A 113,280-nucleotide genomic window follows, 5' to 3' on the forward strand; every position below is an offset into this window, starting at 1 on the left:
CTCTGTGTGTGTGTCCTAATCCCCTCTTTTCATAAAGACCAGTCAGATTGGATTAGGTCCACCCATATGACATCATTTTAACTTAATTACCTTTTTAAAGACCCTATGTTCAAACACAGTCACATTCGGATATTCTGGTGGTTAGGACTTCAACATATGAATTTCAGAGGAGCATAGTTTAACCTGTAACATATACCAGAGTCAATTTTGTCAGTTAATAAGACAGATCTCCATTTTTTCAGTTTTGTTAAACAGCTTCTTACTACCACACCACCTGGTCCCAAAGAAATGCCATATATTTCTGGGTTTTGATATGTAAGTACATCATTTCCAGGTACCAATTTCTGTATCTGTTAATAATACCACAATAATGCAATTATCACATTGCCACAATAATGTAACAGCCTCAACCTCTCTATGTCTTATGCTTATAACCACATGGACTTTTTTTTTTTAATCTCATTCTAGGTCTGTGGGTTGGTTGGGGTTTGGATGATCTTGACTAATCTTGCATCCAGGCTTCAGATTGGGGTTGGCTCTTCTCCACATGCTCCATTCTGAGCTTCAAGCTGAAAAGCCGGGGCTACTGGGGACATGTACTCATGGATACAGCAGAAGTTCAAGAGTGCAAGCCCAACAATAGAGGGCATTTAAACCTCTGTTTCAATCATGCCTGCCAGCATTCAATCAGCCAAAGACAGTCACAGGGCTACACCTGAAACCAAGGTGTGAAGAGGCACTTTAGTTCATGACAAAACCATGGCAAGAGTACGGATGAATCCTACTACAGAGAATTAAGACATGGAACCAGTCATTTAATCTACTACAAATCTAAATTCTCCATACCCTTTTCTCAGATGATGCTTGGATTTTGATATGAGAATACTTTATATCAGCTTATTCCACTCCTGAGATACATACTATGATTTCATACATTTTAATTTTAATTCTGATATTTTTTTCATCCCAGAGGCATTGTTATTATTATTTTATGCTATACAGTCATCTTTCATTTAGATTTACCAACACATTCTTCTTATTGAATTTCATTCTTCCTTTATCTCAGATTCTCCATTTGAGGTCATTTTATTTTTGCCTGAAGAAAATCTAGTAGTGTTTTGTGGTTGTTTTTTTTTTTTTTTTTTTTTTTTTTTTTGTTCAGGTCTACTGGTAATTAACTTCCCCAGATCTCATTTGTCTGCAAATACCATTCCTAAAGGATTTTTTTTTCATATATAAAATCTAGGTTAACTTTTTTTTCTTCACATTTTGAAGATATGGTTCTTCTGTGTTCTGGCTTCTATTGTTTGAGAAGTCAGTTCTCAGCTTAATTACTGCTCCTTAGAAAGTAATCTGTCTTTTCACTCTGGCTGTCTTTAAGATTTTTTAAAAGCTTTCAGCAAGTTTACTATGATATGCCTAAGTGTGATCTGCTTTTTCTGAATGAATTCTGATTGAAATATGTAATGATTCTGGAACTTGAGGCTTGATCTATTTCATCAATTTAAAAAAACTCCAAGCCATTATTCTTTCAGACATTGCTTCTGCCTCATCCTCTCCACTTCAAGGACTCCACTTACATGTATGTTAGATCTTCTTACTGTATCCTCTCTATTCATCTATATTCTGTATTTCCTATCCTATTCTCTCTGTGCTTTGATTTGGATATATACTCTGACCTAACTCTAACTTCATTAGTTTTCTCTTTCCAGCTACGTATAACTTGCTAACAAGCACTATCCACTGAATTTTTAATTTCAGTTATATTTTTCAGTTATAGAATTTCCATTTGGTTTTTCTTTTAATTTGTTAATGTTTATTTATGAGGGACAGAGGGTGAGTGGGGGAGGGGCAGAGAGAGAGGGAGACACAGAATCCGAAGCAGGCTCCAGGCTCTGAACTGTCAGCACAGAGCCCGACACGGGGCTGGAACCCACAAACCGTAGATCATGACCTAAGCCAAAGTCAGACACCTAACCAACTGAGCCATCCAGGTGCCCCCATTTGGGTATCTTTATAGTTCACAGGTCTGATAAAATTAAGTACAGCCCTTAAAAAGTCTTTGGGAAAACTGCGTTATCTAGACCTCTATAGATCTGTTTTTCTGTTATTTCTCTTGTTTTACAATCATTTGTCTTACCTCCTTGGATATCTACTTATTTCTGATTGAGCATGATCACTGCATATGAATAATGGCAGAAACAATGTGAGGCCTATCATGAGGTTATCTGTCTCCCAAGAGAATTTATGTTTGCTGCTGGCAAAGACTAACATGATTTGAATGGCATCCCAAACAATTTGTGGTCGCCAAACCATACATGAGGGTACCTCCTTGATGGTTCCCAGACTTAAACTTTGTCCCCCTACAGTTATAAGTGTGATAAAAATGCTGCTCGGAGTCCTAGCTTCTCAGTCATTCCACTGGGCTTGGCAGATGTTCCTCAGGAGAAAGCATCCCAAAGGCCAGGCCAACCTCTCTCATTTCCTTTTTTTTCTTGGATATTGGCTTCATAATTATTCATTCCCTTGTTAGTTCTCTGATGCTTTCTGGAAACAGAAGTCCTCTATGGGCTTTTTTATTTCACTTATCTGAAAGTCTCATGAGAATTTTAATTGGGATACATGTTGTTTCCTGTGCCAGTTATTAAGTTTTGTCTTTCAGCTCTCTTTCCTTTTGCCCCCCCCCCCCCCCCCGGTTATATAAACTGCCTTGTGGTGCTGGGGCTGAGACTCTGGAAACTGTACGTCTGTGCTGGCCAATATTCCATTAGACTTTGCCCATCAGGACACTGGAGAGTGACTACAGGATGTTTCCATGAGCATCACCTCAGCTACACTTCTTCAACAAGACAGAACAGATTATTCTCACAGAAGAGGCTGAATCCAGTCTGATGTTTTTCCAAGACTTACAGAACCAGCCTCAGGGCATCTCTTTCTCAGAGGTCTGGGTCTTGGCTCCACTGCCCCTCACTAGCAGTGTATGTACAAGTCTTATAGAGACCCTTCCTCTAGGCTTAGAGATGCTTGCCCCTCTCCCCAAAGGCCTGAGTTCCAGCTCTGCAGAGGACTTCCTCTAAGTTGGAATATTTCCAGGTTCTTTCTATTCATCCTTGAGCTCTAGGAGTGGTAGCTAATTCCTACACTTGTAACTCCATGATAACTTGGAGCTCTTATTTTACCCTTGCAGTTATTTAATTAATAATTTCATTTCATGTTAACTCTTATTTATATTCAATTCCCTCTGTTCAAATAACTAGTGTGGTTTCTGTCTCCTAACTGGATTTTGACTGATACAGTTCACATCCTTGTCCTTCCTCTATTCTCATTTTACCTCACAATACAATTAGAGAATTTGGGGCCCACTTACAATATTGTACCAAGGCTTTACTGTCCTCTATTACATTTTCCATTTCTAGAATTTCTATTTGGTTCTTTTTCAAGTCTGCTTGGTCATTCTTTAGTTTCAGGTTTCCTGCATGTATTTTTTCCCCACAAGTATTTTTAAGCTGTTGCTTAGCTCTTGTAATATATTGAATATAATAATGAAAAAGTTGTTTGTGATAATTTCATTTTCTCAACTTTTGTGAGTCTGTATTTGCTTCTTGGTCTTCCTGGTTCTTTGTTGTAGTGGCTTGTTTCCCTGAGTGGTTATGTGTCTGGGACTGTCTGTCTATCTATCTATCTTTACCATGAACTGCTAATTTTCCTTGGAATTTTATTTGTAGGATGAAGGTCTGCAAGAGTAACTGTAAAATAGATACACTTGGTAGAACACTAAAGTGTACATGCATAAATATCACAAAATTGCCCTCCTCATACACTTCCATCACAGCATTATCCAAGTTTTTGACCTGCTGATGAACAATTTATATGCACATATATATGTGTGTGTGTGTGTATATATATATATATATGTATGTATATGTATATACAGTTATATATGTAAGTATATAATACGTAAGTCACTCACCAGCAGTGAGAGTACTAGAATCCTTAAATCAGAATGTTTAGTTCCTTTAGAAGTATAGACACACAGCGAGGTCCAGACTTATTAACAATCCTTTCATTTTGCTTAACCACAATTTTCTTGAAATTCTTCTAGGATGTAAGTTTTTAGTTTTGACCCTAAGCCTCACCCTCCCTGGGGGGAAGATGGTAGTGTAGGGAATGATACTATTAATGCTAAAGCATTTGGTGTACAGAGTACTTGGGGTCACAGGCATTACTGCCAACATGGAGAGATTTGAGTAGTACTACCCATGGCAAAAGTCGGCTCTATTGTTAGATGATGAGGCTACACAGATGTTGAAAGGGCAGTCTGCAAAGGTTTTGGCTGACACTGGAAAAGAGATTTAATTTGAAAGTAAGCAGTCTGTTTTCTTCTTTAACACATTTTTGGATGATACTAGATTATAAAGCAAATAATTGCACAATCACTGTGTTATTCACGGTTGACTATTAATTTCTTAAAATTACCAGTGAGCAACATGAAGCATACAGGGTATCCATTACACTGTGGGAATGCGTACACGGAATACCAAAGGTTTCCCTTCCCTGACAAACCTCTTTTTTGCAGCTGAGCCATCTGCATGCAAAACACATCGTCAAATGGTGCCTCAGAAAGCAACTGACCCCTGGGCAAAGCAGGTGTGGACTCTAGTTCCGGAACTGCTACTACTATTGCGTGACCACAGACAATCCAGGTGACCCTCAGTGGCCTTGGGTTGGTCATCTGCTGCTAGATGTGATCTTTGCAGGCTCTCCGCACTGATATTCTCATATAGCACTGTCTAGAAACTGCATGAGCCAGGAAAGGTTCCCTACAGGAGCGGGGTACACATACTTCTGAGATTCCTTTCGCGGTGGTTTTGGGACATCTGTGCCTGAATAAAAGGGTGTCTCTCAACTGTCCAGAGTTTGAGGTAGAACTTCCCCCATTGCCCGCCACCCCCTACATATGGTAGGCTCTAGGCAAGGGCAGTCCCGAGTCTTGGTTTACCTGTTTGAAAACCCTATCCCACAGGAAATTTGCTGAGGGCATCCCACGCCTAGTCCCCGTCCGTGCACACCTGCCCTGAGCAGTGGCTTGCTGCAGCCAGAGACTTAGTCGATCTTCCCGCGCACACCCTCCTGGGCACTAGCCAGGGGTTAGCCCGGAACCCCTCCACTTTCCCGCGCACACCTGCCCAGGCCATCGGCCAGGCGTTAGTTTACTACCCCTCCACTCTCCCGCGCACACCAGCCGTGACCACCACCCCAGGGAAGAGCAGACCCGGTCTTACTGCCGGGTTCCGGAAGTGCGGCTACGCGCGGAACTACTTTTCGCGGACCCTCAGGCGGCGGGCGGAGTGATTCCGCGCAGGGGCTATGCGGTGGGGCACGCGTGCCGGACGCGGGCCGGGGTAATGCGCCTGCGCGGCAGCTGCCGCTGCCGCTCGTCTCAGAGCGTGAGGGGAGCTGCCGCCACCGCAGCCACCGCCACCATCGCTTCTGTCTCCGCTGCCGCTTCGGCACCGCGCCCGCCATGGCGCAGATCCTCCCCATCCGCTTCCAGGAGCACTTCCAGGTGAGGCCCGGGCTCTTGACACCGAGGCCGGGCAGACTCCATTGCGGGTCGAGCGCTCCCTCTGTCAGCCGCGCCCCCGGCCACCCCACCTCTCCAGGGACCCGGCAGGAGCCGCTGACTGGCCGGCTGCCCAGACCTCCAGCCCCTGGCCCTCGACCCCTACTCGGGTGGAGGCGACGCAGCGCACAGACTCGGGCCGGCTGGCGTGGGGGGGTGGTGGGGCGGGAGTGCTGGTCGGTGTCGAGGCGCGCCGGCCGGTGCAGTGGGAGGGCGCGGTGGCCCGCACGTGCGGCCCCGCCAGGTGTGCTGGTCGCAGAAACCCGTTATCCGGTAGCGACGATAGTCCTTCCTGGGCGGCTCCGACCTCGATGGCATGCAGGCTGAGAGCGCCGGGTGATGGGAACCGAAGATCTGCCGAAATGTCCCCTTTCAGTGCCTATGGGAGCTTTAACCAGACTGACGAGCGGTGCACACGGATTCTAGTCGCAAGCTTTGTACCACTAAAATCTGTGTCTGAGCCTAATTTCCCCGTTTTTGCATCTCTCGACTCTTACACCTGAGTTTGCGTCTGTTGACTACCCCAGCCACTGGGGTGGTCTCGTGGGGAAGGATGGTCAAATCGTGTGACCAAAGAGGAAAAGGGAGCATGGTGTGTTTTCATAACACCTTTTAATGCGATACCCCCTCCCCAAGTTTAGCTTTTTAATGAGGTCCCAGTTTGTTGTATCTTAAGTTCTCCTAATAGAGTTGTGCCTCACGAAAATAAAGATTGGCTGCCTGTGTTTGACCAAGGGTTCTGTACTGGCACAGTGTACATTTCACTCACATCACACGTACATGTCACACCTGTGAAGGCTGATATGATTCTCATTTTATAGATGAGGAGGTGGGGGCTAGATGAATAGTTTCCATTGTCTCTATGCTTTTTGTTAAATCATCACAATCCCATAAGACCCATATGATTTATTTTATTTTCTAGGTGAGGAAATCAAGGCACAAAGATGTCAAATAAGTGGTCCAGTCATTCAGGAGACAAGAGAGGGATTCAGACTCAGGTCTTTGTACTACACAGTGATATTCCAAGGAATGGGGTGGATTGGAAGGTCATGTTTTCACAGCACAGAGCACTTCTAACTCTATCCAAATGGGAAAGGCCCTGATAGTGACAGTCAGATCCTCTTATTATGCAGATTGGAAACTTGATAACCAGAGTATCCTGCTGCGGTCACTTGGTTAGTGATATAGCTGCAGATGTGTGGAGGTAGAAGTCTCCTGAATACCCATCTCCTGACAGTAATGTGAAATATCAAAATACTATCATTGCTGCTCATTATAACAATATAATAATATGATCATTTATTGAGCCATTTCTTTTGTAAATCACTATACTAATGTATTTTATAAATCTCATTTAATCTTTCTCATAACTGAGGCACAGAGAGGTTAAGTAATTCAAGTAAAATTACACAACTAATAAGTGACAGTTTGGGTTCTAACCCTGATCTCTGATTCCAAAGCCTGTGCTTTAGCCACATAAATATGTTCTCTTCGAAAGGCAAGTAAGCTGCAAGGCATTTAAATTCCTGTCGAAGTTCATTTCTTGAAGCGATACATTTTGTTATCTGGAAAATAGTTGTGGCTTGCAGCATACAGGTCATGTAAATGTGGTTTGTGGTCTCCAGCATTAACCGGGTGTTGAGGTTGCTCTGCATTCCTTGTTTTTCTAGACTGTACACTCTGTAGCTGCAGACATTTCAAAATTTCCGCTTGTTCCTTAAATCCCTGATCCTGTTACTCCCCCTTGCTGGCAGCAAATGATTGGAGAAACAAAAGCCATAAACTGAGATATTCCTCACCTTCATGCCTGCAGCCTTACAAACTTGTCTGCAGTCACTCTTTTCTGCCTTCCTTTTATCTCAAAAGTGGGGTTCCTCCTCTTTTCTGTGTTCTAGATCCTACATCCTTCCCCTTTTAGGAGGGCCTTGCTCAGTAGCATCTTCTCTTTCCTATGTTTTCATCCATTCCCTTGTGGTGGCTTCTTCCCTGGTATTGCCTCCATCTTTACGGCAAACAAACTTCTCCCTCTTTCCTATCTCCTTGACGCTCTTACCTCACAGCTAGACATCATGGAAGAATTACTTTATCCTTCCATCACTTCCCTTATATTCCTCAGTAACCTGCAGTCTGATTTTTGCCTCCACTGTTCCCCTGCACCTGTTCTTGCCAAGGTCACAAGTCGTCATGCAAACTTTTTTGTAAAGGACCAGATAGTAGGTATGTTAGGCCTTTGAGGGCCACATATTGTCTCTTGTCACATATTTTTCCCTTTTTTTAAAAATGAGAAACATTTTTTTTTAATTTATTTATTTGAGAGAGAGAGAAAGCATGAGTTGGGGAAGAGCAGAAATAGAGGGAAGGAGAGAGAATCCCAAGCAGGCTGTGCACTGCCAGCCCAGAGCCCGATCCAGGGCTCGAACCCATGAACTGTGAGATCATGACCCAAGCCAAAGTTAGACGCTTAACTGACTGAGCCACCCAGGCACCCCCTTCCTCCTTTTTTTTTAAACCATCTAAAAAATGTAAAACCCATTTTTAGTTGGGCCATGCAAAAACAGTCTGTAGTTTGCCAATCCCTGCTACAAAAAAATAATAAACTCCAACCCCAGCATCACAGACATCTGATGCATTTGACACTGTGCTTTACTGCCTCCTCATGTCCCTTTCTGTATTGCTTTTGGTTATACCACAGTGTCCCAAAGGTTTCTCCTACCTCTGTGCCCACACCCCAGTTTCCTTTGTGGGCTCTTCTTAGGCATATGCCTGGGGTCTTTCTTGAGCCCCTTTATCTTTTCATTCTGTATGCTCTACTGGGTGATTTGTATGTATTCCCATATGCTCAGTGTTTCCATGCAGGCTGCATATTTTTTGCTGAGCCTCAGAGATGCATGTGGGAGAGACAATAGCAGCCTTTGGTGAAAAGCACAGACTGAGGCCAAATGTAAGGGTTTGAATCTGGACTCAGGCCCTTACTGGTCAAGTGAATTAGGGAAATTTTGTAAACATTTTGTGCCTCCATCTCTGTAATTGTAATATAGAGATAAAAGGTATAGTTTTTACCTGATAGAGTTATTGTGAGGTTTTGAGTTAATAAATGTGATAAAATAAGGTGTGGGACAGTGTCAGTACATAATAAAATGTTCTGTTCTTGTCAGTTATTGGCATTATGACAGCTCTCTGTTAGATAAGGCCATTGCATGATCCGTAGGTTCTTCAAACATAACATGTTCCAAAATAGGGTTCTTCTTTCTCACCAAACATGTATCTTCTCCAGTGTCCAGCCATGAACCTAGGAGACAGCCATGACTTCTTCCTAACCTTTTGGTTCTTCTTTCTATTTATTTTGGGCATCATTCTGCCATTCTCATCATAACTGATATGACCCCGGACTATGCCAACATTCCTCACCTAGATGACTGCACTAACTTTGTCTCTGGTCACCTACCTCAAGTCTTGCCCTCTGTTTTCTAGCACACAGGCAAAGAGATCGCAAAGGTTAAACATCTGCTTAAAGTTCATCAATGAACGCTTCCTTCTTCCAGGATGAAAATGCCAGACTCCCAAATGTCCTGTAAAGCCCTGCCTAATCCAGCACCTGCTCAGCTCTCTTGCTGCTCCCCCATCTTGTCCTCCAGGGCCTTCTCTGGAGCCCAGTATTCTTACCTGTGGGCTTTTGCACATGCTGTTGCCTCTTTCCAGAACATTCGTCCCCTCAGACATTACCCAGCCAAGTCCTACTTAGCCCTCTGGTATCTATCTGCTTGAATGATAGAAAGCTGTCCCTGATTTATCAGAATTAGGAGCCCTTCCTGTGCGCCCCCATGGCTTTGGGGCTTCCTTCATGATGGAGGTAACTGTATGGTGTATAAGTGGTCACTTACTGGACTGCAGGCTCAGGATCTCCTTCTATCTGCAGTTGTATTGTCACTGCCTGGTACATAATAGGCCCTGAAATCTTTGAAGGAATGAAGTCAATTTCATACTAAAATGTTTGTATAGCTGATGACTGATTAGTTAAAATATAGATTGTCTAATGACAAAGTTGGTAGGCCTTTCTAGACACTCCGTATAGCTCACCTGTGACAATTTACTGTAAGTCTACTTTGTGGAGAGTACTCCTGCCTGTCACACTGACGTTTTGTTTCTGCCCCATTAAGTAATATGGTTTCTGTCTGTCACATCACTTAATATTTGTGAATCTAATTGGGTTTTTTCCTGTTTTTAATTTTGGTTTGTTTCATATGAAAATTCTTTAAAAAATTTTTTTTAACGTTTATTTCTGAGAGAGAGAGAGAGAGAGCAAGAGCAAGCAGAGGAGGAACAGAGAGAGGGGAAGACACAGAATCTGAAGCAGGCTCCAGGCTCTGAGGTGTCAGCACAGAGCCCAACGTGGAGCTCAAACCCACAAACTGTGAGTCGTGACCTGAGCCGAAGTCAGATGCTTAACTGACTGAGCTACCCAGGAGCCCCTGGAAATCCTTTTGTTTTTTTTTTTTAAGTTTATTTATTTTTGAGAGAGAGATAGTGGAAGTGGGGCAGTGAGTGAGGGAGAGAGAAAATCCCATGCAGGTTCCATGCTGTCAGCATAGAGCCTGACATGGGGCTCCATCTCACAAACTGCGAGATCATGAACTGAGCCAAAATCAAGAGTCGGACACTTAACTGACTGAGGTACTTAGGTGTCCCTCATAAAAGAATTATTTTTGTGTTTTGTTTGTAAAACTATAGTTAAAGAAAATTCTTGGGCCAGATTTTCCCCAGAGGAAAAACAATAGTTTTCTAATGGTCAGTGGGAAAGTAGAAATCAGTGTATAGGAACTTTTATTCTACAGTCAATTTTTCAGGAGTGTGCCCAAAGCAGAAGCTGTACTTTTATATCTAATGCATTGTAATAAAGCATTCCTTCCACTTCAGCTTAAGATTGCAGCAATTTATTTAGCTTTATTTATCCTGTCACCCTGGTTTTGAGAGGATGACTAGTTCTGCAGAAATATTTTTCTTGTATTATATGTACTGTTTGAACTTTTTTTTTATGTTTATTTATTTTTGAGAGAGAGAGAGAGAGAGACAGAGCACAAACAAGGGAGGAGCAGAGAGAGAGGGAGACATAGAATCTGAAGCAGACTCCAGGCTCTGAGCTGTCAGCACAGAGCCCGATGCAGGGCTCGAACCCACAAACGGTGAGATCATGACCTAAGCTGAAGTGGGCTGCTCAACTGACTGAGCCACCCAGCCACCCCTGTACTGTTTGAACTTTTTTTATATTCAGATATCTAAGTTTGAAGGTTGTTGCTGTTTGTGCTGAAAATAGAGACAGGACTAGGAACTAACGACACCTTGATTCAGAAGAGGAATGGCTGTAAGAGTTTTGAAATGTGGCACAGCTCAATAAACAGAGAACATATAAACATGTTCCCTCAAGGTTTCAATTATGTAGCATATCTCTGAGGTGATGTTCTTAACGATACAGAGTCTAAATAAAAATAAAAAAACAAACAAACAAAAAACATACAGAGTCTGCCGAGGTGGTCTATTTTACATATAATTTACTTATAGGAGCAAGGTGGTCACTAGTCTTAATCAGTGCTTCCCAGCCCATCTCTGTAGGTGCCTACATTAAACACTAAATCAGAATCTCTGAGAAGTGAGGACTTTGGCCTTTCTTTCCAGATGAGTCTCACACGCAGCTGGATTGAATCAATCTTTAGTCATTCATAATTAAAGAGTTTGTTGTTTGAAGCCTTTTACATGTGAGTAGGAAAGGCAGCACTCTAAAGAGTAGATTGAGCTTGAACTGAAAACAATTCATGAGCACCTGCGTCTGCTGGACAGACCCCTGGGGAGTCACTCTGAAAGGTGACAGTGTACTCACAGCCTACTACATGTTTGGTTTAGGTTGCCATTTTGTGAAACGGTTTTTGGTACACTAAGACAAACAACAGGCTCCTTGTGTACTGAAATTGTTGTGCACCCATATAAATGTTTTTAAGGTCTTGTGTAAGCTGTTAAATTTTGCCTGTTGGTAGACTGATGATCCTTGTATTGGAAGTAGATACTAGGCCAATCATTTACCTTCTGACTTTCTTATTTACAAAGTGGTCACCCAGGGTGTGTGGAAGGGTCAGCCTTTGTGAGATTGTCCACAACAGTGGTATGGTAAGTGAGCAAATATTAAACGAATTTGGGCAAGGGGTGCCTGGGTGGCTCAGTCAGTTGGGTGTCTGACTCTTGCTTTTAGCTCAGGTCATGATCCCAGGGACATGGGATCAAGCCCTGCGTTGAGCTCCATGCTGAGCGTAGAGCCTGCTTAAGAGTCTGTTTTCCTCTGCCCCTCTCCCTGCTCGTGTGCTGTCTCTCTCTCTCTCTCTCTCTCCCTGTATGTATGTATGTATGTGTGTGTATGTGTATACACACACACACACACACACATATATGTATTTTATATATGAATGAATGAATAAAATGAATTTGGGCAAGTCCTCTTTGGAAGAATAAATTATGATCATAGAACATATTTAAATGTTCAGAATCCTTGAACTGCACAAGATTCTCAGTACTTTTTGAGTTTATTGGATTAAAAGAGTTACTATGTACTAAGATCTTAGTCAAGGTCCCTCTCCACCAGTTTCTTAAACATTCTGCAGCTGGGGCAAAGTCTGCTTGGAACAAGTTTTAAAGTAATACATACACATAGGAAGAATAGTATAAATGAAAATTAAACCTTTCTGTTCAAACTTTGGGTCCCTTTTCCCAGAAGAAACCACTATTAAGGAAACCATATCTCTTTCAATCCTGCTATGAAATTCCCTCCTTTTACTTTTGTAACTTAACAGAATTTGAAGATCTTTCTTTTAAGATTATATAAAGATTGCAGCATATATTTGACAGTATTGCTTACTGATATTCTTCTGGGGCAGTAGTTGTTGACACCCTGTCCCCCGCCCCCCGCCCCCCATCCTGTAAGTATTTCATTGCTTTCTTCGTGAATCTGTTGCTTTCAGTCTATTCCATATTTTCTTCTTTTGCTTCTCTTGCTTAAGGCCTGCTGGTGGCCTCCATGCCAGGGAGAGATTACCATAACTCTTGGCTGGCTGAAGAAGGATGCCGCAGAGCTGGGCTAGCAAAGTTCAGTGACAAAATTAGTATTCAAGGAGATCTTGACAGGCAGGCATCCAACTAGTTGACATTTAACACGTATAAATATAGGGTCTTATGTGTTGGTTTTAAAATACAGAAAACCTACATTGGTGTAATTTGAGAGAGGTTCTGTAAAGCACTACACAGATGTAGTTTTTAAACTGTTCTGAACTAATCTAGTCTTAGAATTTTAGGATAGTTCTAGAAAAGACCTCTGTGTCCTCATTCTTCATAGGTCCTCATTCTTCATAGGTCCTCATTTACAAGGCTCCCTCTTTAAGCTAAGAGAAAGCTTGTGGTAAGTTTGACATACAAAATCTATTTTTAAAAATTAAATTATTTTCTTGACTGCCTAAAACTAGTAACTTCTTTACTAATTAATTATTGAATGTCCACCTGATGGGCACTGTGATAAGGCAGTGAATGAGCCTGAGGAAACATATACAGAAGGAGAAAGGACTAGCATCTTCAGAGACAAGAGACATGAAAACCTGGGATATTATTGCAACTGAACATTCTGGCTCTTTGGTATGGTCAGTTGGTGTTTTCACCAACAGCCCTGTATAAACACAGCTGCAGCCTTCCCAGTCATACTGTTGTCCCTAAGCCCCTTAAATATAGAAACCACAGAGTTGTCGGATGAGTAATTTCTTTTTATGTTTTCCCCAGTGTCAGATTTGAATTTGGATTCATTTAATTGCAGGTCTTAAGAACTGAAAAAGATTATTAAATAATATCTTGTGTACTTTTGCTTAACTTGTATATACGTTGTTTTAAATGTGTAGCTGTGTTGCCTTTCAGAATAATTATTCTAGGAATCAGGAGTCCTTAGTTGTAGCTATTAACTAATGAGAAAACATGACTTTGGGCACACCACTTCTCTGGGACTCTGTTTCTGCATATAGAGTAAAACTCAGTGGTATTTGCTATTTTATATCTAAAAGTTCTTTTTTGTGGGATTGTCCTGTGTTTGGCATGCCTGGCCCCAGCCCACTAAATACTAGTAGTGTTCTCTAGTCATTGTACAATTCAGATTGCCCCTGATTGTTTCCAGAGACTGCAGGATACTGCCCCTGGTTGAGAACCACCTTCTTCCTTCTAGTTCTAATAGTCTCTGACTTATTTTTGGGTACACTGTTCTCAGCTGTTAAAACAGCGTCTTCCTTTGTGAGGTACTTTTACCTTTTCCAAGTACCTTGAATGTGTGTATATGCTTTTGTGTAAGGAACTGGACATAATCATTAATATTTAAGAACTTACTGTACTCAAGAGATTGGGTACAAATTCTTGATGATATTTGGAGTTGAAATCAGAATGTTGCCATATTAACCCAACATCCCCAAACTAAGAATAAAGTGAAAACTTAGAAAATGTAGGCCCACTTAAGTGTATGGCTCTGAAATGTAAAGATTTTTTTTTTTTTTTGAAATGTAAAGATTTAACAGTGTTGGGTGTTGGGTGCTTGAGTGTTAGGGGGCTCTCCAAATGTTACTATATGCTTATATAGTATAATGCTTATTTAATTAAAAAAAAAAAAAAAGGAAGACTAGGTAGGTCTCCTGGGAACATTCTTTCACCCTGTTGTTTCTCTCCCTCTCTCTGCCCCCAAAGGAACTTTTCATTGTCTCCCTATCAGCAACTTCATATAGTTCAACCTACTGATAATTGTTAGTCTCCATGGTCTGTGGGCTCTGGATGGTGTGACTATATCTTATATATCTTACTGTTTTCAGAGTTAGTGATTAGCAGGTAGCATGCGTTCAGTACTCATGAAATTAATGTATGAAAATTACTTGCTGTGAGAAAGTCTCAACTTTGATTCACTATACTACTGCATTTACTACATTAAGCTCCTGCTTCAGATGTGTGAAAATAAAATGTGAATTTCAAACAAGACAGTATTGTGGTTTAGAATACAAGCTTTATTCACACCTGTCTCCATCATTAATCAGCAGTGTGGCTTTGGGAAGATTTCTTAACCTAAAAGTCTTGTGTTGTACTAGTGTAAGTTGTGCATAGCATACTTCCCTCCTGGGTTAGCAGAAAGGTCAGATAAGGTGACCTGTTGTCCTGCAGCCTGCTCAGCAGCTGGAATATTAAATATGTGCTAGAATCTGTACCACAAGAGACAAATAAGATATAATCCTTGCTTTTAAGGAGTTCATTGGGGAATAAAATGATAGAATAAAGAATTATACTGGCAGTATGAATAGCCTTATTTGTGCTTCTTCTAAAGACTGATCATTATTTTTAACAAGTGGTTCCCAATCTTTGTTGCTAGCATAAACTTTTATACAAGATCACACAGGGTAACTAAGAGTCTAGTCAATAGCAGTAAGGTTTGGGTTGAGCAGAAAAATGTTTAGAAACAAAGGTGCCTTGTAAGGTAAATTGGGGCAGGGGAATTTTATAGATATAAGCATGGTTCTCTTGAGTGTGTGTTTTCCCAGGGTTTTTCATTGAAGTTTATCTCATTAATAAACTTGGTTCTTATTTAAACCAAGCACTATGTATAAAGTGACCTTTGAAGAAAGGTGCCTGATTTAAGTTTTACACAAGGTCAAGCAATCCATCTACCTCCAAAGATGTACCAGACCTGTTGACTTTTCCTTGGACATGCCAAGAAATATTTAAACTGACTGAGAAATTAAATCAAATATGATATGTGGGGTTGCTTTAAGGAAAAGAAAAACTCTTGGCTAGATCTTTGTTACTGTTTGCTTTTGGAGAAACTGGTTTTTGTTTTCTTCCTTTCCCCTCTTTTCCCCTGCCTTCACCTCTCCAAGACCACCTTCTTGCTGAGGCTCTCCTCAACTGTGGGTTTATCTGTGAGTTATTCTTTGTGGGCTCCTCCACCCCCTCCCAGCTGATGTCTACCTGTCTGTATTGCTCAAGGCATCCTTCCCTCTTCCTGGCATTATCCTTATTCTTGTGTGTTTTCATCAGTCTGTATGATTATAAGCCCCTTGAGATTTGACTCACAGCCTCCTGTTGATGCATTGCCTGTACCTATTAAAGGTATAGAAATACAAGTCAATGTTTGCCTCAGTTATTTAATGCCAAGTTTTTTCTAAACTCCTTTTCCTTAAAAAGTTTATTTATTTTGAGAGAGAGAGAGAGTGAGCACAAGGGAGGGGCAGAGAAAGAGAGGGAGAGAGAAAATCCCAAGCAGACTCTGTGGTGTCAGCGCAGAACCTAACACAGAGCTCAAACTCACGAACCATGAGATCATGACCTGAGCGGAAACCAAGAATTGGACACTCAGCAGACTGAGCCACCCAGGTGCCCCCAAGTTTTTTCTAAACTCTTGTTTTACTTTTCTTCCTTCTATTAGACTTTGCTAAATAATGGACTAGATATACTGTGTTTCAGAGAGGAAAAACTTAATTTTAATCAAATGTTTTCTTTTTCTCTTTAGCTCCAAAACCTGGGAATTAATCCAGCCAACATTGGATTCAGCACACTGACCATGGAATCTGATAAGTTTATATGTGTCCGAGAAAAGGTTGGTGAGCAGGCACAGGTAGTGATTGTTGACATGAGTGATCCAATGGCACCAATCAGACGGCCCATCTCTGCAGAAAGTGCCATCATGAATCCAGCCTCTAAGGTGATAGCTTTGAAAGGTAAGCCTGATAGTATTTTCAGAAAGGAATTTTACCTCACTTTACCTGATTTGTTACCTTACATATCAGACGGCTGTCAATAAATTTACAGCCAAGTGTCATCGATAATACTAAACTTAATTATCGATAATACTAAACTTAATTACAAAAGTTTTAGCCAAGGCTGTTTTGCATACCTTATTTAATGAGAGGCCCATGAGCACCTGGGCTTTTTGTGACATCATGCATACTGCTACATACATGAGGGAGTGCATGCCCAGTGTCTCATCCTCATGGCTGCTACATCTGGAAAGGCCAACACTACTCTGCACATGTTTACCAGTTGGGCTATGTGGTGCCCTTGACCTCATAATGGGCTGCTTTACAGTGGCGCTCCAGGGATCCTAGAGTATGCCAAGGTACTGCTTCTCTTGTGAAACACATTGAGGACAGTATAGTTGTTGATAAATAGAATTTTACTTCCCCTGAACTCAGGGGGATGTTGGATGCTTGAAATCTTCTAGTTACTTTGAGAATATAGAATCTATGATTTGGGAAATTGAAAGGATTATGTATATAGTGGACTTGTTAATATTTAATGCAAAATGTATTATCACTTACCTTGAAAAGTGAAAACTCTTTCTGGAGCTAAAATTTGTGAATGCCAAATATTAGCTTTGCCTGTGCTTCTGTTTTGTTACAGAAATAGGGTCTACTTTGTCCTTTCAGTAAGTAAATGGACATATGGGAGTTATAACCTTTCTATTTAAAAAAAATAGCTAAATTTTTTTATTCAGATGACTTTTTTTCTGTGAACTCTATTTCTCATCAAAGTATTTTTTTGAACATGTATGTAAAAGATGTAAACTAATTTTAATTGAAGAAATTGCTAACTTTTATGGATTTATTTATTTATTTATTTATTTTTAAAAAGTTTATTTATTTGGAGAGAGAGAGCAAGAGTGCCCCTGGTGGAGGGACAGAGAGAGACGGAGAGAAAGAATTCCAAGCAGAGCCCAATGTGGGGCTTGATCCCTGAACCGTGGCATCATAACCTGAGTCAAAATCAGGAGTCGGATGCTTAACAGACTGAGCTACCCAGGCACCCCTATGGATTCTTCATGATTGTTTTGGTTCTTCTGCATTTTCTGTTTTGCAGTACTTTTTTTTTTTTTTTTAGTTAACTAATTTTTTAAAAGTAGGCTCCATGCCTAATGTCAGGCTTGAACTCATGACTCTTGAGATTGAGAGTCACATGTTCTACCAAATGAGCCAGCCAGGTACCCCTATTTTGCAATACTTTTGAGAGACCTTATCTGTTGTGGTGTTTGCTGTTTGGTATTCTAAGCGGGTCTGAGAGACAACCAGCAATTTAGTCTTCCTGGTCCTCTAATATGATTCTCTATACCGGTGTGCACTGTGGATCTCCTAGAGGGAGTTGTTGGAGTGTGGTAGGAGAGTGGAGAGAACTCGGTATTTACATGCTCTCAATCCTTCCAACCGAAGTGGCAACACACCCGAAGTTGAACAAGTTGGGTTTACTACTTGTTTAAGTGAGAGAGAAATCACACCATGGGGAGCTGGGAGGTGTCACAGTATTAATAGAGAGTGTTAGAAAGAAACTTTTGTAGGATTTGGGCTTCAGTTGGGTGATTTGGGGATGGTCTAAGGAAACAGGAGTTTGCTATAGATTGGATGTTGTTAGGGTCACCTAGGTGGCTCAGTCAGTTAATGTCTGACTTCAGCTCAGGTCATGATCTCATGGTTCGTGAGTTTGAGTCCCGAATTGGGCTCTGTGGTGATAACTCAGAGCCTGAAGCCTGCTTCAGATTCTGTGTCTCCCTCTCTCTGCCCTTCCCCCATCTCTCTCTCTCTCTCTCTCTCTCTCTCTCTCTCAAAAATAAACAAACATTAAAAAAAGAAAGATTGGATGCTGTTAGAAAGTGGGGGTAATTTTATGATTAGGTGTCTCAGTAAATCTTACCTATAGGGGAAGGGCAGACTAGAGTGAGGATAAAGCTGGAATTGGTTAAAGAAGTAGCAGTCATGCATTTCAGCCAAGAGAATGGCTGTTTGGTATTTTGTGGGTTTCCCAGTTACCTTGTTTTTGTCTGTACTTAGATAAGATTCTGAAGCAGCCTTGCTTTGTCTCACTTTATCATGGTCTCAGAGGGACTTGTCTGAGGTTGGTGTCCTCTGAGATGGTTTATGTCCACTAGGAGAGCAGTATGGTTTGACTGTGAGGTCTGGCCAGCTTCCTGATGGCAGGCGCTGCTCTTTTTTTTTTTTTCTCATTCTCAGTGTTCATATGAATTGCTTCATCTATGGCAGTTGACTGCTATTTTCTTTTGCATGAGGAAGTGTGAGCTGTGGAACCAAAGGTATATAATTTTAAGTATTTATTCTGTTTTTATTACAATCTTGTGGCTGTTAGGATAACCTTGGACCCTTGTAGTACAAATTTTTGGCAAGTGTTGGTGGTGTGTTTCAAAGACCCTAGACCAAAATAAGCAAAAGTGTCTTAAAAAAAAAAAAAGATATTTGTACAATGGCTAAATTTAATTTAATTTAATTTAATTTAATTATAATTTTATTGTTTCACATGACTTAGTTCCATAGGTGCCAGTGTGAAAGCATGAAAGTGAAGTCAAGGGTCCTGGTCTTAAATCTCACAGACTACCCATTTTGGCTGGTGAAGTCTTGTGATAGGAAAAGGGCTCTTCATGAGATGTACCTCTTTTTTAAAAAGGTCTGCCTTGGGGCACCTGGGTGGCTCAGTCGGTTAAGTGTCCGACTTCAGCTCAGGTCACGATCTTGCGGTCCGCGAGTTCGAGCCTCGCGTCAGGCTCTGGGCTGATAACTCAGAGCCTGGAGCCTGCTCCCGATTCTGTGTCTCCCTCTCTCTCTGCCCATCCCCCGTTCATGCTCTGTCTCTCTCTGTCTCAAAAATAAACGTTAAAAAAAAATAAAAAGGTCTGCCTTTGCAGTCTGTCCTTTTATCTGGCTGAGAGCTCCTGAGGTCCTCAGCCCATGCCACTGCCCATCCTTCTGGAGAAGCCTGGAGCAGATTCACTTACCCACACTTTCTTCAGACTGTCTCTACTGATGCTTTTGTAGTGAATATTTTAAAACCAGAGATACATTTTTACCCTTGACAGGAAATGGGGGTAGAATTCCTCATCCGTTGCTCATCATCTTAATGAAACATTAACACTCTAAGTGAGGGATAGGTAACCTGTTGTTTTTGTACAGCCCCAAGCTAAGAATGGTTTATATATTTTTAAAAAGTTGTAAAAACAGACAAATATGTGACAGAGATCTTGTATGCCCCTATAAAGAAGTTTCCTGACTACTTGCATTATTGGCCCGAGTATATTTCTTACTGTTATTATGAAACATAGCACTTTGAGTAGTCATTTGTGTTTCTTTTTACAAACTCTACCTTTTCCCCTTAATTTTTAGAGGTAGATTGAGTATAGGCTATACAGTGCCAGCCTAGCAGTTAGCACTTGACCCAGGTCGGGAGGGGAGAGGTGGTGGGATGGTACCCCCTTGCGGTAGCACATTCTTCACCCTGACAATTGGAATCTGACAATTCATTCCCAAAGGAGGTTGGTCCCTTTTATTTTTTTTTTAATTCTTTTTGTGTCACTAAATATTTTGTACCTCATGTAAAACAAGTCCTTTTTAACCAGTCTAGTGACAACTTGACAAGTTTTTGAATTAGAGGAAATTTCTTATATGATCCCCGGCTATTTGAAACTAAAAGGTACCTCTATCCTATAGTTGAACTTCTAATCCAGTCACTTTTTTCTTTCTTAACCATTTTTTTCAGGTATAATTTACATGCCAGGAAATTCATTTATTATAAGTGTACAGTTCAGTGACTTTTAGTAGATTTATTGAGTTGTCAGGGTGCCTGGGCGGCTCAATTGGTTAAGCGCCTGACTTGATTTCAGCTCAGGTCATAATCTCATGGTTGTGAGATCAAGCCCTGAGTTGGGCTCTGCACTGAGCATGGAGTCTGTTTAAGATTCTCTCTCTCCGTCTCTCTCTGCCTTTCTCCCAAGTGCCTGCACACGTTCTCTCTCTCTCAAATAAATAAATAAAAGTTAGAAATAAATAAAAAATAAAAGTCAGTGTTAAAAAATTTATTGAGTTGTGGAACTATCACCATGCTCTGGTTTTAGAAAATTTCTGCTATCCCAAAAAGTTCCTTTGTTCCTGTCTGCAGTCATTCTTCACTTCTACCTTTAGCCCTAGGCAGCTACTGATCTGTTTTCTGACTCTGTAGAGTTGCCATTTCTGGACATTACAAATAAAGGAATCATACAATATACAATCTTTTACATCTGGCTTCCTTCAATTAGCATAGTATGTTTCAGGTTCATCTACATTGTAACTTGTATCAGTAGTTAGTTCATTTTTATGGTTGAGTAAAATTCCAACTTTATTATTCCATGGATATATCGCATTTTGTTTATTCATTTATCCGTTTAGGGACATTTGAATTGGTGCTAGTTTTTGGCCATTAAGAATATTGCTGCTGTGAACACTTTCCTACAAGTCTTTGTAGATGTATATTTCCATTTTTCTTGGGTAAATACCTAGGAGTAGAATTGCTGGATCATACAGTAAATTTTTTTAGTTCTTTAAGGCACTACCAAACTGTTTTCTAGAGTGACTGTACCATTTTACATTTCTGCCAACAGTGTATGAGGAGTCTAGTTTTTGTAACATGTATGCAACACTTGATATTGTCTTTTTTATTAAAGTAATTCCAGAGGCTACCTATGGATACCTCATGGTGGTTTTAATTTGCATTTCTGTAATGCCTAATGATATTAAGTGTCTTTTCTTTTCATGTTGTTATTTGTCATTTATATGTCTTTTTTTTTTTTTTTTGCCATTCATGTATCTTGTTAGAGAAATGTCTTCAAATCTTTTGCCCATTTTTTAAAGGTTTTTTTTTAAGTTTGTTTACTTATTTAGAGAGACAATGTGAGCACAAGCGAGGGAGGGGCAGAGAGAAAGAGAGGGAGAGAGAGAATTCCAAGAAGGTTCTGCTCTGTCAGCATAGAGACCAACTCGGGACTCATTCTCACCAACTGTGAGATCATGACTCACTTATTGGGCTCACCCAAATCAAGAGTGGAATGTTTAAACTGGCTAAGTCATCCAGGTGGCCCTGCCCATTTCTTAATAGGCTTATTTGTCTTATTATTGAATTTTAAGAGTGCTTTGTATATTCTGGTTATAAATCATTTATCAACTGTGTGATCTGCATATATTTTCTCCTAATTTGTAGCTCTTCTTTTTATTTTCCTAATATATCTTTTGAAGAAAACATTTTTTATTTTTGATAAAGTCCGGATTACCACTTTTTTTCTTTAATGGATCTTGATTTTGGAGTCTTACCCAGGAATGCTTACCCTAGGAGTGCAAAGTCATGATGATTTTCTATATTTTCTTCTAATGGTTTTATGGTTTTAACGCTTACATGTAGGTCCATAGTCTGATTTAAGTTACTTTTTGTGTATGGCATGAGATAAGAATGTTAGGTTTTTCTTCATTTCCTCCTCTTCTTTCTTCTTCTTTCTTCTTTCTTTTTCTTTTTTCCTTTTCTTTTTCTTTTTTCGGTGGAGTAAGGTCATTCACTTGTCCCAGCACCATTTGTTGAAAAGACTCTTCTTCCCCATTGAATTATCTAGGCAACTTTGGTAAAAATCAGTTAACCATATAAATAGAAAGACCTATTTCTGGACTCAGTTCTATTTCATTGATCCATGTGCCCAACCTTGTGCCAAATACTTGATTACTATGGTTTTATAGTAAGTTTTTTTTTTTTTATGTGTATTTATCTTTGAGAGAGAGCACAAGCAGGGAAGGGGCAGAGGGAGAGGGGAACAGAGGATCTGAAGCTGGCTCTGTGCTGACAGCAGCAAGCCCAGTGTGGGGCTTGAACTCATGAACCGCGAAATCATGAGCCTAGCCAAAGTCCGGATGCTCAACTGAGCCACCCAGGTGCCCCTATGGCTTTGTAGTAAGTTTGAAATGAGGTAGTGTTGGTATTCCAACTTCATATTTTTCAAAATAGTTTTTGAAACTATGAAACTAGGTCCTTTTAATTTCCACTTAAGTTGTAGGATCAGTTTCTACAAATAGCCTGATAGGATTTTGATAGGGATTGCATTGAATTTATTAATCAATTTGGCAAGAATTGCCATCTGACAATATTGAGTTCTCTAGTCATTTAACATGGAATGTCTGTTTATTTAGATACTCAGTCAATGATGTTTTACACTTTCTTTTTTTTTTAATTTTTATTTTATTTAAAAACATTTTTTTAACATTTATTTATTTTTGAGAGAGAAAGAGACAGAGCATGAGCAGGGGTAGGGGCAGAGAGAGAGAGAGAGAGAGAGAGAGAGGGAGAGGGAGACACAGAATCTGAAGCAGGCTCCAGGCTCTGCCAGCACGGAGCCCGATGTGGAGCTCAAACTCATGAACTGTGAGATCATGACCTGGGCTGAAGTCAGACACCCAACTGACTGAGCTACCCAGGTGCCCCGAATTTTTATTTTATTTTAGAGAGAGAGTGAGAGAGGACACAGGGGAGGGGCAGAGAGAAGAGAGAGAGAGAATCCTAAGCAGGCTCCATGCTCAGCCATGGGGCTCTATCTCACAATTCTGAGATCATGACTTGAGCCGAAATCAAGAGTTGAACACTTAACTGACTGAGCCACCCAGATGTTCCTGTTTTACACTTTTGGTGTACAAATCCTGATATAGTATGATACACATGGTTGATACACATTACATTAGTTTCAAGTGTATAACTTAGTGTGATTCCACAAGTCTGTACATTATGTTGTGCTCACCACAAGTATAGCTACCACCTGTTACCATACGGTGCTATTATATCATTGACTGTATTCCCTATGCTGTACCTTTTATCCCTGGGACTTATATCTTCCATAGCTGGAAGTCTGTATCTTCTATTCCCCTTCACCCATTTTGATAACTGATTTTTATATACACATCTGTATTCTGTACAATTGCTAAACTTCTTTATTCTTAGAGTTTTTAGTGTGTTTCTTCAAATTTTTGATATACCACATCATGGTTATCTGCATATAGACAGTTTTACATCTTCCTTTCTCATCTGGATTCTATTCAGTTTATTTCAACATTGCATTGGCAGAATAGAAGTGGCAAGAACATGAGTGCCTGGGTGGCTCAGAGGTTGAGTGTCTGACTCTTGATATGGGCTCAGGTCATGATCTTGTGGTGGTGAGATCAAGCCCCACGTTGTGCTCTGTGCTGACAGCAAGGAGTCTGCTTGGGATTTTCTCTTTCCCTCTCTCTCTGCCCCTACCCTGTGTGTGTGCATTCTTGTCCTCCCTCCCTCCCTCCCTCCGTCTCTCTCTCTCTCTCTCTCTCTCTTTATCTCTTTCTCTCTTTCTCTCTTTCTCTCTGTCAAAATAAAAATAAAAAAAGAAGTGGCAAGAACAGACATCCTTGACTTATTTCTGAAATTGGGGAAATAATTTAGTCTTTCATCATTGAATATGATGTTAGCGGTAGGTTTTGGATAGATGAACCCTTTTTTAAGTTGAAGAAGTTCCCTTATATTTTTATTTTGTTTAGAGCTTCTATCATGAGAAGGGGTTGACTTTTTCAAATGCATTTGATGCATCTGTTGAGATGATCATATGGTTTTGGGCCCTTAGAGTGTAATATATTATGTGAATTGACAAACCAACCTTGCATTCCTAGAACGAATCCCTCTTGGTAATCGGGTATAATTGTTTTTATGTATAGCTAGATTTGGTTCACTCATATTTTAAGGACTCTTCCATTTTTGTGATAAGTGTCTGTGGTTTCTCGTGATGACTTTGTCTTTGGTTAGTATTCCCTTACAGAATGACGTGGGAAGTGGTCCCTCTTCTGCTTTCTGAGTTTGTGAGAGACTTCTTATTTCTATTATCTTTGAATATTTGATAAACTTTAACAGTTAAAGGCTTCTGAGTTTGTGTTTTTCTTTGTGAGATAATTTTAAACTAAGAACTCAACTTCTTCACTTGTTGTAAATCTGTTCAGATTTTCTTCCTTGTGTCAGTTTTGGTAATTTATCTTACTAGGAATTTATATACAAGTCATCTAAGTCTTCTAATGTGTTGGCATAAAATTGTTCATACTCTTCTTGTAATCCTTTTAATTTCTTCAAGATCACCAATGGTGTCCTCTCTTTTATTCCTGATTTTGGTAATTTGGGTTTGTCTTTTTTTCTTGATCAGTCTGAGGTTTGTCAGTTTTCTTGATTGTTGTGAAAAGCCAACTTTTTGTTTTATTGATTTTTCTGTATTACTTTCCTGTTATTTTTCCTTGATTTTTGCTCTACTCTTAATCTCTGTATTTTTGTTCCTTTGGGTTTTGTTGGCTCTTTCTGTAGTTTATTAAGGTGGAAACTTACTTGATTTGAGATCTTCTTTTGTAAGTACATTTTTAAAAAGTATTTATTTAAGTACTGTATCTGTACACCCAACATGAAGCTCAAACTCACAACCCTGAGATTAAGAGTTGCATGCTGAGCTAGCCAGGAGCTGCTGAGGTCTTCTTTTAAGATCTTGACATTTAAAACAGTATATTTGCCCTAAGGGTTATTTACATGTGTGTTGTTGAATTTCCAGAATTTGGAAATATCCCACACTTTTTTTTATTATTGATTTCTAATAATTCTATTATAATCAGATAATTTATTTTATATGATTTCAAGTTTTAAAATTTCTTAAGACTTTTTTATAGCCAGCATATGATCTGTCCTCAAATATGTTCCAGGTATACTTGGAAAGAACATATTTTCTTGTTGGGTGATGTGTTCTAAAGATGTCAGGTTGAATTGGACAGCAGTATTCAAATATATTTTTCTGTTTAGTTGTCTAATTATTGAGAGTGGGGTATTGAAATCTCCAACTTTTTTTTCAATATTTAAAAATTGTGGTACATGTAATGAAATTTATTATATTAACCATTTTTTAGTGTAAGCACATTCATATTGTTGTATACCCATCACTACCATCCACCTCAGAACTATTTTCCTTTTGCAAAACTGAAACTCTGGACCCATTAAACAATAACTGGGAGAGGAAGGAATGAGGAACTTCCTCTCTCAGTCCCTGGCATATACCATTATACTTTCTGTCTCTACAATTTTGACTACTCTAGATACCTAATATATGTAGAATCATACAATATTTGTCTTTTTTTGACTGGGTTATTTCACTTAGCATGATGTGTTTCTTTGTTTGCAATTTTTTTTATTTAAAGTTTATTTTGTCTAAAATTAACCACCCTGCTCTCTTTCAATTTTCATGGAGTATCTTTTTTCATCCTTTCACTTTTGACCTCTTTGTGTCTTTGGATCTAAAATGAGTCTTGCTAGATAGCATATAGTTGGATCACGTTTTTGTATCTGTTTTGTCAGTCTATGTCTTTTGATTGGAGAGTTTAATCCATTTACATTTAATGTGTACTGATGAAGGACTTCTGTCATTTTACTATTTGTTTTCTACATGCTCTATGGCTTTTTTGTCCTTCATTTCTTACATTACTATCTTTTCCTTATGTTTACTTGGTGTTTTTTTGTTTTTGTTTTTGTTTTGTGTGAAAACATTTAAACTCCTTTCTTGTTTCTTTTGTGTATATTCTACAGCTATTTTCTTTGTGTTTGCTGTGGAGACTATATTTAACATTCTGAAGTTATAACAATCTAATTTGAAATTATACTGGCTTAACATTTTTTATGCAAAACTTTTATTTTTTATCTTTTTAATATAATTTATTGTCGAATAGGCTAACCTACAGTGTGTAAAGTGTGCTCTTGATTTTTGGGGTAGATTCCCATGGTTCATCACTTACATACAACACCCAGTGCTCCTCCCAACAAGTGCCCTCCTCAATGCCCATCACCCTTTTCCCCTCTCCTCCACCCCCCCCCCCCATCTACCCTCAGTTTGTTCTCTGTGTTCAAGAGTCTCTTATGGTTTGCCTCCCTCCCTCTCTGTTTGTATCTATTGATAACATACAAAAACTCTGTTCCTTTACATCTCCATTCCCACTTCTTTTATTGTCGCAGAATTACATCTTTATACATTGTGTATCCAAAAACATAAACTAATTATTATTTTTTATGCATTCATCTCTTGAGTTATGTAGAAAACAAAAAGTATAGTTACAGACTAGTACAATAATACTAGTTTTTAGACTACTCATTGATTTTTTAATATTGGAGTCTATTAAATCATGTTGAAAACAAAAGATGGAGTTACAAACCAAAGTTACAATAATACTAGCTTTTATAATTACCCATGTATTTACCTTTATTGAGATCTTTATTTCTTCAGATGGCTTTGAGTTACTATCTAATGTCCTTTCAACCTGCAGGAATCCCTTTAGCGTTTCTTATAAGAGTGCTAGTGGTACCTGACTCCCTTAGCTTTTGTTTATCTTGGAATGTTTTAATTTCTTCCTCATATTTGAAGGACAGTTTTTCTGGATATAGGATTCTTGATTGAGAGGGATTTTTTTTTTTTTTTCCTTTTTAGTGATACTACAGTTCTGTTTAAAATTTTATTTCCGGGGCGCCTGGGTGGCGCAGTCGGTTAAGTGTCCGACTTCAGCCAGGTCACGATCTCGCGGTCCGTGAGTTCGAGCCCCGCGTCAGGCTCTGGGCTGATGGCTCGGAGCCTGGAGCCTGTTTCCGATTCTGTGTCTCCCTCTCTCTCTGCCCCTCCCCCATTCATGCTCTGTCTCTCTCTGTCCCAAAAATAAATAAAAAACGTTGAAAAAAAAATTTTTTTTAAAATAAATAAATAAAATAAAATTTTATTTCCAAATTGTTTGCTGCTGGCATCCAGAAATTCTGTTGGTATTTTTGTATATTGACCTCATATCCTGCAGTATTGTTATATTCACCTAGTAGTGCTGATAATGCTTTGTAGATTGGTAGATTCCTTAGGATTTTCTTTGTAAACAGTTATGTTGTCTGTGAATGAAGGCAGTTTTACTTCTTTTTTTTTTGTTTTTATGCCTTTTACTTTTCTTGCCTTATTGCATTAGCTAGGATATCCTGTACAGTGCCAAAAAAAGCGGTCAAATAATCCTTGCATTGGTCCTAATTTGGGGGGAAGGAGTATTTCATGTTAGTTCTAAGTTTTGCATAGATACAAAGATCAAAACTGCGCTTTTTATCAGAGGTGGAAACAATATGAATCTCTTACCAGAGGATGGATACTAAAGCATGTTGTCTAGAACCTAGTTCTAGCTAGGGTGCTACCCACATGAGGTGGTTTAAATTTAAATTAATTAAAGTTAAATGAAAGTAAAAATTCATTTTCCTTAAATGTGTCTTACCAGACACATTTCAAATGCCTAATAGCCACATGTAGCTAGTGTCTTCTGTACTGGATAGTGCTGGTACAGAACATTTCCAACATTGTAGAAAATTCTATTTAACAGCACTGGTCTAGAATTTAAGATTAAATGACCCTGTTATGTGGACAAGTTGTTTAATTTGAAGGGATGATAGTATTCTTTCCTGAAAGTTGGAGATGCCAAAGAAAGATTGTCTTATTGTTGTTGCCTTATCCTGAAAAATATTTTAAAACTAGAAAAAATCAATTTAAAACTGATTCGCTTGATAGTTGCTTCAAAAGAACTAATTTCTGGGGCACCTTGGGTGGCTCAGTGAGTTAAGTGTCTGACTTTGGTTCAGGTTATGATCTCATGGCTTTTGAGTTTAAGCCTTGCATTGGGCTATGTGCTGACAGCTCGGAGCCTGGAGCCTGCTTCAGAGTCTGTCTCCCTCTCTCTCTGCCCCGTCCCCACTTGCGCTCTGCCTCTCTCTCTCTCAAATATAAATAAACATTAAAAATAAAAAACAAAAGCACTGATTTATGATTGTTATTCATATATTATACATTTACACACTTTTACATTCTTCTGAAGGAGGCTCTTCTCAATATTGAGACATCAAGGTGTGGTTAATTACTACTCAGGCAACTTTCTTTCCCCTCTTAATCAGATTAGCTATAAGTTTTACAACTTAAAATAATATTAAAAGGATTCAGAATTAAGAGTATAAGAATATGGGGGCTCCTGGGTGGCTCACTTGGTTCAGTGTCCAACTCTTGGTTTCAGCTCAGGTCATGATCTCACTGTTCATGGGTTTGAGCCCCATATCTGGCTCCATGCTTATAGTGCTTGGGGTTTGCTTTCCCTCCTTCTCTCTCTGCCCCTCCTGTGCGCGCGCTCTCTCTCTCTCTCTCTCTCTCTCTCTCTCTCAAAATAAGTAAAATAAACTTTAAATAAAAATAAATTAATAAATAAATAAGAGTGTAAGAATTTGTCTTTCAAATTTTCAATTTATCTTTCTCTAATCTCCATCACATCAAATACTAGCTGGAAAGACACTTCAAATCTTTAATATTGAAATGAAGAGTAAAATGAAGTCTCATACCATGGCAGAAGAGGTGATTTTCTGGAAATGGGTCTCTGTGAATACTGTTGCCCTTGTGACTGAGACAACAGTCTACCACTGGAGCATGGAAGGTGACTCTCAGCCTGTGAAGATGTTTGATAGACATGCCAGTCTGGCAGGGTGCCAGATGATCCACTACCGGACTGATGAGTATCAGAAGTGGCTGCTCCTCATTGGCATCTCAGCTCAGGTAAGCTTTTGGCTGCCTTCAGGGACTGGTCTGATGGAGTGTAAAGGTGTAATATTAAAATTGGTGTAGGTGTGAGGCAGAAGAAATAGGTCCCAGCCTAAAAGAATTAGAAATTAACAAGAAATCCAAACTTTGGGTCATATAAGAATTGTAATTTAACTTTGGCCCATTAACTATACTGTATTCCATTGGGTTACTGATATTCATTCTATAAACTATTTCTGGCACAGTTTTGAGCAGTGAATTGTTGAGGAATTTGGTAGAGGCACTTGGAATTTATAGGTTTATGGGAAGTAGTTTTGGGGCTTTTTTAGGGCTTTAATGGAATGTTACTAATTCGTATACTTTTATAATGAAAGCAGTAACTTTCTGCTGTGCTTCCTTTTTTCATTCCTGGGGGCTAATTCAGTTTCCAGATACTTGATACTATAGGATGTTGGTCTTAGATCTTTATTAGCTAATTCTAGCCATTGAATGGTCTTCCTTAGCCTAGTGGGGAAAGTATAAATGTGGAATTCTAGCACTTAGAGAACTGTCAGACATTCGAAGAAAGTGCTGTGGGAGCTGTAAGAGAATACCTTAAGTCAGAAAGAGCTCATAACAGAGGGGGCCTCTAAGCTGCATTTTGCCGGCTATAAAAGTGCACTTGAGAAGGAAACTGTGTGCAAAGGCATGGAAGTGGAAGAGAATGGCTCTTTCTGTGAGTCCAGGGTCATCCACCTTGGCTGATACCTATGGGATGCATAAGAGACAGCTAGAGGGGCAAGGCTGAGAGATGGGTGGGGGCAAGACTGAGGTACATGCTGCTGGCAGTGGGAATTGTGCAACAGGTTTTAAAGTGAGAGTGATATGATTTATTTTCCTTCTCTGCAGCGTGTTGGGATAGAAACAATGCTGTCAGTGATATTGAGGAGGGACCACCATGAAGACTGGAGGCTGGGAAGCTAGTTGACAGGCAGATACAGGAATAAAGCCATATAGTGTGTTCTGGAGTAAAGACATGTATGAGAAGGGTGAAGAGTGAGCAAAGCTGGAAGGAGTACTTCTCTCCACTTTGGAAGTCTCCTCCACTCTGCAACGCCCAGAAGAAGTGAGCCTAGAGATGAACTGGAGATGCAAGGGCTGAGATTTTATTTTCATTTTTTGTTTATTATTTTGCTAAGTAACCTCTATGCCCAACGTGGGGCTTGAACTCACAACCCTGAGATCAAGAGTTGCATGCTCTAATTGACTGAGCCAGCCAGGTGCCCTGAGGCAAAGCTTGAGATTTTAGAGATAAAATGGCTAGAACCTGGAGGTGCATGAGATGCCTCTCAGGGAGAGGAGAGTTGGATGATGGCCTAGCATTTGTCTCAGAATGAGGCATAGATGAGGGAGAGTTGAACCTCTGCTCTAACCCTTCATCTTTGTATTACACTGACGGGTTTGTCTCCTCAGATGATCTGGGGGTTCTTTGGTGTAATTTAAGGGACTTGCTTAGCCACAGAGCCTTTCCGTGATAGGCCCATGGCTTCCATTCAGCCCCAGTTACTTCTGGTTGTCAGGGCTGAGAGTTAAGCTGGAATGACAATATTATTGGTAGGAAACGTCACAGCACATCTGGAATAATAGATATTCCCATTGCTTCTACATGTGATATAACATTATAATAGTTCACCCATAACAGTTTGTTTGGGTCTAATTGCCCAGATTCCATAAAAGGAGTAATTTTACACCTAGGTCATTTTCTGTGGTGTATCATCTATTAGCTGGAATTATTGCCTCTTGGGAATTTTACTAACCCTAGATTAGATGCTGTTTATGGAGTTTTTCTCCTTTCTGGAAACTCTTCCTTTGGCTTTCCACTGAAAGGATTTGGATGTTGCTGACCCTTATGGGGGGCAAAGGTTGCAGACAGCTCAGGTGTTGGTAATGTTTGTGATGTGAGGTGTGAGGAGTGTACCTTACACAGAGCCTGCAGATACTGAGATGAATTGTGAGAGAGTCACAGACAGGTAAAACCTATATGACACATGCTGTCATGGTAAATTTCCAAGATGGTATTGGCATGAAAAGAAAGAATTGGCAGTCTACATATTCAGTGCAATCCCTATCAAAGTAACACCAGCATTCTTCACAGAGCTAGAACAAATAATCCTAAAATTTGTATGGAACCAGAAAAGACCCCGAATAGCCAAAGCAATCTTGAAAAAGAAAACCAAAGCAGGAGGCATCACAATCCCAGACTTGAAGCTATACTACAAAGCTGTAATCATCAAGACAGTATGGTACTGGCACAAGAACAGACACTCAGATCATTGGAACAGAAATGGACCCCCAAACGTTTGGCCAACTAATCTTTGACAAAGCAGGAAAGAATATCCAATGGAATAAAGACAGTCTCTTCAGCAAGTGGTGCTGGGAAAACTGGACAACGAGATGCAGAAGAATGAACCTGGACCACTTTCTTACACCATACACAAAATAAACTCAAAATGGATGAAAGACCTCAATGTAAGACAGGAAGCCATCAAAATCCTCGAGGAGAAAGCAGGCAAAAACCTCTTTGATCTTGGCCACAACTTCTTACTCAACATGTCTCCAGAGGCAAGGAAAACAAAAGCAAAAATGAACTACTGGGACCTCATCAAAATAAAAAGCTTCTGCACAGCGAAGGAAACAATCAGCAAAACTAAAAGGCAACTGACAGAATGGGAGAAGATATTTGCAAATGACATATCATATAAAGGGTTAGTATCTAAAATCTATAAAGAACTTATCAAACTCCACACCCAAAAAGCAAATAATCCAGTGAAGAAATGGGCAAAAGACATGAATAGACACTTCTCCAAGGAAGACATCCAGATGGGCAACCAACACATGAAAAAATGCTCCACATCACTCATCATCAGGGAAATACAAATCAAAACCACAATGAGATACCACCTCACACCTGTCAGAATGGCTAACATCAACAACTCAGACAACAACAGATGTTGGCGAGGATGCGGAGAAAGAGGATCTCTTTTGCATTGTTGGTGGCAATGCAAGCTGGTACAGCCACTCTGGAAAACAGTATGGAGGTTCCTCAAAAAACTGAAAATAGAACTACCCTATGACCCAGCAATTGCACTACTAGGCATTTATCCACGGGATACAGGTATGCTGTTTCAAAGGGACACATGCACCCCATGTTTACAGCAGCACTATCAACAATAGCCAAAGTATGGAAAGAGCCCAAATGTCCATCAGTGCATGAATGGATAAAGAAAATGTGGTATATATATACAATGGAGTATTACTCGGCAATCAAACAGAATGAAATCTTGCCATTTGCAATTACATGGATGGAACTGGAGGGTATTATGCTAAGTGAAATTAGTCAGAGAAAGACAAAAATCATATGACTTCACTCATATGAGGACTTTAAGAGACAAAACAGATGAACATAAGGGAAGGGAAACAAAAATAATATAAAAACAGAGAGGGGGACAAAACAGAAGAGACTCATAAATATGGAGAACAAACTGAGGGTTGCTGGAGGGGTTGTGGGAGGGGGGATGGGCTAAATGGGTAAGGGGCATTAAGGAACCTACTCCTGAAATCATTGTTTCACTATATGCTAACTAATTTGGATATAACTTTTAAAAAATAAAAAATAAAATTAAAAAAAAAGAATTGGGGGTACCTTGGTGGCTCAGTCAGTTAAGCATCTGCCTGTTGATTTTGGCTCAGATCATGATTTCATGGCCATGGGATCAAGCCCCGCTTTGGGCTGCATGCTGGGTGTAGAGCCTGGTTGGAATTCTCTCCCTTCCTCTCCTTCTGCCCCTCCTCACCCTCGAAAAGAAGAGAGAAGAGAAGAGAAGAGAAGAGAAGAGAAGAGAAGAGAAGAGAAGAGAAGAGAAGAGAAGAGAGAAGAGAGAGAGAGAGAAAGAAAGAAAGAAAAGAAAGAAAAAGAAAAGAAAGAGAAAGAAGAAAGAATTGATTTACTCTCCCTTTGTGAAGACAGGAGGGGAGCTGGAAGATCTCTCTTCGATAGCCTTTCATGCTATTCAAGAGTCAGGGGGAAAGTTATGCATTTTGAACCTTTATGTTGCTTTCAGAAAGAGTACCCTAGAATTATAGGACCTCAACCAGAAACAAAATTATTCACAGTATAGCCTTTGTTACTCTTCCCCTAGTTGCCCAAAATACTTTTGTTTTTGAATTTCCTTTTTATTCCATGAAGCTCAATCTTTGTACTGAATCTGATCTGGAAATGTGTTTGTTTCCCCAGAAATGATGATGTCTGAGGGGTTGGAATGAAGCTTTGAGCTAAGACTTATAAAACTAGATCACAGTTCATTCATTCCACACTTTATACCTGCCTCTAATACTTTCTCAAAAGCCTTTTGCTCCAGTTTGACCAGAGTACTTCAAGTGTTACTTTATTCTTTTAGCCAGAGGTCAGCATATTTTTTTCTATAAAGGCCCAGATAGTAAATGTGTTTTGCTTTGGGGGCCAAAAAAATACCATCTTTGTCACAGCTGTTCAACTGTGAAGTTTTAGTACAGGCAGCCATAGACAGTATGTAAATGAGCATGACTTCATGCCAGTACAATTTTATTTACAAAAACAGGTGGGACAAACTATACAGAAATAAAAAGGATTAGTGAGGGGAAAAAAAAGGATTAGTGAGGAATACTAAGAATATTGTATACAAATAAATTTGATAACTTAGATGAAAGGACTAATTCCAGGAAGACATAGATTACTGACATTGACTCAGGAAGAAATAGAAAATCTGAATAAGCCTATACAACAAGTTAAGACAGTCAACTAGTAATGAAAAAACTACCCACAAAGAACAACTCTGACCCAGATGGTTTCACTGGTTAATTCTACCAAATATTCAAAGAAAAATTAGTACTAATCCTTCACAAAGTTTTCCAAAATGTAGAAGAGGGAACACCTCTCAATTCATCCTGTGAGGCCAGTAGTACCCAGATAAAAAACAAAGACATCACAAGGAAAGAAAACTTCAGACTATTATCTCCTTTGAATATAGATGTAAAAATCTTCAACAATATACTAATAAACTGAATCCAGCAACATATAAAAAGAATTATATGTCATGACAAAGTGGGATTTGTCTAAGAACACAAGGTAAGGTTTAATATCCAAAAATCAATTAAAATAATGCATAATATTAATAGAATAAAAGACAAAAACCATATGGTCATCTCAGCAGACACAGAAAAGTCATATGATAAAATCTAACACCTTTCTTGATAAAAATGTTCAACAAACTAGGAATAAAAAGGAACTTCCTTAACCTGATAAAGGGCATCTGAGAAAAGCACACAGCTAACATCTTACTTAATAGTGAAAGACTGAAAGTTTTCCCCTAAGATCAGAACAAGACAGAGATGTCCACTTTTGCCACTTCTGTTCAACATTGGACTAGGAAGTAGCCAGAGCAATTAGAAAAAAAATAAAAGGCATTATGATTTGAAAGGAATAATTGAAACTATCTCTGCAGATGACATGATTTTGTATGTTGAAAATCCCAAGGTATCCAATAAAAAAACTCTAGAAGTAACAAGTACAGTAAGGTTACAGAAAGCGAGATCAATATACAGAAATCAGTTGTATTTTTATACACTTGCAATGAGCCATTAAAAAATGAAATTCCATTTATAATAGCATCAAAAAGAATAAAATACTTAGGAATAAGTTTAACAAAAGGTATGTATAACTTATATTAAAATTATAAAACACTGTTGAAAGTAATTAAAGAAGATCTAAATAAATGGGAAAACATCTCATGTTCATGATCATAATAGTTAATATTTTTAAGATGTTAATACTCCCCAAATTGATCTGAAGGTTCAGTGTAATCCCTATCAGAATACCAGCTAACTTCTTTGTAGAAATTGATACAAGCTGACCCTAAAATTCATATGGAATTGCAGGGAACTCAGAACAGCCAAAACAGTCTTGATGAAAACAAAACAAAGTAAGAGGAGGCATACTTCTCAATTTCAAGGCTTGCTACACACAGTAATCAAGATAGTACAGTACAAAGATAATAATAGACATATTAGATCAGTGAGATAGAATTGAGAGTCCAGAAATATACCTTTACATTTATGGTCAGTTGATTGTTTTGGTAAGGATGCCAAGACAATTCAGTGAAGGAAAGAATAGTCTGTTCAACAAATGGTTTGGCAACTCTGGATATCTGTATGTACAAAAGCATGAAATTGAACTCCTACCTCTAACTGAGAGTGGATCAGACCCAAATGTAAGAGCTGAAGCTATAAAACTCTTAGAAGAAAACATAGGAGCCAATCTTAGTGACCTTGAGTTAAGCAGAACCTTTGTAGATACAACATCAAAAGCATAAGCAGCAAAAGAAAAACAGATAAAACAAAATCTTTTGTGCTACAAATAATACCATCAATAAAGTGAAAAATAACCATTTGGAGAAAATATTTCAAAATCAGATATCTAACAAGGGACTTGTATCCAGAATATATAAAGAACTCTTACAACTCAATAATAAAAAGGCAGATAATTCGTTTTACAAATGGATAAATGCTTTGAACAGGTATTTCTCCAACATGCTATCTACATGGCCAGTAACACATGAAGAGATATTCAACATCATTAGTCATTGTGGAAATACAAATCAAAAACACGATGTGAGGGGCGCCTGGCTGGCCCAGTCACTAGAACATGCAACTCTTGATCTCAGGGTCATGATTTCAAGCTCCACATTGGGGGTAGAGCTTACTTTAAAAAACAAAACAAACATAAAATGTGGTATCACTTCATACCTACTAGGATGGCTATAATAAAAAAGATCGACAATAACAAATGTTTCCAAGGATGTAGAAAAATCAAAACCCTCATAACATTACTAATGGAAGTGTAAAATGCACAGCATAGTTTGGCAGTTCCTCAAAAAGTTAAATGTAGAGTTAACATGTGACCTAGGAGTTCCACTCCTAGTTGTATACCCAAGAGAAATGAGATATACATCCACACAAAGTATTATACACAGAACATCAGGTTGGTGGAGAAAGGACCTTTGAAAATCTGCTCCATAAAAGCAGTGAGAACACTGGCAAAAATTCTCAAGTCAACTTTTTCAGAGTTCTGGAAGTTAACCACAGGCTTAAAAAAATCCAGAGAACTTTTATTTAAGAACATTTGCTGTATCTCAGAACAGCAAGTGTAGTGACATTTTATCTTGTGCTATTCCCATTCCCCTCCGTACAGCTTTCTGTTGATAGCCTTGAGAACCAATAGCTCCACAAATTGGTGAAATACAGCAATAGCTTCTAAAGGAGGCAAGAATGGTTTAGAGCTCCCCTAAAAGCACCTTTCCCAGATAAATGTCCTTATTTGACATGTCTAGCAATTTCTTGGAAATCTCCATTCACAGACCTTGTCTTTTATTTCTTACTCCGTGCAAACAGCCTTATCTCCTGGGACACTTACCATGCACCATCAGTAGCAATTGTTTAACATCCAGCTGCCTGTGGGAATGATAGTAGTTGAGGCAAATAAGAAGCTGACTAAAAAATTAAAAAGAAAGAAGGCTGTGGAATGAGGTGTTTATAGGGGACTTTCAAAAGCTGCAGCATATATTCTTGGGAATCTGGAAGACCATATACATGCACAGGGCTGTGCACCTTCCCAAGAAAGAATTGACAAGGGCCTAAGTTCTCACCTCTGGTTGATCTTGAGGCTCTGTACACGCAGGATGTAAAGGCTAAAGTAATATTGTAAGCTGCCTGTCAGAATATTGAAGACATGTCTCAACCCACACACACAATCTCAGCAAAGGCTGAGACTCAAGGCATTTATTTAAAGAATCTCTTTCAAATTATTAACTGACCAGTAAACTGAGTAGAGACCGCAGTGACCACATATGACAAAGAATACAAGCTTTACAGAATCAGTTCAGAAAATGTGCTGAGCAAACAACTACAGTAAGCCCAGGAAAGGGGGAATATCTGATTTCCAGAATTGTTACTTTATGTTATTTAAAATACCCAGCTTGCGGGGTGCCTGGGTGGCTCGGTCGGTTGGGTGTCCGACTTCAGCTCAGGTCATGATCTCGCAGTGTGAGTTCGAGCCCCGTGTCAGGCTCTGTGCTGACAGCTCAGAGCCTGGAGCCTGCTTCGGATTCTGTGTCTCCCTCTCTCTCTGCCCCTCCCCTGCTCATGCTCTGTCTTTCTCTCTCTGTCAAAAATAAAAATAAACATTTAAAAAAATTTTTTTAAAAATACCTGGCTTGTAACAACAACAGCAAAAATGAAATGTGCAAAGAAACAAAGTATAACCCATACTCAAAGGAGTCAATAGAGACTGTTTTGAGGAAGCCCAGGCTTGGAGTTACTTTCAAAAAGACTTTACATCAGCTGTTTTAAATATGTTCAGAGAACTAATGGAAAGCATACCCAAAGAACTAAAGGAAAATGTGAGAACAGTGTCTCCCCACATAAATCATAACAATAAATAACTAGGAAAAACACATAACATACAGACTTTTCAGTTACTATGTTGTACACCTGAAAGTAATGTAACGTTGTGTATCCACATTGTATATTCATTATTGTGTATTCATCAATAACACTGTATTCAAAAAAGTGAGTTTTACAGTTGCATCAAAAATTTTAAATAAGAATGAATCTAAAATGAATATGTGAGCTTTTGCGTGCTCTCTCTCTAAAATAAAATTACAAAAAATATTGTAATAAAAAAAAAAAACAGCCTAGAGGTTGCCTGGCTGACTCAGTCAGTAAAGCATACAACTCTTGATCTCAGATTTGTGAGTTCAAGCCCCATGTTGGACATAAAGCCTGCTTTAAAAAAAAAAGACACATAGATTTGTGGAATACCACTGAGTAGGCTAACATAAACATACTGGGAGTCCCACAAGGAGAGAAAGAAAGGGGAAGAAAGAGTATTTGAAGAAATAATGGCCCCATACTTAGCAAATTTGATGAAAACCATTAATCTATGCATTGAAGAAGCTCAAAGAGATCCACACCCAGATATATCATAACTAAACTATCAAAAGGCAAAGAATCTTGACAGCAGTTATAAAGAAGTAAACTAATCTTGTACAATGGACTCTCAATAAGATTAATAACTGATTTCTCATCAGAAACTATCCAGGCCAGAAGGCAGTGGTATGATATAATCAAAGTGCTTTAAAAAATCAATGAAAGATTGTCAACCAAGGATTCTATATCTAGCAAAATTATTCTTCAAATAATGGAGGGGAAATTAAGGCATTTCCAAGTAAACAAAAACTGAGAGAATTTGTCTCTAATAGATCTGCCCTATAAAAAATACTAAAGAGAATCTTTCAGGTTGAAGTGAAAGGATCCAAGTCAGTAATGCAAACCCACGAATAAATAAAGAGCACTGGTATGAGTAACTATATAGGAAAATATAAAAGATTGCATAAGTATAGTTTTTGATTTTGACTTTTTTCTTGTGAGTTAAAAGCCTACTAAAGCAATGATTATAAATCTGTGTTAGTAGGTATATAAAATATATGAATAATGTACTTTGTATGACAAAACTGAGAAGGAGGAATGGAGCTATAAAGATGCAAAGTTTTTGTATACTATAGATATTATATTGATATTAATCCAAATTAGATTGTTATAAATTAAGAGGTTAATTATAATCCTGAGGCAACCACTAAGAAAGTGATCTGTAAAAATCGTAAAAGAAATAATGAGATAATCAAAATGACCCACTAGAAAATATCTATTTAACACAGAAGAAGGTAGTAATAAAGTAATAGAGAAACAAAGAAGACCTAAGACAGAAAACAAATAGCAAACTGTCAGAAGTAAATCTTACCTTATCAGTAATTGCATTAAATGGATTCAACACTTACAGGGCAGAGATTGGCAGAATATTTAATGTTTTTTTTTTTAAGTTTATTTATTTATTTTGAGAGGGAGAAAGAGACAGAGCATGCAAGCAGGGGAGGGACAGAGAGAGAGAGAGAGAGAGAATCCCAAGCAGGTTCTGCACTGTCAGCGCAGAGCCTGATGCAGGGCTTAAACTTACAAGCTGTGAGATCATAAACTGAGCCAAAACCACAAATCAGATGCCTAACTGACTGAACTGCCCAGGCTCCCCAGAGATTGGCAGAATATTAAAAAAATTAATAAAACAATAACCCATGATCCAACTATTTATGCTGTCTACAAGAGACACAGTTTAAATTCAAAGATACAATGGGTTGAAAGAAGAATGGGAAAGATACACCATGTAAATTGTACCCAAAAGAAGCTGAATGGCTATCTTAATATCAGATAAAATAGACTTTAAGATAAAAATTGTTACTAAAATCTAATATACAGATGTTCATAGCAACATTATTTATTTTATTAAGTTTATATTTAAATTCCAGTTAACATACAGTGTTATATTAGTTTCAGGGGTACTTACAGTACAACACTTGGTGCCCATAGCAAGTGCACTCCTTAATCCCCATCACCCATTTTACTCTCCCACCACCCTCCCACCTCCCCTCTGGTAACCATCAGTTACAACATTATTTATTTTAGCCAAAAGGTGGAAACAGCCCAGATGTTCATCAACTGATAAATGCATAAATAAAATGTATATTCCATACAGTGTGATATTTATTTGACAATAAAAAGAAATGAAGTACAGTTGACCGTTGAACAACATGGGTTTGAACTATAAGGGTCCACCTATACGTGGATCTTTTTTAGTAAATACAATATAGTACTGTAAATGTATTTTCTCTTATGATTTTCTTAACATTTTCTTTTCTCTAGCTTACTTTATTGTAATGAATGCAGTATATAATACATATAACATACAAAATGTATGCTCTTTGACTATGTTATTGCTAAGGCTTCTAGTCAACAGTTATTAGTAGTTAAGTTTTTGGAGAGTCAAAAGTTACAGGTTTTTGACTGTGTCAGGGGTCCATGACCCTAACCCTCACATTGCTCAAGTGTCAACTCTACTAATATATGCTATACCGTGTTTAACCTTGGAAATATTAAGCTAAGTGAAAGATACCAGCACAAAAAAACACATATTGTATGATTCCATTTTATGAGACATTCAGAATATTTACGGAGATCAAAAATGGGTAGGTAGTTGCTTTAACTGGGGGTGGAATGTGGGAGGTAGGAATGGGGATTGACTGCTAAATGAGGTTTCTGTTAAGGGATGAAAGTACTACAAATTACATTTTAGCGATGGTTGTACAATCTTGTAAATAAACTGAAAAACATTGGATAGTATGCTTCAAATGAATGAATTATGTGATATATGAATTATATCTCAATAAAGTTGTTAAAAATACCTTTAGGAATCATACTTATTTATAAGGAGATCATCATGTTTGAGAAATATTTTAAAAGAAAAGATTGTGGGACACCTGGGTGGCCTAGTCAGTTAATCGTCTGACTCTTGATTTTGGCTCAGGTCATGATCTCTCAGTTTGTGAGATCAAACCCCATATGGGGTTCTGCGCTGGCAGTGCAGACCCTGCTTGGGATTCTCCCTCTCTCTCTGCCCCTCCCCCACTCATGCTCTGTATCTCCCTCAAAATAAACATTTAAAAATAAATAAATAAAAGATTATAAATCACAATGTTACTTATTTGTGTTTTACTGACAAAAATAAAAACCAACAAATAAAAAAATCCAACCTTCTACTCTCACTGTACTTCTGACACCAAAGATGCTAGCTTTTCTACACCAAACAGTTCTCTAATTCTCTAATTCTCTGTGGACATCAGCTGGAGGTCCAAGAATTAGTACAGACTCCACAGTTTAAGGGTTCAATCTCATAAGACTGCCCCCATGTCTTCAGATGCCAGCCTCAAGCCCAGGCCACCAGTACCTCTGACCAACAAGCTGTAAATCAGGGGTTCCTGCAACCTTAGGTTTGATAATTTGCTAGAATGGCTCATATAGCTCAGGAAGTTACTTTACTATTACTGGTTCATTTAAAAGGTTGTATATTAAAAAGGAGCTCTCTGAACTCTAAAATTCAGGGGTTTTTATGGAGATTTTCATTGCTCATTGGTGATTAACTCTGTCTCCAGACCCATTCCCTTTCCTGGAGGTCAGGGTAGGGTGAGGCTGAAAAAACTGTTAAGTATGCCTTGGTCCTTCTGGTGACGAGACCCCATCCTGAAGCTATCTAAGACCCCCCAGCCACCCAGTCATTCTCATTAGCCTACAAAAAACACTTCTAATCACTCTGGAGATTCCAAGGTTCTTAGAAGCTTTTTTTCTGACAAAGACCCACCTATCACTCATATCACTTAGGAAATTACAAGGGTTTTAGGAGTTGTGTCAGGAGCCAAGGACAAGGACTAAATATGTATTTCTTATACTAACACAAGCATTCAACAACAACAACAAACCTGTGGGCATAAGGATAGACATGTAGACCAGTGGAATAGAACTGAGAGTCCAGGAATAAACCCATACATTTATGGCCAATTGATTTTTGACAGAGGTGGCAAGTCCAGTCAGTGGGGAAAGACTGTCCTCTTCAATAAATGGTGCTAGGATACCAGGATATTCACATGCAAAAGAATGGAGTTGGACTCCTACCAAATACCATATATAAAAATTCAACATGGATCAAAGATCTAATATAAAAGGCAAAACTGTAAACCCTTGAGAAGAAGTCATGGGAAATGTTCATGACTTTGTATTTGACAATGGATTCTTAGGTATACCACCAAAAGCGTAATCAACAAAAGAAAAAATAGGTAAATTGGACTTAATCAAAATTGTCAAGAAAGTGAAAAGACAAACCTACAGAATGGAAGAAAATATTTGTAAATCATATATCTGAGAAGAGTGTAGTATCTGGAAAATATAGAGAACACTTGTAACTCAACAATAAGATGTCCCAATATTAAAATGGGCAAAAAGAGTTCAACAGACATTTATCCAGAGATACACAAATAGCTGACAAGCACACAAAAAGATGTTCAACATCAGTAGTCACTAGGGAATTGCAAATCAAGACCACAGTGAGGTACCACCCATTGGGATGGTTGTAATTTTTTTAATGGGAAATAACAAGTATTGGCAAGGATGTGGAGTATTGGAATCCTTGTACATCAGTAGTGGAAATGTAAAATGATTCAGCTCCTGTAGAATACAGATTGATGGTTCCTCAAAAAATTTAACATAAAGTTACCTTTTGACCTAGCAATTCCACACCTAGGCATGTACCCAGGAAAAATAACGAAAACATGTCCATGCAAAAACATGTCCATACACAGATATTCGTAGCAGCATTATTTGTAATAGCTAAAAGATGAAAACAACCCAAAAGTTCACCACAGGATGAATGGATAAATCAAAATCTATACAGAAATGGAATACCACTCAACCCTAAAAAGGAATGAAGTACTGATACAGGCTACAACATGGATAAACCTTGAAAACCTCACTGAAGTGAAATAAGTCAGACACAAAAGGCCACATATTTTATGATTCCATTTATATGAAATATTTAGGTATCTACAAGACAAAAGATTTGTGGTTGTCAGGGGCTGGGGGGAGGGGAGATGGTCCCTAACTTTTAATATACACAGGGATTTTTTGAATAGTGGAAATATTTTGAAACCATATAGAGGTGGTGGTTGCACAATATTGTGAATGTACTAAGTGTCTCTGAATTGAACTCTTTAAAATGGGTAATTTTATGTTATGTGAATTTAATCTCAATAGTAAGGAGACAGGAGGAGATAGGAGGGTGGATTTTGGCCCACATGCCATTGTTTGCCTACCCCTGTCTAAGCATTTGCAAATACTTCCCTTTGTTAGAGCTTTTCTCTTCACCTTGTGACCTCTTACTCCAGCCTCCGTGTCACTAGGAAGCCTTCCCTGACTCAACAGACTGTGTGAGGTCACAGCATTTCTCTCTATCCTGGCTCATAGTAGTCAGCACCCTGTATTGCTTGCTTCCTTGCTAGAAACTCTTATCATGTGTCCTTAAGGGAAGGGTCTGGGTCATACTTTCCTTTTTTTTTCTTCTTTTTTTTTCCTTTTTTTAACTTTTTAATGTTTATTTTTGAGAGAGAGAGAGAGAGAGTGAGTACAAGCTGGGAAGGAGCAGAGAGAGAGAGGGAGACACAGAATCCAAAGCAGGCTCCAGGCTCTGAGCTATCAGCACAGAGCCCAATGTAGGGCCTGAACCCACAAACCATGAGATCATGACCTGAGCCAAAGTCCAACACTTAACCAACTGAGCCACCCAGGCACCCATATTCACTTTCTTATCCTTAGCCCTTCACATGGTTCCTGGCACAAAAGAAAGCATTTTTGCATTCAATCTTTGTCAGCTACAATCCTCAACATGCCTTTTCCCAAAGCACACATAAAACTCAGCACCCCCATGAGGTAGACTTTACCAGGCAGGAGCCTAAGCCTCAGAAGCAGGTCACAGACCCAAGGCTACACCTGGAGCCTCTGAGTGGGTCCATGAGGACAGGCAGTGCAGGAATCCAGGTCTGTCTTGATCTGAGGTGTTCTCTCTGCTGCTTCTTTTCTTCTTCGCTTTAGTTTAGTCTTCTCTAGCATTGGGACTCAAAGGCATTATCTCTATATCGTCTCCAATCTTCCCACCCTCCCCTGGGAGGGTGAGTCTTATCCTATACTTACTCTCATTTAAAAATTTTCTTGTTCATTCTGTTGTTAGAGTGTACACATTTGTATTTATCTACAAGTTGCTCCCCTACTTCTCCCTCTTCCCAGCCCTTGGCAACCACTGGTCCACTCTGTCTCTGGATATTTCATATATGGAAATCATGATATGTGGCCTTTGTGAGTGGCTTCTTTCACTTTGCATGTTTTCAAGGTTTGTCCATGTTGTAGCATGAATTGGTATTTTGTGTAGTACTTTCACACAAGTCTTCCAGTAGAAAAGTACAAAGGAGGGGCGTCTGGGTGGCTCAGTCGATTAAGCGTCCGACTTCGGCTCAGGTCACGATCTCGCGGTTCGTGAGTTCAAGCCCCACGTCAGGCTCTGTGCTGATGGCTCAGAGCCTGGAGCCTGTTTCAGATTCTGTGTTTCCCTCTCTCTCTGCCCCTCCCCTGTTCATGCTCTCTCTCTGTCTCAAAAATAAATAAACGTTAAAAAAAAATTAAAAAACAAAAGTACAAAGGAAAGGATCTTTAAAAAGAAAAAAGTTGAAGCCTTTGTCCCCCCTCCCTTTTTGCCTTTGTTTCCCTTTTTAAGGAATGGAGATGGGTGGCAGATACACTAAGGATCTGAATTTTACCCAGATTGCATGGGGCTCATTTGGCTGGGGTGGTTATTTGAATGTTGAGGTCTAAGAGCTTGAGCTGTGGTGCTGTCATGTCTCATTTACTTAGCTTTTTGAGCACTTGACATTGGGTACAAATGTATTGAAATTCTTTGCTAGAAAATGTAAGTTCTAAGTTTTATGAAAGATATTAGCTTTATTGGGTTTTATTAAATACTATTTTTGCTATTTATAAATTTCAGAAAACCCAATTTTCAAAATTAGCCAATAATCTCCTGATTTAATTACTCTTTATACTTTAGAGTTTGTCCTCCCAAGACTTACTTTAATTTTTTTTTTTTTTTTTGAGAGAGAGGCAGAGTGCAAATGGGGGGAGGGGCAGAGAGAGGAAGACACAGGCCCCAGGCTCTGACCTGTCACCACAGAGCCCAACGTGGGGCTCGAACCCATGAACTGCGAGATCATGACCTGAGCCAAAGTGGGAGGCTCAACTGACTGAGCCACCCAGGTGCCCCTCCCAAGACTTACTTTATTTTTTTAAAAAATTTTTTAATGTTTTATTTATTTTTGACAGAAAGACAAAGCATGAGCAGGGGAGGGGCCGAGAGAGAGAGAGGGAGACACAGAATCTGAAGCAGACTCCAGGCTCTGAGCTGGCAGCACAGAGCCCGACGCGGGGCTCAAACTCACAGACCGCGAGATCATGACCTGAGCCGAAGTTGGGTGCTCAACAGACTAAGCCACCCAGGCGCCCCTCCCAAGACTTACTTTAAAAAAATTTTTTTTAACATTTTATTTATTTTTGAGACAGAGACAGAGCATGAACGGGGGAGGGGCAGAGAGAGAGGGAGACACAGAATCGAAAGCAGGCTCCAGGCTCTGAGCCATCAGCCCAGAGCCCGACGCGGGGCTCGAACTCACGGACCGCGAGATCGTGACCTGAGCCGAAGTTGGAAGCCCAACCGACTGAGCCACCCAGGCGCCCCACCCAAGCCTTACTTTAAATGAATATTTACATGTGTGTGTGTAGAATGTGTGTGTGTGTGTGTGTGTGTATTTATATATTTATGTATTTATTTACATATACAAACCTTGTATGTGCACTCAAATATACACAAACATACATATATGCATACCTGTGTGTATACACACATTTTGCATTTAACAAATTGGGACCATCTATCTTAGTGTTTTGAAGTCATATTTTTTCCCTGGTGTTTGCAGCCATCTTTACACATCAAATTTAGAGTTATATCATGTCTTTTAATATCTAATAGGCTTATTTTTTATTAGAGAAACTAGGTCAACATGTGAAACTTTCATTTTAGGAACATTTAACAATTTATATCTTCTCTTTTCTCTTTCATTGCAAAATGTCTTTTCTTAGCAAAACCGTGTAGTTGGGGCAATGCAACTCTACTCTGTGGATAGGAAAGTTTCACAACCCATAGAAGGCCATGCCGCTGCTTTTGCAGAGTTCAAGAGTGAAGGGAATGCCAAGCCTGCCACCCTTTTCTGCTTTGCTGTACGTAGTCCCACAGGGGGCAAGGTAAGATCTCCACTTTCTTTTCTCCCTTGGAAAAGTGTCCTGAGTCAGTGTTAAGAGTCTGTACAGTGTAAATTGGTAGCCACTTAGTCAGTGATCCAAAACCAGTTTATAATTGGGAGTGGGGAATAGTCTGCAGGTGCTTCGTATAAATGAAGGCTTTTACAGTATTTAGAACAACTCATCTATTGTACATGTTGGTGGTTTCACAGCCAGTCTTTGTAAAGTCAGTGACGTGAAGTCACCTATCAATTAATTGGTCCCTTTGCCCTAAATATCCTCTTTCACAAAGTCTACTGAGCATGGGCTAGGCACACATGGTTTCTGCTCTCACACAGTAGTCTCATGGAGGCGACAGCTGTGAAAGAACCACTGTATGCTATCCTGATGAAAGGCACAGGTCCTATGTGGTTCTGCCTAGGTGCTGGGGTTGGGGTGGGAGCTGCAAGGAGAAGGCCATGCTCTGGGAGCAAGTTGAGTTTTATTCAGCTCGAGTACATGGCTAGCATCTGTTTGGCAGGAGTGCCATGGGCAGAGCTGTGAGGTCTAAGAGTTCATGATGTCAGTGAGACCTACAATTCCAGGGTTGCATCACTCACTTGGAAAGTGGCCTGAAAACATGGTCCTTATCTCAGTATACTCTTATCATACTTCCTGAACTCATTATTTTGGGTTGGTCACTAGCCCTGAAGTATTCCCCAAAGAAGAAGAGCACTGGATCAGTATGTGGCTTCCTAGACTTCCTCATCTTGAATATGGCTAATTGTCTCTCATGTAATAAATATCATGCCCTCCTTAATTGAGAACCAATAGAAAAATAGGAGTCAGGCAAAAATATCAGCCTACTCTGTCACCTTAGACTGAGGCTTTCTACCTCGTCACAGACAGCTGGGCAGCCACAGTCACCCTTGAAAGAACAGAACCCTTCCTGGCCGAGCTGCCTGTGAAGAAGAGCACAGAACAAGCACCCCTGTAAGACAGGTGTGCCTGCTTATCTCCTGCACTCAGCTGTCAGGAAGGCTGGTCCCCTCAGGGCAGTCTTCATGACAGAGACCCCCACAGCAGCTGTCCCAAAAGCCACCTATATTCTGTGGTTGAATCTCCCCTCCCCTGCCCTAGTGGCAGGTGAGGGTCCCTTCAGTGATTTCCTCAGCCTGTGCCCCTTGCACAGGCCTTCCTTCTAATCCAGCCCAGCTGCACTTATGGCTCTCTAGTCTCATATGGATCCCAGTTTTGTCAGCACTCCAGTCACTTGTTCCTTTCTCACAGGCAGGTACCACTTGTCCATAGTCTCACCCTTCTCTCACCACCTCCCAAAGAAGCCTGGCTTCTTTACCCAGGCCCCCACTTCTGTTGGCAGTGCCACCATCCTTCCCAACTCTTAAGCAAGAAACCAGAGTTCTCAAGCTCCATTCTGTTTGTGTTGCCACTGTCCAGCCTCTAGCAAGTCTCACATCTGTAGCACATGAGTCTCTTGTTACCCATATTTGGGTTAGAGAATAATAGGTCCTCAGACCCACTCCACCCATCAAAAAGAATTTCCCCAAACTACCATCTCTCTTAAAGTGCCCGTATGCTAGGAGTTTCAGTCTCCCTGCATCTTAACTCACAGTGGCCCCTGCTCACTTGCTACATCAGCCCTCCCCTTCTAGCCCATCTCTCTGCTTGCCTCAAGCCTCTTTGGTGTTTCCCTTCTCCCTCTCTGCTAGGCCAAATCCAAACTAAGTGTATACTCATAAGTTTCCTCTACTGGACACCCCCTCCAACCCTCATTGTTTCACGTCTCTGATCCACCTCCACTCATGATTTTTTCCCCAGCCTTTTTCTAGCTGTGGTACCTTTTTATTAGATGAGAGGAACTTGAAGCTGTTCTGATAAAAGCAGGGACAGAACTTGTCCACTGTCATTCTTTCCGATTCTCCAAGGATTTTTATGCCCCCCAGCATAACCTTAAAAAAACTCTCAGGCCTTTGGCACGATCAACTGTCTTGTGAGTTTGGCATTCAGTTACATGATCTTGTCAGTTGATGTGTGTTAGCCTGAGCCCATGTCCAAGAGAGCTTGTTTCATGGGCATTCACACTAATGGCCAGAGAGGGGGCAAGTGACTCAGCCAACATGCTAGAACTAAACTTTGCTCAGGTTTCCTGGCATTGGTTTTTCCTATTGTCCTTGGTAGCGGGCAGTAGGTTAGTGAATAGCATGAGCACTCCAACCAAGAGATTTTCTTGTCTTGTTTGAATGTAACTTTTATCATTAGTCTTACAGAGCATGGACTATGGCTGTACTTAACTGTATATTAGTTAGCATTAGTCTGCCACCAATATGTTTCCTTGGATTGACCTAAATCTCTTATCTAGTTGCACATAATCGAAGTCGGACAGCCTGCAGCAGGAAACCAGCCTTTTGTAAAGAAAGCTGTGGATGTGTTTTTCCCTCCAGAGGCTCAGACTGATTTCCCAGTGGCTATGCAGGTATGAATGTGCTGCCTGCCACATGAGTTAGAACAAATCACAGATCTTGGGTGGAGGGGAACAGCAGATAGCAGGTTCCTGTGCTTCAGAAGAATCCCAAATAGATACATTAGAACACAGAGAAGATAATGTCAGTGTTCATGTTTTAACTCATGCTGCCTTAACAACAGTCTGGAAAGGAGCACTCTTTTCTACAAACAGGACTTTGTCCGACACATACCGACGTCCCAGACCTTTCCCTTTTTATTATGAAAGATTAAATGTTCACTGTAGTACCAAAATATAAAGAAGAAAACAGTCTTCTCTAGCTGAACCAATTGGCTGTAAAATATATCAAAGATTTCACTATTGGGGCGCCTGGGTGGCTTGGTCGGTTGGGCGGCCGACTTCGGCTCAGGTCATGATCTCGCGGTCCGTGAGTTCGAGCCCCGCATCGGGCTCTGGGCTGACAGTTCAGAGCCTGGAGCCTGTTTCGGATTCTGTGTCTCCCTCTCCCTCTGCCCCTCCCCTATTCATGCTCTGTCTCTCTCTGTCTCAAAGATAAATAAACATTAAAAAAAAATTAAAAAAAAAAAAGATTTCACTATTTATTATATTTAAAAAGTTAGACACATCTTTTCTGAACAAAATTGGAATCACATTATATATGTAAGATCATACAGTCTACCCCCCCCCCATTTTTACTCAGTACATCGTAGACATTTCTATAAGGTATGCCATTCTTTGTTAATATCTTGGGAAGTAAACATTTATTTTTAGGGATGTAGTATAATTGTAGGATAGTTTAGTTATTTGCTTTTTTCTGTTCTCAAATATTTGACAATACTTAATGATGCTTTCTTTTTTAATTTTTTAATATTTTTTAAGCTAGATTTCTAGAAATAGTATGTGATCAAATGCAGTTTTTTTCCCACAAAGTGAAATTGGCCTTTTCTCTATCTTACAAAAATACATATTGTCCATTAATTTCCAATAATATCAATAAACATAATAGTAGAATTAAATATCCACTGAAATCCTACCCCACTGATAACTGTGACTGCCCCCTTTGGAAGTATCTTTGTATGCATGCATTTACAAACATATACGCAAATAGAGTCTTATGAAATGGCTTGGCACTGGCCTTGGGCTTTATGACCTTTTCTCACTATGTTGCAGACCAACACCACTCCAATAAAATGCATATAATATTTTAATGTCTATATTATCTTTTCTGTAGATGTGCCCTAATTGATTTAGACAATCCCCCATTGGGTATTTATAGTGAATGCTTCTAGGAGCATTATTGTCCATATATCTTTGTGCATCAGTCCAAGGATAAACTGCCACATGTGAAATTGCTGCGTCAGGGGCATGTGTACAACCACACTGGCTAGTTCCTACTCCTGCCACCACCTCCCTGATAGCTGGACAGTGTCCAATGAGCTTCATGTCCTTCCTGTGGTTAATGTTGAGGTGGAATGAGTTTACCACTCATACGCATCTTGTTAATTACCTCTTCCTGATCTTGGCAGTTTTTCTCTTGGGGGTCTTTATCTTACTTGTAAGAACTCTAGTTTTTGGATACTAATGCCTGATGTATTTCAAATAAATATTTTTTCATAGTCATAACAGAAGTTTATTTGGGTGTGTTCCACCTTGTAGAAGTTTTGCATTTTTATGTGGCTTTGGTGTCATGTTTTAAAAAGAATTCTACACCCCAAGGTGAAGAAAATATTCACCATATTTTCTTCTATTACTTTCTTAGTTTTATTTGCTTTTTAAAAAATTATTTTTAATGTTTATTTTTGAGAGACAGGGACAGAGTGTGAGTGGGGTTGGGGCAGAGAGTGATGGAGACACAGAATCCGGAGCAGGCTCCAGGCTCTGAGCTGTAAGCACAGAGCCCAACATGGGGTTCAAACTCACAGACTGCCAGATCATGACCTGAGGCAAAGTTGGATGCTTAACCGACTGAGCCACCCAGGAACCCCAGTTTTATTTGCTTGTTATGTAAAAATCTTTGACTCATCTGGGATTTACATTGATAAAGAACAGGATGGAGAGCCAATTCTTTACCCTCATCCTGTATCCCAGTATAGCCAGCTGGTTATATTAACATTGTGATATGAAATACCTACTCATTCATGTTAAATTCTTATATGTTTGATTCTACTTCAAGATTCTCAGTTCTGTTTGTTTTTATTTCTTCCTATGCTAGTACCCCACTTTATTTTTTGCTACCATACTTTGATATTTTAAATTTTTTTAATGTTTATTTATTATTGAGAGACACAGAGAGACACTACATGAGCATGGGAGGGGCAGAGAGAGTAGGAGACACAGAATCCAAAGCAGGCTCCAGGTTCTGAGCTGTCAGCACACAGCCCAACGTGGGGCTCGAACTCACAAACTGCGAGATCATGACCTGAGCTGAAGTTGGACGCTCAACTGACTGAGCCACCCAGGCACCCCTACCATACTTTAAAATTACTATAACTTTGAGGGGTGCCTGGATGGCTTGGTTGGCTAAGCCTCCAACTTCATCTCAGGTCATGATCTCATGGTTTGTGGGTTCAGGCCTATGTCAGGCTCTGTGCTGACAGCTCAGAGCCTGGAGCCAGCTTCAGATTCTGTGTCTCCCTCTCTCTGCCCTTCTCCCTCTCACTCTCTGTCTCTCTCTCTCAAAAGTGAATAAACATTAAAAAAAATAATAGAGTAAAATAATAAAATAAAGTAACATAATGATAGGTTTGGGGCGCCTGGCTGGCTCAGTTGCTGGCTGTGACTCTTGATCTTGCAGTGGAGATCTTTAAATTAAAAAAAAAATTTTTTATGTTTATTTATTTTTGAGAGAGAGAGACAGAGTGTGAGCAGCAAGTGGTAGAGAGAGAGGAAGACACAGAATCTGAAGCAGGCTCCAGGCTCTGAGCTGTCAGCACAGAGCCCAACATGGAGCTCGAACTCATGAACCACAAGATCATGACCTGAGCTGAAGTTGGATGCTTAACCAATTGAGCCACTCAGGTGCCCCGAGATCTTTTAATTTTTAAAATAAACAAACAAATAAAATTACTCTAGGTTTCATAATAATTTTTTTTTTTTAGAGAGAGAGAGAGAGAACGATAGCACAAGCAGAGGAGCAAGGGGGAGCAGAGGGGCAGAGGGAGGGAGCAAGAGGGAGAGAGAAAGAGAGAGAAAGAGAATCCCAAGCAGGGGTCACACTCAGTGTGGAGCCCAGTGGGGCACTTGATCTAACGACTGCAAGACCATGACCTGAGCCAAAATCAAGAGTCAGATGCTTAACCAACTGAACCACCCAGGCACCCCTATAACTTTTTTGTTAACATTTATTTTTTTTTGGGAGAGAGAGAGAGCGAGTGAGCAAGTGTGCAAGTGGGGGAGGGGCAGAGAGAGAGGGAGACACAGAATCCTTAGCAGGCTCCAGGCTCTGAGCTGTCAGCACAGAGCCCAATATGGGGCTTGAACTCACGAGCTGTGAGATCATGAGCTGAAGTTGGATGCCTAACCAACTGAGCCACACAGGCAGCCCCCTTATAATAACTTTTTAAAGTTTATTTTGTTTTTAGTAATCTCTATACCCCACATGGGGCTTGAACTCATGAACTAGAGCCCTGAGATCAAGAGTCACATGTTTTTCCAACTGAGCCAGCCAGGCGCCCCATACAATAATTTAATTTGGCAAGTTAATCAGTCTTTCTCCCACCCCTTCAGAATTTCTCATGTGTTAAATCTTCTGTAGGAGTTAATACAACTTGGCAAAGGTCAAAGGTTACTAAATGGTGGTGGAGGGCAAGCTGAAATGTGAACACAGTGTATGAGGTCTTTTCCCAGAACTTTCCCCTGATTTTATGAACTTGCAGCTTCTTCTAAAAGGATTTGGTAAGGAAGTAAGGAGAGGATAGTTATACCTGAAAGATAAATGAATAGCCTAATTTATTGGACCTTTATTTGAGAAGAGTTGGCCAAAGTATTGGCTTTAAAACTATTCTCAAGTGAATAAACTGAGGGTTGATGGGGGGTGGGAGGGAGGGAAAAGTGGGTGATGGGCATTGAGGAGGGCACCTGTTGGGATGAGCACTGGATGTTGTATGAAAACCAATTTGAAAATAAATTTCGTATTAAAAAAATAAAATAAAAAAAGATAAAACTATTCTCAAGTGGGTAGGACTTGACTGGAATCAACTTGGGATCTACATCTCAGCAGCATAATGCTCCCCACCAATAGTAAGTGATCTCTTGGGCTTAATAACTCAAGATCTTTCATCATTTGTGAGCTCTTTTGCCCTATTTGGCTTCTTTCTATCTGTTCTGTATCTTCCTATAGATTGGAGCTAAACATGGTGTTATTTACTTGATCACGAAATATGGCTATCTTCACATGTATGACATAGAGTCTGGCGTGTGCATCTACATGAACCGTATCAGTGCTGACACGATATTTGTCACTGCTCCACATGAATCTACTTCTGGAATTATTGGTGTCAACAAAAAGGGACAGGTATGGAACTTGGAGGGTTCATCTCCTACCGTTTCCATTCACTAGGGACTAGAGCTTAACTTTTACTCCTCCAAGACAGTGGTCAAGTATAGTTACCTCCTGTTATTCAACTTATACCCATGTCTCCCTTCTACTCCTTGCCATTACTTTATATCACTCCTAACACAGGATCGATTCTGAGAAGAGAGTAGCTCCCTTACTGCATGAAGCTTCTCTCAGTGAAGCAGCAGTTCTGATACACACCAGGCCAGACACATACTGACTGGGGAGGGTTGAAAAGCAAGTACTATGCTACCTAAATTACCTCTCTCAACTAAAGTTAAATTTTTTTTAATGTTTGTTTTATTTTTGACAGAGAGAGAGAGAGAGAGAGAGAGAGAGACAGCATGAGTGGGGGAGGGGCAGAGAGAGAGGGAGATACAGAATCTGAAACAGGCTCCAGGCTCCAAGCTGTCAGCAGAGTCCAACATGGGGCTTGAACTCACAGACAGCGAGATCATGACCTGAGCCGAGGTTGGATGCTCAACTGACTGAACCACCCAGGCACCCCTCTCAACTAAAGTTAAAAAAAAAACAGTAGAAGAAAATCTGTGCTTTTTTTTTTTTTTATTTTTTTTTATTTTTAGTGTTTATTTGAGGGAGAGAGACAGAGTACGAGCAGGGGAGGGGCAGAGAGAGAGGGAGACACAGAATCTGAAGCAGGCTCCAGACTCTGAGCTGTCAGCACAGAGCTGGATACGGGCTCAAACTCACAAACCACGAGATCATGACCTGAGCCAAAGTCAAAAACGCTCAACTGACCAAGCCACCCAGGCGCCCTGAAAATCTGTGCTTTAAAGAAAAGAACATTTAAGAAGAAAAACTGTCGGTTCCACACCCCCAAATAGGTCATTTTGGCAGAGTGATCATCTTGAACACATCACTGGTCAATGTCCATGCAACTTTATTTTTTTTCTCACTTGGTATTTTTATAGTCTTTTAAAATAACTACATGGAATCCCATGCTGTGTCTCTACCATGATATTCTGTTGTGTTGCCATTAGGTGTTTGGCTCCTGTGCATTCTGTCACTGTTAGAGCCAACATTCTAGGCATACTCAGCCTGAGCTTTAGAATTTTGCTGATACTGCAGTACCTGAGAGCAGGATGTAGTAGTATGTGTATATGGAGCACTTTTCTAGGCTAGGCCAGTCTCACTTGTTGGGTCTTTATAGGTGCTGTCAGTTTGTGTCGAGGAAGATAACATTGTGAATTATGCAACCAGTGTGCTTCAAAATCCAGACCTTGGTCTGCGCTTGGCCATTCGTAGTAACTTGGCTGGGGCGGAGGAGTTATTCGTGAGAAAATTCACTACCCTCTTTGCACAGGGGAGCTATGCTGAAGCCGCCAAAGTAGCAGCATCTGCACCAAAGGTAATGGCCCTACAACACTGTGTACCAATCTGAGAGTGAAATAAATTATAAAAGCATTCCACTACTGATGTTGGAGTGTGTTGCTGTTTTGTTAGTTGTTTTAGCTTTAAAATTTGTGCCAATGGCATGACAACAATGAGAAATCAACAAAAAGCACAATCCTGCTGCAACAACATTTTTTTATTCTCTTCCAGTTCTCATCTACGTACATACATACATATTTCTCATGCAGCTTCTTAGCTTAGGAAATACAGAACTGTATTATACATCAAGTAGTTGTACCCTGTTTTATTTAGTCATATTCTGCTCTCGACTTTCTCTGCTCATCTAGAGTGTAACAGTACTGCTTAGGGCATTTTTTTCTGTTTATTTCATTAGGATAAATTGTCCGAGGCCTAGATCTGCTCCTAAGTAAATAAAGGGTTTTGAGTTGCTTTTCATTGAAACGATTTCTTCTTTCAAGGGATACTTATGAACAAACCATTTCTAGTCTTCACGCATGACTTTTGAGTATTTTGAATTAGAACATAATAATGGTAGAACTTCACTATTGCCAGGCTGATTTAAAAGCCTAATTCTCACTGCAGCATGCTAGGGAGGAAGTTTCTTCCTAGAAGTCACCTGTGAGACTGAGACTCGCTGTGCTTGTGGTTTTTGCTGAAGGTGGAAGCCATTGCCTTGGTAGAGGACTTTCTGTCCCTGACAATTCTGTGTGGAATTTCCATCGGCAATTTTTTTTTTAATATTTATTTATTTTTGAGAGAGAGAGCGAGAGACTGTGGGTGAGTGGGGGAGGGGCAGAAAGAGAGGGAGACACAGAATCCGAAGCAGGCTCCAGGCTCCAAGCTGTCAGCACAGAGCCTGACATGGGGCTCAAACCCACAAACTGTGAAGTTGGCTGCTGAACCAACTGAGCCACCCAGGCACCCCAGCGATTTTTTTTTTTTTAATACAAGCGAATTAAGTAAAGGGACAGCCTTTGAGTACAGCATAACAACCTACATTTCCATTTGTCATAGGGAGTCCTGCGTACCAGTGACACAGTTCGGAAGTTCCAAAGTATTCCCGCCCAGCCTGGGCAGGCCTCTCCTTTGCTCCAGTACTTTGGAATCCTCCTTGACCAGGGTCAGCTCAATAAACTTGAATCCTTAGAACTTTGCCGTCCAGTGCTTCAGCAGGGTCGCAAGCAACTCTTAGAAAAGTGGCTGAAAGAAGATAAGGTACAAACACTTATGAAATCACAGCCCTCAGCACAGTTATTAAACTAGATCACAGGTTCCTCTGGTCCTAATCTTGCCCTCTCTCTTTGGCACACCGCAGCTGGAGTGTTCAGAAGAACTTGGAGATTTGGTTAAAACTGCTGACCCTACACTTGCTCTGAGTGTGTATCTTCGGGCAAATGTGCCGAGCAAGGTTATCCAGTGTTTTGCAGAAACAGGCCAATTCCAGAAAATTGTCCTCTATGCCAAAAAGGTAATACATGCCTAACCATTAGCATTTCACAGATAATGAATTTGTGGTAGGTGGTTGCTGATTCTGAAGTTTATAAAATACCCTTCCTTCTCTGGAAGTGCTTTGGTATGAGTTGTCAGTGTTGCTGCTAGCATCTGTCATTCGGTGATAATGATTCTCTTCTCTTCAGTTTTTTATTTTCCTGTCTTATTTTTACAGTCCTTCCAGTTCCCTTCCACTTGGGGATTTTCCTGTAATTTTTTTCTTTTTCTCCCTTCTCCCTCGTGCCCCTCAGCACCGTCTGTGTGTTAAATCCATGTTTTAGCGGGCTTCCACTGCAGCTTGTGCCCAAAGCTCACTGGACGACGTGCTGGGTTTCGTCAGAGCTTGCACACTGGTTTGGATGACTTCTTTATGGTCCAGGCTGTTTGTGTAGTTGATTGTGTCTCTGCATACATGGCAGCGCCTTGAAGTGGATGTTGTATTTGGCAGAGATCCTGCACATACGCATGCTAATATTGCTCCTCATTTCTTTGTAAACACAGGTTTAAAACAAAGGATGGGAGCTTTTTTTTTTAAATACTCAAGGTGTTTTGTTTATTTTTTTGATGGGTGTTACCTTGCCTCTAGGTTGGCTATACCCCAGACTGGATCTTTTTACTGAGGAGTGTGATGAGAATCAGCCCAGACCAGGGCCTGCAGTTTTCTCAAATGCTAGTGCGAGATGAGGAGCCATTGGCCAATATTGACCAGGTGAGCATGAGTTGTTTGGGATAGCTTTTTATGGCTTTGTATAATTGTCAATAAGATTCCTTTTTATTTGTTTTTCTCTTACCAGTGTCTTCCAGTCTAAAAAAATCTGATGTATTTTGTCTTCTATTCTTTTATTATTTGAATACTGTCACTTACCTTTGTTTTGAAGTATTTTAGAGGATTCATCTGTCAGGTTGTGAGAATGTTATTTCTTTTGTGTGGTGGTTGGTGGTGGGGAGTGAGGATGTCATTTTAAAACGGTAGCCCCACTTCATTATCCTCTGCTGACTAAGGCCACCTGAACTCTCTCTGTGTACTGGTTACGGTAAGTGCTCTCAGGTCTGTAGACTTTCATCCTGTGGGTGTTTGGCTCATCTGGAGTTAGGTGAACATGAGACCATTATTTTAGCATAACACACTTAGTGTGTAGACATAAACACATGTCAAGTTACCTTCAGTAAACTGGGTAAAATGGGCTCTGGGTAATACAAAGAGAGATGTAACAAAGGTTGAAGCAAGGCAAAACCAACAGCTTGTATAGATGTAAGTGCATTCATACTGGGTTGATACATAGTGGAATTTGCAGGTAGTTTGGAGATCATGTTGAAAGGGTTTGAGCCAAATTTACATAGATACCAAGGGGAAAGAAGACTCCAGATTACATCTGGTTTATATTTCATATTTCTAAAGTATTTTTAATATAAACTTTCTCCTGTACTTTAAATATGGAAACAGTTACACAATCAGTAACTTCATTACCTATATATCACTTCTTACTAAGTCTTATTCTTTAACTTCTATTTAACTTTAATGATCGATGTCTAAGTCAGTGTTTGCAGTTTCCTAACTGTGCCTGAATAATGAGAGTATAAGGGCTAGACACCAGGTATTGACTGCCTCTAGGATTTGATTAAGTAACAGATTGTTAAGATTGCTTGAGTCCCTTCAAAGTACTTCCTTTGATTTACTTGAATAAAAATGCCCTGTTGGTGAGGATGATATGGGTGATAATAATTTCACAAAATTACCTAGAAAGTAATGGCTATGAATTACTTGAATTTTGATAATGAGAAAATGCAGGACAACTGGCTGGCTCAGTCAGCAGAGCATGCGACTCCTGATCTCGGGGTTGTGAGTTTGAGCCCCACATTGGGTGTAGAGATTACTAAAAAACTAAAATAAAAACTAAAAAAAAAAAGAGAGAAAATGCAAGGGAAGGAACTAATTGTTGAATTTCTAAATGAGATTCAATTTCAGGAGCTATCTGAATAGGAAAATAAAATAGTTTCCTTTGGATCAATATGTGGCTTTCAATCTGTTTCAGATTGTAGACGTTTTCATGGAAAACAGTTTAATTCAGCAGTGTACCTCCTTCTTGTTGGATGCCTTGAAAAATAATCGCCCAGCTGAGGGGCACCTCCAGACGCGCCTTTTGGAGATGAACCTGATTCACGCACCCCAGGCAAGTGACATTTCTAGGCTCTAACCATAGGACAGAGCACCTGTTTTACTTCTCTGTGGGACTTGCACACCTAAACACAGTGGCTTTGGGCTGGGATGTGCTCATGCCTCAGGGGGCACTCTCCAAGACTTTCCTGCAAGAAAGTTCTAGAATCCATGGTGCAAAACTTTCATAGAGACTTTTGCACCTGGGACATCTTTTCTTTTCGTTTTTCTTTTCTTCATTGTGGTAAAGTGCACATAACAAAATTTACCATTTTAGCCATTTTTTTGAAGTTTTTTTAAAATGTTTATTTATTTTGAGAGAGCGAGAGAGTGAGCACATGAGCAGAAGAGAGAATCCCAAGCAGGTTCCACACTATCAGCTCAGAGCCTGACGTGGGACTTGATCCCACTAACTGTGAGATCATGACCTGAGCCAAAATCAAGAGTCAGATGCTTAACCAACTGAGCCACCCAGGGACCCCTACCATTTTAGCCATTTTTAAGTGCATGATTTAGTGGCCTTAAGTACATTCACAGTATTGCGCAACCATTACCACTGTATATTTCCAGAACTTTTTATAATCATGAACAGAAAATCTGTATCCATTAAGCAGTAACTCCCCATTCCCTCCCCCAGCCCTTGGTAACTCCTGTTTCGCTTACTGTTTCTATGAATTTGCCTATTTTAGATACTTCATATAAGTAGAATCATATGATATTTGTCCTTTTTTCTGGCTTGTTCACTTAGTATATTGTCTTCAGGATTCATCCATGTTGTGACATACATCAGAATTTCATTCCTTTTTATGTCTGAATAATATTCCATCATATGTGTATGCCACATTTTCTGTACCTGTTTATTTGTTGATGACACTGGGTTGCTTTCACCCTGTAACTGTTGCAGATAGAGCTGCTAGGAGTATTGGTGTACAGGTATCAGTTTGAGTTCCTGTGTTCAGCTCTTTGGGGCATACATCCAGAAGTGGAATTGCCAAATTATATGGTAATTCTGTATGTAACTTGTTGCAGTACCACCATACTATATTTCAAGCATTACACCATTTTATATTCCCACCACAGTATATGAGTATTCCAATTTCTTCATATCCTTGCCAACACTTGTTATTTTCTGTGTATGTTTAAAAAATAATAATATCTAGGGGCACCTAGGTGGCTCAGTAGGTTTAGCATCTGACTTCAGCTCAGGTCATTATCTCATGGTTCATGGGTTTGAGCCCCATGTTGGGCTCTCTGCTGACAGCTCAGAGCCTGAAGCCTGCTTTAGATTCTGTGTCTCCCTTTCTGCCCCTTCCCTGCTCATGCTCTGTCTCTCTCTCTCAAAAATAAATAAACATTAAAAAAATAATAATAATAGCTATATGGGGCACCTGGGTGGCTCAGTCAGTTAAGCATCTAACTTTGGCTCAGGTCATGATCTCGTGGCTTGAGAGTTCAAGCCCCACATCAGGCTCTCTGTTGTCAGCGCAGAGCCAGCTTTAGATCATCTGTCCCCCTCCCTCTGCCCCTCCTCCAGTCTAGCTCTTTCTCTCTCTCAAAAATAAATAAGTTGGAAAAAAATAGCTATCCTAAATGAGTGTGAAGTGGTATCTCATTGTGGCAGTGCATTTCTTGACCTGAAAATTGGCGGGAGGGCTGTGATTTAAATCACATGTATATGCCTTTTCTTTTTTTGGTTAATTTTGGATATGTATGCAGGAAAGGAGTTTGAAAAATTCACATCAAGCTGTTAACCACAGTTGTCTGAGTGGACAGGATTGTCATTCACTTTGTTCTTTACTCACTTGTCTTCCGATTTCTTTTTGTTTATAATCATATATTGTTTTTTGATTAGGAAACAATAATTGTTAATTATATTGTTCTGTGATTTCAGGTTATTCAAATCCACAAGTTAGCTGCTGTTGTGTGGGTCATATCCCACCTCTAGGAAACAAAAGTGTTATTAATTTGCTGTTTGCTGTTCTGTTGAACTCTTATGTCCAGATGATTATGTGTGATGATAGTTTTTAATAAGTGAGCTTGGAAAGGGGTGCCTGGGTGGCTCAGTTGGTTAAGTGTCTGACTCTTTTTTTTTTTTAATGTTTTTGTTTATTTTTGAAGGAGAGAGAGACAGAGCATGAGCGGGGGAGGAGCAGAGAAAGAGGGAGACCTAGAATTTGAAGCAGACTCTACGCTCTAAGCTGTCAGCACAGAGCCCAATGTGGGGCTCAAACTCACAAACTGTGAGATCATGACTTGAACCGAAGTCGGATGCTTAACCGACTGAGCCACCCAGGCACCCCAACTGTCTGACTCTTGATTTCAGCTCAGGTTATGATCTCATGGTGAGTTCGAGCCCCCCATTGGGCTCTGCGCTGGAGCACAAAGCTTGCTTGGGATTTCCTCTCTCTCTTCTCTCAAGATAAATAAACTTTAATTAATTAATTAGCAAGCTTTGAAACAGAAACTAAGCACCATTCAGGAACTGAGCAGATAGACCCTAAGAAGAGCCCAAACCCTAAAGAGGGGTAGGCTAAATGGGCACAATGCCCAAAACATTGGGGCAGTTCTCTCTGGATCTCAGAGGCTGGATGATATTTTCTTTCTTGGCCCTTCTGTGTTTTTTGAGTTCTCTAAACTGCACTATTACTATAATAAGGGGGAACCTTTTTTAAAAAAGAGGATAGTAAGGACAAGTCTTAAGGAAACAAAGGGCGGGGGCATCAGATAAGCATCAGATATTACAAAACCCTGGTCTCAGCACTTGGTGTGGATTTCCTCTGCAGAGAGCCCAGAATGTACATTATCCTGGAACAACATGGTATTAGGCTAGGTCTGTGGTCACCATGTACTTGGTTTGTGCTCCATATCCTGGAAGAAATGGGAAAGAGTGTGTGTCTCATCAAGACTAGCTACTTATTAGATACTGAGAGTCAAGTTTGGTTGTTGACCCACTCATTCTTAGTCCAGAGGTTGCTTATTTAAAGATGATATTAAGCCTCATCAAAATTCTTTCCAGGAGGGTTAGTTGTTTTTCAGACATCCCCACACACACCTAATTCTGCCTTTAACCAAGTGGAGAAATTTTGTGAACACCAGTAGGATTTATTACTTCCAGGTCTAATCGTGACTGTTGCTAGTCCAACGATTGAGCTCATTAAAGAAGGAGGCCTTCGTAGACTCACGCCCTCACATTGACCATGACCTTGCCATAGAAAACTGTACAAATGTGATGGCTGAAAAGTCGGAACAATAGCCTGTACTGATCCCAGTAACATGCTTTAGGGCAAGGCCTCAGCCTTATTATACACATCTGACTCTGCACCTAGGAGGACAGAGCCTTGTTCGAAGAGGCCCAGGTGACTTGGAAGGATGGCTAGGGCTCTGCTCAGAGGTGGGCAAGGATCTAGACCTTGTGAAGCCCTTCTGTTTCATGAGCACTGTTCTGGAGCTGTGTCGTGGGGGTGTTGAGCAGCTGTTCTTAAAAAGTTATTGCCACTGTTCAGTTTTTCTTCCTGACGTCACCATTTCATAGGTTGCAGATGCCATTCTTGGAAATCAGATGTTTACTCATTATGATCGGGCCCACATCGCCCAGCTCTGTGAAAAGGCAGGCCTCCTGCAGCGTGCGCTGGAGCACTACACTGACTTATATGACATCAAGAGGGCTGTGGTCCACACTCACCTCCTCAATCCCGAGGTATGGTGCACCCTTGGGGCACTCCTGTTGTGATTGGCACACATCTGTCATTAGGGTCACATGCTCCTGAAATTTCCTGTGTCCATGGTTGTGGGACTGTGGCATGTGTATTCCCTGTGCATGAGCCTCATCACTACTATACACAGTTTTCATTCAACCCACACACAAGCTTCACTTGCTCACCCATGCATCCGGACCCACGTTACCTCTTTCTTTCCATTTTCTACCTTTGACTTAGCCTAATAGAGAAAACCTATTAACATTGACAGCTCTAGCAGGATTGTCTGAAACTATTAGCAGAAGCTAATAGGTATTACATTTACATTTACAGAATAAGTTTTAGTATCACCTGTGGGGTTTTGCAGGGTGTGTGACAGCTTGATGACTATTAAGGTTAGTTATCCTGAGTTTACTCCCAGCTCTTACTTTTTTACCACAGTCCTTTTAAGTGAAAATTCTTTATATTTTTGACATTCAGTGGGAAAAATTGATCCAGTTATTTTGCCAGTGTTGGAAACATCTAGGATGGTACTTAGTTGTGGATTAACTCTTCCTTGCTTCCTAGTGGCTCATCAACTTCTTTGGCTCCTTGTCAGTGGAGGATTCTTTGGCGTGTCTGCATGCTTTGCTGTCTGCCAGCATCAGACAGAACCTTCAGCTGTGTGTGCAGGTAGCCTCCAAGTACCATGAGCAGCTGGGCACACAGTCCCTGGTGGAGCTCTTTGAATCCTTCAAGAGTTACGAAGGTAAACTTCACACCCTCCAGCCGACTGCACCTTCTGCTCAGGTGTTGGTGTCTGCCTGCCCAGCCTCACAGACTTCCTTCAAGCCAAGCCAATGTATTGGTCAATGGCAGAAGATTTCTGCTGTCTAGTGTGTTACCCAGCTTAGGTAGCTTTTTTGGCATTTGCAAAGGAAGCATTTAGTTGGTTGGCATTGGGGTGGGGACACTTAGAATCCCCCTTGTGTCCCTGGAGCCTCTGTAGAACTGAGCATCTGTCACACAGTCTGCTGTAGAGTTCACCAATAAGCCTGAGCCGGTGGCACTAGAGTGCATGGTTCTGAGGGGTGGCCCCTTTGGCTTCCCCTGAGTAACAGTCCCATGGTGGCTGAGCAATGTGTGGCTGCTAGGCTGGCTGGCCTGATTGTGGTTGGCTTACTTTGCCCTCTTGTGGGCATCACACCAAGAATTTGCTGGTAGGAGGATGGCTTTCCCAGATGAGGGTCTCTTGGGGGCAGGCTGGGGCAGCGATAGAAGCAGAGCATTTGTCCAGTGAGGTGTTAAGCCACTGCCCTGTGCCCAGTGAGGTTGGGATGTTAGAGGAGTGAAGCTGCCTTCAGGGAGCTGCCCTTGTCACAAGACACCATTGCAGGAAAGGCTGCAGCAGGAATTAGGTTGCACTGGGCGGGGAGATGGCAATAGAGTAAGGTTAGTGGGAACTGTCTGCCTTCAGGGTTCTGGTTCCTTCCTCAGGTTATAACCGATGACCTCCTCCTCAGGGATAGTGGTCTTCTCTGGTGTATCTTGTCCTGCTGTTGTCACCAGTACCTCCTGGCCAGCTCCTGTGACAGGAGATGGTTAGCTTCTGATGAACAGTGTTGCTCTGTGACTCACCATGCACCCCAGTCCACAGTGGCTCCATGTGTGCCATCAGCTCGGTGTCAGGGAGCAGACTCTGTTTGGAGGCTCCCATTGGAAGCCTCTGCTTTCCTGTCCCTGGCATTTCTTTTTAGAGCAGCAGTCACACAGCCCTCTTAAGTTGCCTATTTGAATTATTCTTGAAGATAACCACCTAGGGTATGCCTGGCGCCCCCCCCCCCAGATGGATTCCATATACACATAGTATTTCACACAAGAACATCCCTCCCAAATTTGATGGAAATCTGACCAGCTATTTGGAGGAGATGCCAAAGCAAAAGAACTTCACATAGATTTTGTAAGTTGTGAGTGGGTAATGGGTGCTGGGAGACTGAAGCACTGTTGTTGTGGGCTGGGCTGCCAAGGGAAAGTGGCCTGTGACTGTGGAGAAGGCAGGTGGATATTATGAGGGCGTAAGATGGAACAGTCTCTCTTTGTAGGCCTCTTCTACTTCCTGGGCTCAATTGTGAACTTCAGCCAAGATCCAGATGTGCACTTGAAATACATTCAGGCTGCCTGTAAGACAGGACAGATCAAGGAGGTGGAGAGGATATGCCGGGAGAGTAATTGCTACAACCCAGAGCGGGTGAAGAATTTTCTGAAGGTGAGTGTGTCCTGGCATTGCCTCCTTCCTTGAGCAAACCATCAGCCAGCTGCCCAAGAGTTGGAAAGCTGGCTTTGTCTCTACCAGTGTTCCCTGGATCCTTAGTGCAGAGCTCTACTTTGGCCTAAAATTCTTATAGGAGTCCACTGTTAATTTTACAGCCCTTGAGGCTGTACTCTCAATTATCTGTTGTGTGAATAGAGGGAGTTAGTTTATCGATGCATTATGTTTCAGCAACATCCCAACTGTGCCCCTGTTAATTAGGTTGGGAAAGTCTACAGAAACAAATAAGCTACTCAGTGCTAGTGGCATAAAAAGCAAGAAGTATATTTCTTCCTGATGCACAGATTGGGGTGGGTGTAGAGGTAAGTGGGTGGCTTTCCCACCACCTTTCAAGGACTAGGCTGATGGCTGTTTTGCCATCTTCAGCCTACAACCTTGAGAGTTGCCTTCCTAGTCAACTGGAAGGAAAGAAAATTCAGAGAAGCTGGTATAGGTGGTTTTTAAAAAAATTTTTTTTAATGTTTATTTTTGAGACAGAGAGAGACAGAGCACGAATGGGGGAGGGTCAGAGAGAGAGGGAAACACAGAATCCAAAGCAGGCTCCAGGCTCGGAGCTGTCAGCACAGCCAGATGCGGGGCTTGAACTCACAGACCGTGAGATCATGACCTGAGCCGAAGTCCGATGCTCAACTGAGTGAGCCACCCAGGCGCCCCTGGCATAGGTGGTTTTTATGGGTGAGGCTGCAGGTGGCATGTGCCATTTCAATTCTCATTCCACTGGAGGAAACATATGGCCACGCCCAGAACTGCAAGGGTGCAAGAGAACCTGAGAAGTGTCATGTAGGTATGGCCAAATGAGGGGAGGCATTATTGTGGTGGACTGCAGGGTAGGCAACAGCGCCCTGCACAGGCAGCCGATGTTCCATAGAGTATGGCTGCTTGTCCAGAAAGGCAGCCCTTACCGGCAAGTGTTCTCAAAAGTCCTTTTTCTGGTGCCTGGTCTGGGTCAGATTTATACATAATGAGTGAGCTGCTTGTCTTAACCCAAAAGGTAATGGCTTTTGGACTAATTTGGAATGTTATTGCCAAATTTAGCAGAGCTCTTTTCTTCTTTAACCAAATAGTACTGTCTTTCTGTTACTTGTTTCCCAAGACAAACACCTTATCCCCAAAAGCAAATACATGTACCTTAAAACAACAGCATGTCTAGAACAAAGTCTCACCCTTGAGTCTCCTTGGGGCCACTCTGCTAACAGAAGCAGTGCCATCTCTGTGCTGATTCATGGTCCCTGCAATCTAGCTCTGTGGGGTCTTCACTGCCTGCCTTGTTCTGTGCTTTTCATTACACAGGAGGCCAAGCTCACAGACCAGCTTCCTCTCATCATCGTGTGTGATCGGTTTGATTTTGTACATGACCTTGTCCTGTACTTATACCGCAACAACCTGCAGAAGTACATCGAAATCTACGTTCAGAAGGTACTGCTGGGACCATCACTGCCGGCTCCCAGGTGACACCCGGCTGCCTTTGTGCCTTGGTTGCTGGTAATAGTCTATACCTGAGAGGCTGCCTCTGACCCCTGAATGTATCTGAGACTGGTGGTATCTAAGCTTGGGCTGCCATAGCAGAATACCACAGACTGGGTGGCTTAAGCAATAGATATTTATTGCTAACAATTCTAGAATATAGACATCCAAGATCAAGGTGCTGACCCTACCACCTTGGGTTGGTTCTTCCTGAGACCACTCTCCTTGGCTTACAAATGGCCAGCTTCTCACTGTGTTTTTTATATGGCCTTTTCTCTGATTAGGGCCCTACCGTTTGACCTTACTGAGCCATAATTATCTCCTTCCAGGCCATTCTTCCAATACAGTCACATTAGGGACTAGAGCTTCACAGTTTGCATTCCATCTACCACAGGAGCTCTTTCAGACAGCCACGTTGTCCAAATCTTTGGGGACTTGTAGCAGTGACCTGTGCCTGCAGCACTGAAGTCACCACCTTGACCATTCTAGGTCAACCCTAGCCGGATCCCTGCTGTGGTTGGAGGGCTGCTTGATGTGGATTGTTCTGAGGAAGTAATTAAAAACTTAATCATGGTGGTGAGAGGACAGTTTTCCACTGATGAGCTGGTGGCTGAAGTAGAAAAAAGAAACAGGTAAGGGATCCTAGCTCGGTATCTTCTCTTGCCCCTGGGTTCTAGTGTTTGTGGTTAAGCCTATGACTGATTTCCTGAGAGCCCTTTTCAGTTAGCCTCCAGGCCCCAAGACTGACTGTCTCTGTAGCTGGTCTTTCTTGTAACAAATCTTAGATCCAGTAGTGAGTTACTTGCTATTGGTATTGCAGATCTTTGGGAAAAACTTAACAATTGAAATCAGTTTGGAACTCAAGTCTGTTTTGGTCCCTAGAACAACCTGAAGTTAATGGAATGAGATTTTTGTTTGTTTCTAGAAGCAACCTTCACAGTTCAGGGTCTGCCCTGGAGGTTTTGAATGTTAGTTTTGAGACGCTTACGGTGTTCTTCCTTCTTTCAAAGGCTAAAGCTGCTTCTTCCCTGGCTGGAGTCCCGGAGTCACGAAGGCTGTGAAGAGCCTGCCACTCACAATGCTCTTGCCAAGATCTACATCGACAGCAACAACAGCCCCGAGCGCTTCCTGAGAGAAAATGCTTACTATGACAGCCGCGTGGTGGGCCGCTACTGTGAGAAGCGGGACCCACATCTGGCCTGCGTTGCCTATGAGCGGGGGCAGTGTGACCTTGAGCTCATCAAGGTGGGCAGCAGATAGACTTAACTGCCAGGTTTTGCTCTGGCTTCAAATGCAGGCTCTGTGGGGGCTCACGAGGGCCTCCTCTGAGCCCCACAATTGCAGGTCATTTGTTACATTTCTATTAACAACTTGGTTTCTTTTTAATTCAGATGCCTTGTTTGCTACCTGCTTATGCCCTGTTTGTATATTGTACTTATAGGTGTGGCTGGCCCTGAGTCTGACCTGTCAGCCTTCTGCTGCAGTCCTCCTTGTTACCTAATGTCCTGAGGGCAGAATTCAACCTGTTAGCCTGACTCAGGAGGTCCTCTGTGAACTGCAACCCTGTCCTCGCCAGTCTGACTGCCTCCCCTCTTGCCTTTCTATCCTGGATGCCTCTGTCCCATTTGCCCTTGCACTACCTGCTCTTCTTTTTAGAGCAGCTTCTTACACGTGCCCTCACCAACTCTTCCCAACCTCAGAGCTCTTTCTGACCCCTCTTTGGAACAACCCCCCAGGTCTACTTTCCTCAGTCCTGGCTTGCATCTACATGTATTCAGTTAGTTAAGTATCAAATAGTGACCTAAAACTCCAGAAATCTCATGTAGGTGTACCCAATGTTTGTTTGACTGTAAGATCCATAGGCAGTTGGTCTGTTTGCCCTGAGCATCTCAGAATATCTGACAACATGGTAGAAACTCAGCAACTAGGGAAGGAGAGTCAAGCATACAGAGCCAAAACTCAAGAGCAGTGCAACAGTTTCTCATCCTGCTCTGGCTTTTGACACTGGCCATCCAAGTGGCAGGCTGGGTTAACATAGCACCTGCCTTGAGGGAGCAGGTTTGTGTGAAGTTGGGACTTTAGTTTGATACCATAAGCCACATTTTGGCTGAATTTACCACCTTTTTATTAAAGCTCAGTTCAGTGACCTCTCAGCGATCTTTGCACCCATCTGTCCTATCTGGTGATATACAGTAGACATCGCCTTTTAGTAAGGCAGAATTCAGACAAGAAAAAAAATGTTCATTAAGGTCTGATGTATCAGAAGGAGAAGTAAGATTTTAGTGCAGGCCAGAGTAGGCCTGTGGACTCATGCCATGCATGTGTGAACAGCCTGTGGACACACACGCAGTGTGTGGACACACACACTTAGCCTTGTGCCTGGCATCTGGTACCCAGCCAGTCTGATTCCCACCAGGCCTTAGCAAGTGTCTCACACATTGAAATGTTCCAGTGGTGTTTGGTTTCTTGGAGATGTATTAGAGCACTAAAATAAGGGTCTCAAGTTCGATCAATGAAAGCATATTTTAAAGTTTATAGGCCTTGGGATGCCTGAGTGGCTCAGTCGGTTAAGTATCCAACTCATGATTTTGGCTCCGGTCATGATCCCAGGGTTGTGAGATGAAGCCCCATGTCAGGCTCTGTGCTAAGTGTGGAGTCTGCTTAGGATTCTCTCTCTCCCTCTACCCCTCTCCCCAACTTGTGCATGTGTGCACTCTCTCTCTCTCTCCCCCCTCCCTCTCCCTCTAAAAATAAAAAAAGAAAGTTTATAGGCCTTGAAATACTGTAGCATATATGCTGTTTTATATCAGTTCTGGGCTATTCTGATAACACTTTAGAGATGGTGACTATTTAAATTTAAATTAGCTAAAAATTAAAAACTTAGTTTCTCTTTCCTACACTGCATTCCGTAGCATAGACCTAGAACATTTTTATTGTCTCAGAAAGTTCTGGGCAGCACCACTTTAGGGCAACAGGTTGATGTTGAGAGGAGCTGCCACACACCCATACCCACTCTTAAGTTGTTGTAAACTGAGAAACTCATGTTTTGAGGTAACATATTGCTCTGAGGAGTTCATTGTCACCCCTTTGGGATGCTGCTCATCCTGTGTCGAAGTCCTATTACTCGCTTGGGTTCCAACTGACACCAAACAAGTGTCAGGGACAGAGGGAACTGACTGGAGTGGGTCCCCCACATAATGTCCATTGGTTGGCTGTTTGCGTTACACACACTAGTATGCTCATTTCAGGTCTGCAATGAGAATTCTCTGTTCAAAAGTGAGGCCCGTTACCTGGTGCGCAGGAAAGATCCAGAGCTCTGGGCTCATGTCCTTGAGGAGACCAACCCTTCCAGGCGACAGCTGATTGACCAGGTGAGGAATGGAAATGGGAGTGTATATATGCATGCCTGTGTTTTGCCTTCTCATTATCATGTGGCCAAAGTGACTAGTTGTGACGTTATGTCTGAAACATCTTTAGATGCATAACCAGACAATCTTGTGAATCTTCTCTGGAGTTGTTCATTGATTAGAGTAGAGTTGGCCCTGATCTCCAAAGCGGGAATGTGCTGCCCCAGTAAAAGGAATATCTAATGGCATGACTGCATGCTGGATCCTTAGTATTTTTTTAGCTCAGTCCCCATTGACACAAGATAAGTGGCTCTCAAGATTGTCTCAGCTAGATCTGCCTTTGTTGAGGAACCCCTGCACCCTTGTGACCATCCAGCACCTTCTCGGAGCTGGGGCACAATGCCAAGGCCAGGGCTCTTCCTGGGTGCAGCCTGGCAGGCTTCACTGGGCTTCCTGAAGCTTCGGGTAGCAGATGGTACTTCACCATCCTCACCGTCTGCTGGGCACACTTTTTGGAAGTGGGCTAAGATCAAAGTAGGAACAATATCCTGGTCCCAACAAGTGGGCTCCAGTCCTGAGTGGATCAGCTAAAGTGCCCCGACTCCTTTGTATGCATTACCAACCACTAGGTACACTTGTTGGGCTTCACCTGTATCTCCACTAAATTCACCTTCTTGTTTTCTGTCCACTGTTCCTCATGTCTGTGCCATTATCCTTTTCTTAATTAACTTTATTTTGGAGCGCTTTTAGATGGATAGAAGCCTGTGTTATTTTGGATCTTATTATATCAACTTTGGACTTACCCATCTCTCAGATTCATCGAGACTTGACAAAGACATTGAGCAGCAAAGGGCCTGGGACAGAGTAGGTTTAGATTCTGCTAGAGATCTCCAGGTGTTGACCTGGCATGTCTTGTAGGTTATGTTGCATTGGCACAGGGATGAGCAGCTAACACTGCACTGAACTGAAGCCAGCAGGTACCTTTTGGTCTCCCTGTGTCTGTGAAGCTGCTGGTGCTCTCATTATATCTGCTGTGACTGAATATTCATAGCCGCCTCCTGGAGGCATTCACCTACTGTGCCTCTCTAATTAGAGGGACCACATGATGGCAGTGGCAGACTGCTTTTAGGTCTGTAGTAGAAGCTTATTATGGAAAGTTTACTTAGAAAAAGCAACTTCCTGAGGTAACTTAGGTTAGGCATCCTGTTGACTCAAATAGATGGTAAAAATATATTTTTGCCCTTAAAACAACCAGTGTGTATTTAAAGTACTCTTAAGGTTGGGGCGCCTGGGTGGCTCAGTCGGTTGAGCGTCCGACTTCAGCTCAGGTCACGATCTCACGGTCTGTGAGTTCGAGCCCCGCGTCGGGCTCTGGGCTGATGGCTCAGAGCCTGGAGCCTGCTTCCGATTCTGTGTCTCCCTCTCTCTCTGACCCTCTCCCGTTCATGCTCTGTCTCTCTCTGTCTCAAAAATAAATAAACTTAAAAAAAAAAAAAAAAGTACTCTTAAGGTTTTTAAGAATGGGCAGATACCATGATGGCAGGAAATGGTACTTCCTACTCTGGATGAATTCTGTGTGCTGTCACACTTCTCTTTTCCCTCAAGTATACCCTTTTAATTATCTCTCTGATAGCCCCTTTTCTCAAACAACTCTGCATAACTGTTAGGATTATTATAAACTCCTCAGAAGAACTTTTGTATTTTATGGTGCCATTTAGTATACAGTGGCCACTTGCAAGGTGAACTGGGCTGACTTTGATTCTGGTTCCATTGCAGCCCTCCTGTTTGCAGGGTGAAAGTTTATGGCCAGAGATGTCATATTAGCTGTGTCATACCTTCTCTGAGCTGTCTGTTCTCTCTCATTAATGCATTGCTATTCCCTACCCCTGATGAACACCAGAAACTTGGCAAAACTGATCCCGAAGTCACCAAAGGCCCCTGGCACAAAACACAAGGAGAACAAGCTGGCCATCTAGCCTGCTGTTATTTGGGAAGTGTACTCTTTAGAAAAATGTCTTTTCAGGGCACCTTGGTGGCTCAGTCATTTAAGCGTCTGACTAGATTTCAGCTCAGTTCATGATCTCATCGTTCATGAGTTGGAGCCCCACATCGGGCTCTGTGCTAAGAGCGCGGAGCCTGCTTAGGATTCTCTCACCCCCTCTCTCTGCCCTTCCCCTGCTCATGCTCTCTCTCCCTCAAAAAAATAAATAAACATTAAAAGGAAAAAAAAAGAAAGAAAGAAATGTCTTTTCCCCCAGTTGTGAGTTTTCTTGTAGGTGAGACACCCATAATTGGATGAGGGGTGTATGGCCAGGCTTTTGTCAGTCTTTCTCTAAGGGCGTGCTTCTGAGGGCTCTGTAGTACAGGGTACATTCTACTTCATGCCTGGAAGTGGGCTGGACCTCAGCAGTGTGGTGCTCTAGGCTAGCAAGACCTTCATTAGAATGGTGTCTTCACGGGCGCCTGGGTGGCTCATGGCTCAGTCAGTTGAGCATCAGACTTAGGAGGTTATGATCTTGTGGTTCGGGAATTCAAGCCCTTCGTAGGGCTCACTGCTGTCAGTGCAGAGTCTGCTTCTGGCTCTCTGTCCCCCTCTCTCTGCCCCTCCCTCATTTGCACTCTCTCCCTCTCAAAAATAAACATTTAAAAAAGAAAAAAAAAGTACATTAAAAAAAAAAGAGTGGTGTCTTCATTACAGAAATGGAAGCCATTTTGCTATGAACAGTGACCAAAAAAAAAAAAAAAACCAAACAAACAAAGATGAAAGCAAACATGCATTTCAGCTTCCTATTTAGTGCACTCTTACTGGCTTTGGAGTAAATTTACAGTATGGTCATTGGGGCAGAGATGAGTCTAACCCCAATTAGAGAAAAACTAACTGCCAAAATAAAGCAAACAGAATCCCTGAAACTAATGCCTTTAGACAAGCTTCTCTTTTTGCCTTGAGAAATCTCCTATGTTCTCCTGTGTCTGTTTCAGACTACCATGGAGGTATCCTTCCCTTCTGTTTAACTTCAAGGATAGTCTTGAATTGACTTAACTAACCAAGTTCTTTCAAATGATTTTTAAAACCAGGTGGTACAGACAGCATTGTCAGAAACACAGGATCCTGAAGAGGTCTCAGTCACTGTCAAGGCCTTCATGACAGCTGATCTGCCTAATGAACTGATTGAGCTGCTGGAGAAGATTGTTCTGGATAACTCAGTCTTTAGTGAGCACAGGTGAGGGTATGCTGAGGGTAGCTGCTAACTCAGTCAGATTCAAGCACCTGCCTGATGTTCACTTTTCATTACAGTTTTGTCTCACCTTATCTGCCCAGCCTTATTGGCTGCTCCTCAGACATGTAGCCAGTCTTCTCACTGTGTTCTGTATCTTCAGACCTACCTGTATCTTCTAACCCAACCTAAATCCTGCTTTTTCCAGGACACTGTCCTTCCTCTTGCTGCTCTGGCCTGCATTGTTCTTTAACCTCACTGCTAAGAAAGGGAACTAATATTCATTAGGGGCTACTATGTCCCAAGTATGTTAAACTCTTGAAATCATTAACAAAAGTTTGAAAGCAAATGTCAAGAAAATTAAATCTGGGCATGTATTAGGGAAGATTTGCTGGAGATGTAATGTAGAAGTATGATGAGTAGGAGCTTGGGTAGGAAGAACATTCTAGGCAGAAACAACAGCATGGACAGACACCTTGGAAGTAATAAAATGTGCTTCAGTATGGTCACATCCAGCATTTATCTCCACTTTAAAATTCATTATCAGGGGTGTCTGGACGGCTCAGTTGGTTGAGCATCCAAGTTCGGCTCAGGTCATGATCTCACAGTTCGTGAGTTCAAGCCCTGCGTAGGGCTCTGTGCTGACAGCTCAGAACCTGGAGCCTGCTTTGGATTCTGTGTCTCCCTCTTTCTCTGTCCCTCCTCTGCTCATGCTCTCTCTCTCTCTCTCAAAAATAAGTAAACATTAAAAAAAAAAAGGAGGAAGAAGAGCCTGCCTTGTAACAAGGCTTCAGAGAATTCTGAGATAACATTCCAAGAAATAATGAGCTAATAGTAAAAATATTGAAAAAATGCATAAGGAAACAAGGCTCTATTAGTAAGAACTAGCAATAAAACAGGGTAGACTCAGATCTGCCTAAAGGGACTATGGGTATTGGAATTATCAGGCACAGAATATAAAATTGAATGTAATGTGTTTAAGTACCCAGAAACAATATCAAGCAGATTTTTTTTAATGCCAGATAACTTTGATAAATAAAAATAAACTTACATAGTTGGATTTGAAGTAAACTCTAAATGGGTTTAGTGGCATTAGAGAATAAATGAATGGAAAGATAGATGTGAAGAAATTGCAAGAATGTAGCCAAGACACACAGATGGAAAATGTGAAAGAGTTTAAGAGGTGCACAGGTTAAAGGAAGACCTAATCAGGGCCTCAGAGAGAACAGGGAATGAGACACTGTTTGGAGGGAAAATGATGGAGATTTTAACAGAACTGATAGTTTAGGTCTCAATATCAGGAAGACCAGCAAATCCCAAGGAGGATTAATTTTTTTAAGGGTTTTTTTTTTTTTAAGTTATTGTTTTGAGAGAGAGCATGTGAGCAGGGTAGGGCCAGAGAGGTAGGGAGAGAGAGAATCCCAAGCAGGCTCCATGCTGTCAGCACAGAGCCTAGTGTGTGGCTCAAATCCATGAACTTCAAGATCTTGACCTGAGCTGAAACCAAGAGTCGGAAGCTCGACCAACTGAGCCACCCAGGCACCCTAGGAGGATTAATTTTTTAAAACCACCATTACACACATTATAGCAAACTGTGGGACATCAAAAAACAAAAACAAAAACTTTTTTAAGCACCCAGAGAGAAGATAGATTACCTATAAAGAAATATGAATTAGCAGACTTCTGAGCAGCTTCAGTAGAAGCCAAAGGATATGGGATGATATGACTCAGAGTGTATAACATAAGGTTAATGAGAAGTTGGAAATAAAAAAATAAAGGTAGGCAAATGCAAACCTAAAAATTCTGGTATTATACTGACATTGTATGTTAATATACTATGACATTTTATGTTTATATGTATATACTATAAGGTCTTTATTTGTATCATACAAAATAGACTTTAAGGTAAAAACCATTGTTGAAGTAAAAAGAGCCAGTACAGTAGTCCCCCACTTACCCGTGATGTCATGTCCTATGGTTTCAGTGATCATGGTTAACCATGGTCCATCTGAAAGCAGACAGTGTGTCAGAAGTAGAGTAGTAGCCTAACACTGTGTCACAATGCCTACATCATTCACCTCACTTCATCTCATCACCTAGGCATTTTATCATCTTACTTCATCACAAGATGAAGGCTGAGTCCAGTACAATAAGATATTTTGAGAGCAAGAAACCACATTCACTAACTTTCATTTATGATATATTATAATTGTTCTATGTTATTATTAGTTATTGTTGTTAATCTCTTAGTGTGCCTGGGGTTTATAAAATAAAGTTTATCGGGGCGCCTGGGTGGCTCAGTCGGTTGAGCGGCCGACTTCGGCTCAGGTCATGATCTCGCGGTCCGGTCCGTGAGTTCGAGCCCCGCGTTGGGCTCTGTGCTGACAGCTCAGAGCCTGGAGCCTGTTTCAGATTCTGTATCTCCCTCTCTCTGACCCTCCCCTGTTCGTGCTGTGTCTCTCTCTGTCTCAAAAATAAATAAACGTTAAAAAAAAAACTTTATAAAAAAAAATAAAAAATAAAAAAATAAAGTTTATCAGGGGCGCCTGGGTAGCTCAGTTGATTAGGTGACCGACTTCGGTTCAGGTCATGATCTCACAGTTTGTGGGTTCGAGCCCTGCGTTGCGCTCTGTGCTGACAGCTCAGAGCCTGGAGCCTGCTTTGGATTCTGTGTCTCCCCCTTTCTCTGCCCCCTCCCCTGCTCATACTCTGTGTTTCTCAATAATAAATAAACATTAAAAAAAATTTTTTAATTAAAAAAAAATAAAGTTTATCATAGGTATGTATGTGCAGGAAAAAAATAACAAAAAATAGGATTTGGTACTGTTTGTGGTTTCTTTTTTTTTTTTTTTTTTTTAACGTTTATTTATTTTTGGGACAGAGAGAGACAGAGCATGAACGGGGGGAGGGGCAGAGAGAGAGAGAGAGACACAGAATCGGAAGCAGGCTCCAGGCTCCAAGCCATCAACCCAGAGCCTGACGCGGGGCTCGAACTCACGGACCATGAGATCATGACCTGAGCTGAAGTCGGATGCTTAACCGACTGAGCCACCCAGGCGCCCCCTGTTTGTGGTTTCAAACCCCTACTGGGGGATCTTAAAATGTATTACCCACAGATGTGGAGGACTACTGTATAGAATGATGAAATATTCGGTTCACCAGAAAGATAATTCTGAACTTGTATATACCTAATAATAGAGCTTCAAAATATGTCAGGCAAAAAGTGACAAATCTGTAAGAAGACCCAGGCAAATTCACCATATGGGGAGATCTTAACATACCTCTCCAGGTAATTAATAGAACAATTAGCTTAAAAAATGAATATACTAGGGGTTCCTGGATAGCTCAGTCATTAAGCATCTGACTCTTGATCTCAGCTCAGGTCTTGATCTCAGGATTGTGAGTTTGGGCCCTGCGTTGAGGGGCCAAGCTTTTTTAAAAAATGAGTATATTAAGAAGTATACATAAGGGGTTCCTGGGTGGCTCCGTTGGTTAATCATCCAACTCTTGATTTTGGCTCAGGTCAGGGCTCTGCTCTGGCAGTGTGGAGCCTGCTTGGGATTCTCTCTTCCATCTTTCTCTCTGTCTCTACCCTGCTTGGTCTCTCTTTCAAAATAAATGAACTTGAAAAAAGGTTTTTTTAAGTATATGTAAAAAATGAGTGTATTAAAAAGTATAGGGGCACTGGGGTGGTTCAGTCGGTTGGGCGTCCGACTTCAGCTCAGGTCATGATCTCGCAGTTTGTGAGTTCGAGCGCCGCGTCAGGCTCTGTGCCGACAGCTCAGAGCCTGGAGCCTGCTTCAGATTCTGTGTCTCCCTCTCTCTCTGCCCCTCCCCCGCTCGTGCTCTCTCTCTGTCTCTCAATAATAAATAAACGTTAAAAAAATTGTTTTTTAAAAAGTATAAAGACAATACTAAATATATTTCTTAAAGTAAATAAAAACAATATAACTAGTGACAGTTAATGTGAATTGTAAGCTTGGGGCACCTGGGTGACTCAGTTGGTTAAAGCATTTAATTTTTGCCCAGGTCATAATCTCACATGGCTCGAGTTCGAGCCATGCATTGGGCTTTCTGCTGTTAGCATAGAAGCTGCTTTGTATCCTCTGTCCCCCTCTCTTTCTGTCCCTCCCCTGCTCATTCTCTCTCTCAAATAAATAAACTTTTTTTCTAAATGTGAATTATTGGAGCGCCTGGGTGGCTCAGTGGGTTAAGCGTCCGACTTTGGCTTAGGTCATGATCTCAAGGTTCATGGGTTCGAGCCCCGTGTCAGGCTCTGCGCTGACAGCTAAGAGCCTGGAACCTGAGCTCTGTGTCTCCCTCTCTCTCTGCCCCTCCCCTGCTTGTGCTCTGTCTCTGTCTCTCAAAAATAAATAAACATTAAAAAAAGATTTTTTTAAAAAAATCAAAAAATTAAAAATTAAAAATAAAATAAAAATATGAATTATAAGCTTACTGGAATGAATTTACATATATTCAACAAGTAGACATGGTTACTAAAGAAAATCAGAAGACAAATAAATGAAAGAGCAAACTTCTACAATCTGTCCACTCAGCCATTATAAACAACTTGATGTAAATTCATGAATGATCACATCATCTTGAAAGACATTAGTTTTACCGACATCACTCAAATTCATTGCAATACCCTAAAACACTCTATTTGTTTACTTATGAAACTTGACAGGAAGATTTTAAATTTTAAATCAGGGGTGCCTGGATGGCTCAGTCAGTTAAGCATCCAACTCTTGGTTTCAGTTCAGTTCATGACCTCGCGGTTCCTGAGTTTGAACTCTGCATCAGGCTCTGTGTTGACAGTGTGGAGCCTGCTTGGAATTCTCTATCTCCTTCTCTCTCTGCCCCTTCCTCTCTCTCTCTCTGTCTCTCACCCTCCCTCTCAAAATTAAATAAATAACATTTAAAATTTTTCAAAAAAACTAAATTTTAAATCAAAAAGATAAAAGGCCAAGAATAGTGAAGATGCTGCTAACACAAATAATAGATCACCCAAGATGTGAGAGTAGGTTTTGGGATGACAAGGTACTTACTCTGATCTAGAATAATTACAAAATTTAAGACATGGTGGTTTGTGCAAGGAATAGAAAAACGGACCATAACAGTAGAGCAAAGAACCCTAAAATATGCCCACACATATGTAAAAAACTTAACTTGTAACATCTGGCTATGCAGATAGAAGTAATAGACTTTTCAGTAAATAATGTTGGGACAATTGATTACCCATGTGGGTGAAAGTTAAAATTGGACCCCTATCCTATACTCTGTAAAGATTTAAATATAAAAGTTAAAACTATAATGTTTTTAGAGTTTACGTTTAAAAGAAGAATATATTTGTGGCCTAATGAATGCTTAAGTCAGTTGCAAAAATATATAGACCATTTGTGAAAAACTTGCAAAATAGGACTATGTTAAACTTAAGAACTTTATCATACTAAGATGAGAAAAAGGGAAGCTACAAGCAGAGATGACATTTGCAACATACAGAACCAACAGAAACTAGCATGGAGAACATACAATAAAAGAAAAACTCCTGATAACAACCTGATAGAAAACTCAGCAAAGCACTTGAATGGTCCTTCAGCAAGAGGAGAGATAGCCCCGTGAGTCTAAGGCAGGACTGCAGCCTCATCAATCATCAAGGAAACACAGTCTGGCCGCTGTGTACTGCCCCTTTCCTCCTGCAGAGCAGTGGGGATCTAGCTCTCCTAATCAGCCTTGATGAGAATGTCGAGCAGCTGGGCCTCTTATATGCCCTGTTGGGAATGTTTTGTTCCTCTTGGAAAGCAGTACATGTTAGAAGGTGTTTCCACTCCTGGTTCTGAACCCTGAAGAAACTCAGCTCACATGTATCAGGAGACATATGCAAGAATGCACAAAACAGCACAGTTTCCAGTAGCAAAGATCTCAGAGCAGTCCAGATACCCATCAGTAAAAGGGCTGTGGTACTGTCATACAGTGGAGTACCTTGTCACAGTGGAAATTAATGCTTATCCAACAGCATGGGTGAATCTTGGACCTAATTTTTAATACTTTTTTTCCCTTCTTCCCCGCTTCTTTTTAATTATTATACAGTAAAATTGGCCTTTTGTGAGGATGTACAGTACTAGGAATTTCACACATGCCTAGATTCATGTAAGTAACCACCATAGTTGGGGTACAGAACAGTTCCCTGACTCTGTGAAACTGACTTGTGCAAGCTGCCCTTTACATTTGTAGCTCCTGTACCCCTGACAGTCACCATCTGTCATTTATCACTATCATTCTAGTTTTGCCTTTCCAAGAATGTCATGTAAAAGGTATCACATACTGTGTAATCTTTTGAGACCTGGCTTCTTTCACACCTTTGAGATGTATCCAAGTTGTTGTGTGCATCAATAGTTTGTTCTCTTTTATTGCTGAATAGTGCTCTGTTGTATGAGTGTACAACAGTTTGCATATCTGCTTGGATATGCAGATCGAAGGACATTTGGATTGCTTTCAGTTTGGGGTGCCTATGAATATAGCTGCTATAAATGTTTGTGACCAGATTTTTGTTTGAACATACCTAGCAGTTGCTGAACCATTTGTTATATGTATGTTTAACTGTTTAAGAAGCTGCTAAACTATTGTTTTCCAGAGTGGCTGTACCATTTTGCATTCCTACCAGCAGTGTGAGAGAATCCTAGTTGCTCTACATCTTCACTAGCACTTGGTATTAATGGTATTTTTAATTTTAGCCATTCTAATAAGTGTATAGCAGGATGTCATTGTGGTTTTAATTTGCATTTCCCTGATGGGTAATGATGTTAAACAATTTTTCTTGTGCTTACCTGCCATCCATATATCCTCTTTGGTGAAGAGTCTCTAAATCTTTCACCTCTTTTTTATTTGGGTTATTTGGTTTTTCAGTGTTAAGTTTTGTTCTTTATTTTTTTTTAATGTTTATTTATTTTTGAGAGAGACAGAGTGTAAGCAGGGAAGGGGCAGGGAGAGAGAGGGAAACAGAATCCAAAGCAGGCCCAGGCTCTGAGCTGTCAGCACAGAGCCTGACGCGGGGCTCGAACTCACGGACCACGAGATCATGACCTGAGCTGAAGTCGGCTGCTCAACCGACTGAGCCACCCAGGCGCCCAAGTTTTGTTCTTTAAACAGTCTGAATTCAAGCCCTTTGTTTTATATGGGATTTGCAAGTATATTTTCCCAGTGTGGAGCTTGTCTTTTTATTCTCCTAATAGCACCATTTGCAGATTAAAAGTTTCCATTTTGATCACGTCCACGTCATAAACTTTTCTCTTATGGTTTGTGTTTTGGTGTTTAGAACTCTGTGCCTAATCCTAGGTCAAAGATTCTTTCTGGATTCCTTCTAAAAGTTTTATAGTTTTACATTTTACCTTTAAATCTATGGTCCGGCATCCAACAATGTATGAAGTTAAGCTTGAGGTTCATTTTTTTACATGTGGATATCCAGTCATTCCAGCATTATTTGTTGGGTCCTTTCTGCATTGAATTCCTTTTGCATCTTTGCCAAAAATCACTTGGCCGTGTAGTGTGATTCCTCCAACTTTATTCTTTTTTTTAATTTAAATTTTAGTTAACATACAGTGCAGTATTGGTTTCAGGAGTATAATTCAGTGATTCATCACTTACATATAAAACCCAGTGCTCCTCACAACAGGTGCCCTCCTTAGTACCCATCACCCTTCTAGCCTATCTCCCACCAACCTCCCTCCATCAACCCATAGTTTGTTCTTTATCATTAAGAGTCTCTTGTGGTTTGTTTCCCCCTCTTCTCTTTTCCCCCCACTTGCCATACGTTCATCTGTTTTGTTTCTTTGATTCTACATATGAGTGAAATCATATGGTATTTGTCTTTCTCTGATTCACTTATTTCACTTAGCATAATACATTCTAGCTCCATCCACATCATTGCAAGTAGCAAGATTTCATTCTTTTTGATGCCTGAGTAATATTCCTCTGTGTGTGTGTGTGTGTGTGTGTGTGTGTGTGTGTGTGCGCGCGCGCACAGCGTGCGCGCATGTGTATATAAAAGATATACGCATACACACACACACACACACACACACACACACACACACACATAGTACATCTTCTTTATCTATTCATCAGTCAGTGGACATTTGGGCTTTCTTCCTAGTTTGGCTCTTGTTTTGTTTTGTTTTTTTATGAATTTTATTGTCAAATTGGTTTCCATACAACACCCAGGGCTCCTCCCAAATAGGTGCCCTCCTCAATGCCCATCACTCCACATCTGCTAGTTTGGCTATTGTTGATAATGCTGCTATAAACATTGGGGTGCATGTACCCCTTTTGAATGTGTATTTTTGTATCCTTTGGGTACATACCAACTGGTATAATTGCTAGATCATAATGTAATTATATTTTTAGTTTCTTGAAGAACCTCCATGCTTTCTCCAGAGTGCCTGCACCAGTTTGCATTCTCACCAACAGTGCAAGAGGGTTCCCCTTTTTCTACATCCTTGCCAACACCCATTGTTTCTTGTGTTGTTAATTTTAGCCATTCTGACAGGTGTAAAGTAGTGTCTCATTGTGGTTTTAATTTGTGTTTCCCTGTTGATGAGTGATGTTGAGCATCTTTTCATGTGTCTGTTAGCCATCTGGATGTCTTCTTTGGAAAGGTGTCTATTCATGTCTTCTGCCCATTTTTTTAACTGGGTTATTTGTTTTTTGGGTGTTGAGTTTGATGAATTCTTTATAGATTTTGAATACTAACCTTTTATCAGATATGTCACTTCCTGATATCTTCTCCCATTTTGTAGGCTGCATTTTAGTTTTGTTGATTGTTTCCTTCACTGTGCAGAAGCTTTTTAACTTGATAAAGTCCCAATAGTTCATGTTTGCTTTTGTTTCCCTTGCCTTCAGTGATGTGTCTAGTAATAAGTTGCTCTAGCTGAGGTCAAAGAGGTTGCTGCCTGTATTCTCCTCTAAGATTTTGATGGTTTCCTGTCTCACATTTAGGTCTTTCATCCATTTTGAATTTGTTTTTATGTACAGCATAAGAAAGTGGTCCAGTTTCATTCTTCTGCATGTTGCCATCCAGTTTTCCCAACACCATTTGTTGAAAAGACTGTCTTTTTTCCATTGGATATTCTTTCCTGCTTTGTCAAAGACCCAACTTTATTCTTGTTCAAAATTCAGAATTAGCCTTGTCTGTTATTGACAGGGAAACCTCCTGGAATTTTTATTGGAATTGCATGAGATCTATAGACCAGTTTGGGGATGAACAGTTGCTATTTTTACTATGTTTAGTGTGAATACAGTGTGTCTCTCCATTAGATCTTTAACTTTTCTCATCAGCATTTTATATTTTTTAGTATCTAGATCATGTACATGTTTTATTAGATTTATACCTAAATATTTCATGCTTTGGGAGCTATTGTAAATAGGTACAGGGTTTTTTTTGTTTACAGTTGTACATTGCTGGTATATAGAACCCCAATTAATTTAATGGTTAACCTTGTATCCTGATATGTTGCTAAGCTTACTTATTTGTCCTAGAATTTTTTTTCTTTATAGATTCCTTGGAATTTCTATCAATCATGTTGCCTGCAAATAGGGACAGTTGTATTTCTTCCTTTCTAATCTAGATGCTTTTTATTTATTTTGCTTGCCAAACTGCCTTGACTAGAGCCTCCAGTAGAATGTTGAATAAAAGAGGGGAGAGTGGATATCCTTGTCTTCTTCCTGATCCTAGGGGGAAGCATTTGGTCTCTCACTATTGAGAGCTGTGGATATTTTGTAGATGGCCTTCATCAGATTGAAGAAGTTTCCTTGTATTTCTAGTTTGCTGAGAGTCTTTATCATTACTAGGTGTTGGATTTTGTCACATGCTTTTTCTGAATCAATTAATGATGATCATGCTGTTTTTCTTTTTATGATTCTTAATATGCATTACATTCATTTTTTCCCACATTTTTAATAAGGCAAAAGAAAACAAGTTTTATAAGAATGTATTTAGTATGATTAAAGTTCAAAAACATGAAAAACCACCTATATTGTTTATATACACAATTTATATGGTAGAATTATAAAGAACCACAAAGAACTAATAGAGGCACAGTTCAGGAAAATAGGCATCTGTGAAGTGGGAGCAGAGGCAGCTCCTAGAGAACCCACAGCCGCCCTCCAGTGATTGGGGTGCTCTGATTTCTCCTAGCTGGTGCTTTCTCAAGACTTTGGACCACATATACTTCATAAATATTCTATTGTGTCTATTCACCAATCATGTGTATGTATTTTAAATATTTTTTTAAATTTATTTTTAACATTTATTCATTTTTGAGAAACAGAGACAGAGTGTGAATGGGGGAGGAGCAGAGAGAGAGGGAGACACAGAATTCGAAGGAGGCTCCAGGCTCTGAGCTGTCCAGAGCCTGACACGAGGCTCAAACTCACAAATTGCAAGATCATGACCTGAGCTGAAGTCGGACACTTAACCAACTGAGCCACACAGACACCCCTTAAATATTTTTAAATTGGAGGTCTTGTGCTGGTCAACCTTCGAAAGAGTGTTGTGTACAGCTTTCATTCCTGTGATACTGTGCTGACCACCCCTTCTTCTCAGGAATCTCCAGAATTTGCTGATCCTGACTGCCATCAAGGCAGACCGTACGCGGGTCATGGAATACATCAGCCGCCTGGACAACTACGATGCCCCAGACATTGCGAACATCGCCGTTAGTAGCGCACTGTATGAGGAGGCCTTCGCCATCTTTCGCAAGTTTGATGTGAATGCATCAGCAATCCAGGTGAGCTGCTGAGTGCTTTCATGTTAAACCCTAGTGCCTTCTGGTTGTCCGATATGTCTCTCAGATTCTTGTGCTCTTTTCTGCTCCTCAATAGTAACCCATCTTCCCAGCCTGTTGGCTTCTTCTCTGTTGGGTGCTCCTGCTGTCTGGCAGTTATCCCCACTTCCTGGTCATTCCCCTAGACTTGGGTACCTGATGCAAGGTTGTGTGGTCAGCCCTGGTGACTGAGGTGTTCTGATTGTCAGGGGCCCTCACATGTGACTGCTGCAGTTCTTCACCCTCTGCTGCCTCAACTCCCTAGAGCAGTCCTGCCAGCCCTCCTGCCCGTTTTCAACCCCACCAAGAGCCCTTCCCTTAACCCTCCTCCCTTTCCTCCCAGTCTGTTGGCCTTTTCTGGTTTTATTTCCAAATGGATTGTAAACCACAGGACAGATCACTTTAGTTGCTGTCTTACCAAAATTCTCTATGTCCTTGCCTCTTCCCTTACCATTTTTCTGTATCTCCTTATGAAATCTCAGATCTATAAGCCCCCCTTTTTGGTTCATACATGGTCTGTGGCCTTGCTGTGAGATCAAATCTATATGGGGTGGGGAGGGGCAACTGCTGTACCCCAGCCCTCCAGACTGTCCTTCAAGCCTGTGTTCTCTTGTTTGTTTGTTTGTTTGTTTTTTCATTTAAGTGCAAGTTAGTTAACATATAGTGTAATAATAATTTCAGGAATAGAATTTAGTGGTTCATCACTTACGTGTAACAACCCGTGTTCATCCCAACAAGTGTCCTTCTTAATGCCCCTCACCCCTTTAGCCTTGTGCCCACCCAACACCCTACCAGCAACCCTCAGTTTGTTTTCTGTATTTAAGAATCTCTTACAGTCTGTCTCCCTCTCTGTTTTTATATTATTTTTGCTTCCCTTCCCTTTTGTTCATCTGTTTTGTATCTTAAATTCCATATGAGTAAAATCATATATTTGTCTTTCTCTGACTTATTTCACTTAGCATAATATACTCTAGCTTTACATATGCTGTTGCAAATGGCAAGATTTCATTATTTTTGATCACCAAGTAATATTCCATTGTATGTATGTGTATACCACAACTTCTGTATCCATTCATCAGTCAATGGGCATTTGGTCTCTTTCCCTACTTTGGCTATTGTCCGTAGTGCTGCTATAAACATTGGGGTGCATGTGCCCCTTTGAAACAGCATACCTGTATCCCTTGGATAAATACCTAGTGGTGCAATTGGTGGGTTGTAGGGTAGTTCTATTTTTAATATTTTGAGGAACTTCCGTACTTTTCTCCAGGGTGACTGCACCAGTTTGCATTCCCACCAGCAGTACAAAAGGTTATCTCTTTCTCTGCATCCTTGCCAACATCTGTCATTGCCTGAGTTGTTAATTTTAGCCATTCTGACGGTGTGAAGTGGTCTCTCATCGTGGTTTTGATTTGTATTTCTCTGTTGATGAGTGATGTTGAGCATCTTTTCACATGTCTGTTAGCCATCTGGATATCTTCTTTGGAAAGGTATCTATTCATATCTTTTACCCGTTTCTTCACTGAATTGTTTTTTGGGTGTTGAGTTTGATAAGTTATTTATAGATTTTGGATACTACCCCTTTATTTGATATGTCATTTGCAAATATCTTCTCCCATTGGACCAGCTGCCTTTTAGTTTTGCTGATTGTTTCCTTTGCTGTGCAGAAGATTTTTATCTTAATGAGGTCCCAATAGTTCATTTTTGAAGCCTGTTTTCTGCCTGATGAGCTATCTCACTCCCTATAGTAGCTCTTTGAGCCTTTTTCCACCCTATATGCCCCATTGTACTATCTTACCAGGATCAGGAGGCAACTTCCATATCCTCTTCCTGGCCCAAAAAGCTTAGCTTGGCTGTCCATTTCTTTATGCCTTTTCGTTGGAGTGTCTCTTCTCTGCATGGCATATTCCTCCTATATAATAGATCTTGTCCTTTCCCTCCATTCATCATCTAAGAAATACTTAATGCCCAGTTGCTTTGGACTGAATTGAAATGGTCACGCAGCTTTAGGCAAAATGTAGAACTGAACAAAAATCCATCTGCTCCGTGGAGCTGACTGTGTGTTGTGGAGAACGAGAACCCTCTTGTGTAACCCCTAGGTCCTGATTGAGCACATTGGAAACCTAGACCGAGCATACGAGTTTGCGGAGAGATGCAATGAACCTGCTGTGTGGAGTCAGCTGGCCTGCGCCCAGCTCCAGAAAGACTTGGTGAAGGAAGCCATCGACTCCTACATCAGAGCTGACGACCCTTCCTCTTACTTGGAAGTCGTTCAGGCAGCCAGTAGGAGCAGTAAGTTAACCTCTCCCCAGGGCTCTGCTTCTCACTGGTGTGAAGCCTGGCAAGACAAGGATGTCACCCTCCCAGGAATTTGCACATATTATACATCCAGAGATACTGGAGACACTGCTGAATGAAAATTTTTCGAAAGAACCTGAAATAACTGTTAAACTCTGTTAATGACACTAGCTCTTCAGTTGAATGTTAACTAGGTACTAGCTCTTTGGTTGACTAGACAGTTTAAGCACAATGGATAGCATTATCGTGGTAATCTTAAGGTCAGAAACTTAGACCCAGAGCTTCTTCTGGCCTTTGCAGTTGACTGTGGTGCTCACTTCTCCAGGGGCTGGAATAAGCATCCTGTTTCCTGGTGAGGTCTTTACTTGGTGAAATGGAGGTCCCCATCCTCAGGGTCAGCCCCCATGTGGTTCTGCCCTTTGTGTTTCTCCCACCTGGGATGGAGTTCTACTTATCAGGCAAACAAATCCTTCTAGACCTTATCTGGAGCCCAAGCCCTCACTAGAGCAGAGTGGGAATGTAAACGTCTTAGCTGAGGACAGAATGGGAGGAATTGAGCCTCCTGTTTAAATTTAGCATCTCTGAATTAACCTATTTTTGTTTTCTGTCTTTAGACAATTGGGAAGATCTGGTGAAATTCCTACAGATGGCCAGGAAAAAGGGCCGTGAATCCTATATAGAGACTGAACTTATTTTTGCCCTGGCTAAAACTGGTCGCCTGTCTGAGTTAGAAGATTGTATTAATGGACCCAACAATGCCCACATCCAACAGGTAGGTCATGCCCTGGGGACCATGAACTGCTGCACATAGGTTCAGGGATTTCTCCCTAGAGTGGCTCAAATATGCCACACAGTGAATTAAGTCCTTTATTACTGTCACTGGTATGGGAGTTAAGGCCACTGGCTGTGCACATCAGAATGATTCTCCTAGAGAAGAAAGTGTCAGGACTATGTGCCAGTGTTCTAGCTATTCTTGCTGGAGAGCAAATTGAACTGAGCAATTGGCCAGGTAAAACAGATATGTTGGAAATTAATAGCTTTTCCATATGTCAGCAATTATCAAATAACATAATGGGAAAAATATTTTTTAAAGTCTATTTATTTTAAGAGAGAGAGAGAGCACAAGTCAGGGAGGGGCAGAGAGGGAGAATCCCAATCAGGCACTGACAGTGCAGAGCCTGATGTGGGGGGTCGAATTCACAAACCGTGAGATCATGACCTGAACGAAAGTTGGCCATTTAACCAACTGAGCCACGCAGGCACCCCAAAGATATTTTTAAAAAAAATTTTAATGTTTATTTTTTTGAGATAGAGCATGAGCAAGGGAGGGGCAGAGAGAGAGGGAGATGCAGGATCCAAAGCAGTGTCAGGACTGCTGAGGTGTCAGCACAGAGCCCGACGGGGCTCAAACCCACAAACCGTGAAATCATGACCTGAGCTGAAGTCAGATGCTTAACTGACTAAGCACCCCCCCCAAGCACCCCAAAAATATTTTTTAAAGTAGGAATAACATCAGGGAGCCTGGGTGGCTCAGTCGGTTAAGCATCTGACTCTTGATTTCAGCTCAGGTCACGATTTCATGGTTTGTGAGAGCAGCAGAGAACCTGCTTGGGATTCTCTCTCCTTCTGTCTCTGCCCCTTCCCTACTTGTCCTTTCTCTCTCCCTTTCTGTCTCTCTTTCAAAATAAATAAACTTAAAAAAAAATGAATAACACAAAAATGTTTAAACTCAACTTAAGGAAAAATGTTAAATAAAAAAAAGATCTAAAGAACTGTAAAGTCTGCTATTTCCTCAGGTAAAGTGTTACCCCTAGAAAAAGTGATAGAGATGAAGGGATAATGGAATGTATTCTAACCCCTCTTAAAAGAAAACACACACTTTACTGAAATAACACAAAAGTGGACTCTTGATTCTTTAATTCAGAGTAAGAACCAATTAACTGGAAATTAGGTTGGGGTTTTAAAAGGGCTTAAAAGTTCATCATGTAATATTATAGTTAAAATTCCAGATGAAAGGTAAAAGTTGAGAAGTTTTGGGGCACCTGGGTGGCTCAGTCAGTTAAGCATCCAACTTCAGCTCAGGTCATGATCTCACGGTTTGTGGGTTCGAGCTCCACATTGAGCTCTGTGCTGACAGCTCAGAGCCTGGAGCCTGCTTTGGATTCTGTGTCTCCCTCTCCCTCTCTCTCTCTCTCTCTGCCCCTCCCTGACTCACGCTCTGTCTCTCTGTCTCAAAAATAAATAAAAATGTTAAAAAAAAAGTTGAGAAGTTTTTTCCTTAAAAAAAGTTTTAAACATTTATTTGAATCTTTGTGTAAGGAAGGAATTTTTAAGAATATAAGCAGTGGAAGAAAGCACAAAGGAAAGTATCAGTTCATCTAATGCATAAAAGTTTTAAATATATGTATATTCCTAATCATGGGCCTCATAGGTCTAGATGTAAAAATAAATCCAAAGAAAGAAGAAAAGGCCCACAGAGCCTTACATATAAATACTTAATTATTGCAGCATGATTTATACTATTAACAATTAAAAGCCAGTGTCCAAAAAAAAATAAGTAAACAACATCCACCAGTGGAATATAATACAGCCATTACAAGTATTTAGAGCCTTGTTTGTGATAGAAAAACCTTTCAAAGTAAGTTCCAGCTGAGTGAAATCCTGCATGTACAATATGATGAACGTATCTACCTGCCTAGAAAAATGTCCCAGGTGGTGATAGTGAAGAACTCAGGGTTACGGATTGGGCAGTACTATTCCATTTCCTTTCACTTGCCTGTGTTTGCCAAGTCTTGTTTTAATCGGTGACCATAACTTTTATAATTACCTTTATGATCAGAAAATTAATAAAGGTATTAGAAAATGATACCTTGTCCCCAGCAACATGGATGGAACTGGAAGGTATTATGCTGAGTGAAATAAGTCAGTCAGAGAAGGATAGATATCATATGTTTTCACTGATATGTGGGTCTTGAGAAACTGATCAGAAAACCATGGGGGAAGGGAAGGGGAAAAAAATAAATACAAACAGAAAGGGAGGGAGGCGAACCACAGGAGACTATTAAATACAGAGAGTGGTGTGGATGGGTGGATGAGGGATTTGGGGAGAGGGAAAATGGCTGATGGGCACTGAGGAGGGCACTTGTTGGGATGAGCACTGGGTGTTGTATGGAAGCCAATTTGACAATAAATTATATTCATAAAAAAAAGAAAAAATGAAACCTTGTCCAGAATCTCCCTCTGAATTCATAATAGAATTCTCCTGGCTAGTGAGCCTATTATATATCATAGCCAGAGATGCTGCCCTGGGTCACACAGAAGGTATTTCCCACTGGAAGCTGGCCAGACTGGGAAGCCCAGATGGCTTTTTTTGTTCTTCGCCTCTGTTCATGGCGTCCCTAAGGCCCTGTTCCCTGCCTTCCACAGTCCTCCAAGGTGGGGTCAGTACGCTTCAGCCAGATCCAGCCCACCACCTGTTTTTATGTTTCCCACAGTCTGGCTTCTGGTGACTACATTCCCATGATGTCAATTAACTCATTTTCCCTGGATTGTCTATAAATTGGTAGTAACAACAGTCTTAAAGGATCATACACTTTGACACAACACTTCATTAATCCATCCATTCAACAAACTTTTCTTGAGCATCTGCCATGTGCCAGGGTAGAGACTGTGGATGCAGGTGTGACAATAGTAGTCAGATTTCTCCCTTTGTGGATCTTAAGATCCATTTGAGAAATTTGTGATGTGTTAAATGGTATGTGTTTAGAAGAAAAGTGCAGCAGGGAGGGGGGGTGGGCAGTGTAGAACAGGTGATGTGGTAAGGTGGGCAGTGCCCTTCTAGACAGGTGGCTAGGAAGGTGTCCTGCAGGTGAATTCTTGAGTCTGCATCCCTCTGGGGGAGGAGACCTGAGTGCAGAGAGAACGGCCTGTGCAGGGGTGCTTTGAGTAGTGTTTGCGTGTGTTGCAGGAGCAGAGGTAGTCCAGGTGACTGAGGCAGTACAGTCAAACACAGGCTCACAGTTCAAGCCAAAGAGGGGAGAGGTGGTTTTTTGGCATGACGCGTCGGGACTTGTGGGCCACCAGCAGGATTCTGGATTCCACTCTGGGTGAGACCAGAGGACTCTGAGCAGAGGAGACCATGATCTGGTCTTAAGGGTTAATAGAACTCCTCTGGTTGCTGTCCTGAAAACAGACTGAAGCACAGAGTCAGAGGCAGTGAGAGAGATAAGAGGCTGTTCAGTAACCCAGGCCAGAATCAATGGCCACTCAGAGAAATGAGTTAAGGTGAGTGACAGAGAGCTGGTGGTAAGCTTGGGTAGCTGGTGGAGTGTGACTGAGAAGGGGAAGTGAGGCAACTATGCCATGTGGGGCATGAGACAGTCCTGGACAGATGGACTTGTGCCTACTGAGGTGGGGGCCATGTAGGAGCCTGCCTTGGGGGCAGTCAGGACTTCTGCAGACAAGTTCGATCTCAGCTTCCATGGGCATCTGTCCAACTGGGTACAGGAGTACAATTTCCAAGGAGAGTTTGGGACAAGAGCTATAAATGTAGCAGCCTTCAGTGTGCAGTTGACACTGTGCAGTGGGGAGAGGCTGAGGCCTGAGACCAGGCACCCCAACAGGGAAAAGTTGAGCTGGAAAGTGGCTGGGAGTGGGGACACAAAAGCAAGGGGTTGTACAGGGAAGCAAGTAGGGGTCTGTCAGGGAGAGTGATGGGTAAGCCAGATGCTGTGCATCCTGAGCTGGAGATGCAGCAGCGGTGACCCTGTTAGGGAGTCAGCAAGAGCCTAATTGCAGAAGCCCAAGAGGACAGAATGAAACTGGGAACAACTCTTAAGAAACATCTCTTCTAAGAAATGTGGCTCAGAAGGAAAGAGTAGAAGTAGAATGGTAGCTGATAGCTGGACTCAGATCTCAGTGAAGATTGGTTGGTTTGGTTTGGAGCTGGGGAAAACAACAGTGATTCCTTAAGCTTGTAGGAGTGATTTAGTACAGAGGGAGAAATCTCTGCCAGGGGTTACAGAGGAGAGGGGCTGGGGTCATGTGCACAATGGAGTTGGATTTGGTGGCCAGGTGAGGGCCAAAGATGCAGCTAGGGGAAAGGCTCAGTCCTAGTGCTTATGGAAGGGTTCTTCTGGTTGTGTCTGTCTCCTCAGCTTGAGCTGCTGGATTTGGGGAGGGGAGATAGGAAATGGTGTACAAGGAGTAAGTACCTGGGTTGAGAATTGCTAGTGTTGGGAGCTCCTCTGGGATCACTGTCATAAATTGAAGAGAGCCTGGGCAGCACTTTGGGGTTCAGTTGTTTGAATTTAGCTCTGCAGTCCCAGGTGTGGAGTTGACAGAGAACCACTCTGAATAGGACTGGGGTTTGACTGAGTGAACAAAGCCAAGTATAACCAAGGGAGTGAGGGGAGAGTCACATGGCTTGCCAACAGCTGGCAAGCTGGGAGGAGAGTTGGCAGGGTATAGATGGGAGTGGTGGGGTGCTGGAGGCGGTGAGCTGGAAAGAAAGGGAGGTGGCAGGCAGAGAATGGGTTCTTGTGCTAGGCTTCCCAGGGGTGGCACCTGAGTAACCCCCTGTTGTCATGAGGAACACAGGTCCTCAGAGCAGAGGTAGTCAAAGAAAGCTAAAGCTGTCTTGAAATGAGGGAGATCTGTGGATGACAACAAGAACGAGGGCTGGTGTGTGATCCCTGGCAGGCTATTCTCTGGTGGGCAGCTGTTACTGGGGAGGAGGGGACTGGCCTTGAAGCAGCAAGGAGCACAGCTCTGAGGCCAGGCCTACTGGGGTACAGATGTGGGAGATGACAGCCAGTATACACAGGAGCAGGTAGGTGGAGACCACAGGCTCAGTGGCACACTTCCTTCTTCAGAAGTTCTGTGGTGGCCCAGGCTGCTGTGTAATCAGAAAGATACTCATCTTCTTTGAAAACAAAACACCTGTGTTCTTTGAGAACACCCCTGTCACTTAGAAACTTTAAACCAACTCTAGAGAATCTTACCATTTAAGAAGGGCTCAGAAAGCTACTCGGTTGTTCATAGGTTGGAGACCGCTGTTACGAGGAAGGAATGTATGAGGCTGCCAAGCTGCTCTACAGCAGTGTTTCTAACTTTGCCCGCCTGGCTTCCACCCTGGTCCACCTTGGAGAGTATCAGGCAGCCGTGGACAGCAGCCGCAAAGCCAACAGCACCCGGACGTGGAAGGAGGTAAGCATAGGAAGTCTCCAGGAGACCACTAGTCTCCCAGGCCTTCCTGCCTTATCCTTCCTTCCTCCACACTCTTGTGCCAGCTGGGATGTGTCTGGATGCCTGCCTTGTCCAGGTAGGATTCTGAGTCTTCAGGAAGGCTCAGAGACCCTCATAAGCTAGCATTTGTGGTTGAGGCAAAGGCCCTAGAGAACCCTGTGTTCGACCAATCATCTCCCAGAAGTTGTCTTAATAGCATGGAATTATCAGTATGAGAAGTCATATCATAATTTAAAATATTTTTTAAAATCATATGACCTTATTAGTGGTATAATCAATGTAAGTTGGCATTTTGGTCTCTTGTAGTAAATTGGTAGGGCATGTTGTCTTATAGCGAGCTCTCTGATGATATCAGAATCCTCTGTGAGTAGAAAAATGTTTGTAAAGAGAAGTGCAAAAGATTTAGCTTCAATGAATCTCTGAAGTATTACTTAATAAAAGATTAAAACCCACCTAAATGTCCAATATCAAGGGCATGGCTAAATAGTGTACATATTGCAATGCTACCAAAATGAACAGGAGGTTACAGAAGAGGTTTCAAGTATTCTGTGAGAAATGTGTAGTAAGTAGAATGTCAAGTGTAATTCCATTCTGTGAGTATGTGAGAGAGAGATCTGGTGAGTGCTATATAACAAGAAAAATAGTGAGTAACAATTGTGTCTCAGGGTAATGACCAGTTTTTGCTGGGTTATGTGATTTTTTTTTCTGGGTTTTCTGCCAGCTCTGCCTATAGGTATGAGGTCTCTCTTTAGCCCTTGAAAGAAGAGCAGCTTAAAGGCCCTTTCTGAGTCCTTTTGAGCAGAAGCCCAAGAGGTTCTTCCACTTCTCGGAGCTTGTCATTAAGTGCCCATACTGCAGAATGCCTAAAACAAAAGTTCAGGTTAAAAAATATTTATGAAAGCTCCTCCTGTATAAACAGTACTCAGATCTACTGTGCTCCATTGACAGTTATTCTTGAGCTTTGTAAAACTGTTTTCAAGTCCCAAACCTGAAATTCCAGCTTTGCTTCCCTGTCACCCAGAGAGACCTCCACATCTCAGGGTATAGAAGTAATTCATGATCCCTCTTCTCTCTGGTCTCAAACACCCCCTTGGCCTGCAGATTAGAAATGTCATTATTGTTCCTCCCAGTCTCACACAGCTCACCTTTCAGTTACTTACTTACTCAGAATCTAACTTTAAAAACGCTGTTTGCTGCTATTTCTTCATTTGTAGTTGCATCCCTGGAAGCCAGCTGTTGTGGCACTGTGCCCTTTCTTGGGAACACTCATGCTGTCTGGCCTTCCTTCCGATAGGTATGCTTTGCATGCGTGGATGGGCAGGAGTTCCGCCTTGCACAACTGTGTGGTCTTCACATTGTCATTCACGCAGATGAGCTGGAGGAGCTGATACGCTATTACCAGGTAATTAGTCTCTGGCCAGAAGTGATCTCTACTGGCAGTGGAGATGATTAGTGCGACTTAAATGCTCCAAATAAAGGGACACTCATTCCCTTATCACATCCATGGGTAGGCATACGAAGCACTGTCTCTATGGGAAAGCCTTTTCATGTGCTAGACATAAATCCATATGCTGTCCATAAATCATATTGGTATGTTAGATCTCTTGGACCTCACTGCTGGCTGGTATTTGTGTTTTTAACACAAATGGGGTTTTAACACAAAAGGAGTACACCCCCTTCTCTTGTGTCCTTGGACCTTCAGAAGCCCAGACAGTGGCTTGCACATGTGGATAACCATTGGGTAACTTGCTGGGAACACTGTGACCCAGTCATGGCAGAGCCACAGCCTATACCCCAGTCGCCCAGAGTGTGTGGCCCACAGAGGGTATGATTATCAGGTGCCATAGAGACAGAGGACATATGACAGTCCAGGGGAGGGAACCCCAGGAGAACTTTGAAGGGTGGGAGCTGTCCGTGTCAGTGTCATAGTTAAGTTTCACTGTCAAGTGGTTGACACACATCAGTGTGTTTGGGGCCTGGGCCTCTGCTTATGGGAGTCCTGGAACTGTGTGGTCATACCTAGTGGGGTCAGCATAGCAGACTAAAGGTTTGATTTTGCTCAGCAGTACTGTTCCCATGGAACTCAAGCCCCAGCCTCTCTCACTGAGTGGACAATAAGGACTGGAGGGAACTTAGTGAGTCACAGGGTTCAAGGGGCCTGTGAGCTTGTGAGCATGGGTACCACTGGAGTCTAAAATGCCAAGCTAGGGGCGCCTGTGTGGCTCAGTCGGTTAAGCGTCCGACTTCAGCTCAGGTCACGATCTCGCGGTCCGTGAGTTTGAGCCCCGCGTCGGGCTCTGGGCTGGTGGCTCGGAGCCTGGAGCCTGCCTCCGATTCTGTGTCTCCCACTCTCTCTGCCCCTCCCCCGTTCATGCTCTGTCTCTCTCTGTCTCAAAAATAAATAAACTTTAAAAAAATAAAAAATAAAAAAATAAAATAAAATAAAATGCCAAGCTAAGCTTGATGACTTCTTAGTGACATATGCTTTCCTATTCCACAGAAGTTAGAGAAGTAAAACTATAAACAGAGAAAGTAATAAAGCAGTTTGGTGGCTTACAGAATACTTCATTTGTTCAGCAAATGGTGGAGTACCTGCCATGTGCTGGGCATTATTCTAGATAATGGTATCAGTGTACATAACAGAAAAACCCACATTCAGTTGAATTTACATTCAGTGAGGTTGACAGGCAACAAACGTCATGTTTGGAAGTGATGAGTAACAGCGACAGTGGAGTGCCTGGGTAGAGCTTCATGAAGGGGCCATCAAGGTCATACTAACTGAGAGGCCAAAACTGAATAGAGACCTGGAGAAATTGAGGGGTCTGGTCATGGGGATATTTGAGTGGAAGGGTCAGCAGCCAGGGCAGAGTCCAGAGGCAGGAATGTGCCAGGTATTTGAGGAAGGGCCCTGGGGGACACAGATCATCATGAAGGACTCACAGCAGGACATAGGACCTGAAGGTAAGGGGCCATTCTGGCTTGCATGTTGAGAATAGACTTTTCCTGGGGCAGGGAGAAAGGGGGAGGGGGCAGGTGGCAGCCGGGAGAACACTGGGGCAGGTGATGTGGGGTTAGAAGTGCTCAGGCGATCAGGTTTGGGGGGTGTTTTAAGTGTGCAGCCAAATTGATATGTTAGTGGATTGTGTGTGGGTGAGAGAGAAAAGTCCAGGATGACTCCATTTATTTCAGGCCTGAACAACTAGAGATAGAGTTCTCACCAGTGGACATGGGGAAGACTAAAGGCAGAGGCTGGTGGAAGGGAAGGACAGGGATTAAGTTTTGGACATACCAAGTTTGAACTGCCAATCAGATGTTCATATAGAGGTGCCAGAGGTGGGAGATGGAAACAGGGCCTGGTATTTAGAGAAGAAACCCAGCTAGAGAAATGAAATAGGACACACAGATGGCACACAGATGGGACATAAAGACACACAACTAAGTGAGGTCATGAGGGGTGATAGCAGATAAAGAAGAGCAGAAAGCGAGTCCAGGGCCCTCCAGCATGGGTTGGGATAAAGTAAGAAGAAGCTCCAGAGAACAAGGCATCTGAGTAGCTGTGCACAGGAGGGAGGGACAGTTAGCCAGACAGGGTCCTGCTGAGGAACTTGCTACAAAAGGGAGTAGAAAAATGGGATGGCACTGGTAGGGACCATGGGGTTAAAAAAGATTATTTCTGGATGGGAGAATTTGCAGGATGTTTGCTAAAGGCAAGCTGTGGAGGGAGAAGCTGATGCCAAGAGAAAAGAAGACCGTTGCTGGCCCAGCAGCCCCAGTAGGTAGCAGGAGCTGGGGCCTGGGTTCCAGGCTGGCTGGATCCTAAGCAGGAACACAAACAGGTACAGATGCTAATAGGGTCAACATAAGCTTTTGCTTCTGATGGCTTCCATTTCTCAGTGAAGCAGGAACAAGGTTATCCACAGAGTGAAGACAGGGAGTGAGGAGGGTGTGAAATAGCCCTCTGGGGATGACCCTTGAGGTTTTCTGGCATTAATGTGATGGGAACCAGTCAGACTGAGCTCAGGCATGTTGGCAGGCTGGAACCAGAGTGTATAACTGAGAGGGACCAAGGCTGGCCACCCCAGGTGCATTTACCCCTACCCCAAGCATATCTGTTGGTCTGTCAGGATCGGGGCTACTTTGAGGAACTGATCTCCCTGCTGGAGGCAGCCCTGGGCCTGGAGCGGGCCCACATGGGCATGTTCACAGAACTGGCCATCCTCTACTCCAAATTCAAGCCTCAGAAGATGCCAGAGCACCTGGAGCTCTTCTGGTCCCGAGTCAACATCCCAAAGGTAATCTAGCCATCCTCGGGGTTCTAGCTGCCATGTGCATGTGTGGCACAAGCCTAACCCATGGCTGTCCCTGCAGGTGCTGAGAGCTGCCGAGCAGGCGCACCTCTGGGCAGAGCTGGTGTTCCTCTATGACAAGTACGAAGAGTACGATAATGCCGTCCTTACCATGATCAATCACCCTACTGATGCCTGGAGGGAAGGGCAATTCAAGGATGTCATTGCCAAGGTAAGAGAGTGCCCAAGCATCCGCTCCTGCCTGCTGTTGCCCAGCCTGTCCTGGGGGCAGGTGGGCCAAATGCCAGTGTGTGTGCCTCAGGGCATGTTGCCATCATCTTGTCAGAGTCTCACTGCCCTCTGTGCAGGTGGTGGTGATTCCATCTGCACAAAGGGAACAGGGAACAGATGCTTAGGGTGGGTAGTGACTGGCCTAGGGCCCCACAGCTAGGCAACAGGCAGGGGGTGAGGTCCAGGACCATTCTCCCCACCCTGCTCTCACACAGGGTCCTGGACAGCCAGACCTTGGCGTTTGCTCTTCCTTCTGCCCTCTGGAGGGACTCCCACCTCCAGACCCGGTCTATATCATTTCCTATCATATTGTTTCATATTTTCTACCTTCTGGCATATTTTTTCTTTATATCTCCCCCTCCAAAACTTCCAGCTCCAGAGAACACAGGCTCCTGACAGAGGTGGAGTCATGAGCCCAGATCTACTGGCCTCTGGGTCCCCACTCTTCCTAGGAGCCTCTATCCTCCCATAGTCTAGTCATGCTAAACCAGGGTGCTTGCCAGGCTATTCCACTAGCTGCCAGATGCTGTTGGAAGAGGTCAGGTCTGGGGGCATGCACCAAGCGGGCCTCTGCTGTTTTGTTTCTGGGATCAGAGTGGGCCTTGCCTCCAAGCCTCTCCTTCTTTGCGAGCTCTGTGTGTATATTAGAAGCCTAGGAGGTGAAGCTTTCTGTCATCAGTCTCTGGGTCTTTTGCTTTGAGTGTCCTCATTTTGTTCCAGTGGCTTTTCATGAATAACTTGCCCACAGGTCTCCTGTTTGCTGTCTGTCAGTGAAAGATAGCATTCTGACCATGTCTCTGTCGTGTTGCTCCCAAGGTGGGGGCACGGGCTCCTTACATCTGGATCAGAGGGCCATCTGTCTTCTGTTCCACATATGACTGCTGAGTGGAGGTGTGGGTGACAGGTGGGGTACCTACCCAGGTCTCAGCATCTGAGGTCACACACATCAGTGCTATTCAGCATAATCAGTGAGATCACTGGCCATTTGACACACATCCCACCCTGTACAGGGTCTGCAGGTTGCTAATGGAAGGGCAGGCTAATAGAAGAGAAGGCCCTAGCACACATGAATAACATGCTGGAAAACACATACCTGATCAGTTCTAGGTGTGCTTTTCTCACATTAACTTGAATGCTATCAGGGTGCATTTTAAAATTGATGATGTGCCATGGTTGAGGTGGCAGTACTTTTTGTTTCTTAGTGGTGTCTGGAGCGTTGGAGTTGTCCAGGCAGCTGATGTGGCCCATGACCCAAGTGCAATCTACCCTGATGGTGGTCAGGATCAGCAGATTCCTGAAGAGAGATGGAGGTCAGCATGGCGTCTTGGGTCCCAGGTCACATGCTCATGGACGAGACTGTCTTGTGGGAAAACAGTGTTCATGCAGGTGACATCTGAGTTCTGTTCTTAGTACAACACCAGTGCCTCTGCCTGTCTGCCATGTGGGAGACTCCTATGAGCTCAACATGTGGAGGAGAGAAGGAGGTGGAGGACACCAGCAGGCATGGTGGCCTGCCTGAGAGGACATTGTTGGTACTGTGGGTACACAACAGGAGAGCTTTAGAATAGCCTGGCCACAGGACTGAGTGGTGGAGGGCCAGGCAGGGGTGACCAGTGTTACATCCTGGCTCAGCCATTTGCTATCTCTGTCACTTTGAGCTGGTGTCATCACTATCAACCTCGGTGACCCCATCCATAAAATGGACACGTTTCCTGCCTGCCAAGTGTTCAGTGGCAAGTGCCCAGCCAACAGCAGGTGCCTCTCACAGGTAGCACAGTGTCAGGAACCAGCGCACCCTAGCTGGTCACCCTTGAGCCTCAGTTTTCTTTTCTTCAAAATAGGAATAATGCCCTGTCCCTAGGCCTTGCGTAGTAGTAGCCATCCTTACCAACTGCACAAGTGGGTATGGCTGTGTTGGTGCTCTCATCCTGGTACATGGCTCCACAGGAGGGTGCCGTGCAGATGCCAGTGCCCTAGATGGGAGCAGTGGATTCTTTAGAGGGTGCCAGATGCCTCCAGATCAGCAGCTCAGTCCAACACAACACATGTCCATTGATCCACACCCAGAGTGGTGGGGCCGGCTCTTGTCCAGCTTCACAGTCACTGCAGTGGGGGAAGAGCATGGCCAATTGTGCTCTGTCTTAAGCCATCCAACCAGAAGGATATGGGACACTCTGGTCATGCTTTAATGAAGGCTGCAAGGACTTGATCAAAAGTCAAGGAAAGTTACCCAGTGTGCCCTTGCCCATCCACCCCACCTTATGTCCCCACAGTCCTTTCTGCTTATTACACATTTAGTCTGGCTGGCGACCATTGATCGGGTCCAGATACCACTGAGTAAAAGGGCCTGGCCGGAAGATTAGCAGTTCGAGAGCTCTGATGCAGTATGCCCAGGGGAGGGGGTGGGGGGCACTGCTCTCCTTTGCACCCACAAGGGCAGCACCACGGACCCTGAGGCCATTCTAGGTCAGAATCTGTGGTGACAGTGACTGCTCTGCTCTGAGGGGCACATCGAAGTTAGGGAGGGGAGAGGAGGGTAAAGTCAGTAACCAGCAAGAGTACCAGTAATGGGCAGAGCTATGGACAGTCATCTCCCCCACCATTTGGTCTGCAGATGTCACGGGCCCACATTGCTGCTAGCTCACCTGGACCTGGTATTACTAGAGAGGTCCCATGCGCCCACCCCCTCCACCCAGTATGGCTCTAGTGTTCCCATGCCCTGTGTGTACCCCTGCACCTTTGTATGTTCCTTTGGACATGCTCATCACCACTAACCTGGCACAGTCCTTCTGGAGGCAGGAGTCACCTTGCTCTCCTCTGAACACAAGGCCCTACAGTCAGCAAGCCTGGGAGGGTGGCCTTCCTGGGGGCACAGGGTCAGCCTGGAGAGACTCAGCCCTCCTCTGCCTACCAGGATGCCTGGTCTGAACATCGTGGTGTCTTGTCTGAGAGCAGTGGAAACATAACAGGATTTGCTGCTGCTCAGCCTGAGCTTCCCAGGGAGGACTGGGGGAATCTTGCTTGGATAAAACCATGTTTTGGTGTTTGGGTTTATCCTGGCTTGTTACCCCTCATGCATTCACTCAACAGATACTAGCTGAGCATCGACCCCACGTCAGATACTGCAATGAATCAGGAAACAAAGGCCAGCCTCTTAGGTCATTGAGATGCAAGTGCTGAGGAGAAAAATGTCACAGAGATGGGAAACGGGGCACATTTGGTCTTAAAAAGGGCAGTCCAGCCTCACTAATAAAGTGCACCTGGGCAAAAACCAGAAGTTCTGGTGGATTGTACGGCATCTTAGGTGAGTGGGGCAACCCGGGGATTGACATGGGCTGACCCTCAGCTCTTCCCTGACCTGCAGGTTGCTAATGTGGAGCTCTACTATAAAGCCCTGCAGTTCTATTTGGATTACAAACCTCTGCTCATAAATGACCTGTTGCTTGTGCTTGCACCCCGGCTGGACCATACCCGGACTGTTGGCTTCTTTTCAAAGGTGAGTCAGCCAGCATCCCAGGGCCAGAGAAGGGTGTGTTGGGCCAAGGTCATGTGAATGATAATACCTTAATAATCAATTTTTTAAATCAGTCCCCAGAAAATGTAAATATTAAATGTATCAAACTGCTTTTAGGTTTCAGATGTAGCTTTGTATTTCAGCCAAAATGTTCATAAATGAAATTGACATTTACTCAGTAACCCAGGAAGCTCTTCATGTGTTAGTGTGTGTAGAGCATGCCAGTTGTAGTTGTCCAGGAGACCTGGAACTGGGCTGTACACGCTGGTCCATCAGTGTGCCATGGGGCCCCAAACTTAGTGCCCTGATGACTTACCCAAGTGCCCTAACCATTCTCCTGACTCGTCAGGCAGGCCAGTTGCCCCTAGTGAAGCCTTACCTGCGGTCAGTCCAGAGCCACAACAACAAGAGTGTGAATGAGGCCCTCAACCACCTACTGACAGAAGAGGAGGATTACCAGGTGGGTGTGGGGTGTGTGTTCTATCAGAGGGAAGTTGCAGCTCCTTCTGTGCCTCAGGGACCCATGCAGCTAGTGTTGGGCACTCGGGGACTAGAGAGCCCTTCTCTGCACCAGCCCTCTTCTCAGAGGGCTGACCTTGCAGAGGAAGGGTTGTGGGCCCCATAGGCCCCACGGATGGATGGGGAGGGGCCTTTCTGAGGCCAGTGAGTAATTCCTGGTTGCCTGTTCCACTATGTCCCTCACCCACGGAAAGGCCACCTCTTTCTAGGGTTTGAGGGCATCTATCGATGCCTACGACAACTTTGACAACATTGCCCTGGCACAGAGGTTGGAGAAGCACCAGCTGATTGAGTTCAGGCGCATTGCGGCTTATCTATACAAGGGCAACAACCGGTGGGCCCAGAGCGTGGAGCTCTGCAAGAAGGACCATCTCTACAAGGTTGGTGTCCCAATGACCTCCCCACCCTGTGTGCTTCCTGATGTTTTGGGGGGTGTGAGATGGTCACAGCCCCCTACCAGGAGACATTTGTGGGGCGACAGGGAGGATTATGTTAAGGAGGAAGTGTTTTTAGAACACAGACTAAGGATCCTTATCTGTCATTAATATAGAGCTTCTTTAAAGTTATTTGGATTAAGGAGCGCCCAGGTGGCTCCACTGGTCAAGCTTCCATCTCTTGGTTTTGGCTCAGGTCATGATTTCATGGTTCTTGAGTTCGAGCCCTGTGTCAGCGCAGAGCCTGCTTGGAATTCTCTCATCCCTCTCTCTGTACCCCTCCCCTGCTTGTGTGTACGGATGCACATGTGCTCTCTCTTGCTCACTGTCTCTAAAAATAAATAACATTTTTTTTAAAATGGTATTTGGATCAAAAGAATAGCTCCCATAGAGTTGAATCTTTCCTGGCAGTTGTTTGTGAGTTTCGCTGTCCCAAACAGTGTGGCAGCATTCACTTGGCACCTATTTTGTTTTTGATCAATCCATATGTGGGGAATAAAAACACCAAAGTGAAAATCAAATTCAAAATACTTGTGTCTGCCCTTAAGCAGTGGCTAAGTACCATCCTCAGGTCTGGATCTGGATCTGGGCATCTGAAAGCCAGGGTGGGCTTCTTGGAGAGATCCCAGGCCCTTGAAGGCATTACCTTCGTTCCACCTGACCTCAACATCTCCCCAGTGGGGTAAAGTGCAATTGCACAAGAGGGCCATTGTTGTAATGTGCTGTGTGGCTAAGCTGATTTCCAAGGGTTCCATGTGCTGTTTCCCCTGGGGAGCCTTTTCTCAAGGCCATGAGCTTCACCTAAAGGTGTTAATCCCAGAACTGTCCTTGGCATCCCTGAGTACCTTCCTAGGATGTGGGCATGCATCTCTCTCTCATAGCACATGGGCTGAGGCTAGAGAACTCTGGACATCAGGGGCATGTCAGGCTTCATCCCAAGTTGTTACCTCCAGTTTGGGACTGTTAGGTAACATCTCTTCACTTTTCGTGACAGTGCTCGTGGTCCTTCGTGGGGTGCTTACAGGACCCTGCAGAGGGAGCTCACAGACAGCTCATCAGGGTACTCAGACGCTGACTCTGGGAGGTGGCAGCAGGGCTCCAACACACCAGAGGGAAGCTGCCCCCAGGTAGGGGGTCCCAGCTGCCCCAACCTGCCAGTGTGCACGCCAGCATCTTGAGTGCATGACCCCTATCAATCGGACAATGAGCAAGTGAGCAGTGTGTGAGAACTGCCAAAAGGGCATTTGTCCTCTTCCAAACCAGTCCCACTCCGAGCAACGTGTGCCACGAAGAGAATCCACAAGGACAAAGCCACAGGCAGAAAAATGTTGGCATACATTCCAATACCCTTGTTCTCAGCAAGGGTGACTCTGACCCCCAGGGGATTGGTTGTCACACGTGAGGGTGTGGTACTACATCTAGTAGGTGGAGGCCAAGGTGGTGCTGCAGAGCCTATGATGCACAGGCCCCGACCCTACACACAAGTGTCAGTCATGCCTTGGCAGCAGAGCCCACCCTGCATGGAAGTCCTGGGAGGATGGGTGGTTCACAGTGTGCCACCTGGGGGGTTAGTGAGTGGCCGGTGCTGGCTTCTAGGACAGTTGTAAGACAATAAGCATGCTTTCCAGATTGCAGAGGTTGGGTGTAAAAGCCCAGTGGTCACTCAGCCATCAGGGCAGCCACCTTGGAGAGTGTGCACTCTACCTGAGGAGCTGGCAGAGTAACTGCATGTGGGAGGCTGGGACTGTTGAGGAGCCACAAGACTAGAGGGGCATGAGGGAACATGTCAGGACATGGGAAAGTGAGGGTTAGGGGGCCCTCATGCCCATGAGTGAAGAACACTCTGCAGAGGTATAGTCACAGGCTAGGGATGGTGAAGGGCAGGGCAAGGACTTGGAGCAGGGCCCTGGCAAGTGCTGCCAGTGGTTTGGGAAGGAGGTTGAGGGATGGGGATGAGGTAGAGAGCTAACGCGTGCACTGGCAGAGTTTAGGTCATTCATTTCTCACCATTGTGGCTAGAAAATAGAAATTACTAATTTACTGATGGCTATCACTAGGCGGGTATGATTCTTTATGTTTTAGACAAATCTGCAAATGTGAAAGCGATTAGGGACTTTTGAAGGTACTTTTTTTATGTCAGGAAGAAAGGGAAAATTGCTATTTCTTTTTTTTTTTTTTAATTTTTTTTTAAACGTTTTTATTTATTTTTGAGACAGAGAGAGACAGAGCATGAACGGGGGAGGGTCACAGAGAGAGGGAGACACAGAATCTGAAACAGGCTCCAGGCTCTGAGCTGTCAGCACAGAGCCCGACGCGGGGCTCGAACTCACGGACTGTGAGATCATGACCTGAGCCGAAGTCGGACACTCAACCGACCGAGCCAACCAGGCGCCCCTGAAAATTGCTATTTCTTGAGCACTGGCTTTATCCCTTGTAGCTGCTGCATGTTGAGTCCAGAAGGGTAGCGCTGGTTGTTGACCCAAGCATAATAACCCCGGCCTTTACTGGAAGCCTTGCTAGCTCTGTTACCATCCCCTTTCAATGGGCAACCCCATGCACCCCCTCTGCATGCCAGTAGGGCTGCAAGGCCAGAGCCTGTCTCCCAGGGCACCTGCACCCGTGTGTGCCACCTCCCTCTTGGTATTTCGGCAGGTCTGTGAGAGTCTGCTGCCAGGAGTACGCTTGGTGCCCTCCATGGCTCTCCTGGAGCTGGTACTCCAGCCTACCAGAGGGCAGCCGAGGCACAGGGACCCTTCTGCAGGCGAGGATGTCCTTTGTGGGGCCTGGCACCATTCTGTGTCCTACCAACTCAGAAAGTGCCTCAGGTAGCACAAGGCAGAGTGGACCTGAGCTGTGCGTCTGCCTTGGTTGCAGGATGCCATGCAGCATGCTGCAGAGTCTAGAGATGCCGAGCTGGCTGAGAAGTTGCTGCAGTGGTTCCTGGAAGAGGGCAAGCGGGAGTGCTTCGCGGCCTCTCTCTTCACCTGCTACGACCTGCTTCCTCCGGATGTGGTGCTGGAGCTGGCCTGGAGACACAACCTCGTTGACCTGGCCATGCCCTACTTCATCCAGGTGATGAGAGAGTATCTTAGCAAAGTAAGTGTGGGCTCTGCTGTGGCTCCCTTGCCACCATGTGGCACAGCTATGACTCTAGCTCAGGTCTATAGAGGTCCTCTGATGGCCCGTGGCCTCTGGGGGACCAATCCAGGTTGTCCAACCAGCCCTGTCCACCTTTGAGAGATGCCTCGTGCCTTCACAGTTGAGTGGTTTTGTGCCTAATATTAACCTCTTCTAGAAAATCACCTTGGGGGCTCTGGGTAGAACTGAGCCCCTCCCCACAGGGGACTTGCATCAGGTCTCCCGCACACTGCCAGGGCACACAGTGGGTGTGTTTGCCCACAGACCAGGGCTCTGTGGGGTGAGAACAGTGGCACCAGCTGGCAGAGCTCCAGCACACGGTCCATGGGCTCTGTGTGGTCTGTTTACCTCTCAGCACGCCTCCAGTGGATTTTGGGGTGCATTCATTGGCAGACCTGTCGTGGTAACCCCCCTTTTGCCAAGCACTTAGTAGGAATGTTAACACCTTGACAGGTAGGTAGTCATCCCCTCTATGACTGCAGGTGTGGGTTCGGATCCAAAGCTGATAGATGAAGACATGGGCTCAGACCCACGTCTCCCTGGTCCTGAGGCCATATTCATGTCTTACTTTGTTGCTTCTGCCACTCTAGATGTCAGTTTGTGGCCTTGGTGGCCCACTCTGGCTTTCTTTGCAGGTTGATGAGCTGTTTAACAAGATGAGAGTATCTGATTTTAACTCTCCCTGTGTGTTGAAGCCCTAGGTCCCTGTCTGGGACCTAGCTGAGGCACTGTCCAGAGACCCTTGTCACCTAATCTGGTTTGTTTCTAAGGCTGCAGAAAAGCTGACGCTCAGCAGCACCTACTGGCCCATCCAACCATACACCTATCCTTCTTCTAGCCACAAGGACACCCCACGATGCCAAGAAGCCACTAGGCTAGGGCCTCTTTCAGTAGTGTGAGGGAGGAGAGTGGCCTCTAGGAGTTAGTGTGGGGTTTATGGAAGAAACAAGAAGCACAGGTGTGGGGTGGTGGTGGGGTCTGGCTGCCAGCTTTGGCCTGTAAGGGCTTACTCTGTCTGCCACCTGCAGAGCCTCCTGGGAGCTGCCCAGCCCCTGTCAAGGGGTGCAAGGCCATCTCCCTGCTGCTGGAGGAGGGAATGCCAGAGTGTGTCCTAGTCCCATTTACACAGCACATCTGAGTGGGAGGTCTCCCAGGACTCTTCAGGGGATGGGGAGAGATAGTGCTGACCATGTGCTGACCATCTTCAGGCTACTAGGGGACATAGACTGGTTGGATTTACAAGAGTCCCTCGTTCCTCAACTACAGTGGATGGCAGCTCCTCAAAGGAAGTCTCTGTGCTGTGTTGGAGCTTGTCTTCAGAAAGTGCTCCATGGTTTCTGCTTTTCCCATCCAGAAGTTGTCTTAACCTGGAAGCAGTTTGTCTGCTGTGCTCCAGAATAAAGAAGGATGCATATGGCTTGAGTCTCTTCCTAGAGTCAAGGCCCATGAGTTAACATAAGAGGAACTCGTGCCACTCAGACCTTCATTACTGCAGGGGTTGGGACCTCCAGGGAGCCCCAAGGACTTGGGGGGAACACACTCCCTCTCTGTAGTGATGGAGGTCATCCTGGCAACCGTGTCACCTTGGTCAACACTGTGACTGCATAGCTAATTCAGAATGGGACAGTGTATTTGGTCTAAAGCTGCCTTCCTGCTGGAAGGACCTGCTCCCTGGCCCAGGGTCCCCAGACATATCCCCTAGTCCTTGAAGAAGGCAAGAGCTACTGTGGCGCTTGGTCTCACTGCTGCCCCACATGCCTCTCGACCAGCACCAGGCTTGGTGCCTATCATGCTGGGGATAGGATGGGCTCCATATGGGTTTCTTAGGCAGCTCTGGGATCTGGGCTGGGGCCCGACAGACCAGACTGCTCGGAGGTGGAAGGGCCCAGACAAGAAGACCACACCCCTTCCTGACTGGAGAACTTCACCCAGAGCCTCTTGATTCATTTGGGAAGCTTGAGGGCCATCCGTCTGAGAAAAACTCACATGCCCAAACCCCCTGGCTCTCCCAGTGGAGGGTACAGGCCTAGCTTAGACCTCAGCCTGAGTGTCAGCCAACTGAAGGCAGAGAGTATAGATTGCAAGTCCATTGCACTGTCTTGTTCCTTCCTCACCTCAGCTCTGGTCCCAAGGAGGGAAAGGGAGGGGAGCGCACAGGGCCAGTGACAGGGCTGTTCTGTTAGGGTTCTGGTGCCTAGCCTGATCTCTCCCAGGTCTGAGTGTACACAGGGCACATAATTTTTTCTTCTTTCTGACTTGAGTGCTTGTTTAGGGGGGTCCCAGACACACAGTTGCTGTTGCCCCCACTCGCATAGTGCTGTTTGCTCCTCAGGTCCCTGGCACCACTTTGCTCTGTTCCCTCTCCATCCATGTGTCTGCTGCAGCCTGTGGGTACCACGTAGGACAGCCCCTTGTGAAGCCTTGAGGAAAAGCAGGGAGGCAGTCTGACCTCTGATGGCTGTCCCTGCCCCCACCTCTAAGGTGACACATCCTCCCTGCCAGGTGGGATGTCCCAGATATGAGGTGACTGGTCTCCTCTGAAGGGGTGGGCAGCCTGGACTAGCTGGATGTAAGAAGTGCTACATTGTCTTGGCAGTACCCCTGTATCCAGAGGAGAACCTAGCCCTGTGAGCTGTGCTGCATGTGTAGCCTGCAGTCACTGGCCATTGCTCTGGTGCACCAAGCAGCCAAGTGCCCACTTGGAAAGCACTGGGCTGGAATTGCAGTTAGGGATCACCAGGGCCCCAGTGGGCACTCCATGTCTACCCAGTTACAGAGGCTTCACCTTGTGGATCAGGGGTCACTGCAGATATAGCATCTGCCCTGTAACCACCCTCAGCTCTGACTTTCCTGGAGGCTGTGTATTTGCCTCCCGGCCCCACATTCACCTCCTGGCCCAGACTGCAGGCAGCCTGTCAGGCAGGCACTCGAGTGCTCTTGCCTCTTTGCAGGTAGACAGACTGGATGCCTCGGAGAGCCTACGCAAGCAAGAGGAACATGTGGTGGAGCCCGCCCCTCTCTTGTTTGGTAGGTAGCACCCCATTGCCCCTAGTCCCCTGTTCCTAGGGAGGGAAGAGTAGGGAAAGTGATTCCCTGACTGAGCTTCAGATCAGAGAGGGGATGGACAGGGTGGGGGACAGAAGGACCACATGGCTGCTGGGTGTGGGGAAGGTCAGTGTATCCAGGAATGTTGAAGAAGCATGGCCATTGTCCTCCATTTTCTGAGGGCACCTGCCTTCTGTGAGGGTGCCCTTGCCTGTTCCTTGTGCCTAGCAACTGCCCAACTCTGAGCCGCTGCTGTGTGCTGCTCTGCCTGGTCCCAGGCAGCAAGGCTGCTGCTGGCTTTGACTTGAGAGCCTGCCTGGATGGCCTGGCTGTTGAGCAGACAAATTGGTTGGTGTCCACTGCACCAAGGCGCTTTGGGTTCTGGAGTGCATTGCAGGACTAACAAAGGCCTGAGGGTGTGGTGAGCACGTAGCATGTGAGCCTGGTCTCAAGTCTCCTGCCAACTGTGTCTTCTTCAGGGTCATTGTGCCCCTACCACCACCACCATTAATGTCAATCTGGTTTTTTTAGATTTTGATGGGCATGATTGAGACCCAGCCAGTTGAGCTAAGTAAGTGTCCCATTTGGGGACTAGCTTACCCTCTAGCCTGGCCAGCCTCTGTGGCTGGCCCCACAACAGCAACTCCCACTGTCCTTGCCCCCAGGCACCTGTTCTCCAGTGCCTGAACCTTGGGTGGTCAGGGCTGGTCTGCCACGCTGCTCCTTGGGCCCCTGTCCTCTCCTGGGCAGCAGGAGCTCTGCTCACCCTCTGCTTCTCCCTCTGCAGGCCAGCAGCTGATGCTGACAGCAGGCCCTGCTGCAGGCCCTGCCCCTGCTGGCTTCCCCTATGGATATGCTGCTGCACCTGCCTTCGCCCAGCCTCCTGTGTACGGCTTCAGCGTGTAGTGGGCGCTCAGTGGCAACATGACTCTATGGGGTTATTAACCTCAAGGAGCATGTCACTGCAGAAGCACAGAGGACCCTGATGGGCGGCAGGGACACCTGGACGTTATTTATTTTTGCTGAGGCTCAGGGATGGCCGCCTCTGAGCCATCCGGAATACCCTGAGGAGGCCAGGGGAGACACTGCCCAAGAAGACCAACTTGGGTGGACTTCTGCCTCCAGGTCCTCTGGCTGGAGCCAGGCATTCCTGGGGCGTTCTCCCCGAGGATTTCTTGCCCTTGGTGGGAGGGACACCTGGTCTTCACTCAGCACTGGCAGAATTGCCCCCTCCAGGCCACTCTGCAGACCCAACTGAACGAACCTTCTAACTAGCTCTGAGCCTCCTACTTATCATGAATATTAAAGTCGGTTTATCAAGGCAAAGCTTCCCTGCTTGGTGCTGGTGTGGGTAGCAGGGGACAAAAGATTGGCTGGGGCCTCTTTGGGGATGAGAACCTGCGTCTGCCCAGGGGGAGATAGCCAGGGTATATTGGGGGTCTTTTCCTGCGAGCTCCGCACGGAGCTCCAAATCCCGTAGCGGGAGTGGTAGCCTCACAGACCGTCGGGTGTGGGAATGCCAAACTTCAGGGATGGGGCTAGACCCCTGTGTCCCCGGGGGTGGGTCGGCCCTTCTCTCCACCCCCAACCGGGGATCCGGTCGTTCAGGCAGCTGCAATGAGACCTGCTCCTTCTCGTGCCGGATTCTGCCTGATGCCGGGGCGGGTTTTAGAAACTGCACCTTGACCCACAGCTCCAGGCCCGGCACAGCACCGCCTCCCAAGGACCCCGGGCTCCGCTATTGGCTGGGCTGTCGACCCCGCCCAGGCGCCTGCCTCGCTTGCCCCGCCCCGGCCTCAGTTTCCCTGCCGGCAAAACGGGGCGGGCTGGAGGCGGGGCCCGGCTCGGACCACGCGAGGCGGAGCCCGGGAGCTGACGCGACCGCCCCGCCCTCCGGGCCATAACCGTTTGTCGTCGCCGCCGCCGCCGCCGCCGCCGCCGCCCGAACGCCGAGAGCCGGAGGCTCGGACCCGAAGCCGACGCCGGGCGCCCCGCCTCCCCGCCTGCCATGGCCGCGCCCCGCGCTCTGGCGGCCGCCGCGCCCGCGTCTGGGAAAGCCAAGCTGACGCACCCAGGGAAGGCGATCTTGGCAGGTGGGCCCCTCCGGGACGCGGACCCCCGGCTTGCCCTCTCCATCGGCCCCGCCGCGCTTCCGGGTGGGCCCGGGACGCAGAGGCCCCGCCTCACTTCCGGGTCGGGCGGGGGGCGCGGCCCTGGTCCTCAGCCAGAGCGTGGGGACTCAGCCTGCGGGTAGTCCCGCCGAACCTAGCCAGGACAACGTGGGTGGGGTGGGGGAGGCTGCCGGGCCTCCCCTACACCAGAGGAGCCGGACAAAGTCCGGGGCGGGGGAGGGGCCGGGGCGCCAGCGGCGGTGGGCGGGGCAGTCCGACCGCCAGAAGGTGGTCTCAGGGTCCGGGTCTCTGGTCCCCGCAGGCGGCCTGGCGGGCGGCATCGAGATTTGCATCACCTTCCCCACCGAGTATGTAAAGACACAGCTGCAGCTGGACGAGCGCTCGCACCCGCCGCGGTACCGGGGCATCGGTGAGTAGAGGGCTGCTGGCAGCGGACGGCACCGAGAGGGCTGGCACCCGGAGGGTACGGCCAGGACCTGCGCTCGGGGGGCAAACGAGGCGGGCTGTGGGGAGGTGCGAAAGGTGGTCTCTAGGGCGGTAGAGGGTCGCTGAACGCCCCCTCCTCCAGGGGACTGCGTGCGGCAGACGGTCCGCAGCCATGGCGTCCTGGGCCTGTACCGAGGCCTCAGCTCCCTGCTCTACGGCTCCATCCCCAAAGCGGCCGTCAGGTGAGGTGGTCTCCGGTGGCCGAGGGAGGGCATCCTGGCGGCTGCTGCCCTTCTCATCCCACTGCCTCCCATTCCCAGGTTCGGGATGTTTGAGTTCCTCAGCAACCACATGCGAGATCCCCAGGGACGCCTGGACAGCACACGGGGGCTGCTGTGTGGCCTGGGTGCCGGCGTGGCTGAAGCCGTGGTGGTCGTGTGCCCTATGGAGACCATCAAGGTGGGGAGGGTCTCAGCAGGTGATAAGGTGTGCAGAGGGGTGATGGGGTGGCGGGGACCATCCTGCCCTAGTGCTCCATGAAGACCATCGAGGTAGAGAGTGCCCTGCAGAAGCTGGGCAGAGTGTGCAGGAAGGGCCTCCTGTGGAGACTGGACTCTGTCCTGAAGGCAATGGGACAACTGACGTTAGGGTTTTTAAAAAAACTTTTATAAACAGAAAGCATAAGATAACACATGTTTACTGCCTAAGCTGTGGCAAATACCAGCAAACATAACTACAGAGACTCTTTAGTAAGGCCAACCCTCTTGTTTCCTGGGGCCTTGTGTCCCTCGGTGGCTTTGGGTGGCTCTTTCCAGGTGAAGAGCTGCATCACCAGCCCTGGTCTGATCTCTGTGGGCCCTAGGCCCGCAAGCCAATGGGCCAGGTATGCCCTTCAGTGGCGTCCTGGAAGCCAGTGCCTTTGCTTCCCTCTCACAGGTGAAGTTCATCCACGACCAGACCTCCCCAAACCCTAAGTACAGAGGATTCTTCCATGGGGTCAGGGAGATTATTCGGGAACAAGGTGAGCTGTAATGTCTTCCTCCTCAGGTAGGGTCAGGTACCTTGGCCAGGCCAGCCTGCACTTCCCCTTCCTGCTTTGGTGCTCTGGTGTGCCACTCCCCCACGAAGGCCCCAGTGTAACTCCGATGCCTACCTGCCCCTAGGGCTGAAGGGGACCTACCAGGGCCTCACAGCCACCGTGCTGAAGCAGGGGTCTAACCAGGCCATCCGCTTCTTCGTCATGACCTCCCTGCGCAACTGGTACAGAGGTATGTATCTGTTGGGTCCGCTGCCCCAAGACTCCACCTCCAACCACTCTGAATTAGGCTCTTCCTCTTCAGTCCTCTCTGCCAGGACCCTGCCTCCTGGGGCACCCACGTTCATTGGCTCCCGTCCATGCTCCTCCCAGCCCTAAAGAACCCTCCCTTTTGCCCTCCCATAATTTTCTGATTGCAACCCCCACCCACATCCAGGGGACAACCCCAACAAGCCCATGAACCCACTGATAACCGGAGTGTTTGGAGCTGTTGCTGGCGCAGCCAGTGTCTTCGGGAACACTCCTCTGGACGTGATCAAGACCCGGATGCAGGTGGGGGTGGGACCACGAAGGGGGTGGAGGGTTTGCTTCGAGGGGCTGGGCTAGCCACTGAGCCCTGTGCTGTGCTGCTGTCCTGCAGGGCCTGGAGGCACACAAATACCGGAACACATGGGACTGTGGCTTGCAGATCCTGAGGAATGAGGGGCTCAAGGCGTGAGTGGGGGAGGGGCAGGGCTGTGGTCCCCACCCCAGACCCTCCCTGGCCTTCTAAGCGGGCCTCACCCCATTCCTGCTGCCAGCCCCAGGCTATCCCCTAGGGCTCCTACCTTTAGGCACCTGCCCTTGTCCCTCCAATGTCAGGACCCACCCTCACTTCCCAGGGACGCTGTACTTCCTCTGCCTCCTCACCTCCTACCTCCCCCCAACCCCAGATTCTACAAGGGCACCATCCCCCGCCTGGGCCGGGTCTGCCTGGATGTGGCCATCGTGTTTGTCATCTATGATGAAGTGGTGAAGCTTCTCAACAAAGTGTGGAAGACAGACTGAGTCCCTTAGGGGGTCTGCATGGGGGTTGCCCCCAGGCACCTCCAGACCAGTCCCCACTGCCCTCGTCTCACGATTCCAGTGCAGTCGTGCCAAAAGGCCCCTTTTCCCTATTCCTTGCACTCCATGGCCTGGGTCTGTACCCTGTAGCCATTGAGTCCACATGTCCCTTAGTGCTGTGTGTCCCCTGTGGTGTGTATGACACCACCATTGAGTCCATGTGTCTGGCCAAGGCTGGGTGACCCTCTGGCCTGTGAATCTGTGCCCACTTGTCCATGTGCTTACTCATGAGCCGTGTGCCTGTGTTTCATGTTCTGTGTCATGTGACCCTGTGCCCCGCTTCCCCGGGGTGCCCATGTGGCTTGGGTCCACGGCCCTGTAGCCATGGCCCGGTCCCAGCCCGGTGCCTTCCACCCTGGGCAGCAGGGGCACCTGTCCCGGCCTACCACAGCTGCCTCCGGGCCTCAGCCTGGCCTCACCGCATTCCAGGGGCTATGTGCCCCCTGCTTCTCCCGCCACTGGCCTTAACTGGCCCTTGGGCCCTCCCTCTGCCCGGGACAGGGTGGCACCCGCCACTCTCAGGACCACCCTCCCAAGGCCGAATAAACCGGATCCTGTTGCAGCTTCCTGTCCCTGTGTGGGCCCATCTGTGCACAGGTGAATAATGACGGCCTTGCCTCTGCAAAGAGCAGGCATACCCCCTCACCTGAGGACACTGACAGGGAAGCAGGGCAGCAGGCAGGCCGGTGGGTAAGCCAGCTATGGCCAGTGTTAGCCCCCAAGAGACCTGGCACCATCAAACCAAGAAACATTTAGACTCTGTCCAGGCCATGTTTGTGGCCTGTGAGCTAGGTCCTGCAGGGTCAGCAGGTGGGCATGCTCTCAGGGTCACCTGGAAGGCAGCACTGAGTGGGCAGAGTGAACTGCCCCACACCAGGGTTTGAGTCTGGGAGAGAGTGCTGCTGGGCCCGCCACCCTCCCCCACCCATGGTTTCTCTGTGAAGTGGTCTGTTTCTGGGGAAGTGCTTGGGGCATCCAATTTCTGGTCCCCTGAGTCTCTGAGCAGGGGGCCTTTCCTCACTCCTTTACCCTGGCTGACCCTACAGTAGGATGGGATAAACCAGGGCCCCTGGCTGTGTGGGGGCAGAAGGCACTTTCCTGTCCAAATGATCCATGGGTAAGAGTCATTCAAGGGTTTGGCTCAGACTGGGAAATAACTTGCCAACAGAGACTGTCAGTAAGCAGGTCTGGTCTCTAGAGCTGCTCCTTTAAGGGGAGAGTGTCCCACTGCCACAATCTACACAACACCCAGATCCCTGGACTCTGGGGATACAGGAGATCTGGGACAGATTGAGGGCCAGTTGTGGGCTTAGGGGGCACAAGGGAAACAGTTTTGAAGGACTGGCTGTGCACACTCAATGCTCTCAGGAGAAACCAATCTTGGCCACCACTGAGGAGAAAGGGCCCCACAGCAAAGCTTGCCTGCCCACGGGGGCCACAGGCTGTCTCCCCCACACACAGGGCATGCAAGCTCAGCCATAGGCCACTGGCTCTGGGCCTCAGGAACTTTGCTGTTGTGATGGGCAGTGCTGGCCTGTGGCACAGGCCACCAAGGCTAGGAAGATATACAGCAGGCAGCATCTTTGGGCAGTGGTAGGGAACAGAAAGACCCCTGGCTTCTCATTCGTCACTATGCGACTTTGGGCAAGTCACCTAACCTCAGTTTCCTAATATGAACTGGGTTGACAGAAGAACCCACCCTATCCCCATAAGGTGCTTAGAACAATGTCTAACACCGTAAACCCTTGAACATGTAGCTTTTTTTTCTTGGGGTTGCAGGAAGTTATTTGCAGAAGTTCCAGGTAGTTTCTAGAGCAGGCCAAGCCCAGCAGCTGAGCCCTGAGGGGACTCAGTGACCTCAATAGTGACCTCCAGGAATGGTATCCATTCACTGACTGCACACCAGCATCCCAGAGGCCTGTCCCCTTCACCCTTCACGGAGAGGATGGGGCTGAGGCTGACCCTGCCATAGTCCAAGTGTCCTCTCCTGTGTCACACAGCAC

At 43.7% G+C, this 113,280-nt stretch overlaps 2 protein-coding genes across 5 annotated transcripts; both read left to right on the plus strand.

Annotated features, from left to right (window-relative positions):
* Positions 1 to 5,250: 5,250 nt before the first annotated feature.
* CLTCL1 (clathrin heavy chain like 1) lies at positions 5,251 to 107,905 on the plus strand. Of its 4 annotated transcripts, XM_019435600.2 has the most exons (33): positions 5,362 to 5,566; positions 16,179 to 16,386; positions 28,828 to 29,096; positions 45,768 to 45,929; positions 48,286 to 48,399; positions 52,727 to 52,900; positions 54,114 to 54,311; positions 55,331 to 55,531; positions 55,632 to 55,784; positions 56,394 to 56,516; positions 57,841 to 57,978; positions 61,495 to 61,659; positions 62,225 to 62,405; positions 63,739 to 63,902; positions 65,256 to 65,381; positions 65,919 to 66,061; positions 66,440 to 66,674; positions 68,678 to 68,800; positions 71,852 to 71,997; positions 82,592 to 82,775; positions 84,908 to 85,100; positions 85,721 to 85,878; positions 91,149 to 91,313; positions 92,647 to 92,754; positions 95,477 to 95,644; positions 95,721 to 95,870; positions 99,294 to 99,425; positions 99,793 to 99,903; positions 100,172 to 100,342; positions 103,271 to 103,492; positions 106,486 to 106,561; positions 107,111 to 107,150; positions 107,367 to 107,481. In XM_019435600.2, the coding sequence occupies exons 1-32, from the start codon at positions 5,525 to 5,527 to the stop codon at positions 107,128 to 107,130; spliced, it is 4,923 nt and encodes a 1,640-aa protein (XP_019291145.2). In that variant the 5' UTR covers positions 5,362 to 5,524; the 3' UTR covers positions 107,131 to 107,150; positions 107,367 to 107,481. The 4 variants fall into 4 exon arrangements, with proteins under 4 accessions (XP_019291144.2, XP_053758250.1, XP_053758249.1 ...); XM_019435599.2 differs by lacking the exon at positions 107,111 to 107,150 and having other exon boundaries at positions 5,251 to 5,566; positions 107,367 to 107,905; XM_053902275.1 differs by lacking the exon at positions 100,172 to 100,342 and having other exon boundaries at positions 5,360 to 5,566.
* A 554-nt stretch (positions 107,906 to 108,459) lies between these two features.
* On the plus strand, positions 108,460 to 111,837 carry SLC25A1 (solute carrier family 25 member 1). Its single transcript, XM_053902276.1, has 9 exons — positions 108,460 to 108,672; positions 109,013 to 109,120; positions 109,280 to 109,379; positions 109,458 to 109,596; positions 110,074 to 110,158; positions 110,301 to 110,405; positions 110,610 to 110,725; positions 110,814 to 110,887; positions 111,106 to 111,837. The coding sequence occupies exons 1-9, from the start codon at positions 108,588 to 108,590 to the stop codon at positions 111,218 to 111,220; spliced, it is 927 nt and encodes a 308-aa protein (XP_053758251.1). The 5' UTR covers positions 108,460 to 108,587; the 3' UTR covers positions 111,221 to 111,837.
* The last annotated feature ends 1,443 nt before the right edge of the window (positions 111,838 to 113,280 follow it).

This window comes from Panthera pardus, unplaced genomic scaffold (genome assembly GCF_024362965.1).
Source record: "Panthera pardus isolate Hobbes unplaced genomic scaffold, ASM2436296v1 HiC_scaffold_15, whole genome shotgun sequence".
Classification (NCBI taxonomy): domain Eukaryota; kingdom Metazoa; phylum Chordata; class Mammalia; order Carnivora; family Felidae; genus Panthera; species Panthera pardus.

Coding starts and splice junctions, on each gene's coding strand:
- SLC25A1 (XM_053902276.1), top strand. CDS start 108,588: ATGGCCGCGCCCCGCGCTCTGGCGGCCGCCGCGCCCGCGTCTGGGAAA. Junction 109,380..109,457: donor ATCCCCAAAGCGGCCGTCAG/GTGAGGTGGTCT, acceptor TCCCATTCCCAG/GTTCGGGATGTTTGAGTTCC. Junction 110,159..110,300: donor GGAGATTATTCGGGAACAAG/GTGAGCTGTAAT, acceptor ACCTGCCCCTAG/GGCTGAAGGGGACCTACCAG.
- CLTCL1 (XM_019435599.2), top strand. CDS start 5,525: ATGGCGCAGATCCTCCCCATCCGCTTCCAGGAGCACTTCCAG. Junction 66,062..66,439: donor GAAGTAGAAAAAAGAAACAG/GTAAGGGATCCT, acceptor CTTCTTTCAAAG/GCTAAAGCTGCTTCTTCCCT. Junction 100,343..103,270: donor AGAAGGACCATCTCTACAAG/GTTGGTGTCCCA, acceptor CCTTGGTTGCAG/GATGCCATGCAGCATGCTGC.